General features: G+C 54.2%; 1 protein-coding gene across 1 annotated transcript; it reads right to left on the bottom strand.

The window, feature by feature from the left end:
* Positions 1-55,484: 55,484 nt before the first annotated feature.
* EFNB1 (ephrin B1) lies at positions 55,485-109,229 on the bottom strand. Its single transcript, XM_030497538.1, has 5 exons — positions 108,953-109,229; positions 78,877-79,154; positions 62,618-62,710; positions 61,469-61,597; positions 55,485-60,335 (listed from the first exon to the last, which is right to left on the bottom strand). Exons 1-5 carry the CDS (start codon positions 109,066-109,068, stop codon positions 59,947-59,949), a joined length of 1,005 nt encoding a protein of 334 aa, XP_030353398.1. The 5' UTR covers positions 109,069-109,229; the 3' UTR covers positions 55,485-59,946.
* Positions 109,230-142,359: the final 33,130 nt, after the last annotated feature.

Here is a 142,359-nt window from a genome sequence, read left to right as displayed (position 1 = left end):
CTCCTCCAGTGGTATGTTCAATCACTACTCCGTGAGCAGGATGATCCTCCCCAAGCCCTCCTGCTTCTGTCACATGCAGAGACTCCTTGGGGGTAAAGGAATTTATCCTTCAGCCTGAGACTTCACCTCCATCCTCAGCATCATGAGAGCCACCCTGGGTGGCTACCTGGTAATGGGAGAGCCCAAGAAGACCCTGCTTTCCAAAATTTGGTTGTTTTCTAACTTCTTTGAGCACAGGTGACTGTACCCCAAAGCATCTCAAACCACCTCCCTGTATAGGGGGACATGTGGGGACAGGGTGGCAGCACTGCTGGGACATGATGGAGCAGCCTGAGCAAACAAAAACATGCCCCATGAGTGCTTGTTCTGACATGGGGACCACTTCAATTCACCTGTGTGTTTGACCCCATTGTGTCTCTTCCCCATGAATAATGCCGGTGCTCAAACTTCCCCAGCACATATGCTCATTAAATATAAATTTTATACTCAGATATTCAAGAGCAGCATTTTGAATGGCATGTTTGGGTGCATTTGAAGTGCTCCCTGCGCCAGTAAGTGACAGGAGCCATCCCAGCTGTGGGAGAGGAGAAAAACCAGGCGATGCCCTAAGCCAGACAATGAGTTGCAGGATGAGTGTGTGGTCTACAGGCAGATTCACAGGCAGGAACGGACGTCAGGGAGAAATTCGTAAGTTGTTCCTCACAGTAAATATGATTCAGAGAAGCAACCTCCTCACTGAAGTGCCATTAAAAGAAAAAAGAAGGGGGAAAGGGCAAATATCTCAGAAGAAATGCTTTCACTGCATTTTTCCCCATCTTCACATCACCAAAACCACATCCGTAGCTTTCTTGCCTGAAGGCTTTTGAATGGCCCGTGGGTGCATCCAGTACAAGAAAAGGGCCTTGTTCCTGTGCAATACCTGGTGTTGCTTGTCCCAGTGACTGTGAAGATGCAATGAAAGCTCAAAGCTGTGTGTCTGAGGGCACCACCTCACCCACCAGCCCCTGGTACATGGGCTTGGGGCTGCCCGCTTGTGCTTCCCTCTGCTTCAAGTTCACGACACGGCTGTGTGAACATGCTGCCCTTTCCCAGTGCCCCCCAGCCCAAGGGGAAGGTCTGTGGGGGATGAAGGCTGGCAGGGAGCCCGCCGGTCCCCTCCATCCCAATCAGCTGTGATTGAACGCAGCCGCGAGCCCCTGGTTCCTCTGCACGTTTGACGACGAGCATCCGTGGAATCTGCAAGCCATTAGCTCTCTGTTATCTTTCTGGAGATGCTGAGGTGAGCCATATGGAAGCACTTACTCGTCAACAGCCTGGGACAGAGTTTGGTGGGGTGGCCAGGACTCAGGCCTTTGTGAACTGCAGAGAAGCTGGAACGCGTCCATTGACCCATTTAATGAGCTCCGGCAAGGGGAATTTCACACTGTGCCTGGAGCGGCAGTAACCTTATATATAGAGAGAGGGGGAGATAATTTCTAATCTTGTCAATCATGCCGTTGTGAAATCCGCAGCAGGGTTTCTTATAGCATGAGGGCCAAGGAGAAGGCAGAGGGCCTGATCCAGGTTCTTGCAGAGCACTACTGCACAAGAAAGGCCTTTCATTATTTTTCTTTGCAGTCTCCTCATTTCCTCACTGAAAAAAACAACAATATATTTATTAACTAGACAAATATTTGACTGGGACAACATGCTGAAATGACCTGCAAACGCCTCCTCGTTCCCATCAAGAGGGGCTCCTGCTCCAACCCACAGCCACTTTCACACGCTGCATTAGGAGGTAGGCTGCTGCTTGCACCCCAAACCCTGCTGCAGGGCCTCCAGCAGCTCCATCCACCCCCTCCTCCAAAGGAGGAGGAAGAGAGGAAAATACCTCCCCTGGTACCCCAGTGGCTCAATCCTGCTTGCCTGTATGCCAAAGTTACGTGGATGGTCTCGCGGACACTGCAGGGCTAGCTGTGGGTCCTGACTTGAAGGCACATCCTTGCTACAGGAAGGACAGTTGGTCCAAGTGTCACAGAGCGAGGGAGGACAGAGGAGACAAGGATGGGTTGCATGGTCTGGTCTGCTCATATGCACAGATCACCAGCACTCATGCTACATGTGTCCCTCCGTGCTGCTGTGCCAGTGGCCATGTGGGTTATTGGACACCAAAGGACAAGCTGCACTGATTTGGGGATGTGCCTCCCCAGAGCCCTAAAAAAGTAACAAGACACCCAAAATGTCTGTAAAAAACCACCTATTTAAAACCTGAACACAGGCATGGGCTTTGTTGGCCTCATATCTCCAAAGACGTGTGTCTCTCCTGCTTTGGTTGAGGAAGTTCTTTCTGCTGTGTCCCTCCAAGGTCACCTCTATTTAGGTGACGGCAGTGTGAGCCCAAGCCAGCCCTTTGCACAGCGGCAGGACCCTCTGATGCTACGGCGCTGTCTGCACTGTTGCCTCCACCACGGGGAACTGCTCCAAGACTGAGCTAAAGAAACAAACAGGGCCTTTTTTCCCCGTTGTTTTTCCTGTTTGCCTAAGAAACATAATCTTCTCCCAAAATGAAAAAAATAATAATAACTTACAGGAAGGCCCCAAGCATGAGCTGGCTTGTGTGTGATTTCAATCAAAACAGGCTTTAAAAAACAAATTCCTTCGATATTCATCGCATGTGTAGAACACATTAAAGGAGGACAGCTGATCAGGACAGAGGAGTGAAGCTCTCCAGCTCCTACCTGCACTGGGAGATGCACCAAGCATCAGGGAGAGCTTATCCTGCCTGGCAAGATCCTGCTTCCTCATCAGGGCTGGGAGAGGATGGGGCACCCTCACCAGGCAGAGACACAGATCTCACCAGATGTCATCCCAAAAACCCACCCTACTTTGACAGCGAAGCCAGCCAGGACACTAATTAACAGCATCCAGACCCTGCTACACCCCAAAGCTGGACAAGTAATGCATTTTACTGCTGCATTGCAGCCCCTGGGGCAGGGAGAGCAGTGGAACAGACTGGGATGCTCTGGACAAACTCCCTCACATCCTGTGTGTCTGCAGAGTGCAGGAGGGCTCCAGGTTTTCCTGGTCTAAATTGAGCCTCCAAAATAGAAGATTTCAGGTCTACATATCTGGGTTCACTCTACAGAATCAGTTTTGTAACCCCTACCTTATATTCTTCTTTGAATCCCTGACATCCAACACCCTTGTGGTACCAAGGATTGCCGTATTGCTGGCTTTGATTCTGGCAGCGAAGGCAGAGAGGCCAGAAACCACAGTGATGGGCTCTCCCTGCCCATGCAGCCTTCAGCAGCAAAGTCTTTGCTGAGCCCAGCCCTGCATGACACCACAAGCAGCTCACACCTTTATCACACGTGCCCTGGCCACCGGGGCATGTTTGCAAATCTGCTCTTTTCTTTCTCTCTCATTATGGTGGATTACTACTTATTTGCATGTACGCCAAGGCAAAGTGACTGACACAGAAACAAGCACATACCCCCCCACCCGGGTCACACTTTCCCTGGCAGGGTCTCTGCTCTCCGCTGGAGCTGCAGCCCTCGCTGCACCGCGCCGTGATCATTATCCTCGGAGTAACACAGCCCATTTTCTGTGGGTTCCTCCTTTTTATGAGGTGTGATGGGGAAGGAATGCTGTGTACAGTTTAATTAGGGACTAAGCGCCTTGGGGGGGAGTGAAAAGCAGCAGATACCCTGGGCACTAGCCCCCAACACTCAATCCCCCCATAAAAACAGCCCCTTTGATGTCTGCAGCCCCGGTGTCCCACCGCGCAGGACCAAGGGCAAGGGGAGGAATCAGCAGCCGGTGAGGATGCGGGATGCTGCAGGGCTGCATCCCGGCCCCGGTGTACCCACGGTGCATCCCTGGACCCAGGTCTGGGCAGGTGGTGGGAAAGAAATAGGAAAAATCAGCAGCAAAGGGAGGCAAGGGGGAAGAAATCCAGGCTCTGGTTGTCTAAGGGCTGAGATGGGCTCCTAGGTTGGAGGGAAAACCCCCAGCAAACCCTCCAATGGGGGAGCCTTGGGGGACCTACTGCCCTCTGGAGCAGCAGCGGAGATACAGGAATTGGGGGCGGCACTTGGATTTGGTCCATTCCCAGGGGGTGGATCTCTCCACTTTCTTACAGCTCCTTTTTCTGCCTTGTTATTTTGTCCAAACGCCTCTAGGAGTGGGAACCAAGGGTGAGCACAGACAAGCTGCAAAGTAGCCAAGGATAACAACATGTCCTGGCTGGAGGCTTTACCGCCATGGCCAGGCACAGGCAGGGGCTCTGCTGGCTGCTGCACTCCCCAGGAGCCGGGGCTGAGTGCCGCCCTTCCCTGCCTGGGTGCTGCTCTTCCCCGCCTGATACACAGCAGCTACACGGGAACAGGATTTGGCCTCAGGAGCATTTTAATTCCCCACACCCTCCACAGCAGATCCCAGGTCCTGACAAGGAGGCCTCAGCCTCAACTGCTTTTCCTCTCTGTGAGCTCTGCAGCAAGGCACAGCGCTGGTGCCCCATCCCACCCGGGAGATGCCCAGTGTGGCTGCAGTGGGTGCCATGGGATGCTGGGACCCCATCCGGGCCAGATCCTTGCTCCCACGTGCCAGGGTGGGTGCATGCTCCTCCATGACTCATGGCACAGCCGGGCGCATGGTCCCGGGAAGGGTGAATCAGCACCCCAGGGGCAGGAGGGAGCCCTTCCCTCCCCCTGCACCGGGGAAGACGTGGTGACCTACCCCTGCTCTGTCTCCTGACTTGTTGCGGGCTGCAGGCACATGTTGTGGGATTTAGCGGTGTTGTGTCAGTGTTTGCTCATCCCACCCATCGCATGACAAGCCACGGGGCCAGGGGCTGGGGCAGCACAGGGAGGGTTGGATCTGTGCTGGAGACAGACAGACAGACAAGGCCAGTGGCATGCACCGACCTGTCCCATGGGACCAAAGATGCCCAGACCCCCCTGACACCAATCAGGGACCCAAGTCTCAGGGTATTCCCTGAGGTGCAAGCTGTCTGACATATCTAGGGATGGGATGGGACAGGACGGGACGGGATGGGATGGGATGGGATGGGATGGGATGGGATGGGATGGGATGGGATGGGATGGGGGTGACCCTCTGCCCCCCTTCACCTTAACGTGGCTTTCCCTCACCACAGCCTTGCTCAGCAGGATGCTCTGCAGGGAGCAGCTTTCCTCCTTTGGCATGAGCCAGGTCTGAGCGCTGGGCTTGGGGTGCACGGAGCAGCCTGGGCAGCATCCCTCACCACGATCCCTTTCACTCTCAGGGCTGGTTTGAATTACAGTGGCGAAACCTCATTTCTCTTCTGCACTGGCGGGGCGCCGGGAGTGCACAGGGAAGGGAAGGAAGGGAAAGAAGGGAAGGGGTGTTTCTGCTGGCAGTATTGCCAACCATCAGAGGAGTTACAGGCACTTCATAAATATCCGGTGTTTAAGAGCTCACAGGCTGCAGATGGCCAAAGCAGAGGAGGGCAGGGAAATACAAGCAGCACTGCAAGGGGAACAGCCTGCCACCCCCAGCCAGGGCATCCTCCTCTCCCAGCGTGTGGGGGTCATTTGTCACAAGGAGCCCCTTTAAGCCCCTGCTTGGCTCCCTGCACAGCACATCCTGGCCGTACAGGAGGCCAGGAGCAGGATGGCTGCGTCTTGCCCTTTGGTGTTGCTACCAAGGCTCGGCAAGACCCCCTTCCCCATCGTTGTTGGTTCTCATCCCCACGGGACAGTGCCCTGCCTGGTGCCCTGCCTGCCCTGGGGGCACCAGCCCTGCAGCACCGCTCTCCTGCCTCATCATCTACCATAGTGTGACTCCTCTGTTCTGTAAGTAATTCCCATTTTCATTCCTTAGCACCAGGGTGACGCATGGAAGTGGAGATGTGAACTCAGCACACACACACACACATGCCTCCCCTCATTAGGACAACTTTTAAGTAGGTCAGAGCCTGGATTTAAGCTGCTTGACGGTTCCCCTATAAAACATACCTAGTTTAATGCCCTGTATATTTTTTGTGATGTGAAATAGGAGCGGTTTATAGGGGCAATGTGGGGCAGCAGATGTTATTCCCATGCTGGGGGAGGGCAGCGGTGGGGAAAGTGACTGCTGTAAATGAGCTGGTGATTAAGGTCATTAAAGAATCTTAACCCAGGGGCACTGGGGGGGGCAGGAAGGCGACAGCCGGGCTCCACCGGCACTAACAAGCCTTTCTCAACAGGCTGTCCCCTGCTGCAGGCCAGCCCCAGCCCTCACAGCTTACCAAGAGTGACCCCACATCCCTCCGTTTAGGCAGCTTAATGCCCCCAGTGGGCACCTTCTTGCTATATTAATATATTCCCTTAAATCACCAACTCCTGGAGTCCTGTGATTATAGGAGAAAGATCACTTTGGTATTGCCTTTCCCTTTTATTTTTTGGAGTAAAAACGGTAGTTCACCAGTGTTTGTGGCTGGGAGAAAAACACATTTTGAAAGGAAGAAGTTCTTTACTGTGAGGGTGGTGAGGCACTGGAACAGGTTGCCCAAAGAAGTGGTAAATGCCCCATCCATGGCAGTGTTCAAAGCCAGGTTGGACAGAGCCTTGGGCTACATGGTCTAGTGTGAGGTGTCCCTGCCCATGGCAGGGGATTGGAACTAGATGATCTTAAGGCCCTTATCAAATCAATGATTCTATGATTCTATGATTCTATGATTCCATATTCTATGATTCTATGGTCCAGACACCACTAGTTGAGCAGAAGAGAAAGCACTCATATCAGTGAAAATTCCAAAGCCCGTCTCACAGTGCCAGCATACTCAGTGTTGGCAGTGCAGTGGCACCACACATCATTGCTGTGGCACCCCTAAAGCTGACCAGCAGGGCGCTGGGCATCCCGCCCTGCCCCGGAGGGGCTGCTTCAGCCACCACTGCCATGACCTGAGCCATTCAGGGACCTATGTCCCCCACTCCGGCCCCATTCTTCCGCATCAGAGACAACAGTAAAACCCCAGTCCTCTGGCAGTGAACACTGACCCTCCTTGTCTTCCTCTGGCCATGGGGGCAGTTTGGATGGGGACATCATGGCAAAGACCTTTGGAACTGCAGCGACCCTCTGCACCGCCTGGGCTCCTTCTGCCCACAAAACATCCATGAGCAACAACGGCCGAGGATGCTCAGCAATGCTTTGCTGCCTGAAGAAACTGCTGCCCTTGCTGGGGCTCCCCTTTGGCAGACCCCTCACCCTATCCTACCTGTCGTCCCTCACCCCATGCCCCACTCCTCCTGCACATCTCCAGCCCCTCAGTGACACGCTTTCTGATGAGAAAGGAAAGAGGCATGATTTAAACCTGACCTCTCACCCCAAGCTGTGTCTGTAATCCGACGAGCAAACGTTAATAGGCCGAGCCAGGCAGCGGAGCCCAAAGCCCAGATAAAACCCAGCCCCGACGACAATTCGATTTCCTTCCATGAGATCAACTTGCAGCTTTAGCGGAGCCACTTGTGCGGTCGCTGGGCTGAAACAATCTGGGCTGGCAGGCACGGCCGTGCTGCCTTCGCCTGGCATCACCCGAGTCACCCCTGCACGTCAGCCTCCCCCACCAACCAGCACTGCCCTGCAGCACCCGCACAGCCCAAGGACACTGATCTCATGCATCCTCTTGGACCAGAGGTCAGGAGCACATGGGACTTGGTGCCTTGCAGGGATTTGATTTCCTGAGAAGGTTCTTCCACGCACATATAACCCAGTGGGGCTTGTGCGCTGTGCCAGGGGGGCCAGGCTTGCCCCCCTCCCCAGAGCACCCATAGGTGCCATAAGCTGGGATGGTCAAAGTGGTGTGAGGATTGCAGACAGTCCTGCCTCCAGGCTGGCCATGTTGATCCCTCCATACGCATGCAAGCCTCCTTCTCTTTCTCCTTCTCCTGCTCCTGCTCCTTTTCCTCCTCCTCCTTTTTGTCCTCCTCCTCCTCAGACTAGTGTGCGCAGGGAGGTGGGGAAAGCTGGAGACTGAAGTGCAGGGGGGATGTGTTTTCTGTTGCAAGCAGCAAATAATGTCCGCATGAAAGGAACGACACTGGCTTTTGCTTTCTCTTTTCTTTTTTCACTGCTTTTGCTAATCTTTGACCTAGATATCAAGGAAACTTGACGGGAGAGGAGGCAGGCTGGCTGGGGGGCTGCGGTGCAGCAGGCAGCCTCCTGCCAGGGCACAGTGTGGGGACGGCACAAGGGGCAGGGAAGGGCAGACCCCAAAAATGGAGCTCTTCATCGGAACAGTAACAGAAATTTTGGAGAAAAGGCAAATAAAAAATCTATGAACATGAATTTTCTTGAAAAGCATTCATGTGGATGGAGTCCATGTTGTATTGTTGTGTTATATCACTGTAATGCCAAGTTTTCAGTGAGGTTCAGAGTTTCTTAATGTCTTTGTGTGTATACATTGATGTAAGCACACATATATGTTTACTTTCATTTCACATTTCCATGCAAAGGAGGAATGCAGGCAGGGAGGCAAACCTCTCTTCCAGGAGCCAAAACTCCACTTTAGGTCAAGGGTAGGAGACCAGAGCATCAGCCACTGACCCTTTCCCTGCCCAGCTGCCTCCATCCTTATCCAGTTCCCAATTGCTGGGTGGGAATTGCTTTTATTACTGGCATACAAGCCCTACTAGATGCCTCCAGTTTACGACCCGCTGCCACCAATTTCCAACCCACTGTCACCAATTTGTTACCTATTTTTCTCAGTTGAGCACACACGGGGATCCTTTATTAAAAAAGCAAATCTGCAGAAGGAGGCTTTTACTTTAAACATACATCTCAATAACCACAGAAAGACCAAATGTAAAAATAATCATCTAAAGTCTCAGCCCTGCATCTCCTGCGTTGGCCCTCGCTGGCTTTACTTTGAGATCACAAACTCCCTCATGTGCTGCATGCACAACTCCAGCAATCCAAGTCTCGGAGAAAAGATTAGCTCTTAATTCCCCGAAGCCAAATCAGGACACGACACAGCCCATATTGTTCCAATTTACACCTCCTTATGAGTTTCCTCAGCTCCCTTTACAGTCTCAGTCTCTGTGCTGTGAATCTTCCCCATTTCCAGTCACTCCAGTCTGGGGACCCGGCTGCCCTGGGGTCCCACAGCCCTGCACCCCATGGTGGGTTGCTGCTACAGAGCATGATGGCTTTTCCTTCATGGGCTGCATGGATGGGACCCCAGCAGATCCCACCCACCTCCTGCCATGGCCTAGCCCTTACATGAGAACCTGGGCAGGGGTGACCACCACCGTGGGGACATGGGGGAGAGCATGGCCATGTGGGGGGCACAGCAGGCAGTAGCGCAGGACCTGATGCCGCTCGGGCATCCCTCCATGGTTCAGCACCCAGACCCTGAGCTCAGTTCAGAAGTGCCTGGGCTAAGAGCTGAGGTTGCAGCCTCACACAAGGTGCTCCACACTGGATATCATAGCTTCCTGCACGGAGGGGTTTTCTCATAAATTGTAACAAGCTGTTGTCATTCTGATTTGAGGAACATGAGGAGCTGATGAACAAGACAGCAGCCTCAAATAACCTCTTGCTTGGCGTGAAGGCAAGTCCCGGCTGTTTGGAATAAACACAAGCCATTAGGAAGTTGCCCTTTCCCAAGCCCAGAGCAGGGATGTTCTGGGAAGGGATGCAGGGATGGTTGGAGGGAAGCCATCCCGCTGCAGCCTGGGGAGCCCTGAGCACCCATCTCTGCTCTCACACCACTTTCCCACCTCCATACCCATCAGCAGGTGAGGTATCTGATTCCCTGCACTTTCATGGTCCCCAGACACAGCGGTTGCACTGCCGTGGGTACTCCCTGCTTGGACTGAGGTGCAGCTCCAACACCAGCCCATCATGCTGGGGACTCTCCCAGCCAAACCATAAAAACCCACATGCAGTGAGCCACACGCACAGGCATGTCCAAACCCCTTCTTTATGAGAGACAATTTATTCACAGATTCAATCCACTGGCTTAATGGATCTGATCTGGTATTTTCTGCTGTTAAACAATGGCTCCTGCAATGGGATGAGAACAGAGAAATGCAGAAGAGGTTAGGTGGCTTTGGTGAGCCTGGCACGAGCAGGCACGAGTGGACAAGAGCAGTGCTGGGGGCAGAGCCTGGTGCACACCAAGCATCAGCCCCGGGCAGAGCCCTGGGTATCACCCACAGATTGAAGCTGGTGGTTTCTGGGGCACCTCCACTCCCCACAGCACTGCTGGATCCCCACAGGAAGATTTTCCCCATGTCCTTTCTTTCCCCCTGAGGAAAAGCTGCCTCCATCCCCCAAAAGCCACCAGCTGCTTCCCACAACCACAGTGCTCTAGCCAAGGCTCTCAGCAAAGCCTGGGGCTTGATGTGGCTGTGGTGGGGTTTCACCCTCTCTCGTGCATGAAGGAGTTAACGTGCTGAAAACCCCACATCCTCCTCAGAGGGGTTTCCAGGGATGTGGACCAAATCCTATTACAGCAACGCTTACCTGGGGAGCAGTGGGGAGGGCAGCCATGCAGCAAACCTCAGTGGTTTGCTACTTGATTTGTTCCCTGAGAGCAGAGAGCTGATGGCAGAGCAGCCCAAGAGCAGCTGGAGAAAAACCTTGAAGCCCAGGAGCTGCTTTTCTGCTCTAAATTCCATAATGGGGGCCTTGGAGATGGTACTTCTGAGAGCACATCACTCCCCTTGAGCCAGGATGCTGAAGAGAGTGATGGACTATCGCTTGTCGTACTCAGGACCACCCTTCTGCCTTAATTTTGGAGGGGTCTGGACCATCAGCTTTATGGTTCTGGCACCCTGCAGCTCCCGGCATGCCTGAGGTGCAGCCAGCCTCATCGAGGAGCTACATCTCACCCCAGGAGAAAAGGAAGAAAGAAGAAAAACAAGACCGATTGGCCCAAACAGAGGAAGGGGAAGGTGAAAGCAGCCATTTGCCATACCCACAACGCGGAGAGAGCGGCTGACGGCCTGCACGTGGGGAAATCGCCTCAGCAAGGATGTGTCTGCTCGGCTGTCAGAGCGTGGGATGGGGAGGGTTTGTTTTGTGCAGGCTAATAGAGACTTAGCGGGATAATTGGCATGAGTGGAGGCATGACACAGCCCTCTTCCGGAGAAAGGAGCACTCCTAATGGGAGCCAGGTGGCAATGCCCCTCCAGCCCTGACCCCGGGTCTCTCCAGAGCAGAGTTGCGAGCACGACCCTGTCTGTGGGATGAAAGCAGCCGTCCCTTCACCCCCATGTCACCCATCGAGTGCAAACAGGTGTGGGATACTGCATCCCACCCGAGCGCACGCTCCCGCCGGGCCAGGCTCTGGCACAAGGAGCAGCTGTGTCCCAGGGCCATGGCACGTTTCCTAATGGACTGCAGGACAAGCGAAACTGCCAGCGGGTCACAGCCGGAGAATGGCTGAACGGCTCTGCTGGAATGTCAAGGATGGAGGGGACAGATGGTCCGTGTCTGTCAGGGAACGGAGAAGTCCTTCTCCCCCCACGCTGCTCATGGGGATTTTGCTTTCTTCTCAGAGGCAACTGCCGGGGAGGCAGGAGATTGGATCCGGGGATGAACCACCCACCACGGCCACTGCCACTTCCTCCCTGGTGCCAGCCATGCAGCATCCCAAACCGCTGCAAGCCAACAGGGTCTTTTGTTTGGGAAGGAGGGATGTAGGGGTCGGGCTCACTGTCTGGACCACAGGGCCAACGCCGCTGGTGAGGCTACTTGGGAGCTCCATCCCGGCACTGAAGCCCATGAGATGGCACCAAACCAGACCCTGCACTGCTCCCCAGCCCTGGGAACAGCAGGGACTGGAAAGCACTTTTTTTCAGTCACTATTTCTGGAGGCACAGTGATCCAAGAATAGAGTTTATGCATAAAATTGGACTCCTCGGTCAGGGTATATAACACCAGCACAGCAACCGGCCCCATAAATCATGCCTCATAAATCTCTGATAATGCATAACCTGCGTGCTGGCTGCAGATCAGCTCCAGGTAACTCGGCTTGGAGAGGAATGAAACTTGGCAGCAATGTGGAAATCGGAGACAGGACAGACCTATCCAGTCCAGCCCTCTATCCCAGCACACCCTGCCCAGCAGCATCCCAGCCTCTGCGCTGCTCTTCTCTGCGCTAGCCCAGCACAGGTTTCAGGGAGGGGGACAGCAGAGGGGGTGAACGAACACAGATTGCACAGGCTCAGGCTGCTGAGGCCAGTGAGCACCCAAAAGCACCATCACTTGGCCTTCATGCCCCTGTAGTAACTGGGAATTTCCAACTGCATCTCTCTCCTCTTTCTCTTGTTCCCACAGATTTCAATCCCAACCTGGCTGCCTTGAGCAGACACCACTTGCACCCCGTCCTCCTCAAGTCTGCCAGTTCTCGTCTGCAGGGAGACACCTCCATCCCTCCTTGCTCCACACAAGACTCGGACCTTTTCCCACATCCATCAAAACAGCCCTCACTGACCAATGAACCGAACAGTGGGTACATGAAGGCCAGGAGAAGGTTAATGGAGGGTCATGTTTTATTATGTCCAGGCACTGCCTGGAAAAGCTGGGTAGGGCAGGATGGTCTTACCCAGCAGGCTCAAGTCTTTGTGAGGGTGCCAGCAGCCAGCAGCAGCAGGTCAGTGCCTGCAGATACAGTGCCACAAGAAACAAGAAAGACGTGTGTTTCTGGGCAGAAAAGGTACATTCATAGTCCTCCACCCAGGACCACCATTCCTGGCTGGTGAGCAACAGAACCCTGTGTCAAGGGACTCTTTGGGTGTTTGGTTAAAGCATCCAAAGACAGCAGTTTTCATCCAAAGCTTCTCCTAAGCCCATTTAAGCTTCCCAGTTGAGCTAGAAATCTGTGAGATTCCCATTACACCAGATTCCCATGAGTGTACTCTCCCCCACAGGCATTTCCAGTTCTGCTCGTGCCTCCACACTGCCTACTGTTCAGAAAATAAAGGAGCCAGTTTATCCCTCTATTTGGAAAAAACAAGACTCCTCTCCCGTCTGCTTCTCTTAGGGGTATAAAAAGAGCATCTCTTCTTTGATGCACCCTCCCCTGTGGTCTGGTGCCACGCATGGGCAGGTTTCTTGCCAGGACCTGCCCAGAGCTGCTCCGACAGACACGCGCAAGGCGTGCAGGACGGGGAGGATTTGCATAAGCACCAGTTGTTATTTATGCTCAGTTTTTAGTAGCTCAGCAGAGCACTTGCACTTCAGTCCAAAGTTCCCTCCTCGCACAGCAGCACGAGGGAGGGCATCACCATTCTCCAGCCCAAGCTGTTTAACAAATCTCTGAATGAAGCATCTCTGAAAAATGAATGTACCTCTCGCTATCTGACATAGACAGGAGCTGGTTACCGATTCCTCTAGGTGGAGTGCATCCTGCCCAAATCAATCCTAACATCCCGTCAGTTGTAATGAGGAGGAGGATCCCAGATGTTTCCTAGGGGTACATGAGCAGGGCCCCCCCTCCTTAGCCATGAGGGAGCAGAAGCCAGCCCCAGACCCATCGGATAAGAGGAATCATCACAAAATGGCCGTGTAACACCAGGCAAAGGCTATCACGGGCCCATGCGTCCCTGAAGTGCCATGAAGCCGGGGAGCTGAGCTCGCGGCACCGAAAGCCCAGATGGAATTTCCTTGCCCTGCCGCCTTGCATGTATTTGTTGTTTTTTACAATATGAAGTTAGACTGTTTCCATCCTGTCTTCCCAAAAAATTCACATTAACATCAGTCATGTCGCAGCAGGATAAGCAGAGCAGCGTGGATGGCAAGCGGCTCAACAGGAGCTTCCCGAAGCCGGAATGCCTGCATGCAGGCAGCATGGCTGCACAGGCAGGGCTGCTGGCATCACCACCAGCATTGCTTCTCCAGGCCCCAGAGCAGAAGGATTGTGCCATCCAGGTGTCCTTTTAGTTGCAACATGGTGCAGCCAGCATGGCAAGTGTCCTAGGACGGGAACCTGCCACCAGCAGCACCGGAGGAGGTGTTTTTTATTCTTCCATCAAGCAAATAAATGCACACTGGGAGTACAAAAATCGTAGCTCTGTTGCCAGATGTGCCCCATTGCTGTTATCATGGAATATTAATCAGAAAGGCCTGTGTGTAATTTCGGAGTTTTGATTAGAGAAATCTCCCTTACAATAATAATCACGCTGGGGCCTGTATAAATACCAACGGCTCCAGGTTTGTTGGCTGGATAAAGTGGCATGTTGATTGCTCAGCTCGCCTGTTCATCAATCATTCAGCGTTGCCCCCACGTTAGCCGTCCTCCTGGAAAGCCCCCTTCTTCCCGGCTCCCCCGATGCCTGTCCTTTCATTAATAGCCTCTTTCCTCCTCCCCTTCCACCTCGTCCCCACTGCCGTCCCCTGCGCTCGCTCCCGGCCCCCTTCCTCCTCGCCTGCTCCCTGATCCCTGCATTCATCTCAGATTATATAAAGTTTGGCTGCCTTGAGTAAAATGAATTGCAGGCTTTTGAAGGGCTGGGGCTCTGTATATTTTTACGGTTAATGAATCTTCCTGTTTGAGTTTGGAAGATGGGAACTTTGCTTTCCAGCTGCCATGTGCAGCTCTGGCCAATTAAATTAATGGGGGCTGGAAACATCACCCCAGTGCGGGAGAACATCGGGTGGGAGAACATTGGGTGGGAGAGCATCGGGTGCATCCTCTGTCTTCCTCCCCATCAGCCCCTGGACAGGTACCCCCTCTAGCACTGGCCACACCAACCAATCACCCCAACTTGCACCAGGATAAAATGAGATCAGCCAAGAAAAGGGGTGGGGAAGGGGTGAGAGCAGCATCCTTCATGCTGCTCATGGCCATGGTAATGCTGCACGGGTGGGCAGCCCCCCGGGGTGCTCTGCATGGGATGCAGCAGGTCCTACCGTGCAGCTGCTGACTCGACGCTGCTTGAGCACAAACTACTCTTTTTCTGTCATCCAAAGCCCTGAAGAGGAGGCATGCAGCCTGCCCCAGCCCTCAGGGCCATGAGGGATAGGTTTTGCCAGGAGGAAAAGTGAGCTCTGGGCAAATAACTGGCGGCAAGTCTTGTGCGTGCTGGGTTTTTCCTTCTCGTCCTCTCCGAGCCGCCTATGGGCAAACTGTTACAGCCCCTAATTTATTCATCATTGCAACTGATTCATCATCTACTTTTTATGTCTGGTTTCTTGGCCTGTAGATTATCTGCCAGCAGTTTGTTGAGCATATTTGACATGTGAAACTCAAGCTGTGTTTACTTGTAGTTCATGTACCATGGCGTTTGGATTGGCCGCCTGCCATCAGCCACGTGGTGCCTGCGCTGTGCCCGGGTTGGCGGAGCGCAGCGCGGCGTGGATGCTCACACGCACCAGTTCAGCCTTTCCCCAGCTCCAGACATTTCCCGCTGTTGGTAGCACTCGCCTCGCTCCTCCCGGCTCTCCTCTGAGTCAGGCGCTCGGCACAGCAAGCAAGGAAACTGTATTTCTGTGAACATTCAAATACATGAAATCCCATAAAACCTGGGGGCAGTGCTGGAAGAGGAGCCGGGGAGGACTTGCCAACCCTGCACACTGGAACAGCTTTCTTCCTCTAAATTTTCCAAGCTATACTGAGCACAAGGGAGTCTCCGAATGTGAATTTCCACTCTCGCTGCATACCCATGACCTCAAGTAAAATAAAGGAAACTTTTCCCAGTCCTGGGTCCCAAGAAGAGCCCGAGGGGTGCCTTGCCCTGGTTGTGAACCCATAAGTGAATCAATGGCGGGGGAAGCGGCGGGACCCCAGCCCTTGCCGAGGCTGACCCAGGCAGGGGAAGGCAGCTCAGTCTCTGCGAACGGCGGTGTCGCACCCTGGTGACAATAGCCCCATTAACGTGTGCTCACATCACAGACATGAACACGCTGAGGGAGAAGCAAAAAAAAAGAGCCCTTTCTGTCTGATAGGCTTCAAAAATATGTATTTGATTTTCAGATGTTAAGCTAGAATTGCATCCAGATGGACTTGGGGTCACACTCCCTGACACTGGCTTCCCATTACACTGATATTGAATGCAGATATGTTTTATACAGATAGCTTACAAATATAGCACAGTGTTGTTTCGGGTGAGTTTTTTTAAGCTATTTCCCCTGCCAGTCCCTGTGGTGCTGTGATTCCCATGTCTCCGGTTCCCCATTTCTGCTTGCTTAGGGATCCTGGCTGGCCCCGAATCCATCCTGCTAGGACAAGGGTGTTTTTGGGAATAATTGCCTCCACCTTCTAGGTATATTCCACTCCATCACCACTAGAGATGGGACGTGATTTTCGGAGGTGAAGCAAGCTTCCCCAGCCGCTGGCATCATCCACCCATTTTCCTGAGTAACAAACAAATGCAAACAAAACCAAAGCAGAATAAAAAGCAGCATTTAATAATATGACAAGATTTATGGGGCTTAATGTATAGTATTAGATGTGGCAATAAAAATATACAGGTATTAATTGTGCCGTTCAGGCGCTGAGGGCCTCAGGCAATTTCAAGCTTTGCTCTTCCGTTTTATGGTGTCACCAAGATCTGTTGATGGAATTACTGCCACATTATGATAGGAATAGCAATAATAACAACAATAATAGTAATAATATATTTTGTTGCCTACTGTCTCTCCCAGGGTACTTTGCAATTAGATACTTGGAGAAGCCACAACAAATAACCGTCTCTTCAGCCTGATTTACTCTTAGCATTGGGTCCTCAGTGCAGCAAGCATGTCAGATTTGGCCTTATCCTCTCTATTTCCACAACCTGCCTTCCCCAGGAGCCCCGTGGGACACTGTGGAAGGGAGTGAATGGGGCCAGGTTTACGTTGTCCCTGCGGAAGGTGTCTCATATTGGTCCCCATTCCCATGAGAGCCGCAGCTGTGGTGAAAGGGATGTTGTGCATCCTACAGCACCTGACACATCTCCCTCGGCCGGGGAGGAGCAGATGCAGTGGGGGCGAGAGCCACTCAGATGGTTATTTACAGCCCATAACTTTGCTCGGTGAAGTTTGCTTCTTTTTTTCTGGTTGTTGAGTTATCTGGGAAAAGATCACTGTTTTCTCAAATGTATTCATTATCCAAAATTATTTGGGGCCTAACATAGGGGGATCTTTCCACTGACTTAGCTGGGTTTTGGATTAGGCCCTTAATGAATAATTTCTGCAAATAATTCTTGGCCTGTGTCTTGTTCACAGGCAGTTTACTGCAAGAATTCAAAAGTCAAGCTGCTTTATTGGCCGTATAGGTCATATGGGATTATTTCCGTTCCCTGAGTAGATGTCTCTTAGCACTAGGTCTTCAGTGCACACATTCTGTATTAATTCAAAATTTGCTTTCTATGAATATTTTACAAGAGTGCCTTAAAATTCACTGTTTCCATGGACATTCCTCCTTGTAACTCATTCTGTTTGCTTGAATATTAACTGAAGGCAAACAGAGCAGGGGCGTGCAGGGAGTCTAGCTGAGCGCGCTGCAGGAACGGGAACGGAGACCAGGGGGAAATTCCGCTGAGGAGCACTTCACAAATGTCAATGCAGATGAAATGAATAACTGTGCCTGCTCCAGGCCCTTCCCTCTGCTCCCTCCTGCCTCTGTGACCCACCAGCTGCCGGCGTTCGCTCAGAAGAAAGGAAAGCAATCTATTTTCACCTGGTAATCTGGAATGTCCTTCCTTGCAGTGCATCCCATCCACCCCATGCCCCCCAGAGGGGATGGCCGGGGTGACCTGCTGAGAACTGCTGGAAGCAAAGCCCCAGGCAGGATGGTGATTGCCACCAACTACAACAAGTTGCCCAAAGAGGTGGTAGATGCCCCATCCTTGGAAACATTCAAAGTCAGGTTGGACAGGGCTCTGAGCAACTCGATCTAGTTGAAGATGTTCCTGCTCGTTGCATGGAGGTTGGACTAGATGACCTTTGAAGTTCCCTTCCAACCCAAACCATTCTGTGATTCCATGCTTTTATGATTCTATGATGTGTTACTCATGTGTTACTAGGAGGCAGCAGGGAGAGGAACCCCTGCCAAAGCTGTTGACACTCCTGCCTCTCCTCTGAGCTGTTTCTGCAGTCCCAAAAGCAGCATTCCCAGGATCTGATATCCTGCACCAAGCACTGATGGTGGAAGACCAGCAGGAATGGAGTTTACTGGTGCAGGCTGGAGGGGACAGGTAGGACTTGACCCAGACGGGTTGGTTCTGCTCCAGATCTGGAGGGAAGAACTGTCTCTGGAGTATCACGCTGTGGGACTGGGAGGTTTGCACTGTCCCTTCCCCTCCTCTGAGGGTCCGGTTCAGCTCCCAGTCAGAGCAAGGGAAAACCAGAACACCCCACCTGACCCCAGCCACTTCAGTCTGTGTTTCCACCAGCACACACAAAGCAGAATCTGGCCTGCAGCTTCCAGGCTGTCAAATCCATCACCTTCCCAAGAAGCCCAGAGAAGAAAGCACATGTTTCCTGGCTGTCATGCAGCAAGGAGCTGAGTAACGGCGCGGACTCTGCCTGGTGAAATGTGCATTGCATTTGGGTTGAGATTCTAATAGATTCTGATGCGGATTTTTTTCCTGATTTGTACCAGGCCATCTGGATTTGTTTCTGTGAGATGCTGGTTTAATACAGTTAAAATTTCCCATTGAGTCTCATGCACCAAAGAGAGGGGGAGGGGGGGACGAATGAAAAGCAAATTTAATAACAGAAAGACCTGAAATCTATTAAATATACATTAAAATACATTTGGTTTCCCAGTGGGTGCAAAGTGCCATAATGTTTTACTGGGTTTATGACGCTGGCAGAGGCTCTGAATGAAAATGGAGGAGAGAGTCCAGGGTCCCTGCTCAGTAGTTCACGGTGGAGAGAAAGAGTCGTCTGCAGTTTGCTAACACAGCAAAAACGGAAAAGGCTTCTCGGGTAGATCCACAGAGAGCGCGTTTCACATGTGTTTCCGTTAAGGATGTTCACAAAACCTGAACAGCAAGAGACATTCAGGTTCTCAAATTATTTGGGACTCTTGTTTTCCTTCTCATGCTACGATTTTGGCAGGGCCCCTCCACCCAGCCTCCCCCTGCTCCTTCCTGCTGCACGGCTCCTCCACAGCCCACAGATTTGGAGACCATAAGGAGAAGTTCTGCAGCTCCGGGCTGCTGCTTTGCCCCAGAAAAAGTGCCATGTCCAGAGGCTCAGGCTGTCTCATCCGTACCACAAGCAAGGAGCAGGCTGGTTGCGGCAGCACAGGGCAGGAAACTGGGTCTGCTGCAGCCTGGCCCTGCTCTGTAACAAGGGCAAAGAGCATGTGGTATCCCTGCAAAGCAGCATCTCGAGTGTTGCAGCTAGGTGCAGCAACTCGTATTATCAGCAGATGAAATCTCCCTGTGCATTGCAGCAGGAAAAGCAATGAGCTGTCCTGCGCAGTTCATGCCTATCAGTCCTGTCTCCACAGCTCCCTGCTTCCCAGCACCTGGCCATCCTCATCCACAGGTCTGTGGCCAGTCGTTGCCAGTTTATCTGGATCTGCTGGTCTGGCCGCTCTGCATCCCACCCTGTGCTGTGGCTCACTGGCCAGGAACAGCTCAGGGGCTTAATTCCTCCCCCCACTGATTCAGGCCCTGGTTCTTTCATCCAGAGAGCACCAGAGCTCACTAAGCAGACCCCTGCCAAGGGGCCGAGATAAACCCCTGGGTCTTTCCAGACAAGATGAGGGGGATGTCCCAGGTGAACAACCTTCCCCTTGGCAAAGGCCACCAAGCTATTTGTGTACAGACTCAGCCCCTCTGCATTCCAGGCATTTGCATCAAGCTGAAAAGGCTTTTCTTGGCATAATTCTGCTTTTCTCAGTCTGGTCCCGTTCTGCACATGGTAAAGCACGTCATGAGAAAGAAACAGGAGGAAATACATGCACCCGTAACCACCAAAGGCTTCAAAAAAAGGTTTTGTTTGCATTTACCCAAGGCTCTGGTTGTTCCTACTTTGATGTAGAGCAGTTCATGGGCCCAGAGACCAATTCTGCTCTGCGGCAGTGCGTGCATATGACCAATGCATGGTGTGCATGTGTGCACATGAATGTGCACACGTGTGTTCACACATGTGCATGAGTGGTGCCCACAACAGGAGACGGGCTGAGATGGATGTGCAATGGGAATGCAGACGAGTTGGTGAATGCACATGGAGTGTGTGCTGGGGCAGATGCTGGGGGTGGATTTTGGGGAGGCTGTGAGGAGCTAGAGACCCCCATCCTGGGCCATCCCTGGGCCAGGGTCTGTGCAGTGTCGCAGCCCATGCAGGGAGGCAGTGTGCAGCACGGCATGGCACGGCTTGGCATGGCTCGGCACGGCGTGGCGGGGCTGTGTGTGTTCCTGCACACCGCCCATGTCAGCACCAGCATGCAGCTCCGCTCCCCGCCAAGCCGGCAGCAGATGTTAGGGCAGAGAGAGCCAGCACCCGGCCAAATTTCCATGCTGGGAGGGAGACTCCTTCCTCTGCCAAAGTCAGGACAAAGCTCCCCCCAAGATAGTGTTAGCCAGCAATACGGAGATAATGCGAAGATGTTAAGGCAACACAGCTGGCAACCATCAGCACACTGCTCTGTGCCGGCTGCTGCAGCCCAGTGCTCCATTGTTCTGAAGGGAAGAGAAATACCGACCTCTGGCCGGTGTTACAGCCAAGCCTGCTCAGTGGGTAGGGAACAGGAACAGGATGGGCTTCGAAAAGGAGACCAAAACAGAGCCCAGATGGGTCACAGATGATTAATCTCGCAGGGAGCCGCTCTCACAGCTCCAACAGCTACAAGAGTCCCAGCACTAATGAGCCAGTGGGTGAATCCCACCATGCTGACTTTTAATGACAAGCTGGACAACAGCCAGCCCTTCCTCTCCCCCTCGCCGTTCCCACAGCCACCCCTACCAAACCCCGCCAAGCTGTGCTTGGCCCTCAGATATCCAACCTTGCTTCAACACTAAACTTGAAAAATTAGGTGAAAGAGGACAGGGATAGGAGGGAGTTAGAGGGGTGGACATGGGTGGCTGGGTTCTCTCTCCTTTTGCCCTCTTGGTCAGCTCTACATGCAGGCAAGCCTCAAGCACAGCTGGTGTTAGCTCTGTCCCGAGCATCCCTACCTTTTGCTCAGTACACCTGGAATAGGCCCTGCAGACCCACTGACAAGCTGCCCTGTCCTGTTCCCATGCTCAAACACCCCAGAGCCTGCATCCAGGAGGACAGAGCTCCCGCTCTCGCTCCCCACACCCTGGCAGATGACAACACTGAGCAGCAGTGCGGCCCAAGCAGCATGCACACGGGCTCAGGAGATGAGCGTCATCCTTGGCTGCATCCACAAAGGAGGAGGGAGAAACGTTGTTACCCAGCCACATGGCACAAGGAGCCCGCTGCAAGGATGCTGCCTTCAGTGCTCTCGTCTGTGCTTCCAACCAGAGCAGAAGAACTTGGAATGGGTTCAGAAAAGAGCTGGGAGTGAGTCAAGGCAGTGGAAAATATGCATTACAGTGACAGAGTGAAGAAGCTCCGGCTGTTTGGTTTATTGAGGAGACCAAGAGGTGGCTTGCTCACGGTCTACAAGCATATGCATGGGGAAGAGATTTCTGATAGCAGACAGCTCTTTAATCTAGCAGGAAAAGGCATTACAACATCCCTAGTTGGAAGCCGAAACAAGACAAATCCAGATTAGAAATAAGAAGGACATTTTTAGCTTTCAGAGCAATTAAGCATTGGAACGAATCCCCAGGGACAGAGTGGGATCTCCATCACTCAAAGTCTTTTAATGGAGACTGAGTATCTTTCTAAAAAATATGTTTCAGCTTGAGCATAAGCAATGAGTTTTCTGCCAAGGCAGCGGGCTGTGGAATGCAGGAGGTCAGCCTGGCTGGTCACAGTGGTCCCTTCTGGCCTGAAAATCCATCAGTTGTGCTATAATTTTCTGAAATGGGCAAAAAATAACCCAGGACCAAGCTGGTGCATTTATGGCCCTGTGCATTGGATTTTGCGTGCAAAGACTCAGAGATGGAGTCCAGTCCAGCTGCACAGGGCAGAGCTGCCTACATTGGGAAGGAGAGGACAAGTCAGGGCTGGAGCAACTGGTGCTCCTGGCTGGTGCAATGCTCCTGGGTCCATTTTTAATGATTATTTTAAGGCCACTTTTAATCCCTAAGAAAAACTCTGAAGTCTCTAGGAGCAGTGACTGTTATAAAAAGGGCAAGGTTATAAAAGGTGGGAAGCCCACAGCACTGTGCCTAATGGCAGTGCTCCCAGCCCCGGCGGGATCGGCAAATGCCTAGCTGGCAATCCCACAGGGTTCAGGACCACCAGTGATTCCCCTACACAATGCTAATGCTGGCTCATCACAGCTCCTGCTGGGCACTGGGTGTCCTTGGCTCTTCCAGCTCCCCCAGGAGCCAAGTGTGTTTGGCCATTGGCAGCACCACTGGAGACTAATGGAGATGCACTATTAAAGCCCCATCCAGCAAACCACTGGAGCTTCGAAGCTGTGGGATGATGCCTGTGGTTGGTTACTGGATGTCCCATCATCAGCTGGGCAGGGACAGCATCGAGACAGCATCTCCTCCGGAGTGGGATGCAGGAGGATTTGGGGTTACCTGGTGCTGCACGTCTGTGCTCAGCATAGGTGTGCCACAAGGTCAGGATTAGCCAATCTACACCATGGCAGGTGGCAGAGAGGCAGAAGGACAGGACAACAGCTCTACGGGTGAAAGGCAATCCAGCAACACCTGCCACTTGCCTATGGAAACCCAAGAGACACTTATGACCCCATCAGCTAAGAATCTTCAGGCTTTTGATACTTTATTTAATTTAATGCTCCTCTCTCTCATCCTTAATTGCGTTTATCGTCATTAAAATATCAACAGAAGAACCTGGCTCCAGCCCAGGCTCACTGGTGCTAGCAGGAAATTTCCCATTTATTTGATGGATTTAGCTGATGCCCTGCCACCTGCTCTTGGCTCTGCCCTGCTCTGTTTGCAGAGGGCAAAACTTAGTCAGGGGTGAAGTAATAGCCAAAAAAAAAAAGCAGCAAATCCACATGGGCACAGAAATTCAGCCATTCTGGACCAGTTGGAGCAGTGGTAGAGCAGGATGTAACCCAGCATTTGCAAACCCCATCCTCACTGGCCAAGGAATTTCTGGTGGCATCAGTCCATCTCTCCAAGCTGCTAATATTCAGTATTCCTGGAGCTGTTTTTCTCCTTCAAAAGGAGTAATAAATATGAATTAAGTCTCACAACCACTTTGGCATGACTCAGATTTTACAAATGGCAGAAATTAAAGGCAGAGCAGAAAGTGGCTGATCAAGGCAGGGGCTGAAGGAGAGGCAGGTTAACACCATCATCACCCCGATGATGGTGCTGTGGCTCCCTCCCAGCCTGGAGTTAAGGGTCAGCCTTTGCCTCTTCTCTTCTGTGACCATCCTTCAGCCCCTTACCAGAGGCTGACAAACGGGCAGCAAGGACCTTCCTGAGCCCAAGAGCCAGAAAGTGATGGGAAATGGCTGCCTCGCTCTGCCTCTGGAATCCAGGAGCTACCGCTGTGTGTGTCTTCACATCCCTGAACTTCATCTCAAAGACTGTCCTGTCTCCAGCGGAGGGGAAGAAGGTGCTGGATAATTAGCAAAGCACCAACCAGCCAGAGAGTAAAGGAGGAGGAACTGAGAGGAGTAGTAATTAATATAGAATGTTAAATCATTATTCAATAAGATGTAAGGTTTCTGTTAGTCCTTTAGCATGAGCATGGGAGAAGATGCAGGTGACTCCCTGAGCATCCTCTAGGCATCCTCACCTTGTGAGGGACATTGCAAGGGGACCTCAGGGTCAATGGTCAGTGTCTGGAGCAGGGTACCATGGCACGCTGCAAAATAAAGAGGAGCAGGGAAGGATCCCATGTATTCACAGTGATGGGATACCAAAGGGCCTGGGAAGTTTGGGAAGGCTTGTGTGAATCTGCCAGTGTCCATCAGCAGGAGGACAGGGGGAGGCTCTGCCTGCCCAAGGACATGCTGCATCACACCACTGAAGTTACACTGAAAGGCTCTCTCTCAGACTGGGGCACCAGATCTCCAAGGACATGGATATATAATCAGCTGGCCAACGTGTGCCTCGCTGTGGGCAGACTGGCAGTAGCAGTGGAAAATCCCATGTCTCATCTGGGGATGTCCACAGGGCCTGATCCAGGGGATGAGAGATGCAGAGATAGTGCAGAGATTGATAGTAAGACAGCACAGCTCACCCTTTGGGTACAGTTCCCTTTGGGTAAGGCTTTGATTTCCTCCAAATTACAAGTCAGCTGCTCTCCTTCAGTTTTCTTCCCAGAGGAAAGACAATACACGTCTTCAGATTTCAAGCCTCTGCCCAGGGCTCTGTTAACCAGAAAATAGGAGGCATGAAGCTACTTTGGGCTCCAAAATGGAAGCAGAAACCAGACACATTTGCATGTGAACATTTTTGCTGTCTCTGGAGCAGCAGAAATGCCTCTCCGTGGACTTCTGTGGTTTCAGTCTGGGTTTGTGATGAAATATGTGGCACGGGGAGGGGTTCATTAACAAAGCCCCAAGAAGGTCTCGCAAAGCCCTCAAGTTCTCCAGCATGCTTTTACCACAGGGAGAGCCAAAGAAAACTCCCTGGCCCCAATTCAGGACTGCCTTTGTCGCTTGAAACTGGGCAGGGAGGGCTAGAGCTCCCCGGTGCTGCAGAAATGCACAGCTCTGCCAGCACCAATCCTGCCCTGCGGGTAAGACACCCATGTTAAATAGCAAAACCTTTGCAACACCTACCAGGGCTGGAGAAGGATGAAATGATGCTCTCAGTATCCAGTCTCTGAAAGAGAGACAGGCAGATGGATGACAGCTTTCTTGAAGCACTCGCCAGGGTGACCCTTCCTGCCCCACTGTCCTTGCATGTGCCCTTGCTCATAGGTCACATCTCCAGCCCCACTGCTGGAAGGTGGGATACAGGCTGCACCCTGTAACTCGCAGGCCCTCTGGATGCTTGCAGATCGTGTTTGTCTTCATTGTGTCTTCAAAGCCCTTTTATTCCTCCTCCTAAAAGGAAAGCTTTCAGGTTTTTGTACTGGTGATGTTTTGTCAGACAAATGCCCTCTGGAGAAGTCCTCTAAGGGAAATCGGGCTCTCTCCTCACTATCTCACCTCCCTGCTGCCTGGGTGCTCTCAAGCGTGCCATCAATTGCTCATGTGTGTGGAAACAACATGATTTGTTGTTTCCACAACAAATGTTATCAGAGGCGAGCCCATCTTCCCAAGCACTCACAGGAGGCTGCAGGGAGATGGGATGCTCTCCCAGCACCAGGAGTGGGATGAAGGGGCTGGGGCCAGGCAAGTCGCATGCCTGACAGCATTTCTGGAGCACAGGCAGGAAAGAGAGCCAGCCATGTAGAAATGATCACATTTAAAGGACATGGTATGACAGCAGAGGAGCTGGCATGGCTCCTCCTGGCCACACCACCTCCCAGGCAAGGGGCACTCACTGGGCTGACCCCCCTGCAAACATCAGGCAGCAAAGGGGAGGCTTTGGCTGTGGCATCTTTTCTCTCCTCCCCAGTTAGCCCACCTAATAAATGAAAAAACTTGCTGGTTCAAACAGAGGAAGATAAAAATGTAAAGTGCTGGCTCCAGCACAGATGAACACTTCTTTGGGGAAGAGGCTGAGCATCGTCTCTTCCACCTTCAAGTGGAAGATGCACATATGCTCTTTGATAACTCAGGCCACCTTGCCCCAGAGATGGGTCCATGGAAGAGCTCTCCCTTCACAGCCTGGCAGAATAAACCAAGAAAATGAGAGGCAGCAAATAGGTGCCCACATGCCTCCTCCTGCGACCCAGAGAGCAAGAGGTGCCTGAAGCGGAGATACCAGAGGAGGTGTGAGCTCCAGCGAGGGCCTCCCACCAGCAGCACGGGGCAGGAAAGTGGTGAGGATGGCACAGGGCAGCCCGGGCGGTGGGGGACACCCAGCAGACAGCCGCTTGCCACACAAGCACATTCAGCCCTCCAGATGGCAGAGAGATAACTAATTACCCACTAATTATTAATCAGTTCCCTGTGATTTTATCTTAATTGGGCTCTTTCCTATCCAGCCTTCTACAGCATCTCCCTGGTTTTGAGTGAGCAGCGCTGAGCCACAGTCCCCTCGCTGCTGGGGTCACCCATGCCCTGTCTGTGCTCACCCCAATAGGGATGGTGAGGGGGGCAGCCCTGGAAAGCTCTGGGAGCTACCAGAGTCATTTATGGGAGCACTACACCTTGGGGCATCACCCGCTGGCTTTGCCTATAAAACCGCTAAGCACTTATAGTGCAGTATGAACAATAAATGCATAAGAATAATCGATAACAGGAGAGTAGCTTGGTTGGGGCTGACGGGGGTATGAGGCAGCACCGTGCCAAGGCAGGACATTGCCTTGCTGTCCATGGAGGAACTGGCATGGCCTTGCTGCCCTGCATCTGTTTGCAGTATGCCCCTCCTAGATCCCAATACCGAAGGGTCCCAGCTGCGACAGGGTGAGCTGAGCATACCCTCACCAGCCTGGCACACAGCAGCTATCCCTGGGACACCATCCGTGGTGGGAGCAGACAACCTGAGCCCAGTGAGCAGCATCGCTGCCCTGGCTCCTTGGCCCTGACCCGGAAAGCTCAACCACATCCACACTGACCGTGAGGGGAAGAAAAACAAACCATGGACCATTGCTCGGATTTCCTCCCAGGAAACGAACTATTGCAGCAATTAGCACACACAGACTGTAATGATCCTTGCAATAATTGTGGGCAGGAATAAGCTGTGTGAAGGTGGGTGCTGAGAGCTCTGGGGTGGAGGCTGCCCGTGCTGGTGGGGTTTGTCCCACCAGCGCTGGGCAGCAGCAGCAGCCAGCAGGGATGGCAGGCTGGGAAGAGGAGCGCTGGCTTCCGGAAAACATGGCTTGTGTTCAATCTTGCCACTGCCTCCGGGCACAAGCGAGAGGCAAAGGAAGGTGAAGCATCACACCGCAACATTTCGGGGCTGGCAAAGGGTGGCAAGTTTTCCCCTAGGTCCTCACTAACAGCCCAGCACCCTGCAGGCAACAGCAGCCCGACAGCACCTCAGGCAGCGCCTGGATGCCAGGATCTGCCCAGTCTCGGCTCTGCCTTATGGGTGCAGGCACCCATGGGGCTGAGCTGGGGTCCCCACCAGGATCCCCATGTCTGGTGGTGAGCTCAGGGACAGCAGGAGTCCCTGGGAGAATCTTTTACATGATTTATTCATGTTACAGGTATTTTGGTGCGTTGGCTGTAATTAAAGTTCAACATCTGAGGCAAAATAAGAGCAAAAATCTTCCAACCACTTTAAAGAGAGACTTTGAGAGAGGAAGGCAATAAAACACGCCGTGCTTAAACAAATCCTTTCTACCTTTCATCATTTCCCTTCACAGTCCTGGCTAATTATCAAAGCTATCTGTGTTTTGGGAATGGGCTCCACTCCTAGGCCCCTTCCCTGGCTCCACCTTGCCTTGCAGTCCCAACTCTTCCTCCAGTCCTTCCCAGTAAAGCACCAGCAATGCCAGGCACTGGCTGGAAGAGGCTGCTGGGAAGCAGAGCCCTGGGAGCAGAGAGCACTGCCGGGGTCTCCCAGCAGTGCAGGGGAGGGGACAGCAGCCCCCAGGGGGGACAAGCCTGTCCCCACTGCAGGGACAGGGCTGGGTGCTCAGCATCCCGGGGAGCCGCTTCGCCTGTGGCTGACATTCAGTGAATAACGGAGCCCTTATAGTCCTGCCACGGTCCCGCTGGCGTTGTTCACATGGAATTCACCCCAAAAATGATTTCTTTTAAAAAACACAAACAAAGGCAGGGCTCTGACTTGGCTGCGGGGCATGGCGAGCAGGTATGGGGAAGGAAGGACTGAAAGCTCCCATTGAGAAGGCTGATTCTGGGATAGTGCTTGGCCATGGGGAAGCACCAGCACATCTGGGTGCTTTGTGCGGGCGCCTGACCTGTGGTCCCCAGGCTGGCTCCTTCCTTGGGCTGGCTTCCTCCTTGGGCTGGAGGGCTGCCTGCTACCCAAACAGGCTGCGTTTACCCATCCAGACCATGTTGCATCTCCCACACCACTTCTCCCACTCACCACAGGAGCACCCCATTCCTGCTGTGGACCCCAGAGAGGGATAGGAAGGACTCTTGTCCAGCCCCACAGCAGAAGCTCAGCCCCATCCCCTGCCCCACACAGGCTGGATGCAGTGGTGGAGCGGAGCGTGGCAGCTCGGAACACACGCTTGCCATCATGTCGTGGGGTAGACCTGCAGGAAAATAGCTTTCAAGGTGACAAAGGTGGCTGCTGGGCAAAGGGAATGCCTGTTCCTCCACGGGTCTGTTGCTGGAGCCAGTGGTCCATGCTTCGAAGCATCCAGCCAGCTCCCAGCACAGGAAAAGCTATCTCCCACACCTGCTCGCAGCACTGATTTATCTGCTTAAGTTTCCCCTAAAGCCTGGCAGGAAAACAAAGAGGAGGAAATATGAGCACGATCACTAAAATAACAATCACTTTAATGCATTATCAAGCAAAATTATTTCCTAGTGGCAAAAGGATGATGGAGTGAAGCCGTCACGGCTTGCGGGAAGGCAGCATGCAGCATCCCTGGAGAGGCAGCGATGTGGCCGCAGCAGTGGGAACGGCCCTGGGGTGCTGGGAGCTGCTTTGGGAAGACCTATGGGAATGGGTGCTACAGGGGGGTCTGGGCCAGCTTTTGGGAAGGAAACAGCAGGAGAGTCAGTGGAGTAAATGAACTCTTCTATTTGGGAAGGGGGAGACATGGGCAGGGAGGGAGAACTACTCTCCTCAAGGAAATTAAATAGCCTTCCTCTTAACACAGAAGGGTTATCAGAGCCAGCTGTGTCCTCTGGAGCAGCGGCTGCTCACCAGCAGATGAAGGGGAAAATGTGGAAAGAAGAGAAAACTATATGAAAGCCCTGGAGTGCAGAGTTCAGAGCATTTTGGCAGCATCCACAGCAGCCTGCCAGAGTCTGGGGATTTCCCTTCCCATTTCAAAGCCAGCTACTCAAATAGCTGATCCCTGCCGAAACGTCTGCTCCCTGGGGAAAGCTGGATGTACTCCACTTAAGTGCTTGTTGGCAAGAGGAATGCACAGCACGGCAAGGACAGCACGTGTGGAGGGCTTTCTTCCCCCTCATCGCTGGGACCAGCACCACAAAGAGGAGGGAGCCAGGGATGGAGCCATGAGACTGCTGGCACCTGCGTGTGTGCAGCGTCTGCTGCGGACTTAGTGGCTCATTTCACCTCTTGAGGCCCTTGAACCTGCTGGGAGCCAGAACGGGAGCTGGAGAAGTAAAACAGGCCGAAGGGAGGGGAGAGGGGGAGAAGAGGATGCCCAGTGCCAGGCTGTTCACAAGGTGGGGGGACACGCAGTGATTAGATGGCAGGAGTAGTATGAGCTGCTTTGGATGCAGCAGCACTGCCATCATCATCCCACCTGCAGGGACCAAGACAGCATCAGGACACCAGACTGCTCTTCAACAGCTTGAGGTGGGCATGCAGGTGGCATCTGGCCTGAAGCAGAAAGAAGAGAGCGATGCAGCATGGGTTTTGGTCTGGGTTTCCTTTTTAGCTTTCATACAGTACTGAGAGGTTTTGGCAGGTCAGTTCCATGGCCATGCCAGGCCGGCGAGCCGCTTGCCAGCTGCCTTCTTGCCACTGGCTGCCTTCTGGTTTGAGTTACCCCGGCTGGTCACATTCCAGTGTAAAGTGCATTTTTTCCCCCTCTTCCCCTTCCCAACCCTGTCCCCCTTCCAGGAGCCCCTTTTGATTTAGTGCTTGTGAAAAGCTGCAGGACATGGCCCCGAGCTGCAGTTCAGGTACGGAGCAGCGGAGCAGAGCACAAATTGCTCTGGATTAACCTGCCTGTGGAAATGGGGCCCGAGCATCCCTGCGATGCCAAGTACTGCTTGTGCTCTGGTACCCAACAGCATGCTGGGCTGGGCTTCAAACCCCAAGGCAGGGATCAGACACCCCAAGTGCCGGCTGAGATGTGCTGGTGAGTGGTGTGGGCAAAGGCACTGGCAAAGGCTGTGCCAGGGCCCCCCAAGCCTGGCAAGAAGAGGGGCTGTCCCAGCCCTTGTGTCGCTGTTGAGGCTGGACCACAAGCATCAGGGGACGTTTTCCCCAGTTTCACATGAAATCTTTTCAAGTTCTCAAAGTTTCCTCCTTGTTGAAAAACTTCACAGAGCCTGTGCAAATGCAGAAAGCCAATAAAAATAAAATCAGCTACACCTGCACAGAGGGAGGAGAGGACTGACTACCATATAGCCTTAACACAAGTTCCTTCATAACATACGCAGAATGGTATTAAACGGGCTGGGTTCTGTATTTGTAACGAAACCCGGGAAAGTTGAAATGTCAGGCTCAGGAATGCTGCCCTGAGTGTGTCCTCCACCTCACCTGGGCTGCAGCTAGCCTGCAAAGAGACAGGGACTCTGCAGCCTGGAGCCCCTGGGCTCACCAGGGCTGCCGGGATAGACAGGCAGCCAAGTGGGGAAGGATGCAGCTGAAGAGCATCTCTGCTGCTCCATCCCTGCTGCTCCATCCCTGTCACTCCACCTCTGCCGCTCCACCCCTGTATCTCCATCCCTGACGCTTCATCCCTCACGCTCCATTGCTGCCACTCTCAAGTGAGCCAGGGCCTGTGCAATCTCCAAGCCCAGCTCTGTAACTCAGAGGAATCGGGATACTCCTGAGGTGCAGCCACACATCAGGATGATGCTCCGGAGCATTTGAAATTTGACCACCACTAAGGAAAAGATGAGGAAACTAAAAAAAAAAAAAACCAAGAGCTAATGTGAAAATAATAAATTGCAAACATTCCTGTGGTGGAAGTGGATTCTCTGCCTCCTTTTATCCCTGCATATTGTCTTCACAGCAGCCGTCTGTGAAATTGCACTGTTATTGAAGTAATTCTGGGGGTAATTAGAGTTAATAATTCCGTATTTTATTTCTATTCTCCAGTTACTGCAGGGGGAAAAACATACATACGTATAATCCAGGGAGCAAAGGCATAGTTTTCCTTTTCATGACAAAAAATATCTTTGTCTGGGTCCAATCCTTCCCTGCGCCCACCCACCTCCTGCCTGCTCCCTGCCTGCGAGCAGCGTTGCCAGTCCTGCTCCTCATCTCCTCCACCAGCCCTGGTCCCCCAGCTGCACCACAGCCTTTGGGCCATCTGTAGCTGGGATTTGGGCTACCAGAGTGGGGACAGCCAGGTGCTAACAGTGGTCCAAGCACCCACTGCCCATAGAGAGCGTGGTCCCTGTGCAGGGACCTGCCCAAGTCAGGTATGCGCAGGCATCCGGCCAGTGGCATCAGCAAAGTGCCACAGGCCGGTCCCCATCTCATTACATTTACCCCTTTGAAATGTTAAAGAACTTTTCCGTTAAATTATTTGGAATTAAGTTTGGCAGTGGAACCCTTTGGGAGGGATCAGGTTGATTTCCTCAGTGAAATGAGTTTGGAGAGGACTCAGTCTGGTTCCTCGTGCTAATTATCCCATGCAATAATTAAGCCGTCAGCAGTTTGGGGGATGGAGGTTTATCTGGGGAGGGAAGGGGAAGGTGAGCCCACCCCAGGGGCTCTGCTCCGGCCCAGGGCTGGGCTCAGCCTTTCGAAACAGGATTAGGGCAAGAGACAGACCGAACGCAGGAGTTATTAGAGCAGGAAATTTCAAATTATATGGAAATAATCTTCTGAGTGAGAGTTTATTTTGGAACTTTAGACTTAATAATTCAGCACTTCTGGGATTTGGCATGTGAAGTGACAAAGATTAAAGGCATATTGTCAGGTTCACAATTCTGTATTTTCAAATAATGCGGTTCCTTACCTGGGTTACAAACACAGCGGGACTTTATCGGCTCCTCACTAATTCCCACGCTCCAGGCTCCACATGCGTGGAAGGTCCTCCGCTCCCCGCTGAGCCGTGGGGATTTAATAGCCCGGACAGTGCTGGAGCAAGGTCTCAGATTACTAAGACTGAAATATTCTTCAGAACATGTGCTAGCACATTATGAAGTATAATCATAAATAATTAAAACTTAGCTACACTTGTCAAATAAATGAACAAAGTACTTTTCGTGATGTGTTATCCTCGCCTTCCCTTGACTGTGTTTGTCACTAGCTCTTCAAACTGGGCAAACTATTTATAGCAAACAACTTATTCAAAGCATTTTGCCCTTTTTTTTCTTTCTTCCTGCTTGTGAATTGTTCATGAACAGACTCTGATTCTTTGCTAATTTGTTCGCTCTTCCTAATTGCTCAAAATATGTTTCATGTGCATCAACTCCAGCACGCGGGCTGATTGCAAACAGCTTCCATGACATCCAGTTGCTATTTTTGTTCCTTCCAGCCTTGGGATTGCTACTTTGGCCACATTTCATTCCGATGCCACACAAAGGGACCAGCGCCTGGGTTCACACAGCAGCTTGAGCATGCTGGAGGGAGGACAGGGCTCCAGCGTGATGGCCAAGGATCTGGCTCCAACCACAAATCCCTGTTGCAGCCGCATTAAGTTAAGCCTCTCCACAAGGAGTGCGTTTTCACTGGCCTTCATGGGCATGTCCCACTTGCCCAAAAGCCAGGAGGTCAAAGGAGTACAAGCAATGAGATTCAGTTCCTCCATCCCCCTGAGCAGCTCCGGACTGCTCAGGCTGCGAAACTGTGAGGCGGGTCCAGCCTGGGATGTGCCCCAGGAAACCGAGGCGTCTGGGGTAACATTGCTCAGGGGCATCTCTGTCTTGGGCTCCAGCCACTGGTGCAAGATCTTACATGATCCAACAATTCTTCTTTGCGGCTTGGTTCACGGCAAAAATGCAGAACAAGATCCTCAGGAAAGGGGAAAAAAGGAGTTCAGAGCAAGCTTTTAGCATTCAGGTGGTTCCTCTTTCATTGGTTGGGTTATTTTCATACAGAACTACATTGCTTGTTTGGCTTTTTTTAATAAAAGAGAAATCACCTTCAAGACAACATTTCCATTAACCCCTCACTGTCCATGAGTCCCAGTGCTGCAGGTAGGTCCAGCATGCAACAAGGGGCAGCAGCAGGCTTTGTCAGGCTGAGAGGACACCAGAGACCAAAAGCCCCCTGAAATTCAAGCCTCCACACCGGCTTCTGCTGCCACAAGACAGCTGGATCATCCAAGGTATGGACAAGGAGAGTCTTGTCCATACAGGGCAAGACGGGCACCATGGGTCTGCCTGTGGGGAAGCTACTGCAGTTTTATTTTTAGTGCTCAGTTTTGAGGGGGGGGGGGGGGAAGGCAAAAAAACCCCAAAACACCAAGAAAACCCTGCAAAGTATTATTTTGGGGTTTTTTTAAATCAAACACATTCAAAAAGGACACTTCTTTTGAGAGAAGCCAGAAGAACCACCGAGAGAACTGGTGGCCGGGAAGGAAACCTCTGCCGTTGCCCATGCACAGCACAGCAACCCTCATTTCCATACATCTGCTACTTCCCAGTTGGCAGGACAAGCCGGTGCTGGTGCAGTGGTGACGGTGCCAGCCATGGTGGCAGTGCTGGCCATAGTGCCAGTGCCAGCTCTGCCCTCACTTCTGCCAGTCCTGGGGCCGTCAGCGGGTGAGCCTGGGGTGACTCAGGCTGTGTGAGACGAGCGGGCTCACCTTGGCCTGGGGGGGAATGTCTGGCATCTCACCTCCTCCGAAGCTGCTGCAGCGGGAGGTGTTGAGCCCATCAACCCACCAACCACCGGCCATGAGAGCGGAGCTGGGGGTGGAGGTGATGAAAGCGGGGCGGTGGAAGGCACCCACAGACAGCGGGATGCCGACACGCCCGGTGGCTTGGTTTCCGACTTGGGTCCACACCCAGGTGAAGACAAAGAAGCTGAGCAGGAATTTGACTGCAGGCTGGTGTCTCGTCAAGACATTGTCATGCCAGCCTCGTCTGGGATGTGCACGGCTCATGGGAAACTACCAGCCAGATCACCTGGCACCCCACACCTTGCCACCGAGGGGACAGCTGCCCCATACCTCCCTTGTCCCCTAGGATGCTCCGTGCTGGCTCTGCGTCCTCAGACCCTCCTCACCAGCAGCTTTTCCAACACCTTTCCCATCTCCCTGGCTCCAGACAGCCAGCTCCCTGATGCAGCCATAATATTTCTGGTATTTCTGATGTGTCTTTGCCTCAAGGGAGCTGGGGACCTTCCAGTTCTCCTGTTCCTGATGCAGTTAGTCAGGAAACACAGCCCTGTCATCAGGGCCTCAAGTGGAGTCACAAACCAGCTCCCCAGGGAGCACCCTGCCACGGGCACAAGACCATCACCCAGTGCCTAGTGCGTCTCTGCTCAGGGCTGCAATGACACTAAGGGATTTGGGAGGATTTTAGGCCTTTCTTGTGTCTTTCCTAACAGGAGAAAATGAAAAGGTACTTAAGAATCTGCTGTTTATATTGAAAGCTAAAATCCCCTTAGAATTTAATCTCCCGGTGATGGATTTAAAATCGTTACAGGCAGTCAAGTTCTTTTCCTATCATGGGAGTTGTGATAACTCTTTGAAGCAGGATTTTATTGCAAACAAGGTATTTGTCCCTGAGGCCCAATCATGGCAATGTCCGAATCTGGCTGTGGGTGATAGAGAAGGAAGGTTCCACAGAGGACATTCCCACACTGTGACAAACAGAACGCAAGTGATGGCACCTGGGGGTGCACGCTGGTGAGAGCATCACTGCAAGGACCAGACCTTTGCTCTTCCTGGGGCCTCACACGATGCTGGCTCCCCAGGGATCCCTGGGTGGTGCTCAGCGGGATGCAGCATTGGTGCAGGGAGCTGCCCAGCAAGATGCCCTGGATGCCTGGCTGGGGATTTGCACTCCCTCTAACGAAAAAGCAATCAGTTTGCTTTAAGTAAGTACAATTACAAAAATAACCCCTTTATTTCCAGCATAAAGGGAATGGCCAACAGACCGGGCCCGCAGCAGGGCAGCACCCCTGGCACCGCTGAATCAGCCCTGGCTTAGTGGAAGCAACCACCACCCTCTGAATCACCAGCCTTGTGCTTGCTAGTGCCAGCTCCGCCGCCCCGGCTCCCACCCTGGCAGGGCTGACCCAATTCCCACTTCCCATGTAAAAGCTGGAGAGATTATCCACCGCAGCCACCATGCTACAGACACCGTGCATGCCCGCAGGGGAGAAAGGACTGAGATCACTTTGACATAATGGGAAAGGAAGCAAAGGAAGAGGGATGGGGACAGACCCACAGTGGTGAGTCACAGATCTGGCTGTACCTACTGCACCACCCCACATAGCCCACATTGACCCAAAGGTAGGCAAGGGATGCTACCTGCCATTACCACAGTGTCCCACCTCTGATAGGTCCCCCATCGCCCTACCACTATAAGCCTGGCAGCAGCCATCGAGGATGGAGAAAAGCACAGAAATATGGAAGGATGGAGCGGAGTAAGCACTTATCCTTCCATTCCAAACCACCCCCATCGGCTTGCAATGAACACTGCTTCCCCTTGTCCCACCAGCACCCCACAAGCCAAGGAGGCGCAGGCACACTTCTGTGTGTGCTTGTAGCATCTCTGTGAGCATCCCCACCAGCACTGACAGCTAAGTCTGGAGACGAGCTCTCACCCCTCCTCAGCAATAAACCTGCCTGCAGGAGTCACTGACCTTGTCCCCATCTTTCAGCTGCTATTTCAGGAGACTGAGAAGGGAGACACAAGGTCACTGTCTCTCGCCCGGCAGCGGCTGAGAGGCCATTTCATCACCAAGGAATAGGCTGGTGCTGAAGAACGCCTTGGCCAGGGGAGAGGAGCTGACAGACAGGCAGGGGGCTGGGAAAGCAGGGAGCTGCAAGAAAGCTGAGATCCTTTGTCTTTATCTAAAGACCCCTTTTAAGTTCCTGCCCCAAGGGGGGCCCTGGCACACCCCAGCCACAGGCACAGAGGGTCTGTCTCCACACAGCTCCTTCTCCTGCCTTGAAAAACCAGTTCTAGCCCCAAACCCCTCCTTTTGCCCTGAGCCTGGGCATTGGAGCTTCCCATCGGATAGCTGCCTTGCTATCATGCATCTGTCTTGCTGGAAACTTGCTGGAATGACGCGCTCGAGAGACCTGTCAGATTTGGTTAAAATTAGCTAGTGGACTCAAAGTTATTACCGGGGGACAGATGGACGCTCGTGCACACACCGAGCCCACGGCACTTGTCCAGCAGCTTGGGGAAACCAAGCTCCAATAGCCATGGCGAAGCTGTGCTTGGAGAGGACATAGGACCAGAGGCCGAGCAGGGACTGTGAGACATGCCAGGATGAGCTTGGCAGATGGTGTCTGTGGCAGAGGGGCTGGAAATTGGGCTAAAACCTGCCCAGGGGGGACTGCTGGCCCCGAGCCGGCCCGACAGTGCATTGTGCTGCTCTTTCCCCTGCCAGAGGAGCAGGGAGTGAACCCCGCTGCAGAAGATGCTCTTGAAATCCTTCATAAAGGAGCCAGAGAGGGTGAGCGGCCACAGCCCCAGTCTAGCAGCCTTTTAGCAGCCACCATCAAGGGGAGAAAGAAATGCTCAGCAGAAAAACCTGTAATCTGATAACAACTGCGAGAGATTGTAACCTCCTCCTGCTTCCCCATGGCCTGCTGCAGGACCAGGAAGGACAAAAGCCCATGTGCGGGCAGTGCCCCAGGCTGGGCAGTGTGCCCAGACCTTCATCCTCTCCAGGAGATGAGAAAAGCTGCTTGGGAGGCACAAGGGAAGAACCAGGGGAGAGACAGGACCAAACCTGCCCCAGGGCCGTGCAAGTTGGAAAACCTTTCTGCAGGGTTCTGTGCTGGGGCTGCTGAAAATCCCAACCACCCTCCCAGCATGGAGTGGATACAAATCAGCCCTGTGTCAGATAGCGATTTTTCTCCTTGGCCAGGCCTTCGTGCTCTCAGTCTGTGCTGGCCTGTCACTAAGCCTGTATCCATCCCTGCCAGCATCCCCCGTCACCAGCACAGGTACCCATTCCATTCTGCCTGGCTGTTGATATCACCGAAGCCCATCAGCCACTCTCCTGGCAGGTCCTACACCCCATTCCCTCACAGGCAGATAATTACCATCTCTCAGACTCGGCTGTAATGAGCCCAGGTGCTCATTTCCCATCCAAGCAATTTACTCGGCAGGTCCTCCAGCAAAAGTGGAGTCCCACCGAAGGGCCTGGGAGAGCGGCTGCGCCTGTGATGGATGCGTAGGACATCTGAGCAAAATTATCTCCTCAAGGGGGGAAGTGAAACAACAGATAAGGAAAAAGCTGGGCAGCAAAGGGAAGGGGGAAGAGACAAAAAAAACAGACAGGGGAAAATGCAGCCTGGGTAGTGAAGAAAAGGGAAAGCACGAGAGGCTCTAACAGATGTTATTCTGCGAGTTCCCTATGCCTGAGCCCTCCAGCCCCTTAGCAAGCATGGTCCAAACCAGCATCCAAGTAAACATAGGCTATGCGCCTCTAGAAATACCAGCAACTAGCGAGCTACAAACAGTATCAAAACACAACCAGGGGAACTCAAAAGAAAACATCCTGCTCTGCTGCAGAAGCATGTACAGAAGCATGCAACAGGGAGCATCGCCAGAGGCCCTGGAAGAGCAGAGGGGAGCCTGCAGCCAGCACTGGCTGCCCAGGCACACTGATGCACTGCACCATGCAGCTGTGGGTGACATTCACAGCTCCCGAGGAGGGAAACAGGGTTTTGGAGAAGCAAGAGGACCAGTGCACAGCTCCGTGAGCTGCCCAACCTCCAGCCCAACTGTGCTCAGACTGACAGCCAAGCACCCACTGCAGCCTAGGGGTCAGGGGGGATCAAGATCAGCCAGGGCCTAGCTAAACATTTTGCTTGTCAGCTGCCCTCAGACAGGGTTTTTGCAGGGCAGGATGAGTTTACTAACACCTATGAGCTCTGCAAGACACCTCATGGTGCACCAGCAGCACCAGCAAGACTTCAGAGGTGAGTAAAGGGAGATAGAATTTTAAGGGAGATATATATTTAAGAATAAAATATTATTCTTAAATAATATTTGAAGAATAGCATCTGGCTTCACCCTGACATCATCCCGCTGAGAATCCCAAAACATATGCCTTTCACATGTCCCATCCTTCATCTGTTGCTGAGCAGAGGCAGGGTAAGAGATTTTCCCATGCTGCACAGCAAGGCTGTTTGCACGGGTCTGACCCCTGATGCAGGGCTCAGCCCCATGGGCAAACCCAGGCATCTCGCCTGGCACAGGCTCCCGTGGCTGCAGTCCTGCACAGCAAGCACCCAAAGGCCGGGCTGCTCCACTCAGGCAGCACACACGAGCTCCCAGCCCCGGGCAGTCAGGGCTCCATGCACAGCTACTACCAGTGGAGCGTAGGGCCGGTACAGTAAGAACATGATTCACATAAAGAGTAAATCGCCTCCCTCCAGATCCTTCAATCTGACAGATCAGACACTGAAATTCCTGTTAAAATTCCCTGTGTTTGGTGAGCTTAATGTTCAGATGCACAAACTCCTCCACTGACCTCCCTCCTGGACACAGCCAGGGTCCTCGTCCCCAGCTACTGCATCCCCAAACTGCTTCACACTTTCACCCATCAGCTGGCCAGAAACCTTTTCCTATTTTCCAGCCTAAATTAATTCTTCACTAATTTACAACCATTTGATCTTGTGCTGATACTATTGCTTAAGGTAAATGGTTTGTCTCCCTCCTTGACATTTGTTCCCCCAAATACGTTTACAGAACCATTATATCCTTTCTCAACCTCTGTTTGGTGGGGCTGAACAAACCACTCTCTCTTCAACTGCCATCATACAGCAGATACGGTAGATATAGAGCTTGAAATCAGTTATTTCAGCTACAGGCATCTGCTTTCAGCAGCCCAGTCTGAGCAAGGTCAAGTCCAAAGCTGCTCCGAGCATCATGCTGCCCTAGTTCTTCTCTTCACGTTTATCTCATTTGCAACTGGGCAAATACAGTTGCAAATACAACTGTATTGTATACGAATACAGTTGTATAATACAAACATAACAAAACCATCCAGTTCAGTGTCTCTAGTCCCCTGAAATGGGGATATTTTCCTTGTGACCGTGTTGCAGAATGAGGGTCTGGGGTTAATAGGGGAGACAGCAGTAGCTGGGGAGGGCCAGCCAGAAATAAAACACTATTAAAAAACCCCAAATGATCTAAACGTTAAGGGAGGAAAAACTTAATAAATTAAACGTAAATCTATTTTTGTTACATCTGTTCAGATCCTTTAAGGAGCTTTAGGACAGCTGTTTCTAGATCCCATTTAATCTTGATGTTACTGTAATGAGCTAAGTCTTGGGGTCTGAGATGATTGTCTCTCCAGGCAAATTCCTGAGTACCAGTGAAAACGCTGCTCCCAGCCAGGGGCGACTTCCCCAGCTCCTGCCTTGGTGTGTGGGGAGAGTGGGGGTCCCACAGCATTCCCAGGCAACCCTTCGTGCGGGATGTTGGCAAACACCATCACTGGGATCATGGGGACCTGCTGGTGGGGAGCAAGGGCTTTCAGTGGCCAGCAGAACCCCTAGGACAAAGGTGCAGAGGGGACAAGCCATGCCAAGGTGCTGGAAGTGGGGAGCAGAACTGCAGCTCCGGGGTCCTGGTGCCTCCCTGGCCCTGGGGGAGCTGCAGCTCCCCACCACCACCAGACACCACCACCAGCTCCTGGCGGGCAGGGAGGCGAAGCAAGGGCCTGCCCCAGCCTGCACACCCGGCACGCTGCCTTGGGGGACCCGGAGCTGAGCCCCCATCCGAGCCCTGCTTCCCTCCTCCTGCTGCTGCTCCCCATCACTCCCCCTGGGTCTGAGCGCGGCCGCGCCTCTGATTTCCTCGCCCCAAGTTGTCACGTCCCCCTTTGCTCTTCATCTCTTCCCCCTGTTTGCTGGCATGGTTATTACTCTGACATTAGAGGCTTTGTTTTTAATTTCCTAAATTACAGCATAATTTAGGCTAATTATTGCTTTGTCCCTCTGATCTTATTAAACCTTTAATCCCTCGGTGGTTCCCCACCCAGAGCAAAGTCTGCTTTTCTCACATTCATTCCTGCACTGGGTCTGCTCTTGCCTCTTGCCCGAGGCAGCCTCACCTCCAAAACAGGCTGCAGATGCCCAGCTCCTCATTCCCCGGCTCCCCTGCTCTCCAGTGCTATTGGAAGCCCTTCTGCAGGCAGAGAGGGGCTTAGCACAAATGCACAAAGCACCTCAAGAAGGACACGCCACCCTGGCCAATACTTCTATCAACGCAGTTATAAACTTTTCCAGCTTTTATCTTGCATGACTCTGTCCGGTTACCTTTTGATCCTGGGCTCCTAGGAAGCCACACATCCCACCAAGAGCCGCACAGCTCTGCAAAGCACAGTAGCTCACAACAACAGACAACCACTAAAGCAGCCCACACCTCCCCCTCCTTGCCAAACCTACTGATGGCTTTTAATTACCCGCTCCTGCCCCCCACCCAATTACTAACGGCTTCCCATTTGCAGCCCCAAAGCCTGGAAGGCTCCTGTAGGCACCACCTCCCCGAGCAACCCAAGGCTTCTACTCGCTGTGACGTGCAGAGTGTGTCACCCATCCCTCCGCGCTCTGCAGCCACACAAGCTGCTGCTTCCTGAGAGGAGCCCTTGGCAGAGCCTAGCACATGGGAAAGGACCTCACCTTGGCATCTGGGGGAATCCTTGCTCCCTCAAAACAGCGCATCTCCTGGGTCCTTGGGTGCCTTCAGCATCCATGGGGCATTTAGCAGCAGAGATGTGCATGGAGCAAATCACTGCGGAAGACAGCAGGGACTGGTACGGGGGGGACTGTGTCCTCAGCGGGTGGTCAGCACACTCCCCCCACCTCCCAGCTCTGCAGAGCCCCGTCTCAAAGTGTTTTCTCATGCCAGGACTCCTGCCCAGCAGGGACCAAACCAGAGCAGAGGGAGGTTCCCAGGGATGGGGAAACAGGGACATGCCAGGAATGAGCATGTGGCAAGAGCAGGGCCGCACCACTTAGGTGATGCACAGATCAATACAGCCAAGGCGCCAGCCACTAAATGCTCATGTTAATTTGCTTGGGCAAAACAGATTATAGAAATTTACTTTTCATAGCTACAAAGTTGAAGGATTTTCTGACCACAGGCTGCAAAAATCCCCTTAATGAAGCCCCACAGCTCTCCAGGGCTTTAGGAAGAGCTCTGGCCCTCGGCCCCCCTTCTCCACTTGAAGTATTGTTTCTGTCTTCAGTCTCCTGCCAAGAATCTCTTCAGCTCTGCAGCTGGATTTGATACAGGGGTGGGGAGAGGATCTTAATCACAGCAATAAAGAGAGCAGGAGAGAAGCTGTTCTGGGGGAGTCTTTCAAGGAGCAGGGTTTAAAGAGTCCCCGAGAGCGAAGGGGGCTCCAGATGCACTGCCCGAGCTGGGAAAAAAAAACCCAACCCACAGAAAGGCCAAACAAAACCTCCCCCAGGCCTTTTCTGCCTCTAATTTATCCCAGTCCCCAGATTAAAAGTAGGTCATTAAAGCGGCTGCAGGGAAGGGGGTGAGGGTAGCACTGCTCGTGTCAATTAGGCAATGGTAAATCACAGCCCCCAGCCTCAGCGGAGGCTCGTGCTGGCTGGAATGGAGCTGAATTTGTGTCTGGTGTGAGAGGTGCCACAGCAGGACCGAGCCCCACGAGAAGGGGCAGTGGGCACAGTGCAATGTGGCTGGAGATGTCACCCCTCAGGGGAGAGCTGCTGTCAGCACCCACCCTGGGAGGATGGAGAGAGCACTCAGCTGGCTTTGAGCGATGGAGGCAGGACAAGGATGCCGGGATCCTGGTTTGAGGATTGGATTGGCAGCAAGGCTCCGGAGAGAGCTGGGAATGCTGCTGCTGGCTTCACACCACCTGCTCCAGCATGGCTCCCACAGGAGCCATGGTGTGCCTGGGCAATTCCAGAGCCCCCACAAACCGACCAGTGGGCTTTGCTTCTTTCTTTTATTTCATTCTTTTCCCGATTCGTGCAGATTAAAGGTGGCAAGAAGAAAAGCCTGGTGTAAATGAGCACGGGGAAGCAGCCGGGTCTGCAAGCAGCACAGGTTTCTGCTCCCATCCTTAGGGCGTGAATCGGAGCATCGCCAGCGGCAAGCGGTGCGGGTGGGAGCGGTGGCCAACGTGCCGGTGCTCGCGGAGCTCCTGCTGCAGTCCCTGCAAGTGTTTCCAATTACCACCTCCGGAGAGCCGGAGAGTGCTCTGTGATACACCTGCAATTACCAGGCAAAGCGGCTCGGAGCGTGGAGGACAGCAGAGCTCGTGTTGCTCCCGACTCAGCACAAAGAAGCCCTTACATCAACTCGGCAGCCGCCGTGCGCAGGAGAGGGGAACAATTATATTTTTATTCTCTCGTTTCGACACTTATTAGCATTCCTTCACACAGCAGCCAAGGGCCGGGCCAGAACAGACGGGAGCCACGGCAAGGACAGGCAGGGAGGCAGATGTTGAGCTTGATCCGAGCATCTGCTGACAGCCCCTGCACTGGGCACAGCCATGGGGCCACTGCCAGTATCCCCCAGGAAGGGGGCTCCTGCTGCCTCACACCCCTTGTGTGCAACCAGAGGAGGAAACAGAGGTCAGAAATTCAGTGTGGCCCTCCTCTCATCCCCACCTCTGCCCACAGCCTGCTTCTCCACACCCCTGCCTCCAGAGAGGAATAGTTCCTCATGCCTCCTTTGCTCTCTTTCCAGTCTCCAGCATATCTTTCCTCTGCAATGGGCCTGGGGATACAAAGGTTTCATTTGCTCGCCGACACTCGTGCTGCCGGGAGCCCACATCACCTTGGGAAGCCCGGTGCTGCTCCGACAAAAGCTGCCACATGGAATTGCAGGGCGGGATTACCACAGCGAGAAACACAGGCTGTCCTCAGCAGGGTGGTTGGCACTGCGTCTTAATGACTTCCAGGTCAAATTAGCTCCTGCTATTTGGCTGGTCCAATGGGCCATCATGCAGGGCCAGCACCACCCAAACCCCAGGCTCAGCTGCCCCATAGCCAAGGCAGCGCTGAAAGCCCCTCTCCTGCCCCCCAAAGCACTGGAGGAGCTGGGCTTCCCTCCCTGCCTCCACCCGGTCGCTTTCTCCCAGCTCTGTGCATTGTCTCCTGCCATTTCCCTGTGTCCATCCTGCCCTGAGGGTACGGGGTGGGAAGGGACCTGTGCCGGCATCCTGCTCCAGCACAATCCATCCTGGGAGCAGCATGCCCAGTGCCGGCTCCGGGGCAGGGTTAGAGGGTGGCAAGGGAGCAGCATGTGGCTGTACCACGTTCCCTATTGTCACAGAAGCTTTTGTGCTCCTGGCTCCAGGAAGGACTGTGACACTTGTGCAGCTTGAAAAAGCCAAGAGGGAATATATTTCCTGTGGTCCCTGTGATGGGGAATGGCACCTTCCCCACAGGTGGCTGTCTGAGGCTGGAGAGCAGGGCCAGGGGCTTGGTGGCCGCACGCAGAGCATGCCACAGCTCTGCTTTTCCGGAGATGAGCAGCCCCGAAGGGAGAGGAGAGCAGGGGGATGTCAGCCTGAGCTCTCTGCTATAAATAATAATAAAAGACCTGTTTGTCTCAGCCTTAAAAGGAAGTGCAAGTTGGAAGCCATCAGCTGCAGATCACGGAGCCCAGCTTCTTTGCAGAGCAGCAGGGAGTAGAGGAGAGGCTGAAATCCCCAGTAACACTAATTACACCAAGCACAAAGCTGCGTGGGGCTCAGGAGCTGTCACGATCTTCCAGGGGCTCCTACAGGTCTCTCGGCCTCCTCACCTGTGCTCTCGCCCTGGGCTCCTGGTGAGCTTGGAGATTTGCTATGAAAGAGCCTGGTTGGGGCTGCTGGGCCTCCATAGGGACTTGGGACCTCTTCAAGGCACAACCCGGCAGCAGGACCCACCGGCAGAAGGACTGGCAGCCCCATGGCACGGACACGAGACATCAATGCCGGAGCATCCTGCTCATCGCCTCGCACAAGGGATGTTGGTAGGAGTTATCTCCATGCTTACAGCCTCATTGAGGTCCCAGGCTGCTGGGACCTCATTGCGTGAGGCAGCAGTGTCCCACCATCACCCACCTCTGGCAGCCACTAGAATCCTCTGCCAAGGGGAGGATCAGCAGGGCTGCAGGCAAGGCTATGTCCTTCCACACTGCTCCTCCCTTCTCTCTTTCTCTGGAGAGAGGGGAGAAGAGGCTGGACTTTGGCAAAAGCAGGGTCACCCTGTCCTGGGGCATGATTGCCCCCAAATCCACCCACTCCAGCAGTGGCAAGCAGAACCTACCTCAGTTCACGTACAAGAAGATGGACTGGGGAGAAGAGGTCCAGCCCGCTCCAAACCAGACTGACTCCTGTTGTCTTCCAGGTGGCCGAGCCGCCAGCCAAGGAGGATGCTGAGAGCTGCAGGACCCTTCTGCTCCTCCCGGAAAGAAACTGCAGCTTCACACCGGGTGTGAGCATTTGGAGGCCGGGAGGAGGAGCGCTGCGGGGACTCACTGTGCCCACTGCACCCGGCGCTGTCCCCCTGTCCCCGCAGCGAGGGACGCAGCCTCTTCCCACCACCATTTCCATCCACTGCCAGCTGATGGCTTGTTCCAGGGCCAGCGGGACAGAGCTGTGCTGCTGCCTCCAAGTAATGTTTTATGCCTGCAGCTCGGCCAAGTCTGACCAGGCATTTGAGAGAGATCTTCAGTTGGCCGCGGGCATCTCCCCCACTGCTCCAGCTCCCTGCATCGCCCGCTTGGCTCCTGCCTTCAGCTCGGGGCTGAAGGAGAGCAGACGTGGGGACAGGAAGGATGGAAAGGGCTGTAAAAGCTCTCCTGCACCTGGAATGACTCAGAGGCATCTCTGCCTCCTGTGCCCAGGCACCTTAATCTGCTCTTGCCTTGCTCTGGGGCCCCTTTGGACCATCCCAACTGGCAGAGGGGAATTGTGCCTGTGCTCGGCAGGACCCAGCACGCTGTCAGCGCTAACAATAGCGAGGAAGAGCTGGCTCCTGCTGGCGCCGCGAATCCTGGGCAGCCGGGCTCACCACCCACGGCACAAAAGCAATTAAAAGTTGCACACAGAGGCCACTGTGAAGAATGAGGGCATGTAGCCATGTCACTGCTGCAGCGTTCACGCCTGTCACACCAGCGGAGCCGGTCCCGGGGGATGCAGCTGGACCAGAGATGCTGGGAAATGCTGGAGAGATGTGGGGCCGAGGCCTGGGCACCGGTATAAAGGGGTTTGTGTAACCCAGGCACAGGCAGAGCCTCCTCCTCCACCATCCTCTCCATCAGCCGCATCTCAGGTGCTCCCAGCCCATAAGGCCAGTGACCGGCATTAGCATCCTCATGGAAAACCCCACAGAGAGGAGCAGCAAGCAAAGCAGCCAGCCCACCGCACACTGGGAGTGGGAAGCCCTCCCTGTCCCCCCCGCCATGCAGCATGCGTGCAGCATGGGCCCCGTAGGGGGCTGTCCTTGGAGGGGGACCCTGTTCCCTGCATCCCTGCTCCCCTGATGCAGCCCATTGTATAACATGGCTGGGCCGTCAGGATGCATCTCGTCAGCCCGTGTGGCCACATCCTCCTGGGAGCCGGCGGCAGCAGCTGCCAGCACGCATTAGGCAGCGCTGCCTGCACCCGCCGAGGCAGGAGGGTGCAGGCAGGGGCACAGTGGGGAGAAGAGGGTCGGGCTGGGCTCACACGCAGGAGGAGCCCCTCGTTTGCTGCCCATGGAGCATCACCCATCACCTACCCTGCCACCCTCCTGGCCCAGGGGTGCTGGTGTGGAAGGGGGGCACAGGGAAGCCCTCCAGAGAGAGAGGATGAGTCGGTGGTGGAGTGGGGCACAGTCCTAAGGACCTACATCTCCATGGCCTCCACTGCCTCCATTGCCAGCTTTGCTGCTACAGCATCTTCCCAGAGGGGGTGGCACAGAACTCGTCCCGAGCCACCCAGCCGTGCTAGGGGTGAGGGCAGGACCAACATCCTCCTGCCTCTGCTCACCCCTTGCGCCCCAGAGACTGAGCACCACTGGCTGAGCACTCTACCACCACAGAGGACACGCATCCCACCAACCCCAAAACACAACAACTGCCTGTGGGAAGCGATGCTCTGAACCCCTTTCCCTGCCGGTGGGTTACACCAGGCAGTAATGCACCGCGGCAGGAGGAAAACCCACTGCAACAGAGCTGTGAAAATAACTGATTTGGAGTTTCCTTCAGCAACCAAATAATAATAAACCTTGAATCATTCTGAGTAACCCGGAGCAAACAAAAAACACCACAAAAGCAAACGCCATTGTCTCCACAAGGGTAAACAAACAAACGCACATTAAACAGCCAAAGAAAAAGCAAAGTTTATTTGGGCAAGGGAGACTTATCCTTTAGAAAGGGTTCCACGGAGCTTCACCTGATATCCCAGTTTTGACTCCAAAGGCAAAGCCAAAATATTTTAAATAAAAAATGTCAAAGTGAGGTATTTTTATATTTTTAAAAATCCATTATTTTGGCCACAAACCCAGAATGTATGAATAGTTTAGATCAGTCCAAAAACTGCATATTTTTGTCGAGCAAAGCATTTGTTGAAAATGTTTCACCCTGCTCTTCTAGAAACAAAAGTGGCCGCAGCAAAGCATCTTCATCACCCCTATAGTAAGGGGGGAGCTGGGCAAGGGACCCCCTGTGCCGAGCAGTGAACCGGCTGTTCACAGCCCCTTGCATGTCCTCAGGTCAGGAGTTGGGAAGTGACATGGGAAAGAGGGCTGGTGGGAAATCCTAATATATGTGATTTATGCAGCAAAAGCCTTTCTTTAAAGCCCTGCTGGCAGGGGAGGGAGTCGGGAGGCAGAAGGGTCTCTTCACTGATGGCCAGTGCTTGCTGGTACAGAGGGTGAGAGCCAGTGAGAGCCAAGCACGCCACAGAGACCCCCGCACCGCCACCGCCAGCTCTTGGGGTGACACTGGGAGTACTCCCAGCTTCCCGGTTTTGCTCTGGAGCTCTGGCGAGACAAAGGCCACATGGCTGAACATCCTGCTCGCTCCTGCCAGCATCCCACCTGCAGCGCCAGGAGGATCAGGGCTCCACAGCCTGCTGTGACCCCCCAAAATGCCCAGCCTGGCTGGCCTTTACAATGGGCTTTTGGCACCAGATTTGTGCTGCTGCCTGAGCTGCAGGAGGATGCAGAGGGGCCACCCCATCCGCAGCAGGAACAGCCCTTGTGCTCAGTTGGGATGCTGCAAAGCAATCAGCTAACCTACGCTGGCTGCACATCACAGGCCTCCATCTTCTCTTGCTCTGCAAATCCAGCTCACCTCGGGGCTCATAAAATCCCCTCTGCGCATGCAGCCATGGTACAGCAGGATGATGGGGGCACAGGACAGCACCCACCTCCCTGCTGGCACCGCTCAGGCCATGCGGCGTGCATGGCTGCACTCCCTGAAAGGCTCTTTCTCTCCCATTCACTCTGGCCACAGCAGGATTCGCCCTCCCTTCCGTGCACGCAACCAGGCTTGCATGCAAGCCAGCAGTGCCACAGGGAAGAGCAGAAGGAGCATGGGTTGCAGGCAGTGCCGGATCATCTCATGAGGCAGGGCACATCAGGAAACCCACCACTGCTCCTGGGAAGCATCTTTGGCTGCCTCCAGGCCCCCCTACCCCATTCCACCCCCAGCTGAATGATGGGGCTGCCAACACACAAACTGCATTCACGAGTGGGAGCAAAGCCCTGCAGCCCCTATCAGACTGCACAGGAGCCCTGCTCCCGCAGACCCACCTCCAGCAGCTTGGACTGCCAGGGAAGGTGCAAAACCAACCCTGGCAACACTAAAAACCCTGCACAACATGAAATGTAAACCATCTTCCTGACCCCCGGGCTTCACTGCCTTTGCTTGAGCTGCAAGTGAGATGCTTACTGCTTGGGCATTTCATCGGGGTGCAAGATGAGCCCTCCGCAGCCTGTGGCTGCCCCACATGTCCCAGGCACTGCACACCCTATGGACACTCATCCCTTTGCATCGCTCCGCATCCCTGCCAAGGACGGCCAGGCTCATCTTTCCCTTTTATTAAGAGCTAATTATCCCTCTATTAGTTTGGGGAAGGATAGTGGCGATCCCTGTAAAATCATCATTCATTAACCCTTTCACCCCAGCCTGGGATTAATTTCCTGCTGACCCCGTGCTGGGCGATGCGCTCCCAGGGGAGCGCGGCCGGCGCGCAGACAGTGGGGCTTTGTTCGGCTGCGGCTGTTGACGGAGTATCGCCTTACGTGTCGAACGCTCCAGCCCCACTCCCGGCATCCAAGAGCAGCAAAGCCCAGCAGGCACCGGGATTATTATTGGAAGTCCGGGGAGGGTGAGGAGAGGCGTCAGGCTTTGGCAAGGCTGTGGCCATGGATTTGTGGGAGGGACCTTGCCATGTGGGGAAGGGGACGGGCAGAGCTGGGGATAGCAGCAAGACCTACACACCCGTCTGTGCCGACCCAGAGCTGCCTTCTCCCACTGGGATGAAGCTCAGCCCTTCCCATCCATCTCCTGGGAAACCTCTTCCCTCACAGCTTTACAGCTCAGCCTTCTTCATGATCTGGCCACTCACTCCTCGAGGTTCCTCTCCAGGCTGGCCTGTTAAGAGCATAATTAATGGCCAACACCTTATTACATTAAGCAGCAGGATGCCAAAGTTCATCACACATCTTTGTTATGAGCTGCTTTTTCATTTAGAGTCAGTCCAAAGTGATGCAGGAATGGGAACTGCCATCCTTGCAAGGTCCTGTGGCCCAGCACAATACCGGCACAGCACTGGCATGTGGAACAAGCTGAGCATTGGATTGAGGTCTCACAAAAGATGAAATGGAGACGACCACAGGTAATGGCTGAAAACCCCTGGCTGGGGTGCCGCTAGCATGTGGCGAGACATGCCTTCTTATGAGAGTATGCCAAGCAACTTCCTCCACTGCCCTGACCTGTGCCATGTCCTCCGCTTCCCATCACTGCTTGGGGCCATGGCTGCTGACAGGCACCATCTGATATTTGTCCCTCAATTCCTCGATGGCCCCAAGGCAGCATGGAAGATTTCCCAAGGGGAAGATGCAGTGTTTGTGAGTGATGTGGCGCTGGCCTGCAACACATGCAGGCAGCTCTGAGGATCAGTGGTTGGGATGCTGCGGGCACAGAGTTGGGTACCACTGCCCAGGAGCAACAGGTTTGGTGGTGGGAGAGCACAGCCCCTGGCTCCCACTCCTCAGCCAGCTCCAATGCCCATGGCTGCTCTTGCAAGAGCATCATCCCAGGGCAGCCAGGGAAACAGCACCTTCTTTCTTAAGAGAAAGCCTGTGCCCAGATTTTCCCATCCGAGATGGGCAGCTCCAGCCTGACCTTCTGCCTTGGCTTTGCTGGTGGAGAGAGTCCCACATCCAGTGAAACCATGGGGGTCCTGAGGGGAAAGAGGCTACAGGAGCCCACTGCCCCCAGCTCCAAAGGGCTGAGCCCCCGTGCAGGGCAGCAGGAAGGGCAGCGCTGGGCACAAGCCACCTGCCAGCAGCCCGGGCAGCCCCGCCATGGGGCCGGGGCAGCAGGAAGCCTCCTGGTGCTTTCCTCTCATTAATGCAAATCAAAATAAACCTCGCAGGCAGCTGCCTTTGTGCTCCTGGCTCCGGCCGACACAACACGCTGCCATTTTACCCACCGTTCGTCTCCACAGGTTTCCTCTGTATCCCTCCCCTAGGGCCAATCACACCGTCATGGCTTTGCCTTGGTGTAAGAGGGGAAGGAGAAAGACCCTGCAGAGAGGAGGCAGAGATCTCCAGACAGGGCAATTCCTCCTGCACCGCATGAGCCCCCCATCTCCTGCCCCATGCTTCAGGGCTGGACCCACCAAGCCCCCCCAGCAGGATTTTGGGGTTTTCCACCCCACACCAGACACCATCTGGGGTATCTCCCCACATGAGGTCCCCCATCCCCCGACCTGAGTGGAAGAAAGCAAAGCTTCCTCAGCCTTTCTGAATCGCCGGCTCTTCTTTCTTTCTGGCTCAGCTACCTTACAAAGACCCCAGAGCCACAGCAAGAGCCAATTTCCAGCAGGAACCTGGAGCTGGGCTCACTCGGGAGGATTACACCAGGCTGCAGGAATTAGGGGGGAAGCCTGGCTGAAACCGAAGCCTCGCTCAGCCCTTCCCAGCCAGGGCAGGGCTTGCGGGTCCAAGGCTGGAGGCAATCACTGAGAGAGTGACAGGGGCTGCAGGAGACATGCCAGGCATCGCCCCAGTGCACAGCTCTTTGTCCTGGCTCTGCCCAAATTGCATCCTTGTGCACTGGGTGCTGGCCTTCGGCGTGCAGGAGGTTGCAGGAAAGGCTCACCCGCATCTCTCCATGGGGTGGGATGAAGCGATGGGTGCATGGCTTGTGCCACACTCCAGGACATGTCCATCCTGCAGCCACAGTGCCCTGATTCCCCTGCAGGGACAGGCCACTGCTATAGGGGCAGAGTCACAGAACAACCAGATAAATGTGGTCCAGGCTGGAGGAGAGGCAGGATCCCCAGCTCCCAGGGTGGCCGCAGCGCTGACATTTCACATTTACCTCTCATCCTCTGTCAAGACAAGAAGGAAAAGCTCTGTGTTTCCTTCAGACCCTGTTCCAGCAGCCGGGGGACCCTCTCCAAGGGTTGTGTTTCAGTGACATTAAAACCTTGCACATAATTAATTTACATTTGCTGTGAAGCAATACTTGTATCCATGCCTTTTTAACAAATGAAAAACTACTGGATTTGTCCTGAAGCTCCCTGCTTTGCTGGGCCTCACCCTGCTGGAAGAAAGCTCTCTCCTTCCCTTCTCACTCCCCGATTTTCCAGCCCCCTTCCAAAGGTCCTTTCCTTTTCCCATCCCTGCTGCCCCTCCAGCTCATCCCTTTCCTCATGGTTGCCCCACCAGGCTGCTGGCAACTAGGGGGGGTCAGGCACAAGACCCCTGTGTGGCTGCATGTGTCCTGGCTGGCTCTTCCCTCCCCACGCACAGGCTTCCGGCTGGGACACATCCAGGGAAGAGCCGTTTTGGGATGCTGGAAGCCCTGCCAGGGTAATAAGGCTGCAACCATCACCCTGGCTTCAGGCCTGCCTGCGGAGAAAAAACCTTGGCAGCACGTGATGTCTTTCTTAGAGCACTTGAGATCAGCTGGTTTTAGCTACAGAAAACTGCCGGTCCTTTGTGTGGAGCCTGGGCTGGGCTGCTTCTCGTCCCAGATTTGCTCTGCCTTGGGGGCACAGATGGCTTCACTGTCACTGAGCATGGTGCTGCTCGCTGGTCGCTGCACAGGAACACAGAGTGAGCACTGGATCCCAACCCAGCACAAGCTACGCTCTCATCTTCCTCCTCCTGTCCTTCTCCTCCTCCTCTCCTATACAGCCCCAGGGCAGGGACCACTGTCCCGTGCTCCCAGCACGCTGCCCATGCGATGGGCTGGTGACAAACTGCCCTCCAGTGCATTGCCGTTATTGCTCTCATTACAGAGCCCACGGGACTCGTTGCATACCACGACAGCCTAATGGATCTTCCAGGCTCCGCTCCTGGAGCATGGAAACCAGGTGCAGCAAGTCGGTGGATGCCGCAGAAACCCTGGCTGTGGGAAAAGCCCATCGCCTCGACCACGGGAACCTGTTAGTTATTTTGGATATACTGCAGGGAAAACAAGGATAAACTTTCCAATCCTCATTGCAGCAGCTGGACTGGCCAAGGTTTATTAAAAAGGATTGCTGTTATATAGCCTCTTACAGGCTGGGGTTTTTCAGATGCTCCCCTTGGAGTGGAAATGTTGGAGGAGGAGGATGAGTGGGTTGGGAAGCGTGGCTGTGTCCAGGGATGTTCTGCAGTGAGGTGGGGCAATGGGGTGCGAGAATGGAAAGGGAACTCAGAGCAGTCATGAGACCTGCAGCTCCATTGCCCTGCTTACCCTCAGCCCAGCCGAGACCCAGGACAACACAGCCAGGATGAGCAAAGGAATGGAGGCACTGATGCTCTGTTTCTCTCCCTGCTGCCTCCTGGGGCTGGCTGATCCCATGGATGTGCAGCAGCAACCGCTGCTCAGGGCCTTGTGGGAAGAGGGAAGCTCCAGGGTAGGTGACACCTCGGCAGTGCTGGAAATAGCAAGGCAAAGAGCAGTGGGGAGGGTGGGAACAGTTGCAAGAGCACCCTGTGAGCCACCAGCACAGCACCAGCACATGGAGCCACTGCTGCAGGCTCGGTCCCCTCAGCGCTGCTGCCTCCCCTGCTCGCACCCCCCGGTGCCGGGACAAACCGGGCGATCCTCGGGAGGCGCCTACATAAATGGAGAGATCAGAATACACCAAAAACATCTGAAAAGCATCAGGTCTCTCTCTGCGGTCTGCTTTCCATTCAGGGAGGTTGCTGCCAGGTTACATGGACCCACTGGTATGCGAGTCTGTGGCTGCGAGGCCAGAGGTGGCCTGGGAAGCCTTCGCTCTGATCTCCCCATTCGTAACAGCCCGACCCTCCCAGCAGCACAGGGATGCTGTGGGGTGTGCAGAGGTGATGCTGCAGCCTCAGCGCAGGGAGCATCTGCCCTGCATCCAACAGCACCTCCGGCAGCCTCAGCCGGTGTCCAGGCACCCCAGTCACTGCCTGTCTGTGTGCTCCCCATGCCAGGGCTCAGGCCAAGTCCCCCAGCAGCCTGATGCCCTGTCTCCAGCCGAGCCATCTCAAACAGGAGCTGGAAGTGCTGCGGATCTGTTATACCCTGATCACCCCCCCCCCCGAGGCAGTTTGAGCTTCCCATCATTTAATCAGGTTACACAGGTGCTTTCCATCTGGGCTCCCCCTTCCATGGAGCAGAGCACACTTGGGGTGCCACCCTGCCATGTCACCCAGTGGACTGGCTCCTGCACCAGGGCTGCAGTGCACTCCTCATCCGTCCTCCCACAGCCACAGCTCAGAGAACAGCCTTTGCAAACACCCCGGCAGCTGCTTCGGACCCGAGTGGGATCCAGCCAAGGGCAAGTTAATAAACTTGACAGAAAGCTCCTTTACGTTAAATAATTAAAATAACGTATCCAGGCCTGATGGACATCCAAAAACATCAGAGCTTTGCAGCTTTAATGAAGTTTCCAGATCTGGAGGCTCCCAGGCAAGATCCCGCCAATCCCACTCCCTATCAACTGGCCCTTGGGAGCACAGCCACCACACACTTATGTCTTCTTGGCTCATGTGTCCCCGTGGGCACTGGCACTTGTGGCTTGATATCCTCTCCCCACCACAGCCAGGGGTGAAGATGCTCCCCAGCAAAGCCCTTCCCAGCCCAGATACTTTCGGTGCATCACTGTGCGAGCCAGAGGGGAGCATGGTGGCTCCGCCAAGCCACATGCAATGGGGATAATGCAGCTCCGTCCTACCCGAGCCCATGGGACCCCCTCTCTTCAGCAGCCTCAGAACCTACATGGGTAAGTGCACTGGGGGACATCAGTCCCATGGGTCCGACAGGGTCTGCCCCACCAGATCCTGTTCTGGGAGTCCCTGAGCCTGTGTCAGGTCCCCGGCTGGGTTCACCCGGAGCAGCCCTGGAGCCAGGGGGAACCTGCTGTGCTCCCACTCCCTGGCGGGGTGCTGCGTTACAGGAACCTGTTAAAGTGCTTTTCTTCTTCTCTGGCAGGTCCAAGCAAGTTTGGCACTTACAGTTTTACCCTTTGGGCATCAGGGACCAGTGAAGCTGTTTAAAATTAAAAGCGTTATTTAATTCACACTGGGATCAAAGCATGCAGAGAAGGATGATTTTCAAACCAGCAAACCACATATAAGCATGTCTGTCACACCCAAAGGCCCACTCCCCCCACTCTGACCCTGATCCAAATCAGCCCCTGCTTGCTCCTACAGACGTCCTGGCATGGTCCCTGCAGCTCAGGCTGTGCCCCAAGCAGCTTGGAACCAGCCTGCCAGTTTTGATCTCCTCGGACCACCTTGTCTCTCACCCCTTACATGGCAGCCAAGAAGTTCATTCTCCACCCCCTCTTGGTGCCTTGGCCTCATTTTTCCTCCAAGACCCCATAAATCTGACTCATCCCTGCATGCAATAACCATGCAATCCAGCATCCATAGCCCTTGATGGGACAACCTGGACTGGTGGGCTGTTGGAATTAGCTGATCTTTAAGGTTCCTTCCAATTCAAACCATTCTATGATTCTATGATGCAGACATGGTTTATACCTCGCAGGCTGAGCTTCGAGTCCTCCATCCTCTCCTAGAGCAACTTCTGGATGAGCTAGAGGGAACCTGGCCTTGCTCCCCTCCTCTGGGTGCCAGGCTGCACCATGGTTTTCCCTTTGCCTTTCTTAGAGGATGCTCATTCCTGCCAGCATCCTCCAGGGTGCCAAAAGCCTTCCTCTGACTCTGAAGACCAGTGAGGCCATGGTGTCCCAGCCTCCACACCGCGATGCCAGTCCCCTGGGACCCACAGGGATGGGGCACCCAGAAGCTGTAGCCTCTGCCTAGGACCTCACACACTCCTGCATCGCCCTGAGCACAGCCTCACCAGGAAGCGACCCCTTCCCCATCTTCCTGCTCTGTCCACAGCCCACACCCCTCCTCCCATGTCCTGCATCCCGCATCCCAGATCCTCACCAGCAATGAGGATGTCTTTCCCCAGGACCTTTCTTCTTCAGCCGTCCCAGACTGCCGGAGCTGGCTCCGTGCCACCGGCTATCCCGTGCTGCACAGTGGTGTCCAAAGTCCAGCAAAATCAGAAATACGGGCTCCAGGCTGAGCAAGGCGGCCGAAGAAACTCACCGAGTGTTTCCCATCCACATCCTGCTTCTCATTCCTAACGTATGGTGTGCTGCCTGGTCCTTCATAGCAATGCAAAGTGCCATATGAAAGCTGGTTATAAAGAGCAAGCGCAATGACTCTGGTGGAGCCCATTTTGGAGCCAGTGAGTGCACCATCTGTTAAGGAGTCATTACCAGCCCATTTCCTAAAATGACTTTTTAATAATTTATCACATGAAGGTACATTGAGAAATGACTAAATAATTATCAGTGACTAGATGGGATGAACATCCCTGTCCTTGAGCCATCTGCAAATGGCTCCCACAAGGCTCTGCTGGCTTCGGGTGCAGGCACAGCCCCTTGAGCTCCTGGGGATGGGACCAATGGGCACATCGAGCCCAGGGCCATGCTGGTGGCATCAGGGAAGCCTCCAGCTTCAGGGACAGAGCCACAGAATCATTTAGGTTGGAAAAGACCTTTCAGATAATCGAGTCCAACTGTATCCATTGAGTATCCAACCATACCCATCCATATCCAACCCTAAGTCCATCAAGTCGGTGGGGCCTTGTGTGATGCTGCAAGTATCAGACAAAAATGTCTACATTTTTAATGCTGACCAAACCAAACCCAACAGCTCCCTCTGACATCAGCAGGAAAAGCCACCGATGAAGCGGGTGAGCTAACTTGCCCCAGATCTCTTCAGACCAGGCTGGGATTTCAAAAGACAACCTGGGGCAGCAAAAAAGCACACAGGAGACAGCCAGGTTTCCATAGGAAAAAAACCCTTTTATTTAACAATATATCAGGTTCCATCATGGCTCCATGGAGTTCAGATGCCACAGAGCTGGTTACCGATGCCGATGATATGCTACTGGGCGGGAGAGCTGGGGAGAAGGCAAAAGGAATCAGAAAGAGGAACATGACACGAAGAAAGAAAACTCTGCGGTGCCGGGGAGCGCAGCCGATGGGACCCACCGGGAGCCAAGGACGATCAACCAGCGCGGGATTGCCGAGCCCTGCTCTGTGACACGGCCCCTGCAGCAGCCCAGGGACCGGCCACCCCTCAAGGAGGTCCTGGCACAGAGGGTCCTCATCTCCTCTGGGCCATGGCCACATAGCCAAAGCCCTGGCGTCCCCCTGCACTGCCAAGCCATGTGGTACCCAAACCGCTCCTGCTGCTCACCAGCGGCATTCCCAGCCCTGGGCCAAAGCCCCAGTCCCGTGTGCCCTGCACCAGCAGTGGGACCGGCCACACCTGAGCTCCAAGTCCAAATCCACCTCTTGACTAATGGCAGCGGAGGATGGACAGGGGAAATGTGTCAGCCTGGATGCTCCAGCGGTGCCGGCACCATGGCAAAGGCAGCAGCCCCGCGGCTGGTTGATCACAGGGTTGCCCAGGAACGCTGGGACTTTGCCCCATCGGGATGCAGGACCACAGTGAGGGTGCGGATGCGACGCCATGGAGATGTAGATGTAGTCACAGCTCTGAAATGTGGGAGTGCGCGGGGCGGGTGTGCTGGTGTGCGGTGCAGCCGGGAGGGACGACGGAAGGACAGGAGGGACCAACCCTGCTCCAGCACCCCAACCCCCCCTCACCCTCCTATAATGCAGATTCACAGGCATTCCAGTGAGGAAGTGGAACTACAGGAGCTCCCTGCTGCCTTCTGGCTGCCACCAGCATGCCGGTGACACCAGAGATGACTTTAATGGGCACAGCCACCTCCCCATGCGCAGGGACCCTTGGCATTGTCCCGTACAAAACATGGGCTCTGCTGAAGAGGAACAAGCCACCCCAGCCCAGGCACCAAGCAGAGATTGGGCTATGGTGCGCTTGCAGCTGGCAACTGGAAAACAGGGATAGTTGGGGAAAAGGATCTGCAACAAGAGCAGCTCCACAGTTATGGAACAGCAGATCAAGATCTCAGGATGCTGCACTGAGTTACACATCCTGAGGTTCGGGTTTTTTTGGTTTAAGACAACAAATGAGATAAATTTGGTGCTCCTTTAGTTCACCTTGTGTTGCCAAGTCTCCTGCCCGGGGCTGCAGCTCTGCCAGGACCCAGGACAGCCAGAAACAAGCTGGGGATGAGGCAGGTCTGACCCTGCCGTGGGTGCCGGGGCTGTGCCAGCAGCCAGGGCAGGAGCAGCCGCGCTCTCTGCTTGGGGCCCGGCCATCCCGCACTATATCCGGGGGGGACCAAGCACCCGCACACCAGCACAGCCCGCGGGCAGCTCGGGGCTGAGCGCAGTATGACAATGTTTTACACCCGTTCTCGTGGTTAAAATTACTTTTTCTCGTTTCTTTTTTTTTTTTCTCTTTTTTTTTTTAGTTCTCATTTGTTTTTTTTTTCTAAGAAAAAGCAACCAGAAAATAATTCAGAGTTTATACAAAACATCTTTACATTATTTCTTCCAAAAAAGACTAGTATTTACACAAACAAAACAAAAAAAAAAAAAAAAAAAAAAAAAAAAAAAAACCAACCAAACTTCAACACTTTCAATGAAAAGAACTGAAGGGACACACTCTGTTTCAGGACCCAGCAGACCGAGGTGCTCAGCAAAAACCAGGAGTTCAGATTTCAGTTCAGATTTCACCCTTTCTTCACATATTTACAAGGTTTCTCAGCTGCCCCCAGCAACAGGAATGGAGGTGATGGGGCTGCTGAGCTGCAGCCCGCTGGGGACAGCCACCACACCGGGTAAGAGCCACTGCGGGAAGCCACCCGGCACCGTCACTTTGCTTTTGGCACAACCTGTGGCCAGACTCATTCCCTTCTCCTCCAAAAACGAACCAAAACTAAATCATCCCCCAAATGCCTCCTCCACACCAGCCACTGCTCCCTGTTGATCCACCACTGCCCAAACTGGGCTCTGCCCACATCAGGAACCACAGGTCACCACGCAGCAGATGGAAAAGGGCACCAGTGAGGGAAAGGGGGATTTTTTTTTAAGACACAATTTGCTGTGATTTCTGAGAGCACACCCCATTCCAGCAGGGAATGGGGGTCTCAGCTGGGGTGGCTCCAGCCCTTCAGCCGCAGCCCAGGGCAGGCAGTGCTGGCACGGATGCAATAGGGGAGAGGGGCTAAAAGGTGCTACATGGAGGAACCAGGGAGAAGGGCCAGGCAGGGGGGAGCACCCGCTATGGCTCTTCTCTCCCAGGGGCAGTAGCCATTTCAGGGCCCTGGAAGCCACCCTCGCCTCGGGATGCCGAGGGCAGGAGGAGAGCAGGGGCAGCCTGCTCTGCTCCAGCCCAACCTCCTGCCTTTAAAAGAAGAACAACCAACAACACAACACCACGGGATGCTCCAGTCCCACTCAGGACCACAGCCAAACCCCCAGCACAGCATCGAGCCGCAGGGTTTCCCATCCGCTGCTCTGCCCCTCCTGCCACCCCTGCCCGCTCCTCGTCAAGGCACTTTTGCAGAGCAGCTCTCTCGCTCTATGGGCACTTCCTAACGCGGGTTTTGGGGCCCTGGGGACAGGCGAGGACAAACCAGGCCCTGTGCCACCACAAGCCCGCTGCCCTGGGAGCAGCACCGCCTGCCCCACGCTCGCTCCCTGAGCAAAAGCAGCTACTTCTGAAAGGAAAAGAAAGCGAGGAAGGAGAAGGGGGTGGCTGCCAGCCCCCAGGCTGGGACAGGCTGAGGACAGGCGGGTGGCTGCGCACCACCAGCCCCGTGTTACTCGCCAGCATCAGCCACAGTGCTGGCAGGTCCTCCTGGGAAGATGAAGCTGGGAATGATTCCACCAGAAGAGCCCAAGGCTCAACTCTTCCAGTTCTGGACAAGAGAGGGACAAGGCAAGGGCAGAGCGAGCAAGGGCTGGAGACGCTCCTGTGCGGGAAACATGGCGGTCAGGGGCTGGTGTTGCAGGGTCCTGTCCCCAAAGGCAGGTCCCGCAGAGGGGCACCGGGTTCTCCTGGTAAACCAGGCTGCAGGAGAAGCCTTCAGCTCAGCTCCCAGCAAGCCAAGCCTGGTGCTACAGCCACCCGAGTTATACCTCCATGGGGCTCCCAGCGCCAAGCACCAGCGTCCTCCTGGCACCCCCAGCCTCCCCAGCACCAGCTGTGGGTCAGGAACATTTGTTTTCCAGTTTTCCTTTCCAAGAACAGCCACCCACAGCATCACCGTTCGTGGGACGGGACCAGGGGCTGCAGCTACCCCCTGCCCTCCTGCTGCCCCCCGCTTTGCTTCCAGCAGGCTCTGCCCCAGCCCGATGGAAACCCTCATCAAAGGCTTTTCTCTGCAGCGGGACACCCTCAGGGTGTTGGGAAGAGCTGCCAGGCCAAGGCTGCTGCTCCGCATGGAGCAGGAGGAGCACCCGGACTCTCGCGCACTGAATGCTTGAGACATGGTATAGATTTTTTTGGGTTTTTTTTTTTTTTTTTCTTTCTTTTTATAAAGAGACTAAAACAAGAGTCAACAGCTATGAACACAAAAGTTTAAAAGGGCAGCGGTGGGAGCAGCGGGGTCTGCCCCGCGGCCGGCGGGACGGCGTGCTGGAAGGAGGCGACGGCGTGTGCCCGAAGGCGGCGGGGCCGGAATCCCGCCCGGAATTCACAAAAATAAAAATGTTACAAAAAAATTAAAATAATTATAATAATAATAATAGTAGTAGTAGTAAATCGGGTTTGCCAGCTTCCTCCCTGCACAGTTGTCTGCATCTTGGCACCTAGGCAAAGCATCCTCCTCCTCCCCACGCGGCTGCTCACTCCTCCTCAGACCGAGGCTCCTCGCCGCGGCCCCGGTGTCGGTCCAGGCTCCGGGACCCGAGCAGTGGCCGATGCGGCGCCAGGCGCACGGGCACTTCACACAAGGACGTAGAGGGGTGACGCAGGGAAATCCCAAAACGAAAAAGGGGAGGTGGAGTCTCTGTGTTTGCCCGCGGTGTCCGAGCGAGCACGGAAAGGCACGGCACCCGCCCCTGGCCGGCTGCAGTCCTGGAGAAGAAGAGGAGGATGCTGAAGGCTCACCCTCGAGTCTCGGGATTACAAAAGCTGAGAACTACAAAACTAAATACAAAGGGGAGAATTCAGCGCGCGAGTGTGCGAGCGAGCCATCCGCTCTCCAGCGCCGGACCCTGGCGCTCCCCGCGCCGTGCCGTGGGGTTCGTTTCGCTTCCTCCCTCCTGGCGCCAGACCGCCCGTGGGGAGACCCGGGGGGCGGCTGCCCCCTGCGCTCGGCGCTCCCGTGCTCCTGCATCGGCGGCTTGCCCAGGCTGTTCCTCACACCTTGTAGTAAATGTTGGCTGGGCTCTGGGGGGGCATCTCCTGGACAATGTAGACGGGGTGCCCGTAGTCCCCGCTCACCTTCTCGTAGTGCGGGCAGTAGTTGTTCTCTGTAGTCCGTAAGGGGATGATGATGTCGCTGGGCTCGGAGCCCGCATTCCCGCTGCATTTCGGGCTGGCCAAGGTGCTGAGGGACAAGGCTGCGGCTCGCTGCTGCGTGTGCTTCCGGTGCCGCTTGCGGATCTTGATCAGGAGGACGACAAGGAAGATGATGATGAGGATGAAGATGACGCAGCCAGCGCCGATCGCCGCAAAGACGGCCACCTTGGAGCTCAAGAAGCCATCGCTGGGACCTTGGGTCTCCTGGCCGTCCTGGTTGACGGAGCCTGCGAGGCAAGAGGAGAGGGGTGTCAGACCCTGGTAGGCAGCCTGCGCCCCATCTCTGTGAGGGGTTCTGTGCTCTGTTCACGCACAGACTACATTGGTGGGGTGGGTGGGCGAGCTGTACATCAGAGCCCCTCTCCACCCCCCAAACTCGGCACAACAGCTTCCCCCCCCATGCTACCTAGGGAATGGAGCAGCTGCCCTCACCTTCAAGGGGACAGCAGCATCTCCTCACCTTCCCACCCCAGTCAGACCCACCCATCCCTTTCATCTCAGCCTGCAGGCGCTATGCAGGGCAGGCAGGAGCCCTGGCATCTGCAGAGAAGGGACCACATGCCCTCTCCACCACCCCAGATTGCTGCTTCCCCTTTCCATCTCCCAGCCTATGGAGCAGAGTGCTGCTCAGGTCTGGGTGGCCACCAGTCCGGACTCTGGGAGCCTTCACTCTGCAACAGATCTTGATGATCTGGTGAAAGTAGCCCCTGATACCTGGAGCCCCATGATATCCAATTACTGACCCCCTGCCTCCTCCTGACCCCCAGGCTGGGGCAGCCCCAAGCCCCCTGAGGGGACAGCGCTTGGCTGGCCATACCAGGCGAGAAGAAAAGAGCGACTCTTCCCTACTTCATCTGATTTCACTTTTCTCTCAGCAGGGTCAGGAACTCAGGAAACCACTTTCAAAAGGCTTTCACACTGGCTCAGCTCAAAAACCCAAGGACCTCACCTCCTCCAAGCCCTCTCAGATGTACTGTGAGGAACAGATGGGCAGCAAGGAGGAGGAGGAGAGTGCTGAAACAGCACTTCCCTGCGAAGCTGCTGCCAGGACATACCAGAGCTGGGAAAACAAACCCGAGCTGCTCCGCACCACAGCCTGGCTGCCTATGCTGTGCCCTGAGTGGTCCCTGGCCAGAAGACTCAGGGCTGAGGCAAGGAGATGCTGTGAGCAGCAGGGATGGCAGAGATGGGCACAGCGCTTATGGTAAACCCATTTAGATCCTCGCTCTGGAGCGCCTGGCATTCCCAGGATCCATGCTACAAGCCTGGCTCAGAGCTGCCCTGCTGGCAGCAGCTACCTCCAGCCCTATGGGCGGGCAGAGCCTCCATCCCTCCCCTGGGTGCCTCTGTCAAAGCTCACCCGGCTTGCCGGGCTCCTCCACTGCAGGGATCTTGCTGCGCGGGCTCTGCGTGACGATCTTCACGGTGTTGTCGGACTCCTTGCTCGGCCGACTTGTCGTCAGCTGCTCTGGGATCACTGCGTTCGGATCTGTGGAAAAGAGGGGAAGGGACGGATGAGATTCAACCTGGATGGCAGCAGCTCGCTCCTCGCTCCCCAACTGCCTCAACTATCCCAGCCAGCCACCCCCAGAGGGTGAAGAGAGACAACAGGAGCAATGGGAGATGCCAAGAGCAGCAGAGCAAGGCTGAGCTGCTTCAGGGCTCGTGGGAAGCAGCTTCCACACCCTAATCCCCCCCACACTTTTGTTTTCTGAGCTCCCATGTGTGGGTTGGGGCAAGTTTCTTGCACGGGCAGCAGGAGGAACGGGAAGGGAAGGCAGCCTGCCAAGGCTGCAGCACTGCTTCTTCTGTTTATTATAAATATTGGCCCCACAGTGAAAACACAATAATGAAAAGCAGCCATCAGGAGCTGTGCATCTGAATCGGGGGCTGAAACAAGCCCGGGGCATCCTGGGGCTGGGAGGCACCCGGCAGCTTGGGATGGGCGGTGTTGGGGAGCTCCCTCCAGGAGAAGAGCACACACCACAGCCCCACCACTGGCAGTACCCTTGGTGTCCCACTGCTGCCATCAGCCTGCACTGTCCCTGCAGCATAGCGGCCAGCAGTGCTGAGAGCTGCCAGGACCACGCTGAGCCCAAGCACTGATGCATGCCCAACTGGAACCCCTCTGAGGCCCGCAGTAGGTCATGGGGATACTGCCTGTGCCACCCCCCTCACTGATGCATTTGCACAGTTCATGGGTCCCACGCTGAGCAAGCTTCCCACCACAACACAAGCCACGAGGCAACACAGAACAACTACTCCATTTTAATCCCAACGCACCAAGCATGTGCAAGCATTGGCAAAAGAAAAAAGGGAAGAAAAAAGATCCAAAAATGAAATTCTGCTGAATTAACCGGGGAGGGCTCCCAGGGACCAGCTGGCCTGGCCTCAGTTTCCCCTGAACCCAGACCCCCCACGCCAGTTCAGGGGCCTGGATCAGGGGCCAACGTTTTGTTGGGGAAAGGCACTTCAGTGACAGGAGACCCTCGGGCGCAGAAGGACTCACCCTGCCCCACTTTCATGACAATCTTCATGGAGCGCGTCTGGCAGACCCCTCCTTCCCGGTTCTCCAGGCCATCCAGTGTCCCATTGGAAGTGGCTGCAAGAAAAGAGAAGGAACATTAGGCAGGGCTTTTGGGAGCTGCAAGGACACCGCTGGGCAGGTCCCCGCTGTCCCCAGGCACTCAGCAGGAGCTCGGCATGGGGGGGTTCACTCCTGACCCCTCATTGTGGCCAATTCTTCATGCCCCAGTCTGACACCCACAGCGTTTAATACACCAAGTTCTTGTTTTCTGCGCCTTCTAAAGATGTTTGCAGTGGTGAGGATGTGATCCCACCAGCTTTCCCTCACTGCCACATCTACACAAGCAAGCCATTCTCCACGCCTGCACTCTCCTCCCCCTTTAATTCCTGGATAATTTCCTTTGCTCCTCGGTGTATAATAGGAACACATGCATATGCACAGTTTAAATTATACATATATAATTACACACTGTGCCTCAGTAAAGAATGTAAACTCAGAGCCCCAATGGGGTTGAGTGGCTCTAATTGCAGGGCAGAAGTCAGTTAAATTCACATTAACTTTTTGCTTTAGCCGGCACAGATTTTTTTAAGCCCTTCAATCCTGCGGGAGCTCAGGGAGCCGCACGTCTCCCGCTGCCACCACGCAGGGAAGGGCCTCCACACATCCACGTGCCCGCCAGCCCTCTGCCATGGTGGGGATGGCTCAGGGGGGGGGGGGTACATGGGACAAAAATAACCCAAACCAGAGGATTACAGCATTAAGCACCTCAGTGACAGACTTTGCTAAACACACTCAAAAAAGCTGCTTCTAACCCCAAAAGGGCCCTCGAGTGCCCTGCGGTTGCTGTGCCCAGCGGACGGCTGATGCGCCGGGTGCAGGGCACATAGACAGCTCTCCCTGAGACCAGGGGCTGTTCTCTGCCCATCACAGCAAACACAAATCATCCCAATGCTCCGCCAAATCCAGGCACAGGGATTTATTCACCCAGGGAAGTAATAAACCCCGGGAGGAGCATGGCGACGGCATACAGCATGAGTGGGGCTTAGGAAAGGCGGTGCAATGGAGAATCGCGAAGCTATGGGGATAGTTTTACAGAGACAAGGCAGTGAAGCAAAGCAGGATTTGGCCAGCACAGCGCAGCTCAATGCCAAAACTCAGCCTTGGGGTTTCAGGTTGCCTGCACAGCCCAATTCCCGCCTCCACCCCACAAAAGCTCAGGTTTGGGGAGGGAGAGTGACTGATGGTTGGTGGGGCCAAATCCATCAGACCCCACTGGATGTTGGTGAGGAGGTGATGGGCAGAGGTTGGGATATGGAGCAAGGTCTTTCTTTTCCTTCTGCACTCGCTTTCCCACAGCAGGACCCTTGGGTGCCTCAATGAGCACTCGATGCTGGCTACGCCGGAAAGCGAGCCTGGATCACACCGGGATGCAGCTCAAAGTCCATCAGCTCTGTCCAAACGCCTCTGTGCAATCGAGGCTCTCGTGAGAAACACCAGCAAATGTTTTACTAATCAGAAAGTCATTGGGCTGTTTGCTGAGTTATCACCTCTCCAGCGGCGGGGTTTCGCCTGCCAGCAGCTCCCTGGATGGAGCCGTACATCCACGCATCTGGGATTCACTGCCGGGCGGTTTGACAGGAGCACTGTCAGCACAAATCCCGACGCAAACGCCTGGGAATGCGGAGAAACGCCCCCCTACAGCTCTTCTTAACCTGAACAGGCTCAAACTCCCCGTATAAACATCTCACGGAGCTAACTCCAGCAGAAGGCACAGCAGTCCAGTTCTCCTAGGCCAGAGGCGCTGGTCTGGGGATGAAATCAGCCAATACGTCCCAGCTCGTGGCCCTGAAGCAGCTCCATCAACAGCTTACCAGCCCCATGCTATCCGTTGCTCCATCTCCAACAGACTTCACCCATTCACACTGCAACACAGCGGGGCAGAGGAAACCAGAGCAGTCTGTAAAACCAGCCTCTGTGAGACCTCATAAGGTCTTATTTATAAGGTAATAACCTAATTATATCAAAATGATCTACAAAGTATGGCTCCAGAGTGGGGAACTAGGAGATCCTGCAAAGGTAGAGGACGCGGTAACAGAAGATAGCAGTTCCTCCAAAATAACACGGAGATGTTGAATTCGGATACAACAAAAACATTAAAGATCCAAACATGACAGAGGAATGGCAGCTGGAGCCACGGGGACAGGCAAGGGGACACAGCTGAGCATCCTTCCTCCTGCGCCACATGCAGGACATTGTTCAAGAAGCCTCCTCTTGTTCTAATTATAATAATGATGATGGGAGAAAGCAGCTTTGAAAAGGAACCACATGAAAAAAATGAAGCAGCTACTTGAAGTAACACAAAAAGGGGCAGTTAAAAAGTCAAAACACTTCCAAAATCCATGGCGATAGTTTCCAATGCAGCCTCTTGAAACAAGGACACACTTTACCACGTTCTGTACGGATCCAAAATGGGCCAAAGCAAAGCAAGATGCTCCACACAGCTGGCTGGGCTTCCAAAAGTCATAATCCCATCCAAATGGCTAAAAGAGTGCAGCTTCTGGCAGGTTTTATACAAACACTCGGGACAGACTGATGCGTTGCTGAGCCGGGGGTCCAGAGGTGAGGAGCCGGCGGCTGCAGCCGGGAGTCCCTGCTGACCCATGGGCACTGCAGGCTCCGCTGTTGTGCTTCATTGCAAGGCTCAGATTTGGAGAGCTGATCCTCCCACTCCGTTTCTCACTTTCACAGCAGAAGATTTACCAGCAGAAGGCCACAGGATCAGGCCAGCACCACTCCAGCAGAGACGTGTGATCCGGGAGGCACCTGGTGAGTAGCGAGACGAAGCCCAAAGTGTCTGTGATAGTCACTGCTGTGCTCACAGGAGGGCAGAGGCATCACCGATCCTCAACGGCTGATGAAATTCAGCGCCAATAAATGCACGGTAACATAAGGGAGAAACAGGTAAATCCACAGGCACACAGCGGCTGCAGGGAGAGGCGAGAGGCAGCCCCAAGCCTGGGGAGAGGTGGCTGCAGGACGGTAGCACAAGGCAGAGCTATGAAATGATGAACAAAGACAGGCAGGGAGTAGGGACACTCAGGGGAATAGGAAATGGCAGGTCTCAAACGACAGCCGTGATCTCCATACACCACACTTGCAATGTGGAGCTCCATCACATCAGTAAGGCTTGGTCCAGCCAGCCCCAGCAACATGGAGTGTACAGGAGCATCTTCATGCCCCCCTTCCATTTTGGACTTACAGTCTGGCTATAGGACCAGGAGAGCAAAAGCAGCCTCTGGACAGATGACTTCTACTCAGGCTTAAAGAAAAGGCAGCTCCCAGTCCTGAGAGCTATTAGATGCCTTTGCCTTAATGAAGCATTAAGCCTCGGGCTGCTGAGTGATGAGGATTTAACATTGATACCATTAACCATGTAATTGCTTGTCAATTTAGAAGAGATGCTCAGCCTGCATGGAAGCACCGGCACGACATCCACTTGCCGGCATGATTCAGCTCGGTCCTCAGGCACGAGACCAGCAAAACTCCACATCCCAGCCTGGTGACACAGCCCAGCCAGATGGGATGATGTCTCTGTGGGAAGGAGAGCCCCAACGACCCCATGTTTCCTCCCCCAGCAGCAAGCAGAGCCACATGCTGTCCTCAGCGCATTGCACTCTGCCACTCCACCACTAGTACTCAGACTGTCAGCGCAGCTTTTCTTCCTTCCCTAAAATGTTTCAAACGAGAACTTGGGTTTTGGCAGATGGGAGGCTCTGGAAGTAATACCTGGCAGCAGATGAAGGCAAGGGTCTCTTAAATGGTCAGCTTTGGACAGAGCAAGATGTTTGGTTTCTCTTCTGGATTCCCTCTAGCAGGACTCCGTTATGATTTGGGCCCCAAAGCACAATTAAAGTGCTGAGACTGTAGCGAATCCAAGTCTCTTTCCTTTTATTACTCTTAATTACTCTTCCATCTGTGCACCACAGCCCTGCTGCAGACCCAGCCAGGCGCTGCATGGACGCAGCCTGGGCGCCCGTCTGCGATCTCCCCTTCACCCCCAGACCTGTCCCAGATCCACGTTTCCATCACACAGCTCTAGGCGGGGGCAGCAGCATCCCAGTGGCACCCACCACCGCTGCCTGCCAGGGCTTTGGGGTGCCACCACAGCCTGACCCCAATCCCACTGGAGCAGATAGGGCAGTGGGAAGTCACATACCGACCCTGCTGAGGTGCAGGGCAGCCTCAGATAAGCCACAGCTCAGCCAGGACACCCACACCAGGCTGGAAGCTCCTCCTGGCACACGTAAAGACCCTATGCGTGACCCTGAAGATGTGCCTTGCATCCCCGGTGTGCTCGCACACTGTGCCAGCAGATCCCTGCACGAACCCACGAGCAGACTCTATTTAAAATAAAACCCTAGCTCATACCACCTTCCCCCTCCTCAAAGGCTTTCATGTTGCCTAATGCACCCTCAGTACCAAGGTGTGGGTGCTGCATCAGCAGAGGTGCTGCACCGGTGCCCAGCTCCATCATGGGCACCAGGCTCCTTCAGCCTCCCATCGCAGCCAGGGGTGGCACAACAGAGACCCACAGAGCTGCTGCCAGGTCACCGAGCAGAGGCACCCGCCTGCTCCACTGCACACAAATGCCCTGTGGCTTGGTCACAGCCCCTTCTCCTCCTCCTCCTGTCTGTCTGAGCGGGGAGGCAGCAGGGGCACGCAGCCACCGCTCACGGTATCACTGTTATTATTAATATTACTATGATTTCCTTGCTGGGCCCCACTGAAGGGGGACGAGCCCGCCATCCCCCCCGCCGCACACATCACCCCGAGCCCTTCCCATCAGCTCCGGCACATTCACTGGGTCGGCTGCCAGAGCAAGGGCAGGGGCTGCGCGGGGGGAGCCGAGCCCCACGCTGACAGGCTGCCAGCAGGGCCGGCAGCAGCCTTCCAGCCCAGAGGCAGCTGCACCGGGAAGGGGCCCTGCAGCCCCAGAAATGTGTGCACAAGCCAACCAGCCCCGTCCCGTCCCTGCACGGCTGCAGGAGGTGCAAGGCTTGGGTTTCACACACCCTCCCGGCAGCCCAAGAGCTGCTCCAGCCTCACAGTCTGCTATGGAAGGAGAAGGACCAAGCAGCTTGATCCTCCCCCGTGCCACCAACCTTGGATGCCCTGGAGTGCACTCTCCTCAGTGTTGCAGGACACTGGTGGGCCCAGTGTCACAGTGCCCATTGGGACTTCTCTGTCCTCCACACCTACAGACCATCACTGCAGACCAGCCTGCAGACAGCCCGCACAGCCCTGGGGTCCTTCTCCCCACCATCCCCAGTGAGCACCAGATGACCACCACAGGCAGGGATCCCCAGCCTGCCCGCCTGGCAGCTGCCAGCATCATCTATTCTCCATTATCCCCCCAAAAAACTCCTTTTGGCAGGAAAATACTCTGCTCCAGGCTGCTCAGTGCACAGGAATGGCCGTTGCCACAGAGTGGGAAACATGCGGAGATACTTGATGCACAAACCAGAGTTTCACAAGCAACACCCTCCCTGTTTGGTATCTGCACCCTTCTCCTTACTCCTTGTGGTTTACTGTCTCAGGGTTCCATAAACAGCTCAGAAAAACAGGGGAGCTGTTTTAAAGAGCCTGTCCCAGGACTGCCGGAGCTGGGGTTTCAAAGTACTGAATGGCAAACCTCCTCATGAACCAGCAGTTGCTTTCAAGTTCCCTCTGCCTGCAGCACAGCAACTCCTGGGGTCATGGAAGTACCATCCCTGTCCCCATCTCCGCCTCCGCTGGGGACAAGCAAAGGTCCCACAGGTTACCCCCACCAAACTGAGGGGCTGACCACCACAGGTTGCTGGAGAAGCAGCAGTGGGACCCACACCAGCGTGCACTGGGCAATGGCACGCTGGGTGAGATTCATGGGCCATGCTGCTCCCCCAGCATCACCATGAAGCCTCCCACCGCTCTGCATGCAGAGCCAGGTACGGGCACACAGTTTGCCTCCGCAGCAACCTCCAGCCCATGGCTTGGTTTTGCCGACAGCCTCAACCATCTGATGCAGCTGGGAGCTGCGAGCACCAGAGCAGAGCAGCACGCTCCCAATCCAACTCCCATGGGTGCAGCCGTACCAGCCCATCTGCCCATGTTCACCACAGAGCTAGAGGAGCACACGGCAAAGCCATTTGCCAGCCAACACAACAGTCTCATTTATTGCCGCAGTGTTTGCCAGGGATTTTGACTCTCTGAAGTGCCACATCCTCCTGGGAAGCCCTGGAGCACCCGAGTGCGGTTGGAGGGGTGCAGGATGCTAACACCCACCAGCATCATGTGCCCAGCTCTGGAATTGCCTGGCTAAATAAATAGATTTTATATATAAACCCACATGACTCTCCCTGCAGTGCAGAGGGAAATGCCAGCATCCATGCGACAACCTCGGACTGAGTCCTTCCATCAAGGGGGAGCAAGCAAGTATGGCCAAGCGCTGGTGGGTCTCCAAGCAAGGCACGAGGAAACAACCTAATGGTGCTGATTCAGGCTGAATTTGTTATAGTCGTTTAGTGTTGTTGCAAAACCCTACAAATTTTTGCCACTAAAAGGAAAGCCTGGTGTGCTGCTCTGGTCCCCTCCTGCCAGCCAAGGCACAACGGCTTCACCTCTGTCCTCCCCAAGGACACAGTAAGCAGGGGACAGCCGAGGTGACTGCAGAGGACACACCACTTGCTGAGTGCCCTGGGGAACCTGGACTTCACAGACATGCCTCTTGCTCCAGCGAACACACCACAATGTGAAAATCACCAGGTTCAAACACACTTCTGGAAGTAGGAATGAAAGGCTGGCTGGGATGGAGTTCACCTCTGCCTGGCCAGGGTCAGCACCACACAAAGATAAATAAGAATGTTAGATCAGCCCCATCCCTTATGAAGAGCAGCATTCTCAAAGCGCAGGTCCGGCACCACCAGGTAAGTTAAGGGGTTACGAAGGGAGGATACCACACACCCACACTCATCCTCATGTGCTACAGCACTCCTGCCAGACCTAAGTGCTGGTTTGGGATTGTCTCAGGTACTTTCCTGGGGCAAAGGGAGAAGCACTACATAGAAGACAACACTTTAAACACAAGTAATGCTTAAGTGAAAACCTAATTTCCCATTGAAACAGCTTTCTGATGGAAAGATTATAACCAACCCTAATTAGCATCATAATTAAGAGTCACGACTACATTGCAGGTAACCCCATCAAGGCCAGAAAGCACTTCTTGGTTGCAAGACCACTGCTTGCTTACTTGCTTCCAAGCCCTTTTGTACCAATGCTGCCAAGACATCCACGTGGACAAGCCATGCAAGCTCCCAGTGTCCCCATCCCTTGCCAGGGAGCAGGCACAGCCAGATACTGGGACACTAAATAAAGCCTCTTGTCTTCAGGACTATCCATCCCCTTCCAAAAGCAGAGAGCGTCAGTAGAAGAGAAAGTTTATTTACACAATCTCTGTGGTAGCCCCAAGCAACTGGTTACAGGTCAGGAAAAAAGTGCCATGTAATTCTCCACCTGATGCTCTGCCAGAGTCATTTGTGGGCCCCTTTGAGAGCAGGAGAGGAGGAAAGCACTCATTGCATTTTAACAGGGTGTAAATCTCTTCAGTTAGGTAGCAAAACATCTATGACTGACTGTGAAATCTGTTGTGAAGGGGATGGAGAGGGATGCACAGGGGGATAGTGCCACCCATTCGCTGCCCGGATGGAAGCAGCCCAGAGGAAAATCCAAGTTGTAAGGGATGGGAAAGGCTGATTCATGTGCAAATCTTCTGGAAGTTCAAGCTGCCTGGGAGAGCTGGGGAGCCAAGGAGGCGCAGGGCAGCAGCGAGGGACAGGAGCTCAGGGTGTGCTGTGGGACGGCCGGGAGGAAACCCAACTGCAATTAAAGGTAAACTTTGCATAAACATCAGGAATCTGCTGGCAGCGGGGAAGCTCACACTGGTGCAGAGCTGCAAATAATCCCATGGCCGAGATAGGAGTCAGCCCAGGCACTGTTTCCATGGTGGATGCAGCCACTGCTGCAGTGCACCCACCGGAACTGCACCCAGCGCAGAGCAGGATCGCCCTCAGCTCACAGCACCTCATCCCATGGCAGCTGGAGCAGGAGCTCACAACACCTCTGCACAGCAGTGCCCACAGCTCCCCAGGGAGCAGCACAGCAGCACCCGCGCTGCCCCAGCAAGAGGATAGCGGCTGCAGAGCCAACACATCGCCCCTGGGTTCCAGCGGGACCTCAGGAGGTGGTTCCAGCCCTCTTCTCCAGGACCTCAGCACATGGACTTAACTGTCGACAGCAATCCCATGATAGGATCCAGACATTTCCAATATAAGCTAAACAAGCCCGACTATTCAGACGAGCACTCATCCCCTTGCACAGTAAAGGATAAGGAACGGCCCTCTCTGCCCCCCAAGTTACGGCTGACCCCTACTGCAGAGGGTTGAGCAGCCACCCCCAGGCCCTGCTGTTCCCCACCAGCCTCCATAGCCAGCTCGCAATTAGCTCTGTTAACACCAACTCTGAGCTGCCAGGCAGGATCAAAGAGCACAGTCATTACACAGCAGCAGCAGAAAAACCATCGCTCCTAAGGCAAAGACACGTCAAATGGTGAATAAAACCCATTCTCCTCAGAAAGGCATGTTTCTAAAGGTGCCACACACAACCTGGGCAGCCCTCCCCAGCACAGCCAGCCTGGTCAAGAGGCATTCAAAGCACAGATCATTAGAAAATAGAGATGGAAAAGGGCTGCACATCACAACTCATTAATGCCAAACCCGCTCGTACCCTGCATGTCTCATGGTCTAAACGTCTCACACTCCAAGTGTGGCTGCTTTCTGCAGCCCCCAGCATGCTCTTGATCCAACAGCCAGCACCCACCACTGAGCATCTCAGGCTATCAGCAGCCCAGCTTGGAGCTAAAGCTACAACGCACCAGGTTGGAGGTGCGGTGGTGCCTGCATGCCTCTTCCCAGCACTCTGGCATCAAAAAAACTCTGTAGGTATAGCAGCAGCAGAGTGCAACGGGGATGTCAGGGGAAAAGCCCGGGGAGAGATGAAGAATGGGTTATTAAAAAAAAATATGCCAAGGAAGTAGTTGCCTGAAGTTATCTACTGCACAGCCCTTCCAGGAGCTCCTGTATGCTGGGATGTTTTTCAAGTCTTCGTCAAGCTGAAGGGTTCTTCTGCCTTTCAAGCCTCTTCCTGAAAGCTCAGTCCAAAAGGAGCCAAGTTTTAATCTCTTCCAGTGTACGGAGGTGAGCATCACTGAAGAGCAGGGTCCACCACAGTCCATGCATCTGCAGCTCCAAGAGATTTCCTGGGATCCCTGTGCCACCTTGCTGCAGATGTGCCGGAGGGAACAGAGGCTGGAAGGGGAGGAAGAGGACGGGGGCAGAGGCATGGCCAAGGCATGCACCACACCAAAGGGACTGCTTTAGCGTTGGCCCTCCACTGAAGCTGCAAAGGGAGCACCTCTTTGGGGAGAAAGGGAGAGTCACACCATCCCAGCAGCATGGGGGGGCACAGCAGGATCAGGCAATGCATGGTGCCAGTTGGATGTCACCTCCTTGCTGCCATCACCCAGGCTGCACGGCACCTCAGTTTTCAGAAGCACTGTGGAGTTAAATATGTTTTATTTTCTCCTAATGGGTCATGTCAGTGTTAAAGAGATGCTCTTGGAAACCCTATCTCCTGGGGAAGAGCATCTTCAGGTGCAGGCAACCCAAAGACCCAGGCAGACACAACCTGGTGCCCGGCACCCTGCAGTGGGGAGAGCCCTTGGCCTTGCAAGAGCTGCAGGCAGGGGTCAGGCTGCCCAGCAGCCAGAGAGTTAAGCGGGCACTGGGACCCCAGCCAGGGTCTTTGTTGCAGGCAGGGCCCCCCTCTCCCCAGCCCAGGAGCAGATCAAAGCACTGGGTATTTACCTCCTGGCTGGGTGCAGGACACCGGCCCTTTCTGCTAGGGCTTTTCATCCCTATTAGGGCCGTGAAAGGCTGAGCTATGAGATCAGCTGCCAGGGGCTGTCCGGGGACAGCGCTGAGCCGCAAAGGTCAGGAGGGAGGAGGAGAAGAGAAAAGAGGCAGAGGCTTAAGGGACAGGGCTCAACAAAATCGCATTTACTGTGGTCACGGTCTTCAGACAAGCCTCCAAGACAAGGAACCGCGTGTTGTCTAAGGGCCATTATTTGGGTTTGACATGTCCAGTGCCTGGGCTTTGAAGCTGGGAGTGGAACACCGTTAGAGACCCATTTGTCTCTGGCACAAGCCCTTTGGCTCCCACGCAGCATCTCCTGCAGGGAGAGGGTCTCATCCATGCTCTGCCACCAGCTCCCAGTGAGAGAGGGATGGAGGAGGAAAGCCAGTCCCCCAAAAACCAGACAGCTATGCCACCAGGACAGCTTTGCTTTGCCCAGGCTTTCTGTGTTGCTGCAGGTATGTTGCAAGCTGGTGGGACAAGGATGCAATGCATCTGCAGAGCACCAGCCCATTTGGGTGAAGAATGAGGAAGCCGGTTAATTGGGTTTTTATCAGCAGAAGTTCATAGCTCTCATCATGGCATCAAACAGCACTTTTGCTTTCAACTCATCTTCACCAAACAAGTTGTGGGACGGAAGATGAGGAGCACATGAAAGTGGCCACATTCAAATGCAATCAGCAAAGAAAGCCAGCAAAGAGCTGGCGGGCTGACAAACCGCCCCGGGGGGCTGCACCCGGCCCCCCCGGCATGGCACCCATCCACGGCACTTGCCGGGACACACGGAACCAGAGAGGAAATTATTAAATACCAAGGGCTGCAGAAAGAGCTCAAGCAGCTCCACAGACACTCTCACACATGCTGGCATGGGCTAGAGGCTTCCCAAACCAACAGCAGCTATTCCGGAAGCTGGAGGAGTACAGCCAGAAAAGCAAGTATGGCAACGTGTCCTGAAAACAAGGAGGAAGGATTATTCTGGCAGTTGGCAGTATATAGGTGACCCCTTCTCCATGATGAAGTGCAAGCTACAGAAAAATGCTGATGTAGAAAGGCCCAGGGACGAAGCACACATCCAATGGTTTACAACAGATAATTCTTGCCAGGTTAAGTCTAATTGCGTCTAAAAACAGAAATGCAAGACAAGAGGTTTAAAGAAACACTCAGGGTAATATATCTGGTCTCACTGAATCCTGCTGCCAAAAAGCGTTAGATTGGATTATGAACATTATTACATCAAAAATGGATTGAAGGGCTTAAAGACTAACAATAAACAGCAAATGTATCAGATTTATGGGGCAAACATCTACCGGGACCTTGCTTTTTACTTCAACATCTTCATCAAACGAGATCTGCTTGAGTTAAAGAGGCTCCCAAGAGAGGTGTAATCCTGTGGCCATGCCCAGGCACTTAGCAGAGGGATGGGCAAGAGAAAATACCCTGGAAAAACACGACAGCACTGGCTGGCCGAGGTGCTCTCCATCACATCTGCAAACAGCTGCCTGGAGAGCACCCAAAGGCCGAGCAAGGCTTTGCTTGGAGGTCTTTGCTCTCCCACACACCATCCAACACAGAAAGGGCTGCCGGGACCACCCCCAAACACCTCATGGAGAATGAATTGGAGATCTGTGTCCAAGGATGAAGCCAGTGCTCAGCTCAAGAACACATCACTTGGGCAGCTCCCTGCCAGTGGCACTGGCAGCAGGCACGGCACATGGGGCCACATCCAGAGCTCCTGTGTGGCAGTGCTGGGGAGCTGCACCGGGAGCTCCTCCTCACGCCTCCCAGCTGCCAGGACACCGGGATTAATGCATCTCTATCTAGGCACCTCATTACCAGAGATAGGAAACCTGGAGCAAGTTCAAAGAGTAGCAGCAAATGCAATTAAGAGCTGGAGTGAATTAGGAGGGGAGGTGGAAAGAGCCAAACCTGCACGGCTGGCTAAGCCATGGCAGGGCCCAAGTTGCCCATGAGCATCTGAGGAGTGCAGACACCAGGGGTGGGGGGGAAGCCTACTTGAGTTGGACACAGCCAGCCACGGAAGCAGGGAAAATCAGCAAAATCAGTAAAAACCAAGGCTGAGGTCATGGTATGGCCAGGCTCTCAGACCTGAGGCAGATCACTAGCAGGCACAAAGCAGGTCCCCCATCCACATCTAAAACAGCACTGTCACAAAATAGCCATCAGTTTTCACCTTCCTAGAGCCTTTTGCTTCTGCTAGCCGCAAATGCAGCTGGATGGATTATTTTTAAGCACTCAGACACATTCTTCCCTCCCATTTCAGCCATTCGCAAGCATCCGGCTTCTCTACCAGCTCTGCAAGGACGAAGGGAGGAGTAACCACACATCTGCTAATGAGCAAGAAGCGCTTTCTGTCTCCATGAGGATGGTATGAATGACCCACACCCTGCTGCCAGCCCAGGGAATAGCAGCACCAATTGCATCTGCACTGAAGTCTGCAAGTACAAGCTACCCTAGAGTCCCCATCGACCTTTCCAGCAGCCTTGTCCATGTGCTTGCCCAAGGAACCCCCCAAAAGGACTTTCTTTTGGGGCAAAAAGCAAGAATTCACTCCTGATGGACCACACCTTCCCACCTCCCACAGTGCAGCAGGAGGAACAACCCGCTACAGCTACCACCACATGCTTCCCTCCACGGTGTATGATGGTTCTGCAGGGAGGGGACAGGAGACAACCCCCAGGCACCAAAGGCAGGCTGGGAGGCAGCCACAGGAGACCAAGGACAAAAGAAACCATGAACTGCCCTGAACCCATGGAGCAAAACACCCAATTCCCAAATTCCCAGCTTCTCCATGGGCCGAGGGCCCTGATGCCTCATGTCCTGCTGGAGCCCCACATCCTCCGCAAGGCCTCTGTCTACAGCGCAGGCCTGCAGCAGGAGCTGCCACATCTTGTTCTTTATGAAGCAGCTTAGGAAGAAGCATCATCTTGCCCCGTTCAGCCTCGAGGAAAGAGATGCTTTTAACTGGCAGAGGGACTCAGCGCAAGGCTGCGGAGAGGACGGGGAGAGGTTACGTTTGCTTTCAAAAGCCTTTTTCATTGCTAAGCCGAAGGCTGGGGCCATGTCCCTCCGTGATAAAAGTGGCCTTAAACAAGGCTTGGCATATCCAAGGCAAGAGCGAGGAGCAGCTCTGAATGGGGAGGGACCCCGGGAAGCCCCTGGCTCCGGCAGGGAGGTTTTCCCTGCTTGGGGAAAGCAGGGGCCAAGCAGCACATGTCCTGCTGCTGCCCCGCTCCCCTCTGCTGCAGCATCGCTTCCCCGGCTTAGGGCTGCCGGCAAATGAAAAGGAAGAAAAAACCCTTTTGTGTGTCAAGGCAAAGCTTGGGGAAAGGGAGGGGAAAGGGAAAAAAAAAAGGGAAAAAAAAAAGGAAAAAGAAAAAAAAAAGGACAACGTGTGGGTGGTCTGCTCAGGAGACTTTTGACTTTGTTTTTTTGGCTATTTTCTTTCTTGGCAGAAAGAGCTCCTGGGGCTGCTCGGCAGAGGGTATGGCCAGATCACAGGAGCATCCTCGGCCCACCCAGGGGCCAAAGTTCAGCTGGCAACAGCCGCTCACTCCCAGCGCCGAGGGGGCTCGCATCAAAGCGCAGAGGAGTCAAGAGAAATTAAAGTCAGAAACGGTCCAAGGAGGGGGCAGAGGGCACTGCCGGCTCCCCGAGGAGAGAGGGGGCACCCCACAGGGATGCTCTGTGCACCCCGCTTGCTGCATATCCCTGTTCCAGCCCTACACAGGCTCCGAGATGCTGCAACTGGAGACTGGGATTGGGAAACAAGAGGATAAATAGGATTTTATGGTAGTGTCTTGGGAGTTCTCCCTGCCCTGGGAAGAAAGCAGGATTTTACAAATAGAGGGAAAACTTCTAGATACAGGAGAAGATTCCCATCACTGGTAGCAGAATTGTGTAAAAAAAAGATTGGGCAAAAACGCAATGAGTTTAAAAGCTTTGGCCAAACCTCTGACGGCAAAGCTGGCACGGTGCAGCTTGCAAAATCCCGGCTGAGCATCCCATCGGAGCTGCAGCAAGCCGGAGCAATAGTGACCCAGGTGTGCTGGCAGCATTGGACGGGAGCTGGCACCGGCTCAAAGCCATGGAGGCCCTTGGGGAGCTGCGTTTGTACGCGGCAGCGCGCCGTCGGCCGCTTGTGAAAATGCCACCGAAAGCTACGGGAGGTTGATTTAACTTAAGCAAGAGCTTTCGTGTCAAATGCAAAGCAGCTCCTTCAAACTTGTGCAATTCAGAACCTGGTAAATCCCTTTGCCTGCACTTTCCTGCCAGACTCGCATTGCAATGCGAGGGACCCCACGTTTCTCCTCCCCGGCGCTTTGTTAGGCTCCTGAGCTCGTTCTGGGGAATGTATTTGTCTTTGGGGGCTCTTTGCAGCCTGTGGGTCCCATGGGATCTACCAAAGGGGTGGGAGGTGGGACCCTGCTTTCAGCCCTCATTAGCACCATGGCGCTGCTTGAACTTGACCCCTGAGCACGGAGAAGCTGCTGACCAAGTGCTTGAAGATGTTTGCCTGACATACAAAAGGCAGACTCATGGCTGTGCTTTTAGCCCCTCTCCACACTCTCTGCCCAGCACAGGGAAAGCTTGCCACTGAATTAAGCCTTGCCTCAGCTGAGGGACAGCAGAAGGGCTGACCTTTTGGGGCCCCAGAGCCGCCAGGCTGGTGCCAGCCATGGTTATTCACGTTACAGGAGATCAGAGCCTGCTGGGGAGCTGTGCTGGGGCTTTTAGCATCCCCAGCCCATCTCCGGGGTGCTTGGGCTTGCAGCCAGGGTCCCCTGCGCCCCCAAAGCTGGTGACCCCACCTGTGCCCTCTGAGTGACACCGGGCAGATGGCTCCAAAGCCAGACAGTGAAGGTGACCGAGTGAGGGCAACTCTTGGGAGAGACCGGCCCTGCCAAGGGGTGACTCAACCCGGTGCAGCCCGCGGTCTGTGCCGGCACCATGGCCACGCAGAGCAGGCTGAGCAGGTTCTTGCACCAGGTCCTCACCCCTCCTACAGCCATGCGGTGCCCAGAGCCCCTTCGTCACCACCCTGTGCTCGGCCAAGCGTTAGGAAGCACTAAGCAAAATTCACCACCAAGGGTGGGCTCAGCGCTGACCTGTCGCTTGCAGTGCACCAGGTATACTCAAACTATTCTGCAGCAAAACTACAGGCAGCCCCAGGGAGTGCTCGCTGGGGAAATCCAGGCTGGGAGCATCACCAGGTCACTGCACTATGGCAGAGCACCTCCTGCCCCAGCTGCCTGCAAACACCCTCACCACCCCCCTCTGAGAGCAGGGATTTCAGGCTAAAAATACACTGTTTACTGACTGAGAAGCACCAGCTCCCACGGCTCAGTGCTCGCTTCCCATGCGGGCTGTGACCTCTGCACTGGGCTGCTCACCGGTGAGCCTGTGGCATGTGATAGCGAGGGCAGAGATGAGCCACCGTGTCCTTTGCAGGCTGCTCTAAGGCAGGTTCACAAGGGAAACAGTGAGCTTGAGAAGAAGACAAACAGGGAAAAGTGAGGCCAGTGCTGCTAGACTTGGGGCCGAGGGATGGCCAAGCTGCCCAGAGTCCGTACTCTATCCACAACAGAGCCAGCACAGGCAGATACATCCCCCTGCACGCATGGACCACAGGCTCCAAGAAAATTCAGACCTTCTCTCACCCCTCCATAAAGACGTGTTGCACCAAGAAACAAGAGGATCAGACCAGGATGCAGAATTTTACAGCCATTTAGACCACAGCAAGCATTGGGCACCACTGGCAGCTTACAACTGCTGGGCTGCTCTCAGAGCCAGCACCAGCGAGGAGCACAAGCACCTCGTTGGTCACCATTTCTCCTGATCCCAACTGCAGCACCAGGAGCTCCCCAGCCCCAAGGCAAAGCCCTACCAGAAATGCCCTGCAACACCTCCAGCAAAGATGACAGCAAAAAATCAGCTCTGAGTGTGATGGTGCCCCAGACACACGCTGCCCCTCCTTGCCAGGACCGATGCTGCGGGCACGGCCGCGGACACAGCACAGCAGCCAGATACGGGCCGGTGACCGTTCCGTTCAGCCAGCAACACATTCCAACCCCTTCTCCCATCCGGCTGGAAATACTTTCCATACGTGTCACCTCTTTGCACCAGCCAAGTCGCAAACAAGCGCCTGGCGACACTCTCCAGGCCCCCGCGGCCCCCCCGAGTCAGGGTCAGCGGCGAGGAAGAGGAGAGCGACTCACATGTGATGAAGTAATCCTGCTGCCGCTTGAATTCCAGGCCCATGTAGTTAGGGCTGAACTCCTGAAACTTGATGGTGAAGCGGATCTCCTGCTCGGGCCGGTTGCACGTCACCAGCACGTTGGGGTCCATGACGGTGCTGCAGGCATCTGCCTGGTCCTTCTTCACCAGGTACAGCTTGTAGTACTCGTAAGGCTTGGACGGCTCCGCCTTGGGGCAGATAATGTCCAGTTTATCCCCAATCTCCGGGTAGATGACCAGCCCCTTCCCAGTCACGAACCTGGAAGAGAGGAGGGCAAGAGGTTAGCCACATGCTCTAGCACAGGCCACAGTGGCCACACCAGCCTTTCCCACCCCATGTACAGCCCTGCTTTCACATCATTTATTTCGTACTTAAACTCTGCTGTTATACCTCTGCAAAATGTCTTTGACACCAAAATAAAGCTCCTTTTCCTTCACCACCACCGCACGCGCAAGGAGCCAGTGCAAGGCTCCCACCGAGAAAACCAGGGGCTCGATTGGTTCAGTCCCACTCCACATCCCTCCTGCCATGATAAGGGTGAGCACCCTTCCCAGACCCAAGCCTGGCACCCAGAAGGGAATGGAGTCTTCCCACAAAAGGCTGCAGAGCGGGCAGCATGGAGACACCGCGGCTCTGCCCGACGGCCAGGCAAGGAGCTTCCTGCAGGGACAGGCAATAATTAGGCATGGGGAGAAGTCCTGACAATGGGGCGCAGGGAGGGATCCCTTCCACGCCCCGGCTCCTTGAGGAATTCCTGTCCTTAAATGGAAGGGAGGGAAGCATCCTGCAGGACAACTTCTACCAAGCCAGGCTCAACGGCGTGCCCAGGAGCGTGGGAGGACCGGATGGAGAGGAGCAAGGAGGGAGGAAAGCTATTTGGGGCTGGAAGGCAGGGCATTGCAAAGGGAAGGAAGGCAATATGCTGATAATTAGCATTCAGATTTCATTATTGTGGAGCAATAATCTGAATAATTTTTTTTCAGTGTGAAGTAGAGTATTAGGGCAACAAGGAGGGAAGCAGCAGATCATCTACTTTGATGTAGGCAACATAACGCATTCTTGATGGAAGATAAGGTGGGAATGGATGCTCCTGCAAAGTTATCTCTGCTGCAACTCCCTCACGTAATTTGGGCATGGCGAAAAATGAAGCGTGTGCCTCAGCAGGCTGCATGTTGGCAGCTTTCTCTTCCCACTCTGACATGGCTGGGACCTTGCCCCATCCTACCCCTTCAGTCAGATGGGGGGACAGGACACCTTCTCTCCCCAGCAAGCTGCTCCGGCTGCAGGCACCACGGAAGGAAGATCAAACGCACAAGACCAACCTGCTCTGTGGCTCTGGTACAAGTCTTAGCAAGAAGCCACAGAGCTGAAACCATTGCCTGAGCAGCCCAGGTTCCAGGCCTCTGGCTGCAGGAGCCGCAGCAGATCCACACGCCGAACGACTGGGCTGGGAGGCAGCAGGCGGAGCCGGAGCCCACACACACCCCGATGCCCTTGGCAAGGGCTCCAGAGCTCGGTGCCAGCTCTAACAGCGGGAGGGACGGCCAGGACAGAGACAGACAGACATCAGCTGCACCTCTCCACCAGCTCACCAGGTCACCCTCACTCAGCCCCAGGAGAGGAGGCAAGGCACAGCGGGAAGAGTCCCCTTCACCCACACTGCTCTGAATGTGGGAGCTGAATTCCAGTGGGTTGTCTGCCCCATCCTCCCTGCGGTACCCAGAACGGCACTGTGGGATCATCCCAGCCCCGGCACCACCACTGCAGTGGCTGAGCCTTTGCCACACAAGCTTGTGGGGAGCAAGTAAGTTGTGTTGAAGATATGACTGCTGGAAGAAGGGATGCAGCAGCCTCATGGAAGAATAGGAAATGTAACCCGTACAGGGCCTGCGCAGGTGGGATGCTGCACCATGGCTCCATCCCTGGTGCTGCCGACAGCCGAGCCATGCTTTGCCTGAACGCTACCAAGTAGGTCAGCTGGCCCCTGGCCAGCACAGCACTTCCAAACCTTGGGAGGGAGCGATAAAGGCTTCCCCCACCCACAGCCGGAGCCCTGACGCAATCCCAGGAGCCGTGCAGCAGGAGATGCAAAGGAGCCCCTGCCCCTCCCTCCCCTTGCTCAGCCTCCCCACCCCGCGCCGGGCCGCAGACATGCAGTGCAAGTGAACACTTGCACGCTCGCTCACGGGTTCCCACCCCGAGAGGCAGCTGGATCCCACACTCGTTTCTCCACGGCTGGGCTGAGTCAGAGGCTTTCTGGCACAGGACTCCCAAGTGACTCAAAATCCCTCCTCCGGCCCCTGCCAGCTCCCTCCTGCCCAGAAGATGCCAAACAGGAAGCCACAAACAAGCCAAGCAGATGTCTTGCAACGCCGGAGCAGGAGGAGAAGGCTCCTATCTGTCCCCCATCTTCATACCAGAAGGACCTATCACACCTCCTTGGCCAAAGCCTTGGCCAACACCAGCAAACCAACCAGTCCATGTGACACCAGCCTGAGCTGCCGGCACGGCTGTCTGGGATTGGGTCAAGCTGATTTTATAATGAGAGGAGAGGCCATAAAGCAATCAAGGGAGCTGAGAACATCCCAGCACCACATCCTGCTGGCACTTCTCTTCCTCTTAGAAAATTCACAGAGCAGGCCTCTGTTTGTTTTATTTGTTTCAAGGGTAAAATGACAAGATTAATTTCTTCTAGGAACGCTTGGTTTCAGCTTCAGAAGCACACAAGCTTCTGCCTGGGAATTAGCCCAGGAACATTTTCCAGATCTCCTACACGAACATCGAGCAAGACAGAGCTACCAGCCAAAGCAGCAGCCGTTCACCGCATGCAGTGTTGCATGGGGTTTTTGGGGGTGCTCCCTCCGACTGCCGCTCCCTGCCAGCCACATTCCTGCCCACACACACACACTATACCCTTTGCCCTCCAATTTCCCTGATTTCTCCTCCTCCATTTCCCCCTTAGTGTCCTCCCTCTCTTCTCTGAAGATGAAGAGAGGTCAGGCAGCACGAGCGGTGGAGATAAGCCCCTGAAGAGTACGCCTTCGAACCCCCCTCACTGCTTGTTGAGCTCCTAACCACACATCCAGATTTTTCCCTCCCCTAAAACTGTGCTTTGTCGCAAGCAACAGCTTGTGATGACCATCGAAGACAGACAACAGTTCTCATCATGCGAGAGGCCTCCACAAAATTATACTTTAAAATACAAAAGGCGCAAAGCAACATTTATCACAAGAACAGCATTCAAAAACTGTTGCAACTTGCGCATACACAGTATTACAGCAAGTTCCGGGTATGAGAAATATTACTTGAGAAGGACTGTTGAAGGCAAAAAAGAATTACTCTTGACTTGTCTTTACAAGGACACGTCTTTAATTTTACTTTAACTGGGAAGAATGAATAGATCTCCTTTTAAATTAAGAGGGAAACTCATCATGCCCTCAGAGCACATGCTGTCATTCTGGGGGGGGAATCTGCTCTATCCTCCATACACTACAGTTTGATTTCCCTGTTTTAAGGCAGGGAGGGAAACAAAGAAAAATCATAATTCAACTCAACCTTAATGCTGAAAATAGTCTGACCCAGCGCTTCTGAGGCTGATCCTGTACAGTGTGCACTGGAGCCTGGCTGCAGAAGGCCACGAGCAGGCACCCAGCACCCCAACCACACCCGGCACCCACTTCTACCTCTCCCACCACTTGGGAGGAGGATGGTGGCTCCGGCTTTATTTATTTAGCCTTGGTGCTACCGCCAGTTAGCAGCTCACAGATAACATCTCAGCATCCTTTCTCCTGGTGGCAAAGGTGGTGGGAAAGACTAACTACAGCCATTAAAGTTTAAAAAACACTATTTTTTTTGCCTGTGCTGTAAACAGCATCCAGCTGAGCACTGCGTGCTGGGGGCTCTGGCCTCCACTCTGTTGTGGGCAACTTCATCACTTAAAGCCCTTCAAGGTGCTTTTTGGGTGGCACCTGTGGCTGCCCACCCGCAGAGCTGTGCTGGCTGCTGAAGAGCATCCCATTCCAGTCAGGCATCCCAACTGCCACATCTCGGCCCCCAGCTCCCAGCCCCGCAGGTTCCTTGGGAGCGATCAGGTGGCAGCGTCCAATTTCCTCATTGTTTTGGGAGGTGTTTTCTGATGGGAAAGGTGAAAAGGGTATTTGTGAGCCTTGTAAACCGATTCCTCCGAGTTGGGTAAACAAGGGGAGCTCTGTTGGCAGCGGGATGCCGGGATGCCGGAGCACAGACAGGATTAAAGAGCAGCCGCTCCCCTGCCCCTAGTGGGGAGGCCGCTGGCAGGGACCCCCAACCCCTGTGGGCCCGGCAGCTTGTCAGCATGGAGGGTTAGTCTGCCCGCAGGGATCCAAAAAGCACCAGTGGGATCTGATGGAATGATCCAGGGGCTACAAATGGGACCTGCTGGAAGGGCCATGGGCTCAGACAGTGTCCAGTGTCAGAGTCGGCCGCCCTGGCATTTCAGAGCTGGTTTGGGGGAGAGGAAGAGGAATGAGGCAGTAAAAGATGATAATCCCTTGAAACACGCAGCAGGGCTGCTTAGGATCCAGGGAGGGATTGCAGCCTGGTGTCCCCAGGCTGTGCCTAGGCAGGAGATGAAGCCACACTATAGCACCAGCACGTTCCCTGGGTGAGCACCGACCAGCCCCACAGTGCCAGCTGCTCCTTTAGTTCAACCCAGTCCTTTGGGTTGTCTTTGGTTCAATGGCCAGGCACAGATCCACCTAACAGCTCTGCACACTGAGAATGACTGGGAACCCCTGATGCAACCACAGGCAGAGAGATGCCGCCCTTCTACCAGCAGCCGAGACACTCACACTTTGGCTCTGAGGAGCAGCCACAAGGAAGGGTGGCAGGGCTCCCGGCAAACCCCCTGCCAGCCGGATCACAAGCCCATGGCTTCCTGGGCTGTCCCAAAGGACACCAGCCACATCACAGAGCTCTGGCAGCACTGGGGTTCCTGCAAGCCAGCACATCGCACAGCAATGACCTGCTCCATCCCACCACTGGTAGAGGCTCAACAAGCCTGGGAACATGGGGTAAGAAGGAAAGCCATGCAGGTTTGGTCAGAGCAAGCTCAGGACTCCTGCTGGGCATGATACCTTTCTCCTCCACACGCACACACACACACCAAGCAGGCTCCTCTTCTCCATGTGGGCATGCACAGGCTAGCAGACTGGGTCACAGTTAAACACGGGCAATGCTAACACGTTCGCAGTAATAGCTGCAAACACAAGTGTCCTGCAGATACAGCATCCAGCACCTTTACAAACAAGCTAGAGTCCTTCAGCTCTTCCTCAGGGAGAACATGACTAGTAAATTGCTTGAAAATATGACTCTTAAAAAAGAATGAGCTGACACACTTTCCAACAACCTCTCCCCCAAACACAGGCACTCCTTGCACCACATGAACTATAAAATCTTTGGGGCAGCATCACCTTTCCCCACAAGAAACATGATGCACCTCACCTTGTTTCAGGCTTTGCAGAAACAGAAAACAGAACAACATTTAACAACAGTCTCCTCCTCAGAGAAGATGCTCTAAAGCATTAATGCTGACATACATACAAGATGACATATGCTAAACGCTGTTTTCTTCAAAGAAATCCAAAAATAGCTGTATCTTCCAAGGAGAACATCTACTTCTGGCAGCGAAGGCTGCAGGAAGGCTGACAATGCCCGGCAGAGCGAGGCACTGCAAGAGGAGGGCAGCAATAACCAAGGTCCATATGGCATTTTCTAGTATGCAGGAGACCTGTGTCTTTGTGGTGTCTGGGTAGCCGAAGACCATGTTGGCACAGCTCTCCAGACAGAGCACACAGGTCCCACCAGCAAGACCACAGCTTCCATGAGCCGCTGCAGCTCCCACCAGCTGGGAACCACCTCAGAAAAGGGATGGGAAACAGCTCTGCAAGCTGAAGAGATCCAGTGAAAAAGCCAAAATTCCATATACAAGCTGGGTGCATACTCCTGAGAAACCCTTCTGAAAGCTGCGAGAGTTTTGCCCATGCTCAGCTGCACACAAAATTAAACGTCTGCCTCTCCCTGCCTCATTCTTTTCCCTTTTCTGGGACACAGCACCACAGTTCCACAGTAGCTACCCAGGCACAGGAGACTCTCTCTACCCAGAACACTTGGCTATCAGCTAGAAGAAATCAGTCCTGTCCATGGAGGAGTCCTCCAGATGCCCCGATGCCGCAGAGCCAGGTCACACTCCAGCCATCTGAGGGTCCCTCCAGAGCTCACAGTCACTCCAAAGCTCCTCCAGTGACACCCTGGCATTCGCCAAACCTGTATTTTCACTAAGCAAGAGACATCGAGGGGTTGGTAGCAAACACTGGGCCGTTACTTGGGTGGTACCTTCACAGCTCTGTGGCTGAAGCCAAACAGCATCATAGGACAGGGACAACAGCACAGTCCCTGTGAGCTTCAGCCCAGAGCACGAGACATCCCATTTCACAGGGATGGGGCAGGGCTGGGTACATCTGTGGGGGTCCCCGGCCAGCCCTGCCAGACACTGCAGCCCACCACCCAACTCACTTCACCTCTCAAGAGCCAAGGACAATTAAAACAGAGGAATTATGCACTTAACCCAAGGACGCACCTCATCCCAGTACACCAGCAGCATCCACAGCCCCTTCCTGGAGCAGTGACGGCACCTGGAAGCACAGGACCCTTTCTCCTTTTCAACTCCCGTTACATTCTTGGGAACAAAGACATCCCGTGGAAGGAAGTTAATTACAACTTGAATAAAAAGGTTCCCTGCTCTCCTCTGCCTCCCATCTGTATCTGTCGCCTTCTCGCTTGTTCAGTCGAGTTACTCATCACCACAAAGGAGGGTAAATAGGAGCACGCAAATCCCCACACTTTTAGATCCCACTTCTTTTATGTGCTCTGCTATTATTAGTCTCCTTTAAAAAGAGCCTTCGATCTTTTTTTTCCCCCTGCTAATCTACGTATAATTATTTTCACTGCCCTTCTGCAGACCTCTTCTATTTCTGCTGCATCCTTTCGGAGCCGAGGTGGGGAGCACAGAACCCGGCAATTTCAGGTAACTCTTTCTGAAAAAAAAGAAGCGTCTTATCTCCTTCAGCCCTTTGGCCTCCACTGCTCAAAGAGATATTTTTCAGCTATTCACAATGGCACCTTCCAGCCTCTCCCAGCTCCTCGTCATCCCCCTGTCCCCGGGCCGGGGGAATTGCCTCTGCTGAGCCCCTGCGGCCATCCCGTCCGGTCCCCCTCCCAGACGCACTCTAAGGCCCTTTTTCCACATCTCAGGTTTAATGAGGCCCATTCAACCCTCCCAAAGACAAAAGGCCCTTCTCGTTTCCAAACGGATTTACACGACACATCAGTGAGGCATAAACGGGTCGCCATGGCAACCCGCACCCTGGCCCCCCCACCACCAGGATGCCATTTTCTAACGCCACTGCGCCCCAAAATCCCTTTGTTGCTTTAATGCCAGCTGTGAGGCTTGTCACAAGCTGGTAAAAGCACCCACCCACCCAAAAGTGACACACACACACACCCCCGGGTGCCAAGGATGCCATTTTCTGAGATGAAGTTAAATGATGCTCAAGCCGGCGCACCGCCGGCACAGCACCCCAGTAAGCTCTGCACCGTGATCAACTCCAGGTCATGGTCAAGCCAGGGTTCAAATTAAGGCAAGGAAACACCAACTGCAAGGGGGAAATGAAACCAAAATACCCTTCCCTCTGCCCAGAAAGAGGTGCGAGGCTTGAGACAGCGCAGGCAAGTCCATGCTCAAGCGCCAGCCCCAGCTTGGCTCCCAGCCTCCCTCCACAGGGAAGCCGGTGGCTTTGGCAATGCCGGGAGGCCACTCCAACGCTTCGCACGGAGGCTCAGTAACCATGAGCCTCACATACAGCATGCTTCATGCTGTCTCTCTCCTTAACCAGCTTTAATCACTGAAGGCCAAAGAGAACATATCATCTACCCTGTGCAGAGCTGCCCATCCCAGGTGGGAAGCAGGACAGATCACACCATGGCTCCTCGAGCTCTGTTCAGAAGTTGCACAGTCATTGCTGTAACCCTGAAGACTAAACCCTTACAGAATGTAAAGGGCGACAGCCCAGTTGTACTTAGCAGATGGAGAACGACCAGACGGAACCTATTTTACTACAAAAACATACAACTGCAGTGTCTTTCTGCAACACGAAGCCAGGAGGAGGACCCAGGTTACAACTGCAAACCTGCAGCCTGCAGAAGGGTCTACTCTCCCTTCCTCCAGTCCAGACCCCTTCTCCAGGGAGAAGGAATCCAGAACAACACTGGGCAAGGGCTGACTCAGAACTCCACCCCCTTCACCACCCAGCAATGGTTTCCATTACTGGAGGTGTTCTTCAGCCAAAAAAGCCACCCACCAAGCAGCAGCAACACAGTACCTCTGTACAGGTTTTGCTTGTACCGTCCCTGCACCGGGTGCCACAGCAGCACAAGTCAGATGAGGAACAGCTAGTAGGTCACCAGGGGAGAGAAAGGACAATCCCCACAGGTCTGCTCTGCCTGTGCACCAGCTGCTGAGCCCAGAAGCCCACACTGCTCCCAGGGGCTTTGGGACCAGTTCCAGCAGCGGTTACACCATGGTTATCACCAACGAAGAAGACACCCAGCACAAGAGGGCTCCAGCCATTGAAGGTAATGCAGGGAACAGGTCAGCAGCCAGGCTTCAGGAAAGGAGGCACAGGTGCTGCAGGGTGCTGCCACACCTTGGTGTCCATGGCTGGCGGCTGCCACCGCAGCAGTGACATCCCCGTCCCCACAGCCGCCAGGGCCGGCCCCAGTGACTCAGAGCAGGGCTGCGGGAAGGGCTTTCTCCTTGAGCCATCCTCTAATTACAGCATGGCAGAGGTACACGCTGCCAGAGAGCAGCCGAGCCCCAGACTCCCCCCACCAGTCCCAAGGAGGACAGGCAACAGAGGCCCACAGAACTCAGGTGGACACCAAAGCACCCAGCCGGGTAGGAGGAAAGCTCTGCTGTCCCCTCCCATGGCAAGGACCACATTTCCAACCATATCTCCTCCTGTCCCATCCCAACCACGGCCCATCAGCTGCCCACAAACACCCAGTAGAGGCTGGGTGGCTTTGGGCTTTGTCCTGCAGAGGCTAAAGCATGCACCGGCGATAGCAGAGCCACTACAGAAGCCACCAGCATAAGGCCTATCATGCTGGGATCACCGGAGCGGAGCTCCTGCTCCAGCCCTCGAGCTGCTGAGTGCCCCCTGCTCGCTGTCAATACATCCACTCAATCAGGATGGGGATCTCGGGGCTTTGATTACCTCCAGCACCTTGCCTGGGTGCGCACTGCCTGCCCCGTGGCTGGAGAAGCTGCGTACACATGGTGGGGGATGACAGGGGACCCCCAGATCACCTCCACACTGGGGATGAGCGCTGCCAAAGGCGGGTGGCAGCACCCACCAAAAGATGAATGTTTTCTTTTAACCCCTCTTGGGCTCGGGCAGGATATATCCCCATGCTTGTCCACCACCTAAGGGGATGGCTACTGACCACCCCAATGCCCCAGGGAGGAGGAAGAAGAGGAGGAAGGCTCACAGGCCACATAGAACCACATGCTGTTTCATCTTGCCACCTCTGCGCAGCACCCCATGCGCTCAGATGCTGCACTCAAACCATGTAAACAAACCATATTAATCCAAAGCCTGTGAGGGGGAGTTACAAAAAGAAAAATGCTGGTAATTGAGGGAGTTTGAAGCAGATTTAATTGGGGCCAGAGCCCTGGCGCAGGCTGCTGCTGCCACCTGCAGCACTCTCCACAGCCGGTGGCATGTGGCCCTGGGGACCCCCAGCTCCCATCAGCACCAGCCCATGGGATGCAGACCCTATTTGGGTACAATAAGGAGCACTGGGGGTCCCCTGGGCTCACCCCCCGCCCCACACGCACCCCTGCAAGCTCATTATTTTTCAGCACAATAAGCAACTCCGCCAGCGATGGAACCAAGGGCTTGGCCAAAACATAAAGAGGAAAAAAAAAAAAAAGCCATATTTTCTCCCTCAAGTAATATCGCCCCGCACCTCCCCTCAGAGAAATAAGACGGACCGAGTTACCTAATTAATGCTGTCAAGAAGCGGGGAGGCCGGAGTCCGGGGGGGACTGCCGGCAGCCCACAAAGGCGGCGTGGGGAGCGGTCTCCCCGCCGCTGCCGCCGGCATCTCCCGTCAATGGGGCCCCACGCTGGGAGTGAGGTAAGAGGGGATTCAAAGGGGGGTTTGTCAGGGGTTTTGTTTTTGAAAACGGGGGAGGGGAAGGGGACAGGGCTTGACAAGAGCTGACAGACAACTGAACAAAACCATAAGGGCCATGAATGGCAACACGGCTCTTTAATTGGCGTAGGAATGGAGAGAGAAGTGAGACAATGAGGCGCGGGCAGCGGCGGCGGGGCCGAGGCGCAGGCAGCGAGCGCTCACCTTCTGCCTGCCTGCACCGCTGCTCCCCAGCACAGCTGCCTGTCCAGAGGTTGGCAGCTGGATGCTGCAGCTGCAACCACCATACCCCCTCCATAAACCCACCCCAGATCCCTGAGGAAATGGGAAAGCAGAGCCCAGCACCCCAGCAGGCACTGCAAAAGCCAGACGGCACAAGAAGCGGCATGAACCCAAAGCCTGAGCGCAGGATGCTGCAGGTATTAAATGATCCAGCGGAAGCAGATCAGGTTCCCCGCTCAGCCTCGTGTGCTTTTCAGCTTTGATTCGGTTTGGATGCTCGTGCCCTGGCTGCAGCCCCGCTCATCCGGAGGACGGGGGGCTGAGAGGGGAAGCGGGGGAGAGGCAGGTTAAAAGGGAACAAGGTTGGATCAGCGGGGTTCCCACTCCTTCCCTGACCCCTCCGAAATAAGACAGCGGAGATTTCGCCTCCTGGTTCCAAAGCAAAGAATTACTTTGGCAGGGGACGCGGCGGCGGCTGGGCGCCCACTTGGAAGGGAAAGCGGCAGGAATATGCCCAAGGAACCCAAGAGCAAGACCTCCCCGCCAAGCCCCGCTGATTGTCATGCAGATTAATCCCCTGCCAGGACAGAAAGGAGGCAAAACTGCAGCCCTCCACCATGAGGGTTTGGGGGGCACAAGGGATATGGGGACGGGGGGCTCAGCCCACCAGACCTGATACCAACCCCAGTGTTTTTCGAAGACCCCCCCTGCCCTTCCCACCTCTCACTTTTCCAGCTCAGTTGGAAAAATGAAGAACTGAAAGCAAACAGCCAAGAGATGAAGTTACAGCCTGTGGTTAGCCCTTGGGCGAGAGGAAGTCCCTTCCTCCCTACACCCCAGTACCTGACACCCTGGTTAACCCTGCACTCTACAATCCCAAAACAGCCCCCTCTCCACATGGGATGGTGGCTGGGCATGCTCCTGCACCCCAACCTAGAAACACAATACTGCAAGTTGCTGCTGCTGCATCCCCAGGGGCACAGGAGAGGTCCCCAAACCCCCTCAGCTCCCCACTTCACACTACACGTGGCCATACGGTTGTCTCTGAAGTAAAGGAGAGGATCAACCAATCTCACCCATTTTTCGACAAAAAGGAAGCCCACACGTCCCCCAGGGTGCAGCAGCAGTGGGGGCTTCCCAGCTTCAGCTACTTCCCTGGCACCCAGCAGCCCCCTAAGGTGTGCTAGTGCCCGTGCTTCCATCCCTGGAGATCCCACCAAGGGCTGGGTGATGGCACCAACCCCCACTTGCGAGCAGGGTCTGAGGCTCGCCCTGGGGAAGCAATGCTGCGGTTTGAAGGATTAATCCCAGCATTAGGAACTGGGCAGGGAGAGGAGAAATCCCCGTGGATGGTTACCCGCAGCCTGGCTGCGGGATGCCCTGCCCTGCACCAACAGGTCTCCCGGGTTCCGCCAGCCCCGCGGTCCCCGGGGAGCAGCGTCACCCCTGGCCGCGCCGCCGTGACTCACTGCTAGGCCCTTTGATCTCCCGGCTCCCAGATGTGGCCAAACGAGTTCTGTCATCCTGGCTCAGTCTGGAAGCTGCCATCTTCCCAGGCAGCTGCAAATCACCATCCCTCAGCCCTCGTGTCATTACCGGGAACTCACCCGGCTGCAGCCAGCCTTAGAACTCATTAAGGCCTTCTTAACCGCCCCATCAGAACGAAGTGCATGCGTACAACCACCCCAACAGCCGTCCACCGCGGCCCTGCAGTAACTGCCCCAGTAACCAGGTCACCCAGTATTCCTCACCTCTGAGTCAGCCCTATCATCCTCAGGCCGCACTTGGCTGGACAGGACCTTCAGCCCCACACCACGGGGGTGGCTGGGTCTGGTTTAGGTCTAGGAGAAAAAGCTAAAAATGAGTCATAAGACCTCAAAAGATTATTTCTCCCTTCACCCCTCCTTGTCCTCCTGCACACAGACTATGAGTGATGACCAAAACCTGGTGAGCAAGCTCTGTGAGAGTCATGAATCCAGCCTCTAGCTTCGGCCATGCTCCTGGATGTCACTCAGCAGGGAAGAAATCTACCCCTTTCTCCCTAGAACTTCTGCCTAGTGCTGTTCACATTCCCTCTTTACTGAGAGGTTGCATTCCAACACAAAAGCCCAAATTTTCTCTGTATCTACAGCCTGCATAAAAGACAAAGACCCTCCTAAAGGCTCTCACTACTGTAAGAGACTGGGATCCCCGTTCTCCCTCCTGCCTGCCCCTCCACTACTCCCAGTTTACCCAGTTCAGGGCTGGTTGGCACAGCGGCAGCTGAGAAAGGAGCTGGGAGAGAGGCCAGCACAACACAAGAGTGTCAGGTTTAAACCTCTCCTCCTGCTGAAAGAGATCTGGCTCGTACTTGCTTTTATTTTTAGGCCAGATACATGTACGGCTTAACTTCACAAAATGTACAGCCTCCTGCAGGGAACAGGAGAAGAACCAGAAAGCCCACTGCTGTCTTGGGTGTCACAGATGCTGCCAGATCCAGAGGTCTCAGAACTGGTGCTGTTCTCCAAGCTCCTTCCCCAGGGATGTCCCCAGCCCCTGCCCCCAGCAGGAGCTTTAAGAAAGTGCTAAGGGAAGCTCAGGTTTTAGATCTAAAAATAAACCAGTCCTTGGGCCTGGGGAGGAGGAGGGCAGAGCACCCAGGCTGCCGCTGTGCTCCCAGCCCTGGCCCAGTACACAGCAGTTTCCAATTGCCTGAGGATGGGGAACATTCACAATCCTCCCCCCCCAGGACGAAAACCTCCGACTTGCCACCCACATGCATGGAAGAAAGCTGACGAGATGCCGCAGGAGAGACCAAAGTCTGCCCCGAACCACTTCCTCCCCCTCCACTTCACTGCCAGATGCGGCTCCCCAGAGCCTTGCCCCAAAATCCCGCTAGCTCAGGCATTCCTGGCTGCGGTCCTTGCTCCACCACGCTGTGCCACGGGGCTGGGGACACATTCCAAGGGTGCCACCATGCCAGAGAGGGCTGATGCTGCTAACCCTTGTATTGTAATGTTATTGCAAAACGCCCGCTGTGTGCGCAGGGATGCTGACAGCAGCGGGATCTGCCCCACTCCAGGCATGGCATGGACACCCCACTGCCCCCCAGCATCCCCGCGCACACTGCACAGGGCCAGGAGTGGCTCAGGGCACTGAGAGGACGCAGGCAGATGTTTGCAGAGGGCAGATGTTTGTGGACAGCTGCAGCCTGGGTGGCACGCTCGCTTCCAACCCGCTCCCCAAAGCACTGGAAGTGACTGGAGGCGTGAAAGCAAACAGAGATCAAACACCCACCTTGTACACGTGGCCAGCAATGGATTCAGAGCATCCACCAGGAAAGAGGGTTTGTTTAACAGACCTTAAATAAATGCCAAGGGAGCAGAGGCACTGCTGCAGAATGGCCCCGGTCCTGCCCTGCAGCCCTCGGGACCCAGGCAGGACTCAGCACAACTCCGCAGCCTGCCCTCACTCGCTGGACCCCAAATCACCTTCCTGGCCCCCAGCTCTCCCTTCCCTTTCTGCCTCCCTGTCCCAGCTCATGAGAGGCTCTTCTGAAGAGCTCCTCCAACCACCCGGCTTTACTCCAACAAGTACATTTTAGTCCTGCTTTGCATTTCAGGTGCTTTTTCTTTTCTAACTTATTAAGGAGAAAGTTCAAAACATTTGCAGTGACTGCGACGCACTAATTTGGAACTTACTGCGGTGTCGACATTGCATTAAGTATTTCTGTCAACCGTGAGGACACACCATGTCTATGTAAGAAATTACACTGGCAATTATAGCTAAAGAGGCGTGTAAAATTAAAAAAAAAAAAAAAAAAAAAAAAAAATGATGTATTCAGAAATGATAACTGACATTCTTATTAGGATTAATCTAATTTTAGTAGAGTCATTTATATCCTGCCTCTGGATAAAAAATGAATTTCAATTTTAAAATCTGGATAAAAAGTGGCATTTAAAAAAAGTACTTTCAGAAGTCACCCCGCATGATTAAGCGTGATGATAATATGAGAAAGCTTAACAAAAAGCTTTGCCATTAAAGAAGGTATTTGTTAAACTAAACAGAACCAGAGGTATTTATCAACCTGAGCAGACTATTCCAGGCTAACTCAGGACCTGGCATTGTTGGGTGTTGCTTGTGGTCACGGGTTACTGGAGAGCAAACTGGCAACAGCAGATAACAGGGACGGGCCAGGAAGATGCTCGGGGCTGGGTCAGCTTTGTCCCTAGATGCCAGGAGCCTGGGATGGGAGGGAAATGCCGGGCACCATTGAGAGCAATTAGGTGCACACATAGCCTGGACGAGGACAACAGCAAAGCACAGAAGGGATTCAAAGACCAGGGAAAAAAAGGTGGGGGGAAGGGGTTGGTTAGCTTATCCAAAAAAGAAAACTCAAGAGTTTAACTCCAAGGTCCTTCACAAAGAGAAGATACGGGCCACAGTGTCTGCTCTGACGCCGAGCTCCTGCAGTCACAGCAGAGGGTAGGCAGCTCAGCATCACCCACACCACGCTGGAGCAGCACAGCCTCCTCTGCAGCTCTGGCATAGATTAGTTGTCTTGTAGAAAAGCTGCGGTGTTGGCCTCCTGCACTAGTCTCAGTACTGTTGTAACTCCATGGAAAATGACAGTTTGAGTGATAAAGGTCCTGGCAGGCTCCATTTCCCAGAAGCGCAAACAAGGAGCATCTCTACTCCCTTTCCTGACCGACACAAGGAGGACGCCCTTCCACAGCATATGCTTCCTGTTACGTACATCTTTAACAACAACAAAATGACCTCAAAAATCAAGTGTCGTTCTTTGGACCGAGATACCCCAGGCAAGAAGCCACCTGAGATGCCTCCTCCAGACATGCATGTTGAGCCATATCCCCCATACCCACATCCTCTACGGCCATGGAGATGCCCATGAGTACCACACACCGTGGTGTACCAAGCAGATGTTCACCTGTCCAGAATGGGGTGGACAGGGAGTCAGGAGAGCGTGCAGGGATGGGGGGACACAGAGAGCCAGGCATGGGAGCCAAGGCACCCAGCACCAACCATTCTCTTCTCTCACCCACAGCCTCCAAGTTAGAAAGCCATTAAGCATGTAGTCAAGACACGAAATGATTTAAACGTATGTGGAAGGAGCCAAATACCAAAGCGGGGGGGGGGAAGTCCCAAGCTGATTATTTTATTTTCTCTTGACAGTTTCAGCCACAATGGCCAATAAATCCCAATTACAGATTTTAAAAACGCTTCCTGCAGACACTTGGACCATCAAGGCAATTTTGGGCTCCCATAACTCCTGGTTTATGATGGTCATACATGTCAACTCTTCACAGAGCCCAGCATTTCAATAAAGATGACCATAAACCTAGATTAGAGATTAAAGGACTGACTCAGAAGTTTGTCAGAAGAAGAAACAAGTTTCCCTGCAATTGCCTTGCCATTTTTACCGACTTTGGGTTTTTGACGGTTTTATATCACCAGTAAATTTTCAGACTGCCAACGTGCAAGACAACAACCCAAGGAACGTAAATGCAGCAGTGGGGAGGTGCAGGGAGGACACGAGCTCAGCCACGGGCTCAGCCGACAACACGGAGATGAGAAGTGACAGGTCTTCTCTATGGGCTACCCATCGCCTGCGACGGCACGGGGACGCGGACACCAGCTCCGACCGACCTTCCCGGTTCTCTCCTCCCAGCCCCCCGACCTGTCAGACTGCTCTCCGGGGAGCAGTGTTGTCCTCATTTCTCCTCCTCTCGCCTTGGCAGGGTCAGCAGCTGCCAAGCAGAAGCATGCAAGCACATGGGAAGGTGACAGGAGACCGGTGACCCCCCAAGGGCTCCCCATTGCTCCCCATCGGGGTCAGGGACCCCTGAGCATCCCCATCCCTCCACAGCTGCCTTTCACCCCCAGCTTGTCAAATCAGCAGTGATAATCACAACGGAGATGCCTTTTAAACTATAAACGCTGTGTGTTTATTGTGCTCTTGTTTCCTGGATGAGTATGCTGCTTCCTTTTAATAAGTGCTCTCTTAGGAGAAAGAAAAGGGAAAAATAAAAAAAGCAGCAGAAAGGAAGGAGGATGACTCACGGTGAGGCCACATCTCCATGAACGCAGGAGAGCTGCCGAGATAGTGCCAAGGACAAGGGCTGGGATCAAAAGGACAAGAGTGGATCAAACGCTCCCTCCCTAGGGAAGGGAAAGGTTTGTGGGAGCTGCTGGGGGGAGGACGGTGGGATGAAGCTGTGCCCTCCCGGCCACCTATGGTTTGCCCACTCGGGCTGCAAGAAGCCACCTCCCTTTCCGGAGGTTCAGCGACTACTTTCACATTCTGAACCGGGCTCTCACTTGTTTGATTTCATTAAGACATGCACACGGGGCTGCTCCACACACACCAGTGGTGGTGATGGAGACGGGAGGACCAGTAGGAACCATGGGTGCACCCAGCAGGAGGTAAAAAAAATGCCCTTTTCCTGAGTAAATGAAAGAGCTGAGGCCGGAGCTCAGCACGCTGAAGGGGGCCAGTGCCCTTTCTGCCGGTGTCTCTCAAAGTCTATCAAAAAGTCCCATTTACATCAAAATGCCCTTCCAGACATGCTTCAATTTTACTTTTCCCCTTTCATCTCCTTCCACCCTCCCGCCCCACCTCGCAGCCCTATTGTACTCACAGCATCTCGCGCGGCAGAGAGGCCCGAGCGGGCTGCCAGAGTAAAAGAAAACAGGAGAGAAAGAAAAAGGCTTTAAACTAAGAGAGAAGCCGGAATCGCTCCTGGTCCCGCTCCAGCGGGAGCTGTGACCCCATCTCCTCCCGCCCGCTGCTTGGCGGCTGCCCCGGGGGGATGGCGCTGGCTGTGTCCCCACCATGAGGACAGGGACTCGGGCTGCCCAGCCTCCACTGGAGACTGGGCTTTCTGGTCAGGCTCCGGTAACCACAGATGGATTTAATGAGCTTTAACAAAAGCCTTGGGCAAGGGTTGCAGAATGTAGTCCTGCACTGCTCAGCACCCTGCCCTCGGCACTGCCGCCATCCCCGGCCAAGCAGCACCCTGAACACCCTGCTCCCAGCAAAGCAGCTACTGATGGCACTGGGACAGCCCAACCTTGGGCATCAGCACAACTGCACAAACCAGCTGGCAATGAAGCGGATGGAGTTTAAGTGCATCCCTCTCCAGATCAGTCCTAAACATGCCAGGAGAGCTGGAACATGTCCACCCCATGCCAGGCTCTCCTCTGCCAAAGCCATGTCCCACCTGTCCTCCTCGAACAAGTTGGATTTAATGAGCTGCTTTCTTCCCCCAGCCCTGGCCCCAACATCAGCCTCACTAACAAACTCTTGCAAGACCCTGAAGAGCAGAGGCACTGTCCCCGGGCTGACATCTCCAAGCCCAAGGGTGAAATCCGCTCCACGTTATGGCAAGCGCAAATGCAATTTAATTCCGGTCTAACCCATTAAAGCCAGCTCTACAGTGCACAATCCCGCTGCCTCTGTCCATCTCCCCTGACACAGAGCTTTTCCAGTCCTCCCTTCCTATTGTCAGCGTCTATTTTTAACCCCAAGCATTATTTCTCCCTGCGTGCCTTCAGATACTCTCTGGGGACGAGCTGGAATTGCTGAGCTGGTACCAGCCAAAGTGACTCAACTCTCACCTTCAGAAGCACTGTAGAAATCACAAGAGTAGTAAATTTTCCTTCGTTCACATTTTCCTTCCTCCTTCCCACTAAGCTTTGTCTGGGGCTAAAAGCAGGGGAAATTGTGAGGAAATAAAACCCGCATCCATCAGCAAGCAACATCCCAGGCAAGCCATTTTGCTCCCTTTTCTTCCCCAGCACCTTCACAGTCAGCTAGATTTACCTCTATTGCAGCTACCTTGGGAAAAATCTACATCGACAACCCATTGCTGGTGCAAATCAAGGTCAGAACCATAACCTTAAAGTAGGTCTTATGAGTTGAGGCTCCAATGTACCAGGCATGAGGAACCAGCTTGATAAATATGCAGAGAGAAGCACGCACATACCAGTGCAGGAGGGAGGAGGCATTTTCCTCACGAGGCCCTGGCCGGGCTGAGCGTGCCGGATGACGATGCTTCATTACTCCCTTTCAGCTGGTCCTCCCAGCACTGCAGAGCAGTAATTAACAAGAAGGTCAGCAGCGAAGCCCTTCAAGAATCTATACCTTCAGGGGAGTTTATCAAAACAACCCACCATTTGCCTTTTTCTAACTCACAAAGCGCATAAAAACCCAACACCAAACATTGTAGGAGCAACATGTGTGCTGCGTTAGCCAGATGCTTACATTATCTGGCATTAAGAACCAATAAATAATCATTAATACTACTGCTAGCAACGATGCTCTCTGCGAGGAAGCCCGGATGCCAAGCAGCACGGTGTTTACGGCACAAGCATCCCGAGGCGGCGCAAGCTGCGGTGAAGCTGGGCGCAGCAGAGGCAGCCTCCTGCGGCACGGATCCGGGAGAGCCGCCTGCCGTGCACAATGCAGCCAGTGCTGCCAATTCCGGATTGTGTCCCCAGTCCTGCAGGATTTGGCAGTTCTCATAGAGCCCCACCTCGGGGGCTGGCAGAACCCGGAGAGCCACAGCTCACAAGCACACCCGCTTCCACGTCCGCACAGGACAGCTCCGGCTGCCAGAAGATGCGGTGAAATCGAGAGCCATCACAGATCGAGCTGCTTCAAACCGCTCGGGCCAGCCCCCGTTCTGGGGCTGACTCCCTGGTTTAGCTCTCTGGAGCTGGCAAGAAGCTGGAACACACACGGCCACAGCGACGAGGGGAGGCAGCATCTGGAAGCAATTATCCCACCGCTCTTGTATCTGTCACCCACTCCCCATCCTTGTGCAAGGAAACGATTCATACTATCAACAAATCTCTATCTTTAATAAACTAGGAAAGGGATTCTCACTCCGCTCCGCGACAAAGAGTAGGCAGCAGAGGCTTTCTCAGCGGATGGCGCAGGGTGGGCAAGGTCCCTCCTGCCAGGTCACAGGCACATGGGGTGAACCAGGCCCACCAGGGACAGGCACCTGTATGTGCCTTAAGGAGGAAACGTTCTCGGATAAGAAATGCAAAGATTTCGCTGCTCCATCTGTGTGCTGTAGCACATTAATGCTTTACTTGCAAGTCTGACATCCCACAAACCTCCAACTGCTTTACAGGCACGGGTGAACTCCCGGGAGCTCTGCAGGATGGTCCATGTGCTTCCACCCTCAACCCAGAAGTCTCCATCCTCAACGAGTTAAAATAAGGAAAGGGTCCTGCCTGGGACAGCAGGAGCCAGGCGGACCCTGCATTCCTTCCGCACCCCGGATACCCCATCTCCAGGCTGGGGATGGCAGCAGGACTCCCCGCGCCCTCCATGCTACTCACTGCACCCATCCTGCAACGTGCCTCAGCACAACACCCACCCTGAAAGAAGTAAAGCCCAGTCAAAGAGGGACACTATAAGCAGGCACCGGTGCTCTCCCAGCCCGGCAGCACAACCAGCAAACCCCTAACCCCACTGACTGGTTGGCACCCCAAGAGGGGGGTACCCCCCACCCACCTTCCCAAGCCCATGGGCTCCACGCGCAGCAAAGGGAGGTGGTTTGGGAAGCCTTTCGTGCCTCTCCTGGATGTTACGAAACCAGCCAAGGAGCATGAAACTGCCTGCCGTGGGTGGGAGCACCCAGGGCTATATGAAGAGCGCTGTAGGATTCCTGCCTGGTATGGGAAAGCTCCCCCACCCCGCACACACCCTTCCAGAGTATTTTTTTTTCCTTGAGAGAGAGACAGGGTAAGCACAAACAACCAGCACAGCCCCACATGAAGGGGGTAATTAGGGAAGCAGCACCCATCGCTAACCAAGTCAGGACAGAGATCAAAAGCATCATCAAGTGTTAAACCTCCCTGGGATCAGGAAACCGCTCCTGGGAAGGGACTCGAATGGGATCCCCCCACCTTATCCCAACCTTTGGGATGGTCACCAGAGCAGGTCTCTGGGAGGGCAATGGCTGCTCCTCGCCGCTACCACAGGGTGCCATCCTCTCCCCAAGACACAAAGCAATAGCCAGCTGGCCTACACACCATCGTATACCATCCCAAGCCACCAAACTCAGCAGGGGCTGTGCTGCAGTCCCTGCCTTTGCCACGGAGTCATGCAGAGCCTCCCCCGAGCTCCGGTACCCACCACTTGCAGGGAGGGAACTCCAAGCCCAGCCAGCATCGTTGTCCCCAACATCCCTCGTGGGCCAGCTTTCCTCCATCCCCTACTCCCAACAACAAGAGTTCCTGTAGCTCAGGCAAGAGGAAAAAGAAAGAAAATAGGGAAAAGTTCTCCTACTGCAACCACGCTAGCAATGGGCACAAAGGCGTGCTGGCACAGGGATGGGAGAACATTGGGGGTTCAGGAGGCACGGCTGCATGAGGGACCCTCCTCTGCACCAAAGAATACTACTACAAATATAAACCACAACACAGCTGAGGGGGAAATTCCAGCTGCCTCCAACCCTTCGCACCTCGGAGCGCCTTTCTGAAACCTCAATCTGGCCCCTGGCTCCCCAGCCCGCTCATGCTGCGGGGACCATGCGGCACCGCAGGTCTGCCCAGTGACAGGGAAGGGGGCTCTGCACCCCGCCTCCAACAGCACTGGGACGGCCCTTCCTCACCTCCTGGGGAAGCATCTCCTCCTCCTCTCCCTGCCAAGGAAGCTGGGAACAATGGGATGCACCAGTGCCAGCTCCGGAGGGGATGCTCATGGACCACCCGCCTGGCTGCCCTGGGACAGGGGACATGCTGGGAAGGACAGCCTGATGCAAGGGGCACTGGAAGATGCCAGGAGCCCATTTCTTGCTTGATGCAAGCGGTAGCTCCTCATCTCACAACCAGAGGGGGGACATGCCAGAGCAGAGCAACTGCAGGCAGAGGTCTCTAGGGCAGGGGCTGTGCAGAGCCCGCAGCTCCCCCCGACCCAGCGCTTCCTGCAGGAGAGGCGCTGCTGCCTGATGCATTGGCCAGACCTTCCCCTATAAAAATAAGGATTTTCTCTTTTTTTTTTCCCCTTTTCATTTTCTTCTTCTAAAATAATTGACTAATTGGCCGAGCCCCAGTTCCGTGCTGGGAGCGGATCCCAGGTTCGCTCTTGCATGAAGCATGTTTCTTAAAGACACCAGAGGACGAGAGGAGGCAGAGCCCGGCCGGAGCAGGGTGGTGCCTACAGCCAGGTGGAAATTTCCCATCGCACCCAGAGGGAGGAAGCCCAAAACTTAACCGCAGCCGTCCCCTGCAGTGCATCTCTGCCCAGAGCAGGGCCTGAGTCAGCCAGGGCGAGCATCACACCCTTGGGAGCGAGCGCACCGGGCTGCGAGCACATGGAGGGACAAGGTCCCCCAGGGGACACAGCCCCCGTCCCCACTCTCGGGGCTGCCCCCTCCTCTCCTCCCTTTAATCCCCAGCCCCAAAGCAGAGCCCTTTTAGGGGAAAGTGTAACGCAATACCTGGAAAATTTCTCCCACCCGCTCTCCGCTGCCGGCTGCCAAATTTAAAACATATTTGCTGCTCGGCCTTGAAGAAACGTAACCTGCTGCTTAATTCCAACACGTTCAGTCTTTGGGGGCAACGAAAAAATTTGCACTGCCGCTGGTGGCTCCTCTCCTTACACCCCACGAGCCCTCGGGGGTGGGAGCTGCCAAAAAGCTGCCTGGGAACCGTCCACCACCACCACGCAAGCACCAAAACTCACTGGGGAAGGGCAAGAAGCTCACCCTGCCCGTCCGGCCCTGCCTGCGGCACGAGAGCAGGCAGGGCAAGACATTTTTGACTGGTGAGTAGGTGCCCTTGAGCCCTGAGCATCAACTGGGGGTGCGTGAAAGCCCTTAAGACAGGCAGAATCCAGGGCACTGCAAGGCTCTGGAGCGAGGGAAAAGGCAGAGACCACCACCCACCGCAGGGAGAGAACCCCTCTTCAAGATGAGACCAATGCATCCTCTTCTCACCCCACAGAGCCACAAGGAGGGTGCCCATGGTCCCCCATCCCTCGCTCCGCCACCCGGGCTCCTCAGCAGGAGGAATTTTCCAGCGTGCTAGGTTTGCGAGGGGAGGCTGGAGCAGTGGAAAGGGGCCGCAGCAGCACGGGGCTGGGGGAGGGCACAATGTGTTTAGCAGACTGAGCGATCCGACAGGGCCCATTAAAGGAAACAATTTGTAATACAATAATTATTATGTCGTTTCTCTGGACTCTTTCCTAAGCCTCTCTTTAAACAGTTAGAGGCTTGACGTGCCTGTATAAAGCAGACATGATCTGTAATGCTGAGGATGCTTAAGTGCCCACATGTGCCGAGACAGGGCAGATGGGGTGGACGCGCGCCACACGCCCGGCACTCAACCAGAGAGATAGGAGCTCATCCCGGTTTGCTCACAGCCCTCGAGGGATGGCAGGGGGATGGATCTCTAGGAACACACGGCACAAGGGAAGCCAATGCTCCCCAACTGCAGGCAAAGATGCTGGCAAACACCCAGCACGATCGGATGAGGGGTCCTCTCCCTGATTGCTGCTCAACATCGTGGCAGGGGCCACATCCTGGCAGCGCGGCCGGGACCCACAGCTCCTCCAGCTCCGCTTTTATGCTCTGAAGTTCTCGGCCACACATCTGAAGAAAGCGGCAGTAGCGAACAACAGAGCGAGAGCAAGCAACACAAATCCCCAGGATAATGAGCCCGGAGGAGGGAGACGGTGGGCTCTGTCTGAGGAGGGAGCCGTGCTTTTATTGGAGAGGCCTAAAAGGGCTATAAATCCTCAGATTCAAAGGCGAACTCGAGCTCTTTCAAGTCTGAGGAAGGCCTGGGATGTGTCAGCCGGGAGGACTAACCACGCCGCGTCCCCTGCTGAAGTGGCCTCTTCAGCAAAGCCGTGCTGCAGCCCGGGATATTACACCCAGATCCTTTCCATATGCTGCCTGCCCGGCTGCAGGCAGGGAACGCCGTCATCCCTGCCAGCACGAGGGGAGCCTGCCCTGACCCCCACCCAGGCAAACAACAGCTATCCTCCGCTTTAAAGGGGGGCAAACGCCTTTACACCCATTCCTCCTTTCCAACGCCCATCAACAGTTTGCCCCCCAAAACCCTGTTGGGAGCCGGGGGGCTGCGGACCTCCCCCTCGCGTTTGGCTGCGATACTACAGCGAGAACAAAGAACACCGGAGCCCAGCACCACCACATCCCCGAGCATCACCGCGTCCCCGAGCACCACTCCATGCTGCTGCCAGACCCGAGGCTGCCGGCCCTGTGTGTAAACCCACACGCCAGACTGAGCTCACACGTTTCAGAAACCCACTAAAACATTGAAATCAGTAGCAAAGAGAAGACGTGTCGAGTCTGAGCCTTGCCACTAATGCATGTGCAACCACAGACGTTTCCCAGCCTTAATGAGAAGGAAAGCATGCAAACACCCGGTGACCAATATTAACGGTGTGAGGGTATTTATAGTTGATAAGCCATGAAAACACTCTTTGCTCTTTCTGAAGTACCTACTCAGAAGCTGCTGGATGCTAAAAGCCAGGGGGGACAGACAATCCCCAAGGCTGAGCTTGTGCTGAACACCAGCGAGCCACCGGCCGCTGCTGCGTCCACAGAAAGGGATAGCCGGGAAACGGGATGCTCGTGTCCCATCACCGCACGTGCAGCGGTGAGACAAGCTTGGGTGCCACCAAAACCAGCCAGGACCTTGCTTCCAGGGAGGGCACCCACCCCAGGCCGTTGCAGAGGAGGGGGCTTGGCCACCACAAGGAATGAGCTTCCAAAACTCCAGCCTGAAGGCGTTGGGCCAAAGAGCTTGTGCCACAACCCGTGGGCATCCTGCCCCCAGCACCTCTGTGTTGGCAGCAGCAAGAACCAACCCACATCAAACCGGGATAACATGAAGCCTCTCACCATGGCTCGACCCCATGCGTGCCCAGGCCAGCAGACACGGCACACACACGGCACAGCATCACGGAGCCCATGGAAAACACCAAGGGAAGTTCATGGTTGGATGCCAACAAGCCCTCCTGCTCGGGCTCTCCCTGTAACCCGTGGTCCCACGGCCTCAGGAAGGGGGAGCAGCCCACCGGGGAAGGGCCGGCTGCGGGTAGGAAAAGGTTATTCCAGAGCAGCCGAGCCAGGGTTATAAATAGCTGGCATTTTTGAAGCGCAGCTGCTGGCTCGGCCGGGGCAGCACTGCCACGACGGCACCTGAGCCGGGTGGGATCCTGCCTGGAGGCGCCGGCAGGGAGAGCGCTCAGAGAAGCCACCACGAGTAATCCCCCCAGATCTGTCCACCCATCCTCTGGCCCCTCCAAAGCCTCCATCCCCTCCGAGCATCACCCACAGCCTCCGTGGGGTTCAGTTCCAGCTCCGGAGGAAGAACCCCACTCCCCGAAAGCGCAGGGGCCATGCAAACCCCACCCCATGCACAAATCCAGCCTAACCAAGCCCAGCTCGTCCGACTCATCTGGGATTGAGCCTGGACGGGCTGGCAGAGCCGGGAGTGCCGGGATCCGGAGGCTCCAGCACAGCACCGGTGCTCCAACTGGAGACGCCACACAAGGGGCAAGAAAAACCTCCCCAAAGGATGCCGAGTGTGCACTGAGGGGCACCAAACCTCTCCATAAGCATGTGAACCACCACCACCACCCCTCCAGCTCCCTGAAGGAGGGATGGGAGGAGAAAAGCGTAGGGAAGCAGCAGCAGGACCTCGGCTCTTTCGAGGCGAGCACAACAAAAGCCCCGCAGCGCATCCACCACATTCCTGCCCAGATGTGACGCCGAGATAGCACCGAGCCCAGAGTCCTCCTCCTGCTCTCCCAATATAAGCAATCATTAATTAGACACAGAATGGATTTCAGCTTTGTTTCTCCCCACCCTGTTTCAGCTGCCAGACTCCAAGTAGCATGTGCTACTGATCGGTACAAGATGTTTTCCCACTGGACCCAGCACTCCTCGGGCAGACAAGGCTTCCCAGTAGCGCTGCCACCGCTGGGTGCCAGCCAGGCAGGGACTGGGGAGCCCTGGGGTGGCTGCGGGGACCCAGAAATCCTGCATCGGAATCAAGGGGCCATCCCTACCGCTAAGCCCCCAGTTTCCAGGGGACAACCCAAACACCTCCTGGCATGTGCTATGCAAGGGGCTGCACGTGCACCACGGCTCTTGGTGATCCCCATGACCCGAACAAACATCCACAGGGCTTGGGGGGACCCCTGCCCACCCATCCACGGCCGCACCACACGAGGACACGGGCATGTCCCACACATCCACACGCAGCCTGTTTGGGATGGGGATCCAAGGAATGGTTGAAATAACCAAACCGATGAAGCGGCTCAGGTGTGGCAGAGCGAAGGAGCCCCCCAACAGCTCCATCCCAGCCCTCCACGGCCAGAAACGGCACAAAAGCCCCATCCTCGTCCCTGCTGCCATGCGGCTCCAAGGAGCTGCAGCAGCTGTTTTGCTCCGAGAAAGCTACAGCTCCTTTTACAATCAATCAGCCACCCCATCACGGCTCTTTTTTTCTTTTAAAGGAAGCAGTTAAATCCATTTTATAGAATCCAGTGGTATTTACCCAGCTACTGCAATAGCCGCAGCCCTGCCTTCACTTTTTTTTGGTTGGTTTTTTAATTTAAGTTAATGAAGTCATTCCCAAATGACACGCAAGGAGCCCGGGGTGCTCCTTCCCCCCCAGGCACAGCAGGAAGTGTAACATCACCGCCGAGACATGGGCCCAGCACAGGGGTTTCTGCTTTGGGGGCAGTGAGAGCAAGAGCTGTCCATGCTGGGGGGGCACCCAGCAAAAGGGCACCCAGCAGCAACCTCCTGGTATGCTTGGAAAGGGCTCCTCGGTTCCAAGAGCGAAACTCCAACCGGGATGCAGACCATCCAGGCTCACTTAACCCAAACCAGCCTGCAGAGATTAAGAAAAGCCCAAGGGAGAGTGGAGAGGCCACTGGATCTCAAACAGAACCATCGTGCCCCCCACCGCTGCTCAGCCCCCAGCAGCTCCCCAAAGACTCTGTGAACCAAACACAACTTTTAATTACACGTAAAGGAGCCTGTTTTCACTATTTCCCAACTCCTCACACTGCGAAGCGCCTCATGCGCCCACTGGTATGGTAATTAAATTACATGTGCTCCGACAAGTGCGAGCCCACCGCTGCAGAGCTCCAGGCCAGCCCTTCCCTCGGAACCAGCCTTCCCGACAGCACTTCGTCCCTCCTAAAAAGCATTAAAAATGGCAAAGATATGCCAGGATTCAAACTCAGCGCTTACAGAATTCAATAGGACACCATAATGTCATTAAAGACAGAATAAAAATACCAGAAAGGATTACACTTTTTGTCTGGGTTTTTCTCTTTCCCTTCCCCCTGCTTTTTTTCTTTTTTTTTTTTTAATGAAATAAATGCATTTATTTTGTTTTTAGGAAGTTGCTGGGTTGTTGCACAGAGCCCGCGGAGCTGAGTAAAACTTTATACGAGGGCAAGAGAGAAAAGCAGAGCCGAAACAACCCGTTCTTCAGAGCTGCGCGGATGATGTGTCCCATTTCCCCCACCTTCTTATTAAAATACTTTCTGGAGAAGCGAATTCCAGCCTGAAATGAATTTTCCAAACCATATTTTATTAGGAATGCTTCCTTTTAACAGTCGGCACAGGAGCCCACCAGGGTCAATATTTCTCCAAAATCACAGCCAAGGGATTCGAGGAAGGATTTAGCCAGAATTTCTCCAGCAATTCCCGGCTGTCCAACAAGAGCATGCTCCTGCCGCCTGCCTGGCCGAGCAGCAAAAGGACCGAGGAAATCCCAAAAGGGCCCTTCAGACATGATGGAATAAAATTAAGATCACATTGGCTCCCCAAGACCCCTCCCGAGGCACTCCACAGACAGCTCGCTCCGAGGGGATCTAACTTAGCCTCGGGTTTGAGACAATCATCACCTTCCACCCAGTGAAAGCATTTCTAGGCCTATTTTTTTCCCCCTTTAAAGACACTGAATTATTCACGATCGGAAGGCGGTGATGATTTCACTGCTGGCATTTGGGCACACACCTAGGAGCCCAAGGGAAACGCTTCCCCAATGCGACAGACAGCGCTACAGCTTAAGCTAGACTCAAGTCGATTAGGAAATCGCTCCTTCCATCAGGTGTGTTATCAGCATCGCTCCGATAACCACCACGAGACCAGGAACCTGCCGGTGACGCCCCGGTGAAGTTTAAGCCCACACGCTGTAAGCGCAGCCCTGAGCTGCCCAGGGGAGGAAAGGGCAGGAAAATATTTTCATTATTTACAGCGATAGCACCAAGGCCAAACCGCCCCAATGCACGACGCTTTCTCCTTCTATCTGTTGGAAAATTCCACTTAGCCGTGTTATTTTTAAAGGCTTTAGCTCTCTTTACTCTAAAAACACAAGCTGAAGCTCAGCGGAGCGGGGAGGAGGGCTGGCACAGGCACGGCAGCGCCCACGGAGCAGCGGAGGAAGGGGCTTGAAAGCCCGAAGTATGGTGGGGAGCGCACGTGGAGGGGGGGGTGAATGCATCTATCCAGGGGAGTAATCCCAGCCTAACAAAGAGCAGGGCTTTTCCTCGAGCTGGGCTTCATACAGCACACAGCTCCCCAGGCTGGTTTGCTGGCAGGAGCGGCCGTGGGGAGGCTCTGCCCAATGCCACGCAACCTGCAAACATCGGAGGCAGAGGACGAAGGCTTAAAAGAAAGCGAGAGACCCCAAAAGCGAACCCCAAAGACAGGGGTCCGGGGTCAGGCCACATGGACACAGACTGATGGGGCACAACTGGGCCCACGGCCGGGCACTGGCACCCCCACGGACCCTTCCCCAGCACCCATCCGTTTCTGGGTGGGAATGCCGGCATTCCAGGCACTTCCCACCTCCTTGCACTGCCCAAGGGAGCAGTCCCCACAAGGGACGACAGGCACCAGAAAGCCACGCTAAAGGCAGACAACCACAGAGCTCCAACCTGGGGCAGAACCCAGAGACGAGCCCACCACAGCCCCCAGCAGATGGGGAGGGTGGTGGGAACCTGCTATCATGTCACCGACCACCATGGCCACCTCCTCAGCCCCCAATTTCCCCGGACTCAGCAGTTTAATAAAGCCAACGCTAACGAAGAGCACTGGGGTGACATGGCGTCCCCCAACATCGCCGAGCCAAAGCGGTTTCTACCTCCAGCTGCCCTTTCTTCAACAATAAAAGGTATTTTCTGGAAGCGACTGGCCTCCCGTCCCCAGCATCACAGACCCACAAACCCAGCAGAGCAACTCCCGAGGGTCAAGGCTCGTTCTGCTCCCGTCGCCAAAGGGATGGGAAGGAAAACCACGCCACGCAGGAGGATCAACTCGTGGGAGCCCTCACGGCTCGTCCCAGCACTGGGCTGCACCTCCACAGCGTGTGCCTGCGAAGTTGCTTTCCCCTCTCCACACAATGAAATAAAGGTTTGGTTGGAATACAAGTGTCCAAGCAGGATGGTCGTCCAAATTATTTTGTTTCTCTCCAACCCCCAAAAAAATCTCTTTTTTTGGACAAATGTGGTGGTGGGAAAAAAACACAACCTCGATCTAAAGGCACGATTATTTTCTTTTAAACCGAGAAGGGGCTAAGATAAACAAACACTCTGTGATCTACAAGATACAGCCCAGCAAGAGGGCAACCAAAACCACCACCCTGGCACCTTCACTCCTCCTCCTCGCCCTTCATCCCGGCGTGCTGGAAAAGCCCCTTCGCATTGTTCCAGCACCTCAGCCGGGGCAGACGCACGTACGCACACCCCCCATATATATATATATATATATATACAAAATAAACATATATCTATAATAAACACACATCTATGCAATTCAGCTGTACATACGGCCGGGCAGGGCTGGGGGGGGGGGGGTCCGCACCCCGCCGCCGGCTTTGTTCGGGCCCGGCTCTCCCCGCCGGACCGGGGGGGTCCCACCGCCGCACCCCCTCCTCCTCCCCGCTTGGAAAAGGGAAAACCCATCCAAACCAATACAAAATATAGGCAGTAAATCCAACTCTAGCGGCGGCGATCCGGGGCGGTGGCGGCCCCCCGGCCCCCTCCGGAGCGCGGGCGGGTGGTGAGGGGGGCGGCGGAGCCTCCCCTAAATCCCGGGTGAAAAAAAATAGCGTAAAGGTGGGGGGAAAAAAAAAATTAATATGAAAAATTTGAAAACTGGAAAAAACAAAACGCGTTTTAAAAAATTTAAAAAAGATTTAAAGATAAGAAAAGCTCTAAAAACGAAAAGGATTTCTAAAAATTAGGAAAAAAAAATCAAAGTCCGTTAAAAAACCACAAGAAGGCGGGAGCCCGCCGGGGCCCGCCGAGGGGTCCGTACTCCAGCCGGGGGTCGCTCCTCTCCGTCCGTCGACCGCAGCCTCCAGCCGCTCCTCGCTGCCCGCTCCGCTTCCCGGGAGGGATTTATTTTTTTTTCCTTAAAAATCTTGCGGTTTTGGTTAATTTTTTTTTTTTGTGCGCGTGTTAAATTCTCCCGGTTTTAGGTAATTTTTTTGCTTGGTTTTGCCGGGGGGTCCGAGGCGGGTTCTCTTCCCCCCCCCGTTCCCCCGCGCCCCTCCGCTGCACGTACTTGGGGTTACCGGAGCTCCAGGAGACCGGTTCCAGGCTCTTGGCGAGCGGCGCGGCCAAGCGGCACAGGGCGAGGAGGACGCCCAGCAGCCACCGCCCGCCGCGGGGCCGCGCCATCGTCCCTCGGCGGCGGGACGGGACGGGCGTCAGGCGCCCATGCCGCTTCCCCGCCGCCCTCCTCCGTCTCCCACCCCGCCGCCGCCGCCGCCGCCGTCCCCTCCCGCACAGCGGCGCCGCCCGCCGCGACAAGCGCTCTACTCCTCCACGCAGGCAACGGGACGGGCAGCCCTAAGCGGAGCGGCCAATCGCTGAGCGGCGCGGGGGGGGCCTTGCGGGGCGGGGACACGCCCACTCCTGCTTCTTAAAGGGCGCGCCTACCACTTTTTAACACACCCCCCCCCCCCCCCCCGGCTTTATCCTCTACCCCCACGAAGCGGTGACCGGGTGCGGTGGGAGGGGATGGGGGCACGGCGATGGGGACGGGCCGCTGTGGGGACGGGGCCCCCGCGCCCCGACGGCTCATCCCCGCCCCGACGGCACAGCCCCGCTGCCCGCCCCCCGCCCCGCAGTCAGCCGCGGTCCAACAGCGCCCCCCAGCGGACGCCGGTGGCCGCGGCCCCGCCTGGGAACCGCGGGAGGGAGCGGCGCGGCCGGCGGGGAGAGGCCGGTTGGGTTCGAGTGCGGAACGGCTCCAGGTGAGGCCGATTTACCCTGAGACGGTGCAGAAATCCACGTTTTGGGGGAGTTTGTTTAAATTTTGGGGGGAGTTGGGGTTTTTCTTAAAGATTTTTGCAAGTTTCAGAGTTTTTTTGAAGATTTTTTAAATTTTTTTTTACTTTTTTGGAGTTTTGTTGAAGTTTTTGGGATCTTTTTAATTTTTTTTTTTTTAGTTTTTGGACGTTTTTGTAAGGGTTTTCTGAAGGTTTTTGATTTTTTTTTTTTTAGTTTTCTTGAAGTTTTTGGGTTTTTAAAAGTTTTTTAGTTTTTAGGTTTTTGACAGTTTTGTTGGTTTTTTGAGGGTTTTTTTTTTTTTTTGAAGGGTTTTGGAGGGCTTTGGAGGTTATTGAGTTTTTCCCCTTTTTTTTAATTTTGGGAAGTTTTTTTGAAGTTTGGGAGGGTTTAGAAGGAAAAGAAAAGAAAGAAACAAAACAAACAAACTCCACAATCACCATAGAACCTTAATTCCAAAAAACCTCCCCAAAATCAGTTCGTTTCCTGAATTCACTCCCCGAATCAGTTCACTTTCTATTGAGAAAATATTTTTAAAACCTCCGGAGTCAGTTCACTTTTAGTCACAAAAACCATTTTTAAACCCCTCTGCAGTTAATTCCAGTTTTATTAATAAAATTAAAGAAAGAATTGTTTGCAAATTAAGCAACCAACCAACTCCAGAGTCAGTTCAGTTTTCATTAAGAAAGTAAAAAGCAAAATACAAAGCTCAGTCAGTTTGCTTTATGTTACAATAATAATAATAACAAACAAACTTTGGAGTCAGTTTTATTTGTATTAAGAACATTTAAAAATAAGCAACTGTGGAGTCACTTCACTTTCTATTACAAAAATAAGCAAAAAACCTGCAGCATCAGTTTTCTTTCTATTAAGGAGATCTAAATTACAGCTCGAGTCAGTTCACTTTCTATTACACAAATTTTTAAAAACCCTTCAGAGCCAGTTCAGTTTCTATTAAGAAAATTTAAAAAAAACCCTCCGGAGTCAGTTCAGTTTCTATTATGAAAATTTTTACAATAAATATCCCCACTCTGGAGTCAGTTTGCTTTTTATGAAGAAATTTATTTCTTAAATCAAGTGAGTTCACTTTCTAGTTCAAAACTGGAGATAAACCCTGCTGGGGGCACTTCACTTTCAACTAAAGACATTCAGAACTCCCTGGTTTTGTGGCACCCCGAGGCACATTTGTCTTCCTTGCTTCTTCCTTCCTTGATTTCCCCATTTCTCCTCTGGCACTCTGCATGGATGGAGATTTGTGAAGGTTCTGTGTTTTACCCGAAAACCTCAATGAGGGACTTTTCATCAGGGACTGTAGCAATAGGATAAGGGGGAATGGGTGTAAACTGAAACAGGGGAAGTTCAGGTTAGATATAAGGAAGAAGTTCTTTACTGTGAGGGTGGTGAGGTGCTGGAACAGGTTGCCCAGAAAGTGGTAAATGCTCCATCCCTGGCAGTGTTCAAAGCCAGGTCAGACAGAGCCTTGGGTGACATGGTCTAGTGTGAGGTGTCCCTGCCCATGGCAGGGGGTTGAAACTAGATGATCTTAAGGTCCTTTCCAACCCAAACCATTCTATGATTCTATGTGTGGGGCACAGGCAGCTGGGCCTTGTGCTCATCTGAGGATGCCCCAATTCAAAAGCAATGAAAATACTTGAGGAAGGAGGGAAAATGACCAGAAAAAGATAATTATTATCAGGTTTTGCAGGGAGGGTTGAGAGGGCGACCTGCACAGCTGGGGCATGGGAAGTACTCTCTGCCCTGCCTGCTGCCTGCCCATTCTTGCCATCCCTGCTCCATCATCTCTGCCGATGACATCATGATCAGTTGCCATGGCGATGACAGCTCTCTCGGCACAGGCTGAGGTGGGGATCCAGAGCCTGGGAATCCTTCAGAAGGAGGATGCTGTCCCCACAGGTCCCCAGGGGCAGAGGGAGATGGAGTCAGGAGCACTCCGGGATGGCAGCCCCTCACCTCAGCACCCCACCTTGGTGCCAACAGGAAGAGGGTTTCCAGCACGCCAGGCATGCAGAGCCACTGGTGAGCATCTGAATGCCACCCAGTGCCATCTGGTTGTGGGTTCCAGTGGCACAGCCGCAGCCAGCACGCCAGGGATTGCCACATGCTGGTCCATGGCCTCAGCCCTCGCAGGAATGTCTCAGCAGACACCAACCCAAACACATGCAAGGTGGGAAAGGCACACGGGGAGAGGAATTACTCCTGGCAGTGGAGCACCTCTGAGATGTGGGCATCTGCCTGGGAGAACGGGAAAACCCTTTCCCAACCCTTCCCAGTGCCGCCCCTACAGCTGGGAACACCTGCCCGATGAAGACAGGGACAAAATCCTGCTTTTCCCACCCAGCACCAGTAAGGAGATTGGTGGTGCCAAACCAAGACACTTCCTCAGGCAGTTTGGGAAGTGGTTCCCAGCCTTGGCTGCACCAGCAGCAGCAGGGATTGTAATCCTGGACAGCCAAGGCAAGCATCTCCAAGCAGTTCTAGGGGAGGTGCAGGGGGAAACCTGGAACTTCTCCAAAAATCCTGGGCTTTATGGGTGACCCTCACTCTTCCACAAGGAGCTGGATACGGGAGAGAAGTCACCAGGAGGCTGTTGCTCTGCCCATGCCCGCCTGTCAGCCCAGCAAGCCATGGGGATTCCTGGCTCCCTTCCCTTTGGCATGTACATCCCCACATGCTGCAGCGGCCATGGGCACAGTCTCACCCAGCCCTGTCCATAGAGAAGCAGAGGAGCGTGCATGGAGAGTGTGCATAAAGAGCGCACTGAAAGTCTGTGTGAATGGAGAGCATGCATGGAGAGTGTGCATGGAGAGTGTGAATGGCTGAGGGTGTCATGAGTTTCATGAACTAAGCTCCCACGCAGGCTCCCTCCCCAGCACTCAGGAGGGTGCTGCTGCACCAGGTTCCCTTTCCTGGAGGGATTCAGGGGTCTCCAGTGCCTGCAGACCTGGTGTTCCCCCAGAGTCCTTGTCCACAACTGGGGAAGAACTTGTGGGAGAAGAAAGGGCATCACTTAATTCCCACATTCTTCATATTTTTGGGGTCCAGGAGGTGTCTATTGGCACATGCATGCACAGCTTAGTGCTTTCCTGCCCATACATCACACTGTCCCATTCCCACACCATCAGCACGTGTGTACTCTGGTCTCTTGTCTTCCATCTCCTCTGTCTTCCACCTCCCTCAAAACCTAATTTAAAATGATAATGCAATTTTGAGGGTGATCTGGGGGATTCATCCCCACCTGCTTCATTCTCAAGGGACAAGGTGAGACAGAAGTTATTATATGCCCTTTGGTAAGAGCCAGCATCACCCCTAATTTACTCATTTCCCCAGCAGCTCAGCATCCCCCACCTCCTCCTGAGCAGCTGTACCTTGCAGTTTCTTACCGTGCACAATCACACCCTCGTCAAATGATGATCTGCATCCCAAAATGTATTCCTCAGCCACTTCATATTTAAATTACCTGAGAAATTTTATAGTGCAAGAGTAATGGTCTAAAACAGAGCAAAAGAAAATTTAGGCTGAACACCAGGAAAAACTGCTTAGTGCTGAAATCTGTTGGGCTGTGGGATGGTTCCCCCAGGGAAGCATTTGAGTTATTTAAAACTCACCTAAATAGAAATCGGTGGGGAATAAACTTCACTTATCCCACAGGCATGGCCACTGTGGGACCTGGTAGATTTTTCCCCCTGCCTGTTTTCTGGGATGAAAGGGATGAGATCTCACCAGGCCGAGCTCACAGAGCACGTGTGTCCCAAATGGCTTTGCAGGGAGGTGCAGCCGCTCTCCCAGAGCAGAACCCTTCCAGTGAGGCAGCCCTGCACAGGCTGCGGCCAAAATCCATGATTAATCCAACCCTCTTTGAAAACCCAGCACAGGGATTTTTGAAACGCCAGGACATCGGATGCGTGGAGATGTCTGACAAGCCTTGTAGCTATTAAATAGCAAACAGTCAGGCAAAACGGGTGCCAGAAAGCCAGCGTTGCTCTGCTAAATCAGAGGATCAAATTCAGAAATGAAGGTGATGTCAAGGATTTGCTTTCGCCGTGATTTATACCATCATTCTTGCACTCCAGCTCCTGGAAACTTGCACCTTCTGCAGATGTGCTGGCTGATTAGAATGATGCAACATACTTGCTAGCTGTGTAATGTGCTTTAGATTAAAAAGCCTGTATTCTAACCGAAAATCTGCTCCGGCTGCCTCTCTGGCGCTTCCCACCTGCCCAGCATGCTGGGAGGGCAGAGGCAAGGGGGAAGCCGGAGGCACTTGAACCATCAAGGCAAGGAATGAGAGGGAATTGCGGCAGCATGAGATGGTGGGCTTCCAGAAGGCACGTTTTATGGGACTGAGAAGTCTACTGCATAATGGTCCAGGGAAGGAAGTATTAAAATCTTTAACCAGTTTTCAGAGACGCGATAATTAAGGTGTTGTAAGCTACAATTGCCTGGAAAAAAAAAAACAAACAAAGGCAGAGAATAAGATTTTTATCACTTCAGAAGTGGCCACTCATGGATTTGAGGTTTAAAGCAAAAGGGATGAAAAAATTCCCTTCAAGAAAAAGAACGTGTAAAAGGTGAATAAGGAAGGGTCCGGCCAGGGGCTGGGGGAAAAAGAATGGCAGAAAGCAGGAGCTGGGTGTGCAGCCGCAGGCACTGGGAAGTCAGGGAACCTGATTCAGGAAAGCACTTAGCATTGTCCTGAGTCCAGCCACTCACCGCTTTAATCAGGCGCTTTAATGGAACTTGAGTACAGGCTTAATGCTTAAGCATCTTCAATGGAGCTGCTCTCTTTCATCAGGACCTCTGGTGAGGAAAGAATATTGGCTTAAATTAATGAGGCCTCAGAAATGGGTGAGAGAGACTGAACTCACAGCTTTGCTCTGCCTTCTACGAGGGGCAAGTGGAGGCAGAGAAGGCGGCAACTGCGGGTCCCTTGCGAGCAGGACAAATCATTCCCCCATCTCACCACATCAGGAGTAAATTCCTTTCTGTAGCTGTGCCCTGGACAAGGGGGAGAGCAGAGGGCAGAGCTGGGGGGCTGCCTTAAGCAGCTGGGGTCACCCTAAAGTGAGGGGAATAGGGGAAAAAGGTCCAGAGCATCCAGAAATTACTGAAAGCCAAGCTAAAAGTCCTCTCCAGGAGTAGTTCACCTTGCTCTTCTAACGAGTAATGGCAATGGGTGAGAAGTGGTAGGGAGCTATTTTTAGCTCTTCGAACAATACTATAGAAAACATAATGAAAATTACTCAGATTGGCTGGAGCATGAGCAGCCCTAAACTGCACAGTAATCTGTCCCAACAGCAATATGGTGGGAATATATATCCATACATATAGATATAAATGAGGTAGGTAGCAATCTACCCACTTGCGCAGAGCTTGCTAGAAGAGGTGGAGTCAGGAGTATCCAAGGGGGTACTGCAGAGGTCATTCGTTAACATCTTCCTTAATGACCTGGCAGAACGCATAAACAGCACGTTAATGACCTGGCAGAGAAGATAAGCAGCTTGTCGATGAAATTCCCGTGGATACCTCGATGTGCAGGGCTGTACGTACTTCCACAGTCAGAGAAACATGAAAGGGGCCTAAATGGTTAGAAATACGCACAGGAAACTTAACGATTTTGTTGTTGGGGGGGCTCTAATTGGATCTGTCTGGGGCGAGTGATTAAAAACTTATCGGAGGGGGAAAGCAGCAGCCAGCAGCTCAGCAAAGGCTGCTGGGGACGGCAGGTCGGGTTTAATATGCAGCTATGCCAGAGCTCTTCTCATCTACCTCTCCCAGGGAAAACATAAAGTGCATTTTCAGGTCACTGATCCACCAAAAGAAGGAAAAGCCCCCAAAAGGAGCAGAAGCTGGAGGAATGGTATGTAAACCGAGATTTTAAAACACATGGATCTGTTTTCTTTGGACTGGTAGTGGCTAGGGGAAGTCACGACTGCATGCAAATATCCCACAAGGTTTTAACACCAAAGGAGAAATGATTGAGGGTGGCAGAAGAACAGAAGGTGACCTCAGGCCGTATCCTACCCGAGGGGAAACTGCCAGCAGCCCTGAGGCTGTGCTTCACACCACGCCGGCATCGCACCGGGGCACGCGGCTGCCGGTGGAGGTGCCCAGGGCATCGCACCTCGGCTGCTCCCAGGGCTGCTCCCAGGGCTGCTCCCAGGGCTGCTCCCTTGCTTGCCACAGCTTCCGCCCCTTGGCTGGGGCAGCACATAAAAGCATTGCTGTCGTTAGGGTCAGATCTACTGTCTCCAGGGCCAGACCTGCCATCCCCAGTGTCAGATCTACTGTCCCCACTGTCAGATCTGCCATCCCTAGTGTCAGAGCCTGTGTCTCAGTGTGAGAGTGGGTTTCAGCTAGCTGGATGGAAAAGGTTGGGGACTGTGGTGCATGGCCACATAGTCATGATGCTCCTGCAGGAGGGCCCTGGAGGGAGAGCGGCTGGATAGGCTGAGCTCTTCTCCCAGCTCTCAACTGATGGGCAGCCCCCAGGGCAGGGTCCCCGCAGAAATCCCAGCACGTACCCACCCGCGCAAGTGCCCCGAACAAGACGGTGATCTCACGTGAATGAGCTAAGAGCTGGCTGGGTCCTGCCAGGATTTACATGGGAGGCTCCAGAGAGTCTGTGTGTACTCACAACCCTCCCGCCGAGAGCCACAGCTCTCCCCGAGGGGAGGAGGAGCGGGGCTCCCTTTCCTGCTTCCCCACCTTGCCCTGCCAGCTCCGGCTCCCTGGCAGCCGGCCGGTGCTGCGCGGCCCACGCTGCCTCCCCATGCGGCTGCACAGCCCTGACAGCACCTCTCCGCTGCCCCAGGCCAGGAGCTCCAGTACCCTGCACCCCTGCATCCCTACATCCTTATACCCCTGCATCCCTGTATCCCTGCACCCCTGCATCCCCACAGCCCAGTACTCCTGTACCTCATAGCCCATCCCTACCCACCCCAGGCATCGGGAAGGGACCCCAGTTTTCCCAGGGCATCAAGGCTATAAAATCCTCCCATTCAGGCAGACCATGGTATCATGCTGCCTGCTTGGACCATTGCTCCATGCCCCACCGCAGGTTTTGCTGATGCAGCCCGTGGCAGCGGTGTTGCTTTTCCAGCCACATTTAGATGCTGGTTCCCAGCGTGGAGCAGGACAGGGCAAAAGGCAGGAGAGGAAAGTGGAGATATTTTGCTTTATCTCAGTAATCACAAAAGGGATAAACTGACATCATGAGTAGTTACACAGCAGCGTTTCTTTTGTGGGGCTGGTAATTTGTGACAGTGAACATCACTGAAAATATCTTAATTAATGTTTATTTTGATGGCTGTGTAGGTTTGGGGTGACGTGTCCCTGAGTCTGGAACGGGGAGGGGGCAGGGTGATGGGGGAAAAAAAAAAGCAGATTTTTTTTGACTCATTGCCCAGAACCACAAAAATGTCTTTTAAAGGCTCCCTCCCTCGCCCTAACAGGCTCATCAGGAGCAGAGCAGAGATCGCGGAAAGAAGAGAGATAGAAAGATAGAAATTCAGAGGAAGGGGGTGAGCGGCAAAGACATGGGAAGGAGACAGACAAACACACACAGAGCAATTTGCATGTTTTATGAGTCTTTGATTTCAGTGTATTTACAACCTCAATGCTAACACCCTGGTGGGAAGTTCTGGAGATGACTGTATTTACCCTCTATTTCACTTTACATCTTTATCAAGCGATCTGTCTCGCCTCCAGCCAGTCGTTTAACGAGCTGCATCTATGGTACCTGCCATGTACATGCCCTGCTAGGAGCAGCCCCTTCCCTTCAGCCCCCGGCAGTGGTTCCCATAACCAGCACCCCACTAGCACTGCACCCTCTACCCCATCACCCCCCAGGTGCTGGGCTCCCCTCTCTCCACAGTTCTGCCCATATCCAGCCTTGCAACGCATGGGGAGCTGCCAGGGTGCCATGGGGGCTGCATCTGCCCCACTGGCCACGGCACCAGGTCCAGGGGTAGAGAGAATTTTCCTGGGGTGCTGCTGGGAACGCAAAGATAATCTTAGGAAACAGCATGTTTTTTCCTCAAAGGATCTCATCTCTGTCTTTGTCAGTTTTTCCCAGCTTCAAGCATGGGCGACAACAGTTCTGGGGTCATGCTGGGCAGTTTCTGGTTCAACACAGGGGAAGGGGACCCCACGCCCAGAGCATTTGATTCCCAAATGGAAGAGACACCGAGGGTGCAGGAGCTCCAGCCCTGCAAGAATCCCATTCTTCTCCAATTTTTTTCCCATTTTCCTCCTCTTTGAGCCATTTTCTTCCTGCATGTTCAACCAAAGGTATTGAGTTCCCTGCTTTAATCAAGCATGCCACAACAATGGGACGACTGGCAGGGCTGAAATGTGTTCGTTTGATGCTTGCCATATTGACATCCAGCTCCAGAGCAACTTCTAGAAACCTCAGTGGGGAAAACGTCTTTTCTACCAAGTGTCTTTCTGCTGGAGAGACAATCTGGGGGGTGAAATTTCAAGCTCTGGGTGAATCTGTGCTCTCGCTGGAGAGCACCCATCACCCAGACATAACTGTTCACTATGCAAAGAGCAATTGGCTTGTGCCAGGCATCGCAACACCATCCTCCCCAAAACCACGCCAATTAGCACTCCAGAGAGGCAAATAACGAATCCTCTTTCTAATGCCCTTTTCAGCATGTTTGCTTAGTATGAATCCTATGATCTGCCCCCATCACTCTAGCCGCACCCGTAACTCATCTGTTTTCTGAGCACACCGAGTTGTGATCAAGGGAAGATTTTCCTCAGGATTTTGGCTTCTTTTCGTGCTTGGAGTTCCCCCAGATCATCATGATGGGGTTTTTTCCCCTCAGATTTAAACACCCACATGCACACAAGAAGAGTGGATCTGCCAAGAGCAGCGCGAGGGCATCCTGGTATTTCCCACCACAGCTCTGCTCTTCCAATCACAGGAGCTCTCTTCGCTTGGCTGCAAACCCCCCCTAAACCGTTTCCACTCCATAATTGGGCAAGGGCTGCTCTTCCTATCAGATCTTCAACACAAGCACTAACGAGTGTCTACAAGTCTTCAGCGAATAATAAGGAATATTCAAGGAAAATCTTGCATTTTTTCTCATCTTCTTTCTGCCAGCAAGCTCATTTTGGGGGATACTGAAGCTGAAGCCCAGGCAGCTCGCAAGCACAGGCAGTTCTTGCATGACTATTCATGGGCAATCTTCAGAGGATTTGCTTAAACGTGAAGCAGATTTGGAGGAAAAATAGGAAACCTGCAGCACGTTGAGCCTTTGCTGACGACTCCTCGCTGTAACCCTGCTGCTGCTAAGACTCATCCCAGCACTACGGGAAGGTTCTCTGCTCCCTCCTTCAGCTCGTTATATTGTGTGTGTGTGTTCCCCCCCCCACCCTCCCCCCCCCACGTTATTTAAATCTTGTTTCTTAATAAGTCTACAACTAAAAGCAATTAATGAGTTCAGTGAACAGCATCAATTTCAGCAGTGCCTCTAAAGCATGTCCAGCCCAGATAAGCCTTGCCTGGAAGGCAGAGGGAGGGCAGAGGGGTGGCCGGGCACCCGTGCGATGCCCCATGCCAGAGGACACGTGGGGGCCCCGCTGCCCCCAGCCCAAGCCCTCCCGCCCTCTGAGGTGCCCCCAAGCCTTTGCTCAGAGGGTGGGTGTCTGGGGGGGCATGGCCACAGCACCCTGCCCACACACCCCTTCGCCAGAAGGTGCTGCTCCTCCGATAAATGATGCTTAGAACAAAATTGAGAGAGAGAGATGAGTTTTCCAGTGAAGCAACAGATCAAAAGCAACTGTAGCTGTGAGCAGATGATAATTACTGGCACTACCCTACCCGCAGCCACTGCTGGGGAAGAAACGCAGAGAGAGATATGGGGGGCAGAAGGGTTTTTAGGAGAGTCTGGCTCAGAGCCGCGGGTGAGAGACACAGACAGGGCTTCAGCCATAAAACCAGACATTCAGCTTTGCCTAAGAGGCTGCCCACTCAAATCCAGACTGTCCAAAACTCAAACCTACAGAAAGGGAGAAGCAGTGCAGGGCCCAGGCAGCGGGCAGGGACCTGGCTCTGCCGCCCAGGAGGGGTTAGGGTGTGGGGTTGGAGGGGTCCTCTGCCCCATCCTTCCCCTCCAGAAGGGGGATTGAAGCCTTTGTACCACCATGGACAGCCGATACAGACACAGCTAGATGCCCAAGTGCCCTCACTGGCACACGCAAAAGCCCTTTCAGCCAAAACTGCTTTACATTCTCTCTGACAAAGGGCTTCTGCTTCCATCTCAGCAGTAATAAACACCGAGGCAGGAGAGGTAACCTTTTCCCACAGAATTTTAATGAAGAAAACACCCACTGAGATGTAAACAGCAGCCGCAGCTCGCTGCCTGACGATCTTCCCTCCACCTCTCCTCATGCAGGGATGCGGCTAACCGCCCTGCTGCAGCCACACGCAGCACCCAGCAGCAGGGCTGCCGGCTGCAACAGGCGCTGCTGATGCAGAAAGGTCACCCGAAATCCCATGTCATGGCTCTTTTGACACCGGAGAGTGGGGCATCCCTGAATGGGGCACTGCCACATGTAGGCATCGAGCATGGCCAGGAGGCGACCGGGCAGCAGCACATGGAAAGAGGGGAGGAAATCTGCATAAATTAGCAGGAGGCAATTTTACACTCATCTTCTAATCACACACTGCACACGCCGCTCCGCAAAGCTAATAACAAAGCAGGGTGGTTTTAGTCCATAAGCATGCTTAAACAAAATAGAGATACCGGGCTTTTAATGTCAACACATCCTTAATTACCAGGGAGCAGGTACTTGATCCGGATAAGCCAACGCCAGCTTTCTAGTAACAGGGCTGCGCTCTCCTGGGCAGGACCAGCCCCGCAGTGGTGGCAGGTGCCTGGGGCTGGACCCTGTCCTCCTCCTGGTACCCACAGCCTTCCCTTGGACCCTTGGCTTCTTCAGAGGATGCTGGTCCAGGCTCCTTTCCTTCCGCAGCTTGTCCCTGCTGCCCCGCACTGCTCCCGCCTGCCTGCATCCAGCATCCGAGGTGCTGCGATAAGCAACCCTACACATGGGTGAATCTGACTTTGCTCTAAAACCAGCCAGCAGCTCTGATGCCATCTTTGAGTATTGTCCACAAAAGAATTAAATAAAAATGAGAATGATTTGTTGAAGTGTTCCAATTTTCAGGAAAAACACAAAGGTTTTTTCCTCCTGGAAATGTGGTTTGCAGCTGGAGAATTTTTTAACTGGAAAAGAAAGTATGCGATGTGTGTAAACAAGAGACAATTTGGGGAAAAAGAAACCCAACACAAATAAAAAACAACCTGAAAGCCCAAATATCTATTAGAAAACCATTACTGGGAAGTTCATAAAGCCCCACTAACAAAAGCACCACAAAAGCTGCTAAACACTTGGGTTAGAGCAGGCAAATTAACTTCTGCAGAGCAGTCTTGGGGTAGAGGGGCTGGGTGAGCACCAGCCTGTCCTCAGTGTCCCCAGTGCCTGTGGCAGGCTCACCCCTAACACATAACTGTGGCACCCAGGACACCCAGTTCCCTTTGGTGCCATCCCCACATCACTCAATGCAGTCAACTACAGTCACCCCACTGTCCTTGCAAAGGAAGAGAAAAGTTAAATTGACCTAAATGGTACAAGGCTGGTGCCTCCTCAGCTCTTCTGCCCAAGTGAGGAGGGGAAACAAAGCATCCAGTCCTCCCTGGTGAAACCAGACCCCGGTTGCAGCATCACCAGGGCTGGCACCATTTCTCCTGTGACCTCCTCTACATTTGACCATTTCTTTAGGGAAAAGCCAGGCTGTTGGAGCACTTTCCCGGGGAGCATGGCCCTGAAGCGGGCAGATGCAGCTCCCGCGGAGGAGCCCAGACGGGTGAGGCTCGCTCCTGTCAAAACATTTCAGAATAATAGTCATAAAGCACAGCCAGATCAAAACAAGTTAAAACAGAGCCGCCAAGGTCTGGTCACCTCATAAACCACAGATAAAGCCAGAAAGGCCTCACTAAAGCAGGTTTGATCTTCCTCCTTTCCTGTATCTCTTTCATAAACATCTTTGGGAGCTGCAAGAGAAGAGTCTTATTGATGAAGTCTGAAAACTAACATCCTATGGGTGCTGAGAAAGCCCTGCTAACTATCCCACGCTTAATTCTCCCTGTCCACAGCAGCGCCAACCTCAGCAAATTCTGCCAGCTCTGCAGAACTGCTGGCCATCCTGTCCCGAGGACTCCTCTGTTTACTTTAACCCTATTCCTGTCAAGCTCCTCACTCAAGAAGAGAGAATAATTGGAAAAAAGAGGCCTTTTGGCCACTGCTTTCCTCCCAGCTATCCCACCTCAGCAGGGTGTTGGCCAAAGGAGCGAGTGCCATCGACAGCAGGGGAAGCATCTCAGGAGTTTTTGTCAAGGCCAAGGAGCTTTTCCAAAAACCCTCTCTACCTTCTGCTATTCTCATGCTGCTGTTCCTGGAAGCTGTTAAAGAAGGAGCATCCTGGCTGGCCCAGGTCCTCTTTGGGCTGAATCCGTATAGCAGGGCCCTGGGAAGCACAGCACCCATCCCCTGTATTTCCAAGCCACTTCGCTCATGCGTTGTTTGGGACAAAGACCTACAAAGTCTCCAGCTTTGGATGGTCTGGGAAGAAAGAGGGGTGAACCTGAGTGCTGGCAGGGATGGAGTTGTCCCCGAGCAGCTCTGCTTTGTGTGTGATGGTCCCTGCCTGAGCCTGGCTGCCCCACAACAGCTCGCTGGGCACGGGGCAGGTCTGTCCACACCCAGCCGTGCTGTAATGTGAGTGCAATTACAGTAATTAAGCTCAGCTCTTGGAAGACATTTTGAGCAGAGAGGTTGCTGTGCAATAGTTGAGTTTTCTAAAAGCTTTCCACAAGGTCACTCAGCAGAGGCTGGTGAGGGAAGAGAGCAGCCCCAGGTTAAATGCAGATTAATCACTGGTTAAAGACAGCAGGCAAGGATTCGGTGTGAACAGCCTGTTTCTCTGGTGGAGAGGACTTTCATCAAGGTCCCGCAGGGGTCTGGCCAAGGACCATACCCTCCCAGGAATGATCTGGGTGAGGGCAGAGTGCAGCAGAGCAGTGAGCTTGTACGTGGCACCAAATTATTCAGGCAGCCAAATCTAAATGCTGACACTGAAGGATTGCAGGGAAGTGTAACGATTGTGTGGAACAGAGCAATAAAATAGCAGACGAACTTCTCTATTTGTAATTGCAAAGTAATGAACACGAAAAGCATTACCCCCAGTGTACACACAGATCGACAGGCTCTGTATCAGCAATTACTGGTCTTTAAAGAGATCTTGGAGACATTGCAGAGAGCTCTTTGAAGACATCTTTTCAATGATTAGTAAGAGTCAAAAAAGGCAAGTGGACTATTAAGAACTCTTAGAGGCAGAAGACAGAACAAAAAAGAAAATGTCATTTTTCCTTCATCTGGAGCTGTGGAGCTCCGGCAGCTCGGCTCCAACTGACCCATGCCATGAAAAGAAGAGATGGTGCAGAAAAGCATTGCAACACTGATCAAAGGCTTGGAATAGCACCCATACAGAGAGAGCTAAAATGGACCAGGACCCCACAGCCTGGAATAGAGAATGAAGAGAGAACTAATGTAAAATTATAGAGGTTGACATAAAAGCGAATGGAAAAATTGACAACGCGATCCTTAGACAACAGCTTTAATGCAAAGGAGGAGAAATACTTTTCCCACAAAGCAGCTTCATTGAATTGTGGGACTTGTCACAGACAAGACTCCTCAGCACCCCAAAGGCTCCCTAGGGTCAGCTCAGCATCCCAGGAACAGGCAGGGAGCAGAAATAGGATCAGCTTCAGACAGATCCTGTGTTGGTGCTCGCGCCAAGGGATGAACCTGGCCCAGCAGTTTGCCCGGCTCTTGGAAGCGGCAGCTGTTCCCAGCACAGCCCTTTGATGTGCCATGTCTGTTTGACCATCGCAATCAAACAACACGTCGAGGTCCCTGAGACAAGAAAGCCGTGTCCCACGGGTTCTGCAGGGCTGCCCGGGAAAGATGGAGAGCTTGTGGATGAGGAAAAGTGAAGAGGATCAAACTGGGCACCATGTTTGGGTCCTTCACCTGGAACTTCCCAGGAAAATTCCGGAGCTTTCTAGGGATCCATGAGTCAACAGGTTTTAGAGGGTTTGTTTTTTCCTAGAGCTATGGATTTGAGAGGGGATGCTCCTTTTAAATCCTTCACCTAGATCCTTTCTTGCAATGCACCACTGTTTCCTAGGAATTTTCCATCTCTTCCTAGGAAATCCTCAGACTAAAGCCTTCCTACATTTTTCACAGCTCTTTCAATGACTTGTGGCTAGAACATTCCAAGAATATTCAAAGGCTTCACAGGACTTCCCCATCCTGGAACATCTCAAGGAATGCCCTAGACTTCAGTGACCTTTCTCCATCTAGAAACTTCCCAGGAATTTTCCATTTTCCCAGGAGTTTTCTGGTATTTCCTTATCTACAACCTGCCCAGGAGCATCCCAATGCATTTCAAGAATCCCACAAAGGCTCTCAAGAAATTCCTCAGTCTAGAATCTTTTTATGAAACTCTCCAAATACTTTTTAGAAACTTTCCCATCTCGGAAACCTTCAGTCCAGGTCTTTCCTCAGACTTTTCCACTGCTTTCTAGGAATTCCTCAGATGAGGGCCTTTCTAGCAATTTTTCTGGCAATTTCTAAAAATTTTCTTTGTGCTTTCTAGGACTTTTTCATCCACACTTCAGGAACACCCCCAATGTTTCAAGGCATTCCCCAAATGCTTTTTTTAGGAATTTACTGCTGTTTTGTGGGAGTTTTCTCAAACGCTTTGATTTCTGCAGCATGCCTACTGGGGTACCAACGTCTCTGGACAGCCCAAGTCAGCACGGAGAAAGGGAAATGTCCCTTTGTTATTCCACACCCTTGAGCCATCCTGACGTCTGGTTGGAGACTAAAGGTGCAGCATCCCAGATTCCTCTGTGGTGAAGCAGCCTCACTCCATGGATGTCAGACTCACTCCGTGGATGTCAGTGCAGCCTCCCCAGCTTGCACCAGCACTGCAAGATGAATGTGTTGATGGCACATGGAGGGATTCAGCCCACAAGCCCTGCAGAGCTGGGAGGGAGCAGGGGAAACATCTCTGCAGCAACCACAGCCTGCCCTTACAGATAGGACTCATCCCTTGTCTGTCCCAAGCAGGGCCATGGTACAGGTCAATGCTCTCCTGGGACATCTTCTGCAAGTCCCCAGAGGCTGTGTCTGACTGAGCAGCCCAGCCTGAGCTCCCCATTGGGTTCAGGGCTTCAGGGAGGCTGATCTGTCTCTGTCATGCCGAGAGCCCCATTCTGGGATGCGAGCCATGCTTCTGCTCCTTCCCTCATTCATCACTGCCAATTAACGGGGTGCACATGGTCTGCAGGCACAAGGGTGCTGCGGCAGCCAGCGCTGTCACAGCCACATGTGGCCAGATGTGAGGAGAGGAGGAAAAACCAAAGTTGTGAGCAAGGCAAGATGAATCATGGTGCTAAGCACCCGGACTACTGCAGAACATCTCCCAGCCAGGCTGGCTGCTCTTGCTGCTCCTGATGGTGTCTGCGGGGACACCATGGTCAACCCATGCTAAGGTCCTTGGAGGTGTTCATGGCTCTTCTGGATGACAGGGAAGCTGGACTCCAGGTTCCTGCTTCAACAAACTCAGCGACCACTGAACCCAGCATCCCTTTACTTTGCAGCTTTGCACTGAGGGCTGCAGAATGAGCATCTCTCAGGGACCCCTTGAGGAGCTGAGGGGCCACCCCAGGGTCCTGGCATTCACCCTGGGTGCAGGGTGACCCACAGAGAGGAGGAGCAGGGTCTGCACAGGCCCATGGGTGCCAACCAGCCACCCCTGCCCAAGGGCTTTGATGCAAATGCATAGCCTACAGGGGAGAAAGCACTGGGTGCCCCTTTATAGCAACAGAGGAGAAGTGCTGGGGAACAGTGGATGCTGCACCTCTAGCACCAGCACTCCATGGGCACGGGCAATGCCCTGCCATGTTCCCCCCTCCATCCACACCCTGCCTGGCTGCTGACTCAGGCCAGTCAGGATGGACTCGCCTCTTCTGCAAATATTTCCTGAAGGGAAATCGCAGCGGCTGTATTTGCTCTGTTTATCTTTCTGACATTATTTATTTCCTACCTGTCGACTGGAGGCTGGGGCACTGACAGCACCGGGACTGGGCTGAGCATGTCGCCGGTGCCCAAAGTGTTGACAGAGGCAAAGAGAGCCCAGGCCAACCTGCGCAGGGCAGGATGCAAAGCACCTTATCTGGTGAGGAAGAGGAGCCAAGGAAGAAGCTTGCAAAGCTGAGGCATCAAGGGGAGGGAGAGCTGGGTCCAGGTCTCCTGGGAGTAGAGTTGTTGGGCTGCAGGGAGAACACATGGGCACAAGCAAGAGCAAGACGGGAAAATTGGTCCTGCAGCCCTATTTTGCAGGAATTAGGGCTGTGATGTCCCAGGGAGCACAAGCAGGACCAGCAGAAAGTGCCTCTTCTCCTGTCCCAGGGCTAATTCTGCAGCCAAGGGGGCCACAGTGATCCCAGAAGGGCAGCAGGGTTGGTGTGGATCTGGGGCAAACGTGGTGCTTTCTCTGGGCAAAGCAGCTCCAGCACCCACCTTTCTGCTCCTGCTTTCCTGTGGCTGGACCTGCAGCCTTGGCTTTCTGCTGACCATGACCCCCTCGAGTGCAAACCAGCACAAAGGAGCCCAACAGCAGCACCAGCTCTCTGGCCACAGAGAAGAGCCACTCTCCTGTGCCCGGGCTCTTGTGGGGACACGGGTGAGGAGCGGCACTGTGGCTGGGGACAGGGAGGTCAGGAAGGGGTGTGCTGCACCCATGGACTGACCTGGAGGCACCTCATTGTGCAAGAGGCAGCTTAGAGAGGAACCGGAGGATTTGGATCCTATTTCTTGCTTAATTCCCCTGACATCCGATCCCTGGGGAGGAAGAGAGGATTCCTCCGTCCCCCGTCAGAGGGGACTTAAGACCAAGGACTAAGCAGGGCTGAAGCATCCGCGTGATGAGCCCTGAGCCCTTCCCAGAGCGGGCGATGCCTCGAGCGGTGGGTGCAGAATTAGGGAGGCCTCACAGGGTGGCGTGTGGCCCTGATGCTGCCTGGGTGAGGGGCAATGGGGGGGACAGTCGCTGGTGGCCACCCAGCCCCGCTGCTGCGAGGAAGCACCCAGACATTTAGGAAAGCAGATTCCAAACAAAGCTGAGATCATGTTGCTGTTTAACCTAATCTAAGGCCATTTTGTCTCCAAATCCTTCCTAATTCCTCGCAGATATCAATTACGGTGTATTGTACCCAGGCCTCAGGAATGGCAGCTTTTCCCGACATCTCATGCCGAATGCCTTCCCTGAGATACTGTTCGCAGCCAACACTCCCCAGACTAAATAAGCCCCTGGCCTAATGCTCTGACTTAAATTAGATTTTGACCCTCCATCCCTTCTCTGACACCTTCTTCTCATTTCCTTACATCTGTACCACAGAGAAAACAGAAGGGATTTGTAGAGACAGAGCTGGCTGCCTCCTCCAGCTTGCTTGGACCACGGGATACAGGCTTCGCCAAGGACTCCCCCTTCCAGAACCAGCCACTTGCTGCCTGCAGAAACATGTGTGAGCGAGTGGATGGATGCAGCTCTGGTGTCACCATTGTCACTCTGGTGGCTCAGATGGGCTTTTGGTCTTTGCTGCAGGGCTGGGGATGCTGGAGTGAGACAGAGTTAAGTGAAGCTGTTGTCAGAGCCCTGGGGCACTGTCAGACCCTGAGCAGCCTCACCTGGGGCTCCCCACACCCACCTGCAGCTCTATTTAAGCCCAGCCTGGAGCCCTCAGCTCTTCCCTGTCTTCAGGGTGGGCATCTCGTTTCCAGCACTGCCTTGGGATGGGCCTCAGCCCTGCAGCACGCGTGGCTTGTCTCTGTGGTGGGGCTGTGGATGCCCATAGCAGCTTGTTTTCAGCCCTGGCTTTGCTCCTGGGTGCTCCAGAGCCACAATGCAGCCGTGCCTCCAGCCCTGGCAATGGGGCAGGGAGCTGCCCTGCCTGTCCCACCCCGAGCACTGGCTCACAGGGAAGGCAGGAGATGTGCTGTGCACACCCCCATAGTAATGCTGTACCCCTCTGTGGGGACAGCTCACAAGGGGCCCGAGCAGGGAGCTGTGTGCTGACCTTTTGGCTGAATACCACTGTAATGAAACTGCAGTTTCAAGGGAAAGATGGGAGTGTTGCTCAGCCTCTCCACAAACACATCGCTCCCCATGGACCCTGCCTTGCAGGCAGCAGAGCATCCCGTACGGGCAGGGAAGCTCTCCCCTGGCTGCTGCATTGTCCCTGTGACAGGGAGAGCAGGGCTGCCTGCAGCATCTGCATCCATGCTGGAAACACCTCCCAGCACGAGTGTCAGCCGGCTGGTGCAACCACCATGCATGGGATGGGAGATTTGGGGCGGTTATGACTTCTGTGCTGCGTACACAGCTATGCTGCCTGTTTCCCTGGCGGGTGGGATGCTGGGGTGTGCAGAGGCACACATGGTGTGCATTGGGCAGGAGCGGTTATTGCAGAGCCACTTCTCAGAGCAAACACAAAGACCCCGAGCAGTGCCCTTTGCCCGGAGCCGATGACCTGTGGGCAGCACGTAGTGGCAGCCTGGGCTTCACAGAGTGCTCCAGGCTGCAGGTCTCTCCTCAGGCAGTGATTTATGCTTTTCTCTGCCTCAAGCAGGCAGAAACCATCTGCCTGAGTGCCTGTGGAGCCTGGCCCCACCTCGCCACCCTGCTGGGACAGAGCTGGGGCTGCCTCCATCAGGCTGGAAGGCATGAATCAAAGCTTCAGAAATGCCCTTAGACAAACTCACAGGGTAACGGGGAGCCCTATCATCCCCCAGGCAGTCCTGCTGTGAGGGTTTGGCAGGGGCTGCCTGGCCCCAATCCTGCCCTGGGGTTTGACAGGGCTTTGGCGTGCTCCAGGCATGGAGCACGGTGTGTGCCCCAGGCATGGAGCACGGTGTGTGCCCCCGAGGCATTGGGAATGGCATGCAGGCACAGCCTTTCCCTCCAGCACCCTTCCAAGGCATTGCCAGGAGACTAACCCTGCTCACCTTCGCTCTCCCCTCCCTCCCCCAGCAGTGCTTTAGTTTCAGCAGGGTTTTGGTTTGGGTTTATATCTGTTAATGTTTATGCAGCACTGTGCCCGAGTTGGGAAGGGCAGGTCAGAGACATTCCTGGCAGCCTGCGGTGGGTGAGCTGCAGGGCTGGGGGTGCGGGGAGCACCTTCACCCCATCCTCACCCCCCAGCACCCAGGCATGGAGTGAGAGCCCCTCACCAGGCAGAAACTGGTTGGAAACAAGCAGCTGTGCAGAGCTAGTTCTCGCCCAGGTTTTGCCATAATCCAGCTGGTTTTGGCCATGTTTGGGGACCACTGCTGTGCCGGTTCCCAGTCCCTGGGCTTGGGGTGGCATCTTGGGGTGGCCCTTCCCCTGCCCAGGCATCTGCCAGGGTTTGTCTGGGGGAGATAAGCCCTTTTCCCATGGGTGCGCCCAGCCTGCCCCCTCCTCACACCCCCCTGCACCCTGCCCAACCCCTCATTGCTCATTAACCAACTCTTGCACGGAAGAATAATGAGTCGTAAATCATGCCAGCAATCTGCCTGGACTTTAAACATCACCCCTCGGTGGAGGTGCTCAGTAATCGCACAGGGGGAAGGGGGAGAGGCCCCTGATCATCCCAACCTGGCTTCCTCTAGACTGGGTTTCCTTGGACTTTTGCATCTTGCAGGCTCTGACTTAATCTTGGAGCAAACAATTGTGGGAGATAAGGAGTCCGGGTGACCCGCCGAGCCCCTCTCCCTCCAACCCACACTTTGTTCTCCCTTTGCCAAGCCCTGCAGGTGTTTGCTCTGAGATCAGCCCCATCACCCCAGGATGCTGGAGCGACCAAAGTCTGTGACAGCCAAGCAGGACCAGCTGCAGCCAGCGGCACCCTGTGTCCATTCCAGTTATCCATGTCAAGCCCTTGGCAGCACTGGGTACAGCCATGGGCTCTTCCCTTGTGTTTTACCCCAGGCCAACCCAGTTGCAGCATCTGAGCTTTTGCGGCCAGGGCGAACATGGGGCAAAACATGTTCTCTTCCATCCTGGGTGATGAAATCTCTTTCATCTCCTCCTGTAGCTCATGTGTCTGCCAGGCACACGGGCTCACCGAAGCCCTGCAGACGTGGGGTAACTCGTTAAGTGATGATAACACCATCGCACTGTTTCCGCCTCGGCGCTGGCAGGGCTTCCACGGGCTCCCATGACTCAGTAAAATAAAAGGGGTGAGGTAAAATGGGAGGTGGGACTGGTCATAAAACGGCCAACACCTCTCATACATGTAAGAAAGAGGGCGAACGGCATGTTTTCAGAGTCTTTCATCAAAACTAGGGGGGAGGGATGGGGAATGAGAAGTTGTTTCTTGGCGTGAAACAGGGAAAAACCAAAAACTCCTCCCAAAATTTAAATTTTTTTCATTTTCTCTTTCTCCACCCAAACTCCTCCATGTCAGGGCTGACAAAAAAGAGGTTTCAACATCAGCCTCTGTGTGGGACAGGGTGGGGATGACTGCGTGTGGCAGTCCCAGAGGATGGACTTATTTAACATCACCCTTTTTCCCATTCAGCTCCCACTGTCCTGCCCTGCTGCACCCCTGGGCTTGCACATGAAGCCCTCGCTCTCCCTTTGAACCTCTCCCTTTGAACCTCTCCCCAAGATGCACTTGTGGGACACCTGAAAGACATTACCCAGCAGATGCTCCGTGGGAAGGGGAGCAGTGGGGTGGCCTCAGATGTGTTTACGAGAGTGACCTATCTTTGATCAAGACCTTTGCCTGCTCCTCCCAGCCCCGGCTCTCAGCCTCCCTGGGTCAGTGCACGAGGGCAGTGCTCAGCATGATGCTGCAGGGGCTGTCTGCACCCAGAGGCACTTCAGTGAAGGGGAATGCCACCTTCAATCAGGTTCTCTCCTGAGATACCCCATGGGAACTCTCTCCTGCTGTGCTCTTATACAAAGGGCTCTTGCACACCCTGTCCTCCTAGGAGCAGCGGCTGCAGCTCTGAGCACTGAAACCATGGAGCCCATGAAACAAGCAGTTTTTCTCAATGGCAGTGGCTAAGAAAATGGCTGGGACCCCAGACAGGGCAGAGGAAGTGCCTGTTGCCACATGTCCGTGGCTCAGCACTGCAGGATGCCCTCCCCGTTTACACAGCTCATGGGAGGAGGTTTCTGGTGCTCTCCCCATGGCAAGGTGCTGCCCGGGTCACAGCTCCACACCAGGCAATCGCATTGGGCCTATGCCAGACAAGTATGAACCCACAAAGCTCATCAGCTGCCCTGGAGGGGCTGCATCGTGGCCTCATGCTTTATGTATCAGGCATTACGAGGACTGCGGCAGCATCCCAGCACTGCTGGGATGGGGTCAGCAAAACTGCCTGAGCAAGGGGCACTTTTCCAGAGTCCCAGGAGTTGCAGCACAGGAGAGGCCGCATCCATCCAGCTGTATCCACCCAGTTCAGTAGCAAAGTCCGGTTGTGCAAATGGCTCGCAGTTCTGCACCGGAATAAATGCAGCCCCATGTGAACCCTGCATGGGTTCTTGGGGCCAGAGCATGGCCACATTGACCACTTCCCCACTCACTGAGTGCACACATTTGTGCAGGGCAGTTTAATTGTCTTTACAGCCGTATGGATCTCCCCAACACCATGTCTCTGCTGTGCACATCTTCCCCTGTGGGTCAGGACCCTGTCAGCAGCAGTGCAGGAAGGACGTCTGCGCTAAATCGTGCGTCCCCACCACATATGCTGCTCCGCTCATTGCCTCTTCCCTCCCCAGCCCCGAGCATCCTCCCAGCCGGGGCTGTGCAAGTGCTTACAGACACGGTTCAGGGCACTGGGGTCTTCCCTGGCCCCCCTGCTGGCAGCACTGCAAAGATGGGAAAACAAGACCCCAGCCTGGCTCTGCTCCAGCGTCTGGTCATTGCTGTGGAGTGAGCAGGTCAGTGAGGCAGGATCCTGCCTGCAGCATCAGCACCCTTCCATCTCTGCCTGCCACCCTGCCAGTGCTTGGGGGTCCCCATTCTGCAACCCCAGGTTGCAAGTGCTGCCAGGCACCCATGGCTGCACTGTTAGCTCCCCAGAGAGGCTGATTTCCCACCAAAACGGATGGGTTGCTTGTGTCTCTCTGCTCCAACAGGTTCCTACCGGAGCTTCCCTGCCACCCTCTCCCCCCCCAGCACAGCCTCCTTCCCCAGCACTCCCAGCGAAGGTGAGTTCTGCACCCACCCGATGTGTGCATGTTGTGATGCACGCTGCTATCCCATCAGCCCGGGTCCTGCAGTGCCCTCCCTGGCAGGGACAGCAGAGACGAGGGACTTCTGTCTTGCTGTGCAGGATGTTTCACAGCCCTGCAGTCACCCTGCGGTCTTCTAAGCAGTGGCACAGCCAACTGTGCATCTGCCTCTCCCCAGGCCCTGAACACTGCTGCCCCAGGCCCCTAGTGAAGAGCTGCAGCACGGCTTTTCCCTTTGGAGCTGCATGGTCCCTGCACCTCAACAGCTCTGCCACGGCGGCCGGGAGATGCCACCGTTGCCCATCCTTCAGGCCAGCCCCATGCAGCCGCCAGTGTGGTCACCCAGGAGCAATCACTGCTCGGAGCTGCTCAAATGCTTCTTTCAGCTTCTTTTCCTCCACTAAAAATCCCTTTTTCAGAGGAGCCTTGCAAAGTGCCTCAAGTCTTTGGGTTCACCTACATATTTATAATTAATTTGTCCCATGATTAATCTTTCTGAGAATCCTCTGCAGATCTGCTTCATGCTGGCGAGGGGACATTTCGGCTTTTGCTCTGAATTTCTCTGGATTAGCAATTAAGGCATCTTTTCTCACTTTATATCCAATGGAGAAAACTTCTGCTAGACCCATTACTGCTTTCACACAGCCTCGCTCTTTGTATGAGAGAGATTTCCTCTGCAGTATTGTCTCCAATCTTTCACTGAGGCAATATTTAGGGACCACAAGCTTAATTAAAACGTTATTCATTATAACTTTAGCACCTAGTAACGCCTCAAAGACTTTGTAATCCCTCTCTGAAAAGCCATGGGAGCAGAATACCAAACAGCTTCGGTGTTGGCTTGAAATTAGTCAACATGTGCAGGTAAAATTGCCAGCTCCACCCAAATGCAGCCACAGCTGGGCAGTTGAGGACATCGCAGCTCAAAAACAACCCAGAAGGAGCAAGGGAAGGGAAAATAATTGTGAAGAAGAGCTCAGGACAATCAAACATGCTCTCCCCAAGTTTTCACAAGCTTTTGTTTCAGTCACGATGGCCATTTATTTTTAAATATGTTTTCCTATCATTAACTTCAATTTCAGGAGTTTTGAAACACAAAAGAACTAAACATTGAGTAATTTGGAGAGTTTTTCTCTCTTTTGCAGTGAAAAAAGAAAACAGTGCTGATCCGCTCATGATGAAGTTGATGAATCGGCATTTTTAACAGCAAATTCTGTTCCTTGGCCAGGTCCCAGCCCTATCTATTTAGTCTAGCAGCTGACCTGCTTCATCCTTCTGGAGTCTTGGAGGAAGCTGGCTGTCCTTGGCGCGCTCTGATGTGCCGGTGATGTCGGGAGCCCAATCCAGCAGCAGCAGCAGCTCCTTCGCCCCTGTCCATGGCTGGGCTGGTGTCACTGGTGCATATACATTCACTCTGACTGAGCTTGGTGCAGAGAATCCCCTCTCTCCTCTGCGGCGTCCTTCCCTCCTTCATTTTCCTTTTATTGCCTGTGGGTTTTCTCACAAATTCCTTTGCAGCCCTTCTCCCTCTGATATGCTGGAGGACTTTGTGCCCTACCCTTGCCTCAGTCTCACTTGCATCCACCCTAAGCCACGTCTTACAACTGACCTACCATATTTTCTGCTCCTTTCTCTTGCCTTCAGGCAAGCTGGGTTCCTCGATGCTGAAAGAAGCCTTTTTAGTTCGCATCCCCACAGGCTCCTGCCCTCTGCCTTTCCCTTTGCCAATCGCATCCCTTTTCTGCCGGCACTGCTCCAGGGCCATGTTCACCGCCGTCTGGCCAGGCTCAGGCTTCCCACGTCCTCCCCACTGTCACTCAAGGACTCTGCCTTTCCCAAAGTGTTGTGGCTGTCAGCACCCCTGCCTGCACCCTGCTCTAGCACTGCCAACACCACCAAAAGCCACTGCTGACATCCCGCCTGGGGCATTTCTGCACACTGGGATGGTCCAGTTAGAGCATGGGGCCACGTTTGGAGGGTGGTGGTGACTGGGAGAGGGATCCTGCCCTAAGTGCCATGGAGCAGCGACCCACAGTCCCCATCAAGGTTCCCAGCCCATGCAGACAGTGGAGCTTAGGCAGGGCATCAGCCCCCAGTGCTGCAGCAAAGGAACTGGAAAACAGGGTCATTGGCGAGCACGTCAGGTGTCCGACACGGAGCTTTTCCTGCCCCTCTAGGGATTCAACTCCTAAGGACAGATGCTGCCTCAATGAGGAAAGACTGGGAGCAAGAGCAGTGGAACCTCTTCGTTCTCCCTTCACACACACCCAGGGCGATGCTCCAGTGAGTCGGCACCAGCTCCAGGAAGGTGCCCCCATCCCCGTCCCAGGTGGAGAGGGGCTGACACTGGACGGCACCTGAACACGCAGCCTCAATATATCAGGAGAAGCAAAGAGACCCCCAGGGTCCCCAACCTTTCAACAGCCAGATGCAAAATACCCACTCCTGTTACCCAGGTACTTACTCATTTCCAGTTGATTGAAACATAAATACATGTCCTCAGCCTGATGAATCGCTTCTGCTCTGCGAAGCGTTTACCTTTGAGGGGGAGTAAAAAGGAGAGGAAATGGTTTCCTATGTGTTTTCCACCCAGCCCACTGCACAGAGAGAGCACAAAGCACATGGAAAACATCATTGCTCTGCGGATAAGATACCAATTCGCCTCCTAGACCTGCTGGTATGGTCTTAGAAAAGTCATTTATTTCATCCCTTTCTACCTCAGCTTTTCTTTTCACCATTTGTCCTTTCTATTTAGACGTCAAACACTTGTGGCTGGTTTTAACCATTTGTTGCTGGTTGGAGCATCGTTAAATAGCCCTTGTGCCAAAGAGGCAATGAAGACACTATATAAAACTCCAGTTGGGAAGCGAAACCAGCAGGACCCTCACCCAGCCCTGGGACCCTTTCCTTCCCCGTGTCCCTCATGCAGAAGCATGTGCTCCCACCCCAAAAGCTGCGCCCCACATCCCTGTCCTGGCTTAACAGCCAGTGACCCTGGGGAGGCCTGGAGTGCATCGGGGCAATGAGAAGGACCCTGGCAGGACAGGGCACAGCCACCACGATGCTCAGCCCTTTATAGGACCGCGATAGCAGGGCTGAATTCCTAGATAACCCCAGGCAGATATATGGCCAGGCTGAAAGGACCTGCCCTCCTTCCTCCAGTGAATTAAAGCAGCCCTGGCAGCCCAAGTCAGGGGACATAAATTAGTGATGGGATCAGAGATAGGAGCCAGCCCTTGGCTCGGAGGGGCCGGGAGTTGCGGGTGCCCATCGCAGGGATGCTCATTGCCTCCCCAAAGGCAGCAAATTCCTCCCTGCCAGGCAAGAGGGGATCGTTAATACCTGCTGACACTGAGGTCACAGGTCAGGCACCAAACCGTCCCTCTGAGCTGGGGGAAGTGGCCTTTGCAGTGACACGTGGCCGCCCAAGGCACCACTGTGCTGGGAGGGGGGGGCGTGCTGGGACCCCACAGTGCTGGGCTCAGGGTGGTCCCTGGATGCCCAGCAGGCTCCTGGTTGAAGGGATGCGACCTGCAGGAACTGGGGAAAAGCAAACCCATGTTTGCCTTTTTCTAGAGGCCAGTCAATAAGGAGGTAAATGTTTCCTATGCACATACATACACCTTCTTTTCCTTGTCCCTTCCCTGCTCACGCATGTTCCTCCTTTGCTAACACCTTCAACCTTCTAGCCAGAAAATTCCTACCACAAGAAACTGGGGGAAAACAAACAAACACAAAAATGCATTTGCAGCCTCTGGCCAGCGGTGCTGCTGGCTGCCAGGGGTGGCGAGCACGGCTCATCCTGTGTATCACCAGGATATCACTCAAGGATGCTCAAGTCACCCTGCAGGACGCTGAAGGTCTTTAGGCCACTTCTGCACCAGGAGAAGCCCCGAGGTCTGGGCAGAGTCCCCGTACACCAAGGCAGCCTCATGGCTTTGGAGAAGGCAAGTGTAATGCTCCTGGCAAGCTGGACAGTAACACCCCCTCCCGCTGACAGGATCCCCCCGCATCACCCTAGCTGGCAGTGCCTTAATAACCCCTGGCGCCATGCTCACGTGGGTCACTAATTAGCCCCGGTGCTCATTAGCCCCAGCTGCAGGCCGGGGCCATGCTCCCAGCCGCTGTCAGTGCACATGGGGCTGTGCGTTCGATTAGTGCCCTGTGGGGCTGGGACCCCCTGAACCCCGTCCCTGCCCACCTCCCCCTAGTAGATGAGATGTGAAATAAAAGCACATCTTGCCAGGGCTTATGGCTTCTCCAGTACCACCCCATTATCCACCCAGGGCTGGGGAGCCCACGTTTATCTGCGAGCATCCCCAAGCACTCCCACTGCCACACTGGGCAATAACGAGGGCCCAAGTTATTTACCTGGCCAGAGTGATGAATGTCACTATAATGAACCCAAAATGGAACAGGCTAAAGATTAAAACCAGCCCCCACCGTCCCCAGCCGCAGCCAGCCTCCCCAGCGTTAACATTTTCTTGAGTGCATGAAGTCCAGATAAGAACAAGTTAAATTTATCTTCAAAGAACCCCCAAAAGTGACTCGCTCTTAACCCCCTGCTCACTGCCTCCCTCCTCGCTGGTATAAATCTTTCCCTTATCTGAACTTCCAAGGAGCGGGGCTGGGCGGGGGAAGGAGCGGGAACGCAGCAGACTTTTTTAAGCCAAAAAATCTCTGTTTTGTATTAAAGAGGCAGGATAAAAGAGCGCGAAGGGTCCCGCTGCGAGCATAAATAATGCAGGATGGGCTCTTTGCAGAGATTTATACCGGGCAGTTTTCTTAGAGAGAGGCAAAGCCCAAAACAACAACAAGGGAGGCACAAGGGAGGTTTGTCCCCTGCAAAGGGGTGTTAGCGGCAGCGGGGAGGGCAGGCGGTGGGGGCAGGAGGCACCACAGCCAGGGAAGATGGTCTGCAGGTGGGACAGGGACCCTGCGGTGCTGGGCTCTAGCACAGCACCATGTGCTGACCCTGTCCCTCTGCAGGAAGGAGGGCCGGCCAGGGGGAAAGGGGAAGGGAAAAGGGGAAATGGAAAGGGGAAGGGAATGCAATGCCTGGCGCTGCAGCACCCATGACACAGTGACCTGCGTCTCACACTCCGGCACATCCGCACCCCTGCGGATCGGACAAAGGAAACCGGGCAGACACAGCCGAATTCCTTAAAATTATTTTTTCATTTTCTCCTTTATTAGTTTTTTATTAGAGGGAAAAACAACCGTAAGCTGGCTCTGCTCGAATGCAATCTTCACCAGAAAAGCTCCTGGCTGCACAGAGGCTCCCCTTGGGCATTGAGCACGGCAGGACCCCCCCCAGTCTCTCCCCCCTACCCACCATCTCCAGCACCCCTGGAATGCAGCACAGGAGCCGCTGTTGATGCTGTGGGATGAGCAGCCCTGTGCGTTCCACTGGCTCTGCAGTCCTGCGGGGGGGCAAAGCCAGGCTTCAGGTGCTGTTGGATCCCCCCCGGCACTGATCCATTGGCAGAGCTCCTGGGGGGAGCTTTCACACACACACACACACACGCATTGCAGATGCTCTGGCCAGGGGTGTGCAGGAGGGCAGATCCTAAGGCAGCACCCCAGCATGCTGTGATGGGTGAATGAATCCAACTGGGATGGGAACATCCCAGCCAAGGAATGAGCTAACCGTGGGGTCAGATGCGGCGGATAACAGAGAGTCTCTCGCCTTGATGCAATCAGAGGAAGAACCATTGGAAAAAGTCTTTGACCTTCTTGAACTCTCGGAAAGATTGAGGCTGCATCTCCGGCCCGGAGAGCTGGAGGGAAGAGGAGAGCATGGGCAGATGTCCCCTGCGGTGGTGGACACGTGCAGCAGCCAAGGAGGATGTGCAGGATGAGCAGGGGGTGTCCCCGCTCACCCTCAGCCACCCTGGATCTGCAGGACCGAGCACTGCAGTGGCACAAGGAGCTTATGCCCTCCCTGCTGCCGTCATCCCACTGTGGTCCCACCGCAGCTGCAGGTTCCTCGTACCACTCACGCTGGAGGTGGGAAGGGCTGCGGAGATCCATTACCCTCCTGCGAAAATGCTCCAGGATCTGGAATCAATTATTCTCTGGGCCCAGGAATTAGCACATTACCAAAGCAAAATGACTTCAAGAACCTGGAATGGGATCAGTTTTTGCTCAAATTGTCACCTGTTGACCCTGCCCCTACCCCCAGTGCAGGGAGGGGAGGATGTGGGGCAGCTACACACGGCTCGGGTCCCTTTGAGAGCAAGGAAAACCCTCACTCGCAATCAGCAGCTCCAGACCACGGCTGCAGAGAGGTGTTGGTGCTCACTCCCCACGTCATATGAATTCTTCTCATTCCTGGTTGAAGTTCTCCAGAGCTCAGTCCAAGGTGTGAAGTGACCCTGGGGCTGCCACGTGTGCCCTCCTCAGCGTGCTCCAGCTGGGTGCTTGGTCACACCCGGCCTCCTCCCATCCAAAAGCATCTCCAAGTTATCAGCAACACGACTTGGGCCAGCGGGAAACATCCCTCTGTGTCGGGCTGCCAGTTGCATTGGCTCTGCCCACCTCTGCCAAGGAATTAGAGGAGAGTAACTGGAGAAGATATTTCCTTGCAGAGCCGTGGTATGAATCAACAGGTGACTAAGGCATGGATTGCTTTTGGAAAAGCAGATTCTCCCTCAATTCTGTGGATGCTCGTGGCAAGATGCTCATGCTCATTCTGAAAGCTTCTCTTCAAGAGTCATTGACCATCCTGTATTTCTACCTAAGCCTGAAAGGAAAAACATCTTCTAACAGCAATAAATAAAGTAGAACCCTTTGAAGGGAGTGGGTGCCCTCTGGGTGGGATGCACTCAGAAACCCTTACTCAGTGCAGCCTGCAGCTCAGGTCACGCCATCTCTTTCTCATGGCACAGTGTGGATATTAATCTCCCTGCACACAGCAACTGCCAGCAGTTTTGGGAATATGATCTCCTGAGCCCAGCCAATACATCGGGGGGGGACACAGGAGACCCTGGGGTAGCACATGGGTGAAGCTGGGGACAGCTTTGATGCCCCAATATCCTCACCCCTTCCTGGCTGGCCCCTTCCTCCTCCTCATCCACAGCCCTGGCTCTTGGCTCCAGCTGGACAGAAATGCTGCTTTTTGCCTTGCGACCGAGTTAAGTGAGCTGGAGAAAATCAACACGGGATTTGCATTAACAGCAGTCGCTACAACAAGATTGCAGCCAAACACAATATTAGAAACTCAGTTTCCCCTCCGTCCTTAGTGCTTCCAGATGGAGCCTCTAGCACAGACCAAAGGGTAGGGGCAAGCCCCCCTTTCTGCTCTCAGCACAGACCTTTTCTTCAGCCCCAGGCTCCAGAGGGGGTGAGGAGGGACAGATCTGCCCTTTGTCCGAGCCCCGAGCCCGATGCCAAAGCAGCGAGGGACCGGCGGTTTCCCCCGCTTCCAAAGCCACAGATTTATTTCCGTTTACATCAGAGAAAGTAAAAAAAAACCAGAGAGAGAAACAAAACCAACACACAAAAGAGAAAGACATCAGGATATTCTGTAGGTCCCTGGGGACCTGTATAGGGGAAGACATCCTTGGAATAACACAAGCAGCCCCAGCACCGCTTTCCGAGGCCGGCCAGGAACTGGCCTCTCTGGGCACTAAAATCACTATAGCAGAGTGCTAAAAATATTCATTACCCAGGAGGGAGTCGTCACAATTGAATGGGCCCCAGGTATTAAGTAGGTAGCAAGACCTGGCACAGGCTCCTTGGCTTACACCTAGTCACACACATTTGTGTTTGCCATTAAAGCTTTTAGGCAAAGATGTTCCCAAGGAGCAAGAGGCCACCTTGTCCCCCCCGCTGCCCTCAGCCAGGAGACCCCAGTCCCATGGAGCTGTCAGCTCATTTATTTGAGCTGAAGCAGTTCGCTGGCGCTCGGGGCTTTGTCAGGTCATTTCTGATAAGAGAACAAGCTGCCTTGTGCAGATGTGGGGTGTGCAGGGTGCAGATGTGGGGTGTGCAGGGTGCAGCCCTGCCCCAGCAGCACCCCCTGCACCCGCTGGTGCTGCTGTCTCCCCTCCATGGCTTGGAAACCCAAGCTCTGCTCATGTCCTCATCCAGAGGTAAAGCTCATAAACAAGCCAGGTAATTTTTGTCCAGACTTTGTATGAGCCCAGCATTGCCTTGGGCAGGAGCTTCTGCTCTTCACAGACATCACAATATGAAATGGGTTTCTCTTCTTCCCCCAGGTAGCCTGAGAGCAGGTCATTGGTCTCATCTGCCAGCGCTAACCCAGCTGCTTGTTGACTTCAGGATAAAAGCTGAGGCGTAACTGCCCCTGAATCCTCCCAGAATCACAGCAGCTCCCATTAGCACTGGATCATCAGCTCCAAGCCTCTACAAAGTACCTTCAGACAGATATGAAGACCAAATTTAAGTCACAGGTTTCTTGTTTTTCACCAGCAGCTTTTGCGGATGCTGCTTCTTTCCAGCCTTCCTTTGCAATCATGAGGAAGCAGAGACAACCCATGTGGTGTGAACACAGAGCATCTGCACATCCCACTTTGCCGGGGGGCACTTGGAAGGTGCAGGACTGCAGGAGCTCTGTGCTGTGACACAGCGGGGCTCTGCACCCCCAGCACCACTGGCACCCAGCCTGTTCCCCTGTTCCCGACGGGAAGCACCATGTCCGTGCACCAGCAGCACGGTCCTGGCGCAGCGCAGGGACAGATGAGGTGGTTCATGTCCTGTTTAGCCCCAGCCTGTTTACGGACTGCCAGCAGTGTTTACCGGCCCGCCCGGACCCTCTGCAAACCGGAGGCAGCTGCAGCTGGAGGCGGGATGCGGGATGGGGTCCTGGGATGCTCTCTGGAGCTGGGCGTGCAGGCGGCCTGAGGATCACAGCCTTGTTTATCCTGCTGTGGCTTCCCTGGCCAAAACCCCACGGCTGAACTCTGCACCGAGTCCTCCAGCCTTCTTGCTGCCACAATCTGTGCACGTGGAGATGTCGAGCCCCTTCTGTGGGAGAAGGACAGATGTGAGGGCTGCTGAAGTCAGGAACATTGCTCAGACCCTTTAGCCGGCAAACCCAGGCATGTTTTTATCAGGCAGCTATTTCCAATGCCATATTTTACGTGTTGTGGAGAGGTCCCCACACTTGTGCCACCAGCCGGGGCTGGCGCCTGCAGCACCCGTTGTACATGCAGCACACCAGGCTCTGCGTTTATAAGCAACAGATTTGCTCTGTGTCTTAAAGAAAAGCTCCTCATAAAACCAGCCAGCCCTGCAGCGAGATAAGCGGTGCCTCAGGGAGCTCTCAGCTCAGGGAGGTGCTGTGCAAGGAGCCTCTCTGATGGAGAGCCAAATGTGGGGCAGCCAAAGGAGGGGGACACTCGGGGTATTGCAGAGCCTTTGCCAGCCCCAACCCCACCTCTGAAGCCTTTATGGAAAGCTGCACGGTGGGATCTAGTGCAGCACATGGAGCATAAAGCTGCGCTCCTGTCACCACCCCCTGCAGCTCCCTGGGTGGGATTGTGGCCACTGAGGGACACCAGTGTTCCCAGAGCATCAAAAACTCCCCACAGTGCTACAGCAGCTGCTTTATCACTGGGTTCTAGAGCGGGACCCGAAGTTGGAGCTGCTGAATGAGAGGCCAAAAGCAGCTTGCCACCCTTTGCTACCCGCCACTTCATCCTTCTGTGTTTCCCTGGACAAACACAACCATACCTGCCTGCAGGGCTCTGATAGAGACTGATAAGGCCTGATAAGAAGTTAAAGGAAGGAGGAAGTCTCATGGGGACAAAGATTGCAGGGGAAATTTCTGTGGGAAATTGCGTGTGAGGCAGCTGGGAGCATCTCCCATCAAACAAAGCCTTAAGAGGCAAGATAGCAAAGTGGAACATGCCACTGTTCCTCTGCATGGTGCTGGGCTCAGGCGGGTGGAGCCCATGGCAGCTTCACATGTTTAAACAGTCATAAAAGCTGGGGTGGGGTAAATTCCCTCCAGAGCAGAAAGGGTAGAGGGCGGCTGGGGCATCCCTGGCCAAGGACGGGGCGGGTGGCCCTGCTCTCTGTGCTGCACCGGAGCTGGTGATGGCAGAGCCCCCTGCACCATCCCCATGTGTGGAGCAGTTTTAGGGGCACCTTTGGTTGCTCTTCAGCTGGGATGAACAGAGCAGCAGGCTTTTGAGGAAAGGCTGATGGAGCTACAGGCAGCCGGTGCAGGATGGACCAGCCCAAAGGCTGCCCTAAGTTACACAATGGGTCAGTTTGGGCTAGAGCTGGGGAAAGGGTGACGCCTTCCAGGGAGCTCCTGGGGGTGC

Source organism: Strigops habroptila, chromosome 9 (genome assembly GCF_004027225.2).
Source record: "Strigops habroptila isolate Jane chromosome 9, bStrHab1.2.pri, whole genome shotgun sequence".
In the NCBI taxonomy this organism is placed as follows: Eukaryota; Metazoa; Chordata; class Aves; order Psittaciformes; family Psittacidae; genus Strigops; species Strigops habroptila.
The sequence above is the reverse complement of the archived record's forward strand: the minus strand, read 5'-3'. Positions and strand labels throughout refer to the sequence as shown.

Excerpts from the sequence above, each read along its gene's own strand:
- EFNB1 (XM_030497538.1), bottom strand. The coding sequence starts at position 109,068 with ATGGCGCGGCCCCGCGGCGGGCGGTGGCTGCTGGGCGTCCTCCTCGCC. Across the intron at positions 79,155-108,952 it reads TGGAGCTCCGGTAACCCCAA|GTTCGTGACTGGGAAGGGGC; the intron begins GTACGTGCAGCG and ends CCTCTCTTCCAG. Across the intron at positions 60,336-61,468 it reads GGAGGAGCCCGGCAAGCCGG|GCTCCGTCAACCAGGACGGC; the intron begins GTGAGCTTTGAC and ends CTTGCCTCGCAG.